Source organism: Glycine soja, chromosome 11, assembly GCF_004193775.1.
Source record: "Glycine soja cultivar W05 chromosome 11, ASM419377v2, whole genome shotgun sequence".
NCBI lineage: Eukaryota > Viridiplantae > Streptophyta > Magnoliopsida > Fabales > Fabaceae > Glycine > Glycine soja.
In genome coordinates, this window is record NC_041012.1 from 4,979,250 (window position 1) to 5,118,363 (window position 139,114).

The 139,114-nt window shown below is 32.7% G+C and overlaps 20 protein-coding genes and 1 long non-coding RNA gene across 28 annotated transcripts; 16 read left to right on the forward strand and 5 right to left on the reverse strand.

Annotated features, from left to right (window-relative positions):
• The first annotated feature begins 2,683 nt into the window (after positions 1-2,683).
• Positions 2,684-5,702, forward strand: LOC114375186. Its single transcript, XR_003658727.1, has 2 exons — positions 2,684-5,314; positions 5,419-5,702. It is a non-coding gene; the product is annotated as an uncharacterized LOC114375186 (long non-coding RNA).
• Positions 5,703-8,162: 2,460 nt separating this feature from the next.
• Positions 8,163-11,563, reverse strand: LOC114377406 (tyrosine--tRNA ligase 1, cytoplasmic-like). Its single transcript, XM_028335892.1, has 10 exons — positions 11,388-11,563; positions 11,170-11,317; positions 10,732-11,021; positions 10,536-10,632; positions 10,102-10,207; positions 9,940-10,022; positions 9,465-9,610; positions 9,199-9,304; positions 8,468-8,527; positions 8,163-8,381 (listed from the first exon to the last, which is right to left on the reverse strand). Exons 1-10 carry the CDS (start codon positions 11,474-11,476, stop codon positions 8,364-8,366), a joined length of 1,143 nt encoding a protein of 380 aa, XP_028191693.1. The 5' UTR covers positions 11,477-11,563; the 3' UTR covers positions 8,163-8,363.
• A 2,323-nt stretch (positions 11,564-13,886) lies between these two features.
• Positions 13,887-16,929, reverse strand: LOC114377393 (pentatricopeptide repeat-containing protein At4g38150-like). Its single transcript, XM_028335877.1, has 4 exons — positions 16,787-16,929; positions 16,488-16,540; positions 15,111-16,301; positions 13,887-14,559 (listed from the first exon to the last, which is right to left on the reverse strand). Exons 2-3 carry the CDS (start codon positions 16,488-16,490, stop codon positions 15,138-15,140), a joined length of 1,167 nt encoding a protein of 388 aa, XP_028191678.1. The 5' UTR covers positions 16,491-16,540; positions 16,787-16,929; the 3' UTR covers positions 13,887-14,559; positions 15,111-15,137.
• A 1,443-nt stretch (positions 16,930-18,372) lies between these two features.
• On the forward strand, positions 18,373-21,328 carry LOC114377061 (vicilin-like seed storage protein At2g18540). The gene is made up of 5 exons (XM_028335442.1): positions 18,373-18,711; positions 18,956-19,131; positions 19,227-19,307; positions 19,456-19,737; positions 19,830-21,328. The coding sequence occupies exons 1-5, from the start codon at positions 18,408-18,410 to the stop codon at positions 21,075-21,077; spliced, it is 2,091 nt and encodes a 696-aa protein (XP_028191243.1). The 5' UTR covers positions 18,373-18,407; the 3' UTR covers positions 21,078-21,328.
• Positions 21,329-21,422: 94 nt separating this feature from the next.
• Positions 21,423-24,466, reverse strand: LOC114377062 (probable protein phosphatase 2C 55). Of its 4 annotated transcripts, none has more exons than XM_028335445.1 (6): positions 24,317-24,466; positions 23,871-23,903; positions 23,255-23,766; positions 22,623-22,947; positions 22,048-22,197; positions 21,423-21,872 (listed from the first exon to the last, which is right to left on the reverse strand). In XM_028335445.1, the coding sequence occupies exons 3-6, from the start codon at positions 23,752-23,754 to the stop codon at positions 21,576-21,578; spliced, it is 1,272 nt and encodes a 423-aa protein (XP_028191246.1). In that variant the 5' UTR covers positions 23,755-23,766; positions 23,871-23,903; positions 24,317-24,466; the 3' UTR covers positions 21,423-21,575. The 4 variants fall into 4 exon arrangements, with proteins under 4 accessions (XP_028191246.1, XP_028191245.1, XP_028191244.1 ...); XM_028335444.1 differs by having other exon boundaries at positions 23,860-23,903; XM_028335443.1 differs by having other exon boundaries at positions 23,255-23,903.
• A 5,102-nt stretch (positions 24,467-29,568) lies between these two features.
• Positions 29,569-33,543, forward strand: LOC114375895 (probable polyol transporter 6). Its single transcript, XM_028333757.1, has 2 exons — positions 29,569-29,764; positions 31,964-33,543. The coding sequence occupies exons 1-2, from the start codon at positions 29,623-29,625 to the stop codon at positions 33,358-33,360; spliced, it is 1,539 nt and encodes a 512-aa protein (XP_028189558.1). The 5' UTR covers positions 29,569-29,622; the 3' UTR covers positions 33,361-33,543.
• Positions 33,544-34,976: 1,433 nt separating this feature from the next.
• On the forward strand, positions 34,977-37,115 carry LOC114375841 (probable polyol transporter 3). Its single transcript, XM_028333704.1, has 2 exons — positions 34,977-35,310; positions 35,581-37,115. Exons 1-2 carry the CDS (start codon positions 35,205-35,207, stop codon positions 36,963-36,965), a joined length of 1,491 nt encoding a protein of 496 aa, XP_028189505.1. The 5' UTR covers positions 34,977-35,204; the 3' UTR covers positions 36,966-37,115.
• A 2,011-nt stretch (positions 37,116-39,126) lies between these two features.
• LOC114375768 (probable polyol transporter 6) lies at positions 39,127-41,400 on the forward strand. 3 transcript variants are annotated; one of them, XM_028333622.1, is made up of 2 exons: positions 39,127-39,384; positions 39,922-41,400. In XM_028333622.1, exons 1-2 carry the CDS (start codon positions 39,294-39,296, stop codon positions 41,265-41,267), a joined length of 1,437 nt encoding a protein of 478 aa, XP_028189423.1. In that variant the 5' UTR covers positions 39,127-39,293; the 3' UTR covers positions 41,268-41,400. The 3 variants fall into 3 exon arrangements, with proteins under 3 accessions (XP_028189423.1, XP_028189422.1, XP_028189424.1); XM_028333621.1 differs by having other exon boundaries at positions 39,128-39,384; positions 39,916-41,400; XM_028333623.1 differs by having other exon boundaries at positions 39,129-39,384; positions 39,954-41,400.
• A 5,307-nt stretch (positions 41,401-46,707) lies between these two features.
• LOC114375861 (probable polyol transporter 6) lies at positions 46,708-49,628 on the forward strand. The gene is made up of 2 exons (XM_028333727.1): positions 46,708-46,998; positions 48,072-49,628. The coding sequence occupies exons 1-2, from the start codon at positions 46,857-46,859 to the stop codon at positions 49,457-49,459; spliced, it is 1,530 nt and encodes a 509-aa protein (XP_028189528.1). The 5' UTR covers positions 46,708-46,856; the 3' UTR covers positions 49,460-49,628.
• A 7,890-nt stretch (positions 49,629-57,518) lies between these two features.
• Positions 57,519-59,915, forward strand: LOC114374211 (probable polyol transporter 3). The gene is made up of 2 exons (XM_028331826.1): positions 57,519-57,720; positions 58,406-59,915. The coding sequence occupies exons 1-2, from the start codon at positions 57,621-57,623 to the stop codon at positions 59,794-59,796; spliced, it is 1,491 nt and encodes a 496-aa protein (XP_028187627.1). The 5' UTR covers positions 57,519-57,620; the 3' UTR covers positions 59,797-59,915.
• A 2,979-nt stretch (positions 59,916-62,894) lies between these two features.
• On the reverse strand, positions 62,895-65,537 carry LOC114374212 (probable polyol transporter 6). Its single transcript, XM_028331827.1, has 2 exons — positions 65,366-65,537; positions 62,895-64,380 (listed from the first exon to the last, which is right to left on the reverse strand). Exons 1-2 carry the CDS (start codon positions 65,463-65,465, stop codon positions 62,987-62,989), a joined length of 1,494 nt encoding a protein of 497 aa, XP_028187628.1. The 5' UTR covers positions 65,466-65,537; the 3' UTR covers positions 62,895-62,986.
• Positions 65,538-70,062: 4,525 nt separating this feature from the next.
• LOC114374214 lies at positions 70,063-72,276 on the forward strand. The gene is made up of 3 exons (XM_028331829.1): positions 70,063-70,386; positions 71,110-71,451; positions 71,635-72,276. Exons 1-3 carry the CDS (start codon positions 70,072-70,074, stop codon positions 72,112-72,114), a joined length of 1,137 nt encoding a protein of 378 aa, XP_028187630.1. The 5' UTR covers positions 70,063-70,071; the 3' UTR covers positions 72,115-72,276.
• Positions 72,277-74,773: 2,497 nt separating this feature from the next.
• LOC114374215 lies at positions 74,774-78,751 on the forward strand. Its single transcript, XM_028331830.1, has 3 exons — positions 74,774-75,267; positions 75,348-75,563; positions 78,346-78,751. The coding sequence occupies exons 1-3, from the start codon at positions 75,040-75,042 to the stop codon at positions 78,418-78,420; spliced, it is 519 nt and encodes a 172-aa protein (XP_028187631.1). The 5' UTR covers positions 74,774-75,039; the 3' UTR covers positions 78,421-78,751.
• Positions 78,752-79,086: 335 nt separating this feature from the next.
• On the forward strand, positions 79,087-81,432 carry LOC114374213 (plant-specific TFIIB-related protein 1-like). The gene is made up of 3 exons (XM_028331828.1): positions 79,087-79,759; positions 79,941-80,099; positions 80,442-81,432. Exons 1-3 carry the CDS (start codon positions 79,160-79,162, stop codon positions 81,147-81,149), a joined length of 1,467 nt encoding a protein of 488 aa, XP_028187629.1. The 5' UTR covers positions 79,087-79,159; the 3' UTR covers positions 81,150-81,432.
• A 2,174-nt stretch (positions 81,433-83,606) lies between these two features.
• LOC114375690 (histone-lysine N-methyltransferase EZ1-like) lies at positions 83,607-91,648 on the reverse strand. The gene is made up of 17 exons (XM_028333541.1): positions 91,524-91,648; positions 90,965-91,066; positions 90,311-90,579; positions 89,942-90,103; positions 89,504-89,588; positions 89,194-89,355; positions 89,039-89,086; positions 88,882-88,953; positions 88,112-88,479; positions 86,969-87,116; positions 86,216-86,436; positions 85,724-85,855; positions 85,244-85,331; positions 84,880-84,927; positions 84,675-84,803; positions 84,045-84,122; positions 83,607-83,930 (listed from the first exon to the last, which is right to left on the reverse strand). Exons 1-17 carry the CDS (start codon positions 91,560-91,562, stop codon positions 83,721-83,723), a joined length of 2,361 nt encoding a protein of 786 aa, XP_028189342.1. The 5' UTR covers positions 91,563-91,648; the 3' UTR covers positions 83,607-83,720.
• Positions 91,649-93,410: 1,762 nt separating this feature from the next.
• Positions 93,411-94,324, forward strand: LOC114374052. Its single transcript, XM_028331645.1, has one exon. It carries the CDS (start codon positions 93,500-93,502, stop codon positions 94,004-94,006), a length of 507 nt encoding a protein of 168 aa, XP_028187446.1. The 5' UTR covers positions 93,411-93,499; the 3' UTR covers positions 94,007-94,324.
• A 1,446-nt stretch (positions 94,325-95,770) lies between these two features.
• LOC114375311 (proline-rich receptor-like protein kinase PERK4) lies at positions 95,771-100,051 on the forward strand. Its single transcript, XM_028333085.1, has 9 exons — positions 95,771-95,862; positions 96,097-96,807; positions 97,294-97,833; positions 98,035-98,121; positions 98,223-98,293; positions 98,443-98,519; positions 98,628-98,772; positions 98,872-99,036; positions 99,538-100,051. The coding sequence occupies exons 2-9, from the start codon at positions 96,222-96,224 to the stop codon at positions 99,763-99,765; spliced, it is 1,899 nt and encodes a 632-aa protein (XP_028188886.1). The 5' UTR covers positions 95,771-95,862; positions 96,097-96,221; the 3' UTR covers positions 99,766-100,051.
• Positions 100,052-100,844: 793 nt separating this feature from the next.
• Positions 100,845-105,674, forward strand: LOC114375257 (U1 small nuclear ribonucleoprotein 70 kDa-like). The gene is made up of 10 exons (XM_028333031.1): positions 100,845-101,118; positions 101,258-101,372; positions 101,465-101,544; positions 102,155-102,230; positions 102,315-102,379; positions 102,463-102,525; positions 103,875-103,956; positions 104,028-104,190; positions 104,461-104,520; positions 104,732-105,674. The coding sequence occupies exons 1-10, from the start codon at positions 101,011-101,013 to the stop codon at positions 105,366-105,368; spliced, it is 1,449 nt and encodes a 482-aa protein (XP_028188832.1). The 5' UTR covers positions 100,845-101,010; the 3' UTR covers positions 105,369-105,674.
• A 3,932-nt stretch (positions 105,675-109,606) lies between these two features.
• LOC114373686 (sulfite exporter TauE/SafE family protein 3-like) lies at positions 109,607-111,340 on the forward strand. The gene is made up of 5 exons (XM_028331200.1): positions 109,607-109,727; positions 110,164-110,385; positions 110,625-110,718; positions 110,885-111,025; positions 111,125-111,340. The coding sequence occupies exons 1-5, from the start codon at positions 109,671-109,673 to the stop codon at positions 111,205-111,207; spliced, it is 597 nt and encodes a 198-aa protein (XP_028187001.1). The 5' UTR covers positions 109,607-109,670; the 3' UTR covers positions 111,208-111,340.
• Positions 111,341-113,253: 1,913 nt separating this feature from the next.
• Positions 113,254-119,664, forward strand: LOC114373500 (ATP-dependent DNA helicase DDM1-like). 3 transcript variants are annotated; one of them, XR_003658409.1, is made up of 16 exons: positions 113,254-113,408; positions 113,498-113,577; positions 114,119-114,379; positions 114,489-114,590; positions 114,965-115,311; positions 115,422-115,614; positions 115,743-115,918; positions 116,605-116,674; positions 116,754-116,943; positions 117,041-117,139; positions 117,219-117,313; positions 117,406-117,525; positions 118,156-118,275; positions 118,365-118,463; positions 118,540-118,661; positions 119,152-119,284. XR_003658409.1 is itself a non-coding variant. In XM_028330973.1 (16 exons), exons 2-16 carry the CDS (start codon positions 113,506-113,508, stop codon positions 119,386-119,388), a joined length of 2,292 nt encoding a protein of 763 aa, XP_028186774.1. In that variant the 5' UTR covers positions 113,254-113,408; positions 113,498-113,505; the 3' UTR covers positions 119,389-119,664. The 3 variants fall into 3 exon arrangements, 2 of the variants coding, with proteins under 2 accessions (XP_028186774.1, XP_028186775.1); XM_028330973.1 differs by having other exon boundaries at positions 118,551-118,661; positions 119,152-119,664; XM_028330974.1 differs by having other exon boundaries at positions 118,551-118,644; positions 119,152-119,295.
• A 2,175-nt stretch (positions 119,665-121,839) lies between these two features.
• LOC114374005 lies at positions 121,840-127,079 on the forward strand. Its single transcript, XM_028331587.1, has 2 exons — positions 121,840-122,125; positions 126,450-127,079. Exons 1-2 carry the CDS (start codon positions 122,016-122,018, stop codon positions 126,646-126,648), a joined length of 309 nt encoding a protein of 102 aa, XP_028187388.1. The 5' UTR covers positions 121,840-122,015; the 3' UTR covers positions 126,649-127,079.
• Positions 127,080-139,114: the final 12,035 nt, after the last annotated feature.

Consider the following 139,114-nt stretch of genomic DNA (forward strand, 5'->3'; position numbering starts at 1 on the left):
TTAAAATAAAATTATGTCGAAATCAAAGAATGCAATATTTTTTATCATAATAAAATGGTTATGATGTTTTCTATTTTATTCTTTTCTATTGTTACTTCACAATAAATACATACCTGTAAATTAATTAAAAATTAGGTAGAAAGTATAATATAATTAAAAAGGAATAATTAATATTATCTTAAACTTTAAAAATAACAAATAAATATAAACAAAAATCTTCTTAAAAAATAACAATTAAGAAGAATCAAATGGAGTATTAGTGGGTTTATGTTAGTAAAAAATTGGCATTTAATATTGTCAACTAAGTGAATGCATATGCTGAGGTAAGATAAGAATAGAGTAAAGAAAAAAATATTATTATTATCCACAATGTATTTTTCTCTTTCTTCAAACTACCACCACATAATTGTAATATTTTTTATTTTTGTTTTTTTTTCTCTCACATTATGATATTTTATACGGTGATATTTCATTCAACTTTTCGTTGGTTAGAATCCTCCATTAGTCAGAATCCTTCATAAATAACCCTTTTTTAGATCTCAACAATTTGTTTTGATGGTTGTCCTCATAAACCAATACAAGACTTTTTTTACTTGTTTTGTCTTTATTTACACGTTTTCCAAAAAACTTTTTGAAAAGTCACACATCTCATAACTATTAAAAGCTAAACATGTTTAATTATGGAGTACTTTAAGTGATCAGTTATCGAAAAGTAGATGCATCTTGTTGGTAAAGGTAATACCAATTAATTTCTTTAAATTATCTTCAACTATACAATCTCATATTTACATAGTCTCTGGATTCCTATCTTTCCGGTGTTACATGTCTACCATCTTCCGCCTAATTCGCCCTCGAATCACACCGTACTAGAAAAGAGGTTTGTTCTAACACTTCACTCAATTCCTCGTTGGTCAGAACCCTTTGTAAGTAGTTATTTTTGCGACCTCGACAATCTGTTTTGATTGCCTTTAGAATCAATGACTATCCCCACAAACTAACACAAAACTTTTTAGCTTGCTTTGTCTTCACTTGCACACTTTTTGGGAAATTTTCCAAAAGATCATCCATCCCATAACCATTCTTAGCCAAACAAGCTTAACTGTAGAGTTCTTAAAAGGTGGATTATCAAAAAGTATATGCATCATGTTGGCATAGATAATACAAATTAATTCATTTGAATCTTCCTCAATTGTACAGTCTTATACCCGTATAATTTCTGGATCCCTCTCTTTCTAGTGTGATTCATCGAAATATTACATATCCATCAACTTTCGTTTGATTCATCCTCGAACTATACGTGCTGGGACAAAGATTTTCTCTGATACCATTTGAGTTACATCCCCATGTTCCAACTTCCCACCATCATCGATATACTCTTTATAGAAGGAAACATTTGTGTAGATCTTTCTACTAAGAAAAATGTCTCATTATTAGTGTCATGATCGCATCCAGGCTACACCCAACAACTTCTTGATTTGTCATGAAGTTAAAACCTCACCATTTAAGATAGACATGGCAACAGACACGGTTCAAGTTTAAAAGAATCAGCTTTTAAATTTTAAAATCAAATTTCATTCTTATTGGTTTTATCATGTTATGAACAAATTGAGAGAAACTTACTAACCTTTTTTTATAAAAAAATAGTTATATATTTTAAAAATAATTCATTTATTAAGTTAATGTGTGTGTGAGAATTTCAATTATGTATGTGTGTGCATGGAAGGGTGGGTTCGGGAATGAGGTACTTACATGTGAATCTAAACTCACTCTTACAAAGAAAGGAAAACTAAACTCAAATTTAGTCAAATTAAAGTAGATTTTTCTCCACCAAATTGGGTTAGGGTCGAATAAATACTTACAAATTCAAATTTACTTACCATACCTAATCACCAACCTAAGCCATGCAAATTACCCACCCAAGAACTTGCAACCCAAAATCCACAAATTGTAAGGGAAGGCAAAAGACATAAATAAAAGAAAAAAATAAGAATAAAGAAAAATAAGAGCAAACCCTTTTTGCTTTTATGATTGGATGTTTTTTTTATAATAGTTATAACTTAAAAATTAAAAGAGTAAAAATTAAACTAAATATGTGTATTTAGATTTCAGGTGTTTTTAATTTATTCCATACAAAATAAAAAATAATACATATTATATTTTTTAAATAAACAATTAAGTCTAAGAATGATTGTAGGAGGGACACGGATAATAGTCCCTCACTACTTGCCCCCATCGAATACATATTGTTCTCGTGCATGTACTCATAACTACATGGGTATCTATAGTAGATACTCGTAGATTTATTTTGATTTTTTTCCTAAATATGCTTGAATATTTTTAACCCAACGCACTTTTGTTTAGACTCAAAAAACACTCGATACACTTGTTGAAATAAAAGAATTCAAACAAAAATATCATCTTGGGAAAATTGAAGAAGGACAAAGGTTTTCTCTCTCTTACATTTATTTATTTTTTAAGCTTTTTCCAACTAAGAGTTTTTAAGAATTTGACTTTTTTCAATAAATATTGTTTAGTACATACAAATTTGAAGATAAAGTTATTTTCAATAATTTGACACATATTAGTAGGACAAAGACCTTCTAGTACTCATGTTTGAACAGCTAGATGCAAGTAAGGGTAACTATAAACTTGGACAAAGGCCTTCCAGTACTCATTTATTTATTTTCAGCTATTTTTGGATCACTTCCAGTTCCTGGTATCTTCACTCTCTTTTTGTACAGCCAAGAGCCAACTATAATTTTCCATTTGGACCAAAAAATAAAAAATAATAATTAACCAAGTCCAGGTAAGCCCAAACCTATAAATTTACGAGTATGGACTTGCATAAACGAACGGTCCAACGAAGAACGGCATGGTGATGTTTGTACCACTGCAACACATTGTGAATCGCTATTGCCAAAATTTTCAGCTTCTCAATCTCTTTCTGAAACCAAAAAGCTGCACGCCCTCATCCTCATCCTTGGTGTTTTCTCCTCCTCCTTTAACCTTTGCTCTAAGCTTGTCACATCATACGCGCTATGCCGCCACCCGTCCTATGCATCCCACCTGTTTGATAAGTTGCCTCAGCCAAGCTTGCTCTCCTGGAACGCTATGATGAGGTTGTATGTCCAAATGGGGCACCCCCTTGATGTCCTCAACTTGTTTGTTTAAATGCTCGGGACGGGTCGGACCCTGCCTGACAAATTCACATACCCGGTTGTTATCAAGGCTTGTGGTGACTTGTCTTTGATTGATGTGGGCGTTGGAATTCATGGGCAGACCTTTAAGTTTGGCTATGATTCCGACACATTTGTTCAAAACACTTTGTTGGCAATGTATATGAATGCCGGGGAGAAGGAAGCAGCACAACTGGTTTTTGACTTGATGCTGGAACGGACTGTGATTTCTTGGAATACCATGATTAACGGGTACTTTTGGAATAACTGTGTAGAAGATGCAGTAAAGGTTTATGGTAGAATGATGGATGTGGGTGTCGAGCCTAATTGTGCAACTGTGGTTTCGGTGTTGCCTGCTTGTGGGCTTTTGAAAAATGTGGAGCTTGGCAGAGACGTTCATGCATTAGTTCAGGAGAAAGGATTTTGGGGAGATATTGTAGTTTGGAGTGCATTGCCGGACATGTATGTTAAGTGTGGTCAGATGAAGGAAGCATGGTTGCTAGCGAAGGGGATGGATGAGAAAGATGTGGTTACATGGACTACTTTGATTAATGGATAATTTTGAATGGGGATGCTAGAAGTGCTTTGATGCTTTGTCGGATGAGGCAGTGTGAAGGAGTGAAACCAAATTCGGTAAGCATAGCTTCTTTACTATCAGCATGTGGCAGTTTGGTTTATTTGAACTATGGCAAGTGCCTGCATGCATGGGCAATAAGGCAAAAGCTCGAGTCTGAGGTCATTGTGGAAACTGCCTTGATTGATATGTATGCCAAATGTAATCATGGCAACCTCAGTTATAAAGTGTTTATGGGAACCTCTAAGAAGAGAACGGCCCCATGGAATGCTCTTCTATCTGGGTTCATACAAAATAAGCTTGCAAGAGAGGCAATAGAACTCTTTAAGCAAATGTTAGTGAAAGATGTACAACCTGACCATGTGAGCTTTAATAGTCTTCTCCCTGTATATTCTATTCTTGCTGATCTCCAACAGGCAATGAACATACATTGTTACGTTATAAGATCAGGTTTTCTTTACAGACTTGAAGTAGCAAGTATTCTAGTTGATATATACTCAAAGGGTGGAAGTTTAGGATATGCTCACCAGATTTTTAATATAATTCCTCTGAAGGACAAGGATATTATTATTTGAAGTGCAACAATTGCTGCTTATGGAAAGCATGGACATGGCAAAATGGCTGTGAAACTTTTCAATCAGTTGGTACAATCTGGAGTAAAACCAAATCATGCCACCTTCACCTCTGTTCTGCATGCTTGCAGCCATGCAGGTTTGGTTGACGAGGGTTTTTCTTTGTTCAACTTTATGCTCAAGCAACATCAAGTTATTCCCCATGTTGATCATTATACTTGCATTGTTGATCTTCTTGGACGTACTGGTAGACTGAATGATGCTTATAACCCTATTAGAACAATGCCTATAACACCTAACCATGCCGTATGGGGTGCACTACTTGGTGCTTGTGTGATTCATGAGAATGTTGAACTGGGAGAGGTGGCTGCTAGGTGGACTTTTGAGCTTGAGCCTGAAAATACTGGAAATTATGTTTTGTTGGCAAAACTTTATGCTACTGTAGGAAGGTGGGGAGATGCAGAGAAGATTAGAGATATGGTAAATGAGGTAGGATTAAGAAAACTACCTGCTCACAGTTTAGTTGAGGTCAGAGATATGTAAATTGAATAGATTACAATGTCAGCTTAACAACATCTGCCACAAACATTAAAATTCTATCCAAAATGAGAGTCATTATTGCAGTAGTCATGGAAGACCCTATAAAATGTGAAAGGTATTTCCTTTAGAGGGGAAGTGCCTACCTTTTTCCGTTATTTTAATCATGACGGAGGGAAATGCCTTTGCTTCAATAATGTTGGTTGGCATGCATAGAGTTCAAGGCAGAGATTTTGGCTCCAATTTCCTTGATACACTTCTGTTGATGCTCAATTGCCAATACCAATCAGTGCCTAATGTCTGCGGCTTTTCACACACATTCCTTGGTACTCCATGTTTGTGGTTTTACTGAGACGGATTTTTTAGTATTCAGGATATTGCCTTTTCCTATGGTTGTCTGGTTGTTGTTGATCCCTTATACTGGCCACGCAGCTACTTATTCTCCCATTTTCTTGGTAAGTAGTTGGATTTATTTTTTTGCTACTTTTACTTTAACCTGCTTTTAATAGTTATAAAATAAATTATGTTGCTCCTGTTATTGAATTGTGGTTCCTTGCAGCAAGATGGCAATGATTGCATATTGACTATGAGGGAAAGAAACAGAGCAGAACTAGGTCGGTACTACCTATTCTTATAGACTTATACTTTATGCAGTCGCTTGTTAGCTATGTTGAGCATAATGACTTCACTTACTGGTGATGCGCTTGTCCTTATATCTTGAGCTCGTGCTTACGTTTTGATGTAATCCATAATCTTTTTAAAATTTCATTGGTTTATCAATTGTAAAAAAATATTGTCAACCTACTATTCATTTTTTGTTAATTAATGGAGTTAAATTATTTATGTACTTGACTTTGTTGGCACCCATTATTATCATTTTTTTGTTTTTAGTTAACAAAAATATTACAGTCAAGCATTACTTTTGTTTTATATGTTTATTATCGCTTGTTCTTTTTTAATCAATGGAGTCTCTACAGCTGGCATACAAATGATATAAACTGCCTCGACATTGTCATTTTGTCTAACCATTTCATGGTATTGATAATGGAGTCTTCGACAAAACAAAGTGTATTAATATATAAATATTTAATAAATGATAGAATAAAAATTTTTTATATTGTTAATACACTCTTATTAAATTTTATTTCTTATTATCCTGTCTTTGTGACATGAAACTTTATCCTTGTTTAATATTTATTTTTATACTTAAAAAAACTAAATTAACATTTGTCATTTTTTTTTAGAAATGATATTTGTACAATAAATTATACAACGAAGTGTCTAACTAAGAGAGAAAAAAATAGAAAAGAGAAAAAAAATTGAATTTGAAATGTAATAAATGATAGAGTGGATAATAAAAATAAACACAAAATACCATTGGATAATCTTTTGTATGAATTGTTGCATGTGTCTCCCGTCTCCTCTTTCTTTGAGATTTTTGTCTCCCTCCCTCTCCCTTCAAATTTTAATTTTATTAGTTTAAAACTTTTCTTGTATTATAAATTCTATTGTTTCAAATCAAAATTATTTGATAGTCTTGAGTCAATTGTTGTTCAAGCTATTTTTCCTTTTGAATTTAAAAATATATTGTATTATAACTAAAATTAGTAGTAAATAAATATTTTTTAGGATAAATACTTATTTTAGTCTTGGCTTGGAAAGTGTTATGTGATAATATTAATTTTTAAAAGATAAAAATTCAAATTTAGTCATCAAATATGCAAAAAGTGCAACAACTTGATCTTGTTGTCAAATTTCATGAGACCATTTTTTTATTAAGTTGTAATGTTAAGGATCAACTTAACAAATTGTATTTTTTGTAAATCAATTTGACGTTAAGTTACAAAATTCAGGGATCAATTTGTCATAAAATTATCCACAAAACTAATTTGTCACATTTTTTTACATTTGAGAATTAAATTTAAATTTTTCATTTTTCAGAAATCAATTTGTTACTGTACTTTCTAATATAGAAATCATATTTTAGATATGATAAACAATTTATATTGTGATATAATGTTTTTAACTATATAAAAGTAAAAAGAATAAATTGAAACACAAGGTTAAATAAATTCCTAAAACCCCTCTTGTAATCTTGGATATTTCAGCCCCCCTTCCCCAAAAAAAAAGGCACTAGTTGAAAAATAACTCTTCAAAAGACTATCATTTATGATAGATAATTAGTCTAATTTACAAAGATTTTTTAGTTACAATAAAAAAATTTCCATCTAACTTCAAAACATAATATATACTTGTTATTACTACAAGGGATGTTGGTAGATTGGATTTGATTGATTTTGAAGAGAAAAACTATCCAATCCATTATTTTTTGTTTTGTTAATTTATCATCCAATTAGTTTAATTTAAACTTTTAATTTGATTCAAACTAATATAAATCAGTTTGGATTGGATTGATTTTCAGTTTTAATCCTATTTTAATTTTTTAAAAATATTAATAAAAGATAACATACATAATAAATATAATAAAAAATAATTTAAAATTTCAAATATTTTATTTGTATGTCATTATATAACTAATAATATAATATTTAAGCATCTTAACTCAAATAATTAATAAAAATATATTTAATTAAATATATTTTTCATAAATAGATATGAGTTATATATATGATAATTTTATAAATATATAAGAAGTAAAAAAATAAGTGATATTATAAATTTATGAATAGAAATATATATTTATGTATAAATTTTGGTTTGGATCAATTTCTAAAAACAAATCCGAAATTTCACATGATTTTATCCAAAATTTTAGTTTTACAAATTTTTGATCCCTTTGATTTTTTGAATCAATTTTTTCAGTTCACATTAAATTAGATCGATTTATCAACACATTTATTATACTAACATTAACACAATTCACATCTAGACCACCAATAGACATATAGATCAATTTGCATTAAATTGTTACAATTAAACTAAAGTTTTCAAGTTCAAATCTTAAAAAAAATCACATCTATATTTATTATTTTTTTCCGAAGTATATGCTCATTTTTTCATTAATATTTAAAAATGTTGCTTGAGATAAATTCATGCCACCTATTGAAAAAATGATCATAGTTTCGTTTTTCAAAAGTAAACAAATTTGACCTTGAAAATAATCCAGCTATAGCTATTGCTTGTTTCGCACTTCTACTTCTCTCAAATTATTCTCTTGCGATTTTTTTGCTATTTTAAAATATTAACTTCATTGAAGTTATTAAAATTTGTGACCCTTAATTTTTTAGGCAAGTCGGTATTATTTGTATTATGAATAATTAAACATTTATGACAAGTCTTACATAAGTAAAATATAAATATTAAATTGACGCATCTATATTTCAAGTTTCAAGTAAACAAAATACGCAAACAAAAATCACATTACTCATTCTAAAGAGAACCTCCGCCACATTTTACAAGTCCAAAAGTGCATAATCTCAACGTGAAAATTCTATGGCTGATTGGCAAAGAATAGATATTAGCCTGAAGTCCTTAATCAGCATATTACTTGACTCTGTAAGCCTGCCAACCAAAAACAAATTTAGAGTGTAAAAAACCCAACCCAAGTGATTGTTAAATGTATTTTACTAATTAGAAACAAAGCTCACCTTGACCCTTTTCAATAGCTCTTTAGCATTGCTGTCCTTCCTAAAGTGTTCCCTTACAGGCTGCATAGTCCAAGAAACAATAATCGAGCTTGTGCCACATACTAGAAATGAAGAAATAAAAAGGAAAAACTCCAGAGTTCACATAATATGCTATAACACCACTAGTCTTGCTTTGTACAAGTTCACAATGATTAGTAAGAAGATGCTACCAGCACCAGTAGGATATAATGTCCAGAGCAGCCAAAACATGACGGTCACAGGAGTCTACTTCTCAATTCCTCTCCCAGCTTGACAAAACTAAATTGAGACATGATTATGCCTAAGCTAATAATTGAAGCAAATGTACGAAGCCACTTGAGTACCAATAAAAACGTTAAGGTTTGTAATACAAATGCAGAAGGATGAAGGGTAAACAGTACACTATTTAAACAGAATTATTTAACTTGGAGAATCTGTTGGATTAAACAATTTGAATTATTTTAACCACCACATTGATATTTGAAGATTGAAATCATATTAAAATTTCAAACCCAACAAATTATAAAAACACAAATCAATGTGATTATAGGAATATGAAAAGCAATGGGCTTGCAGTATATATATTCAAAAGCCTTCTAATGCCCTGTTTCAATGCAAAAGTAATAACACTACAACCTAGTATACATAATTGAAATTGTGCTTTTAAAACCTGGAAGCAAAAATACAACAGAAACATAATCAGAAATCATCACCTCCAGAATTTTATTCAACGACTTTGCCAATGCTGGTTTAAGGTCACCAGGATGTAACTCTCCACTTTTATAGGCTGCAGTCAGCTCTTCAAAGCTTGTGAAAGTCCTAGATTGAATGGAAGCAAAAACATGTATCAAGCAAACATTTGCGCAGAAGAAAAGGTAAAAAAAAAATTGTAAAACAGAATAAAGGTAAACAAAATGACTAAAGAGGTTGCTACTTTAAAGGCGTCTGAAGTTCAAAGAGGGAAAATAGCAAAACTTACTTATTACCACCATTATCTGCACTACGCTCCACTGTGAACTCATTAAACCAAGGTAAGACAAGATATTTGATGTACTCCAAGCATGGGTTTCCTTCCACTATCTTGGGCGGGCAATAAGCCTTTTTTATTTTCACATTCACTTCAGCCTATATCCAAATATAAAGTTATTTTGGACACAACATAAGTTTTATTTTAAAAAAATAAAGGAAAGTTACAAATAAAAGGAACCACTGAAAATATATTCATCATTAAGGAACAAATAGCTATACTTTGCCACAAAAAGCACAGCCATATATTTAACCATATATTTCTTCATGCTTAATATTTTTTTCCATTTTTATATTTTTTGCAATTTTCACAAAATGAAAAAAATTCTTAGCGTCCTTAGAATTAAAACAGAATGCAACTAGACATGACCATTGGTTTTAGCCTTTGTAATAATGACACAAATTTGATAGCCCTATAAGCAACTTACCTCCTCATCTTCCATGAAAATGGAAGACGATGGGTCACTTTTTGACATCTTTTCTTGTCCTTGCTGCAGACCAGGTAACATGTCTGCAAATCACCCCTAAATCAGTTAGTGTGAGATACACAACTTCAATATACAATATTCAAAAGGAGTTTCGAAGAATACGGTGTGACAAGATAATGGGCTTGTTCTTCCTCTTAGTGTCATCACAGTACTCTCTAGCAAGTACATTCACTTTTCGCTGATCCATTCCCAATTGGCAAATGTCGGCCTATTTTCCAATACAAACTTCATGCATTATTCACTAACATGTTTGAAGCAAATGGACATGAGAAACAGCACAATATCTGAATATTCAAATATTGAAAATAAACTATACAGCTAGCTTAGATATAGAAAGCAAAGAAAAGGAAGGAAAAACCCAATAACAACACAATTAAAGTTAGTAGAAGAAATCATGCATTGGTGGTAGATGTAATTAATACATTCAAGGCTGCGAGCATCTATCATGATTTCCATTTTTAATGCTAACATTGTAAAAATCAAGCATAAAAAAAATTAATGCAAGCACAAACATCTAGTAAAAACCTGAAAGACACCTTGAGGAAAAATATGTCAGCACACTGCATGCATGGATAGAATATCTGAGCAGCAGTCAATTCATCCTGTTCACTCCGCCCCATTATTTGACTACACCTATAATTCAGAAAAACAAAACACGAAACAACAGTGTTTCAAGTCCAAATCCACCATTTACAAGAACACAGGAAAAGGCATTTTAAAAAGGAAAGGAACCTGATAATCCTTTTTAGATTGTTCTTCTGAGCTATATCCAACACAAGAGGCCAGTACTCATCAGCTCTGGCGTTAATCTCTTTCGAGGACCACAAAAACTCAACTTTGCCACTATCCAGATCCATCCCAACAGCCTTCCAAATCTCAATCAAGTAACGGCCAACCGTTTCAATTTTCTTCAAGTCCCCTCCCATCTTGTTGTTGAGCTTGGCAAACCAATCAGCAATCCATATTTTGACGCGGCAACCAGCAGATGTTAGCTTGTTCACATTGATTGTCTTCATAACACCCTATAATAACATATATATAAGTAAAAGAAAGTAACTATAATGTAATCCACACCACCCTCAAAAGATTCCATTCCATTCACCTTGGAATTCAAGTAATCAACTGCTCAATATAAATTAAACAAATTTTTTAGAATAGAGATTTATTGACCTGAGCAATGTGCATTCGTCCGGAGGGTTCGAAGCCATCGTAGCAAACGGGTTCGGGCTTTTTGGTGAGGAGGTTAAGGAGTTCGTCTTCCTGAATGCACTCTTCTCCGACGCTCCTCACAATTTGAAACTTCTCATCGGGGGTCAACCTGGGAACAAAAGAAAAAACGATGAAATTGAAACCCTAGAAAACGGAGTTAGTGAGTGAAAGAAACTTACAGATGAGTTGGATTGGGATTGGATGATTGGGGGATCTCAGGGTCGGAGACGGATAAGGATTCCACGGCTTCGGTGAGTGGTTGTTCCATTGCGTTACTCTCTCAAAGAAAGATAGTCAACGCCGGAGAGACGAAGAAGAAGCCTGAGTATGAGTATGGCCAGGGTGTATGTATGTCTTAAACAAGTCAATTGTTTATTTATGATTTAATTATTTAGTTTTTATATTTTTCAAACTTATCTATTTTAGTTTATATAGTTAATAAATAATTTTTTTAGTCCCTATAATTTATCTTTTAATTTTTAATAGTTTCGTACCGTTAAAATTGTTTAACACTTATGAATTATTGTTGCCAGGACCTTGGCTCTTCTCTGGTATGTTGTGTTGAAGCGGAGACGACACGTTATAATCACAGACATGAATGTTGTGTTGAAGCGGAGATGGCACGTTATAACCACAGACATGAATGTTGTGTTGCTTTCTAAATATTGCGTCCCGCTGAAAACAAATCAAAAATATGAAATCATTGCATAAACACTCAGAAATACGTGTATTGCACAAAACAAAAAAGGAACCTTGAGTTGCTTATTTTGTTCCTTCTTCTTATTATTATACAACGGACTCCTCAATGACTCGGACTTCATCATTCGACTGGACCACAGACGTTGAACTTCTGAACACATTGAATCCTTCGACCGTTTCTTATGTGTGTTTACGAAAATGAAGCAAGGGTGAGATACATAACGTTGAATGCAAGAGATAGCATAGTGTAGTAAGAGAATGTAAATTACCAGAAGAGGTTCCCTTGCGCTTCCTCTTCTTCGTCGTTGACACCGCGACTTTTTCTTCTTCGAGAGGTTCTATTGTTTTCTCGGCTTCGTCTTTGACGGCGCTCAAAATCATCACTGAATCAATATCACTATCTTTTTTCTTTTCAAATTTAATGGAAAAATAACAGTTGTTAGCATGTGGCATAAGAGAGGATAGATGAATGAGTAAATTGGACGAAGAGGAAAAGAGATTGGTACCTAGAACCTGGCAATATCGACACCGAACTTCTTTCTATCGAAACGAATGTCGACGAACAAAAACGACGAGACGTTCGCCATTGGAAATTGGTGGGAAACAAAGCAATTAAGATTTAGGGGTTCATGGGATGAGTAAGAGTAACGGCTTTGTGGACACTTGCACTCTTCGTTTGTTCGCTGCGGCCGGCCACTTCTACTGTGTGTTCTACAAGGCAACCAAACCCAACAAGACAAATGCATAGGGAGTTTTGCGATGCAATGTGAGAAGAGCAATGAAAACACATCGGTGCGATGCGAGAAGAGCAACGAAACCTAAAGTCCTGACAAACATATCAGAGAAGAGCCAAGGTCCTGACAACAACAATTTAACGGTATCAAACAATTTTAACGGTAAGGACCTATTGAGAATTAAAAGCTAAACTACATGGACTAAAAAATCCACTTATTAACTATAGGGACTAAAATGGATAAGTTTGAAAACTATAAGGACTAAATGGGTAATTAAACCTTTATTAATTAATTAATTTTGGGATTTTTTACGGTCAAATTTGTATTTTTGTCTCTATTTTTCATGCCTCTAATTTTAAAATACATGGCTACTTTTAATCATAAAAAAATAAAGTTGTTTTAATAACATTTTTTTAGAAGAATAAAAACTAGTTTAAATAAAGCTTAAGTTATGCATTTTAAAATTAGAATAACAAAAAATGGACATTTTTTTAGGAAATTAAAATCATACTCAATTTTTTAAAAAGAAACAGAAAATCTTTTTTTTTTTTTTACCTTTTTTTAATATATTAGTCATTTTTTGGGACTACTTGAAATGATTTATATTTTTAATATATCAAATTAAAATATATAATTATATTAAATAAGATAATTATGATGAATACGCTTTTTTATGATTTTAAATGTTTAAATTAATAATGTAATTTAATTTCTGATTTAAATTAATTAATGAGCCATCAATTTAGAGGGCGAACCCTGGTGCAGCGGTAAAGTTGTGCCTTGATGACTTGTTGGTCATGGGTTCGAATCCGGAAACAGTCTCTTTGCGTATGCAAGGGTAAGACTGCGTACAACATCCGATGGGGTACGAAATTTTTAATGAGCCATCAATTTGACTAGTGAAAATTTATATTAGAAACTAAAAACATAAATTTCAAAAAATATTAAGCCCAAAATATAATAAACCCTAAATCTAATTATAGAGGTCTACCCTTTGTAGTACCCCAAAAAAGATTAGGCCCCACGGTCAATGGGAAACACTCCTAACTAAAGCAAAAGAAATTCTCTTTAATATATTTATAATCAATAAAATAAAATATTTATACCATACTTTGAAATATTGCAATCTAAAATTATCTTTTTACTTTAAACTTTAATCCACCATGCTTCAATTAGTGGATATACCGATTGAATTATTTGTTTTATTTTTTTTCCCTGTTTACTTAATTAGAGTCAATTCATAAGTTACATTTTATAACCCATCTTTTTATTATAACATAAAACTAAAACAATGCACTGATAAAAAACAAAAACACAATGAAACACACCAACTTGCTTCTGGAGAGCTAAAATAACATAGACGGTATTTGTGAGATTGCTTTTCAACTCGAGAGCTTCACTTGTAGAAGGAGATATTCAATTCCACTCAATAAGGATCCAATCTACTATTCATGGAAACCACAACCAGAAGTTCACAACAGGCATCACATTCCCTCAATAATCCATCCAAAATCACATCAATGTGTTCATGAGGTAGTACACAAAAACCTATGAAGATCAAGGAATCAATCAGAGCCGTGATCCACAACAAGTATTCAGAAACAGAGTGCGAGCCTTTCTTTATTCTTTGCAGTTCAGATCCAAACTGATGAACCTTAGCACAAGTTTGGGATTCGAAGAAATTAAGTATCAGTGTATTCATCCCAAAGCAACCACAATTGTGAATCGAACTAGTGAGAAGTGACTCCAAAAGTGAAGAAATGAGCCACAAGAACAGGAGCTGATCCCTATTACTTCCATTGCATATTTGATTCCACCACAATCCCAATCACCATCAGATAGGAAACACAATGGTATTTCTGGATTCACTACAAATCTGTGAAGTCTGTCTCCTTAGATCACAGCTTCTACTTGTTTCCTGATTCATCAAGTTTCACAGAAACAAAATGAGAAGCAAGGAAGTAATGATTGAGTAAGGGTCACCGGAATTGAGGTAAAGATTGGGTAAGTTAGGCATGAACAGGATGAACTCAAGGTCCTGTGATCCATGCTAGAATTTAATAATTGAGAGTGAGAAATTGAGAGAAAATTTCAGCGGCCTGCGATTTTATTTCATAAAATGAACCCTGAGAAGAGTTATTGCATTTATACATATCAAATGTGACACAGATCCTACTGAGTCTGGTGAAACACAGATCTCTGTAACAGATTATGTTAACAACTGCTACCAGAATTCTAGATTGAGGGAAGTTGAATTATTAAAATAGTGAAGAAATCATTCAAGCGCCGATTAATTTAAGACAACTACATTCAAAAGCAAAAATGAGGCTTACTATCAAGAAGTAAGCAATTACCTGTTGAACCCTTATTAGCAAATTTCAATAGGCACACCAAAAATTAACAATTAACAATAAACTACATAATGACAGAAAACAGTCTGACAAATCAGTTAAAGAATTAAGATAAAACCTTAAATTTAAATAGTCTGAAAGATATTTAAAATGGTCGCTGTGGGGCTTTCTTCCCAAAGATGGCCTCCCAAACAGAGGGTGAAAATGGTGCTTTCTTGTCCAAAAACTGTCTAACAGCTTTCTCATTAACAACAAAACCCTTATCCGTTAATGTTTTGATAGCACTCTTAGCTTCTTCAACACCTTTTTCATTGCAGAAACCATCCACTAGGCCAACAAAAGTTGTCACATTTGGAGAATGACCTGCTTCTAACATCTCCACACAAAATTCAAAAGCATCGTGTAATCTGCTACACTTGTAGAGTCCTTGTATAAGGACCATGTAACTGAAAGCATTGGGTGAAACACCACTACTCTGCATTTTCCTGAAAATCCTTTTGGCGTCATCAGCCTTGTGGGCCTTTGTGTATCCCTCCACTACTGCTGTGTATATGACAATCTCTGGAATGGTTCCCTTCTCCCGCATCAAACCAAAAAGTTTCAATGCTTCCTGAACCAAACCATCTTTACATAGACCATCGAGCATAGCTACAGCATTGGGGATAAGGCCAGTCTCCTTCATCTTCTTGAAGATCTCATCAGCATCTTGAGGCATAGACTCTTGAGCCGGTTGATTGGGATTTGACCTCTTTGCTTCTTCAGATTGCTTACTTGCTGCAACCTCTGACAGATTCACTGTTTTATCATCAAAACCAAGCTTGAATTTATTAAGGAAACTGTCTCCTGATTGGCCAGCATCCCTATTCGTTTTTGCCACATTTGTGTTCTGAAATGCAAGATCAATTTTGGAAGATTTATTCGTTTGGTCCAATTCATCAGGCCCACCATGGTTGTCATAAAATCTCGGAGGGAAGGAATGGGAACCTCTATCATATTCTTGGAAACGTGGAGGAGGCTGATTAACTGGCTTCCTACTTCTCAAAGGTCTACTTGGAATTGGTTCTGACAAAGACTGATCAGATTCTCCATTATCTTTAAAACTTGAGTCTGACTGTTGAAGAAAAAAGTCATCGGATTCTCCAACAGGTTGTTTGCTTCTGCCACTGCAATCATCGGTAAAGCTAAAATGGCGCACAGTCTCAAGCAATGGTGGCAGATATTGTTTGCAATGTACAAAGGAAACTAGTTTTTCAATCTGAGAGAAGGATACAAGTTTATGAACCCCTCCTCGAGATGCTGCCATGTAAACCTGTTCATAAGTTGCACCAAGCATATAATCAACAACACCCCCAAATCAAAGAATAAACAGAGCAAAAGGAAAGACATGATGGATACTGAGATAACCAAATGTTAAATAATAAAGTAACAAATCAATCAGATTATAATGGGGGACTCAATGAAGAGAAATTATCATCATAAAGTCCCGGTAATTTACCATCCACAAGTGCTGGGATTAAATCAAAGCCACTCTCAAAATCCACCAGCCACCTAAATTGAATGAAAAAATAGTATTAAATCATCCAATAGAAGCAACAATCAAAGAGAAAGAAAACCAAACCAATTTAAATGCTAGAAATAAAACAAAAGTAAAGTAAAATTGCAGAGTGTAGAAATGTAAAATTCATTTGCGGTAGCGTTTTATCTCACCCTAACTAACACGAAATAAGGAGTGCAAGTAGAAATTCAAAAGCGAAATAATGGCAGCAAAATGAGAGAGTGTAAGAAATATCTTACCGAGTCGCACGATGATTGACCTCGGAAGAAGTTTATTGGTGAGTGAGTGTGAAGAAGTGTAGGGTGGAAAATGCAATAACTGTGTAATACCCTAACTAACACGACGAAAAGGAGAAGGAAGACCCTGCCGATGGACTACTGGGCCTGGGCCTAACATTTTTGGTGTTGGATAAAACGAAAGTTTTTAAATTCTTATATTTTATTAAATCTGAATACTTATTTTAGAAATGTGTTTGAATGTGTTTTTTATTTTTTGTTTTTTAGTTTTTAAAAATTATTTATGAGTTGGGGAATAACATGAGATAGTATAAGAAAAAACAGTAATAGAAAATCAAAAATAAAAATAAATTAAATGTTTTTTATTTTAAAAACAAACAAGTTTTTTTAAATTTAAAAATAGAAAATGTTTTTAAGAAAATAAAGAATAAACAAACAAGTTTAAATGCCCGATTTTCTCACATGTAAAATTGTAAATTATGGTACGTTTAGTATGAGAAAAAAAAATAAAAATAAAAATATAGACGGAAAAGAAAATATAAAAAGGAGAGATTTTAAACTTTAGTCTATGTAAAAAAAAAAAAAAAAACTTTAATCTACCATGCTTCAATTATTGAAGTAGAGATTAGAGAACCTCACTAGTCATTTTGTGCAGTCATTTTTTTTGGCCAACGCATGTTATTGACTAAAATTTCATTTTGGCCGCTATTATTATGTCGCATTATTTGTCTTTATTATTTGAATTAAAACACTAAAATATTTATATTAAAAATTAATTTAATTTGATATATAATATACAATTTGCAAGAATAAATGTAATTTGATGAATAAATGCAAATTAGTCATTAGAAGTCATTTTTTACTCGCAGTTTTATTTATACGATCGAATTATTTTTAGCATTAATTTTTAAGTGATTAAAAAAATGTAAAAGACTAATTACATGAATTTTGTAAATTCAATAATTAATTTATACATATAAGTAAGTAATAAGATTGAAATGAAAATGAAGAATAATTTCAAAATGTAAGTTATTAATTAAAAAAAAACACGCGACCAATGAAAAACTGATCTCTCTTTTAAGATCATGAAGTATTTCAGCATTTTAAAAGTACCACTTGGTTCTGATAGCATGATCATGTTAGTGGGATAACTTCTAAGAGCAGTGCTATCATTTCTCTAACATTCAATTTTAGTTTCTTAATATCTATTCAATTTTTGTATTAACTATTTTTATTCGGGTTAACGTATTGATCCCTACATGAAAGAGTAAAACATGGTCCACTTATTACGAAACTCGGAGGTTATCTGAGTTTTTATTTAAGAAAGTAAAACACTGAAAATTGAGTAAAACTACTATTTTAAGATCACAGATTCATGGCTTAAAAAAAAATAATCACAGATTCATAGTGATCTCAGCTCCTAAAAAACAGATTCATAGTGATCTCATTCTCAAGTGTATTGAATTTTGCAATAGAGAATCATCAAATAAACAGCCACCTGTACCAATGTGCATGACGTGTCTGAAAACAAGACACGCACCTCTCCATATCTTTGTCACCTTACTCTATATAGAGCCACCTTAGCATACTGCATAATCACAGTTTTCATTCAAAATTCCATAAAATGGAGCCTCGCAAAGCTTCACCATTATCGTGGGTCTTGATCTTCTTCCTTACCATTTCCTTGTGGGGAGTTAAGGTATCAAGTGAAGAGCACCACCACCATGGCAAATCTAAAGAGGGACCTGTGGTGGAAAGGGATCAAAGGAGGACATTACTTGTCACTGAATTTGGAGAGATCACTGCCATTGACATCAAGGAAGGACAAAAGGAACTACCCTACCATCTTCAGTTCATCACATTGGAGCCAAACTCGCTATTTCTCCCTGTGCTTCTCCAAGCAGACATGGTCTTTTATGTTCATACAGGTTCATACAAACCCTTTGAATTTCTAAATTCTAATCACATATTCAAGGTTTTAAATTGTGGTCACTGTATGATTTAGTGAAATGTGTTTTCAGTTGCAATATCCTAATCTGTTATTATAGATAGACACTTTAACAATGATCATTTTCTTTAAATTTTGCAAGACAACATAGAGAAACATGTATAATACTTGTGGTATAAGCATTTTAATTTCAACACATTCAATTCAACTTACTTTGGCTTCAGGGAGTGGAAAGCTGACTTGGGCAAATGATGATGGTACTAGTACGATTCGTTTACGCGAAGGAGATGTCTGCAGTCTCAATGAAGGATCTGTTTTCTATATACAGAGCAACTTAGAGGCTGAGAGAAGGAAACTTAGGATTTATGCAATGTTTACCAACACAGACGACAATACTTACGTAAGTGCTGGCTGCACATGTATTCTTTTTCATTTAACTCATACAAAAATTTAAGGTTTGTTTGCAGTAGTTGTTGATGTTAACCACGAATGCAGGATCCATCAATCGGTGCTTACTCAAGGATCAATGAACTGGTCAAAGGCTTTGATAAGAAAATCATGCAAGCAGCTTTGAAGGTATTGCTTAAACCTCACAATGTGCAACTGTGCAAGCAGAATGTCAATGGCTATATTTTTACTCAAATTTTGTTCTGTTTTGCATTGTTTGACACACGAATATTAATATTTACTAGTTACAAAACCTCTAAATTGTGATTTTTTGAAGGTGCCGGAAGATTTGATCGAAGCAATCATTAACAAGACGGAGACTCCAGCTATAGTGCATGCGGTTCCAGAGAAGCGAAATATTGTCCAGGAGCTGGAGGCTTCGTTTCTTAAAAACTTTTTAGGCGTTGGGTCCAACTCCAAGAAACTCGAAACATACAACATCTTTGAGCATGACCCTGACTTCAAAAATCCCATTGGTTGGAGCACAGCAGTGACCAAAAAGCAACTAAAGTCATTGAAGCGGACCAACATTGGATTTCTGATGGTGAATTTGAACATGGTTAGTCATTATAATAATAATAATAATAACTTGATACTTAATCTTTATGCAGTTGTATTAAAATTAATTTTAAACTATATATATAACTGAAGGGATCAATATTGGGGCCTCATTGGAATGCAAAGGCAACAGAGTTGACAGTGGGAGTGGATGGGGAAGGCATGGTCCGAGTAGTATGTGGAAGCGGCAATGAAAATGAGACAGAATGCCAAAACATGAGGTTTAAGGTTAAGGAAGGTGATGCTTTTCTGGTGCCTAGGTTTCATCCAATGGCTCAGATGTCATTCAACAATGGACCATTTGTTTTTCTCGGCTTCAGCACTTCAGCAAAGAAAAACCACCCTCAGTTTTTGGCGGGAAAGGGATCAGTGCTTCATATTCTAGACAAAAAGATACTGGCCAGGTCTTTGGGTGTGAGTAACAGAACCATTGATGAGCTTCTGCGTTCTCCCGAGGACTCCATCATTTTCAGATGCAGTTCCTGCGCAGAGGAAGAGGAGAAGATAATGAAGGAGGAGGAGGAGGAAGAGGAGAGCAAGAAAGAAGAAGAAGAGAGGAAGAAAAAAGAAGAGGAGGAGGAGGAAGAGGAGAAAAAGAAAAAAGAGGAGAGGAAGAGAGAGGAAGAGGAAGCTAAAAGGCAACAAGAAGAGAGGGAAAAGAAGCGAGGGGAGGAGGAAGCTAAGAGAGAAAGAGAGGAAGAAAAAGCTAGGATGGAGAAAGAAAGGGAAAGGAAAGGAGAAGAGGAAGCAGAAAGGGAGGAAGAAGAAGCTAGAAGAGAGCAAGAATGGAGAAGAAAAAAGGAAGAAGCAGCTGCTAAAAGAGAGCAAGAAAAGAGGGAAAGGAGGAGACAGGAAGAAGAAGCTAAAAAATGGGCAGAAGAGAAGGCTGAAAGGGAGCAAGAACAAGCTACGAGAGAAGCAGAAGAAGCACAGAGGGAACAAGAACAAGCTAAAAGAGAAGCAGCACAGAGGGAACAAGAACGGGCAAAAAGAGAGCAAGAAAGGAGGCGGCGAGAAGAAGTAGCTGGAAAGGGAGAAGAGGAGGAAGAACACGCAGGAAGAGGGCACGAAAGGAGAAAAGAAGAAGAAGAAACAGCACGGAGGGAACAAGAACAAGAACAGGCTGAAAGACAGCAACAAAAGAGAGAAAAGAGGAGACAAAAGGAGGAACAAGGAGAAGGAGAAGAAGAAGAAGAAGAAGATGAAGAAGAACCAACATGGTGGGAGAGAAGAGAAAGAAGAAAACAGAAGGGGAAAAGTCCAGAAGAAGGAGTAGAATGGGAGCAAGAAGAAGCCAGGACAGCAAGCAGGGAGGGAGAGAAGAAAACACCGAGAGAGTGATAGACAAGTTGAAAAACAAAGCCACAGGAACAGCTTTGAAGGAAGGAGAGTTTTGAAAATAAGGAACGTTTGATTCCCTCTTGAGACTTAGACTCCTGGTGTGTATTTTTACAATAAGAACTTCTTTTATGTCTTTGTCATGTTTTACTTATGTTTGTTTTTTATGACTGGTTGTTGAAGGCCAACGTTTCATGAATGCTGGTAGTTTGATTAGTAATTTAGTACAAATTAGTGAATTTGGCTTCTCTAAATTGAGGCGTGCTTACTTTAGATAATTATTATAGAAATAGAACATAACAAAATTTTTATTCCATCTTATTCTTTCCAAACTAGGTAAAAAGATAATTAACGATAAACAGTGGAATAAGATAGAATAAATTTCACTACTAGTTTCCATTATATCTCATCTTCGTTATACCAATCCAAAAAAAATGGACCATAATATCGTTACATTTCATTCTCTTCCACCAGTTCAAACATGTAGAACAAAAATGAGACTCACTCACTCACTGAACCTGATATGTATGAGACAACAACAGTTATGTCATCAAGTTTGCCACCATAATAACAGAATCCAGCTTTTTCAGCAGCAGTAGAAAATGGTGTCCGACTACTCTTGGACAGTGCTCGCTGACGAGCCAGTGCTGCTATCTTCTGAGCAGTTACTTGGGGCTCTAGTCCAGCCCTAATTGCATGTTCAACAACTCCAGTGATCTCACTGTTGTACAAATTGTCAAATAAACCATCTGTTCCAGAAATGACCACATCTCCTGAAGCAACGGGTATGGTAAAAACCTGGATGCATTATTGCAAATAGATATGCTTAGTTTGTTTGACTTTCCATAAAGGCACACAATTGACAAACTCATTTTCCAAAAAGACTTCATCTTCCATTAGGCATCCTGCCGAACGTGAAAGCCAGGCCAAATAAAATTACATCTTATTAACAAAGTTGATGCGTGAACTTTACCTCACCAGAGCTGGGTAGATCAGCGCCATTCCCACTCTCCAACTGATATGGGAAATTGAAGTCATGCTGTTGAGAAGGGGACTCGAAAATGGTGCATCCATCTCTAACCACAATGAATCCACTGTCACCCAAATTAATAGCATGTAGTCCCTGGACCAAGAAACTAATCAGACATTATACATAAGAACTCGAGACTTATGAACTGGTTAGACAATACTTAAGAATAAGTATTTGCATGATCACATGCCAATATTGTAGACGAAGCAGAAGCCGGTAGAGCTCCCGGCGTGCTTTAAATCCATTTCTAAGCTTAATTTAACTTTTGACTTTAAAATAGCTTGGTGGAAAACATGCTTAATATGATAATAATTGTAATGATGTAATCTTCAACCCCATTTGGTATTTGCACACAATTACTTCAAATAAAATGAATTATGAAACACAATAAGTGTTGGAGGATGCATTATACCAGACATAGGTGAAAATGTAGAAAAACTTTCATGTTTATGCATATAAGAAGAAAACAAACCATTTAATATTCAGTAGGCATGAAACATGTATGATGATTAAATTACCTTGTCAGTAAGAGCAACAATACAAGCTGTTGATGAACCCTTGACCTTTGTATTTGCGTGAGCTTCCCTTAACACTCTTGTCAGATTAAAAGAACCTTTAGGCTCCTTTTGAATTGCTCTCACTAAATTGGATATAAGTTCCTGTGCAAACAGTCCTGCATTAACGCCAACATCCGCCCAGCCACCTACACCATCAGCAACACCAATTGCTTGTTCATCCGTGCAAATAAAATGAGCATCCTCTCCTCCTGTCTCCTCCTTATCTGGATGTGGTAGGTAACAAGATCCTGACAACATCTTCAAGGGCTTACCACCAACAATAGTTCTGAAAATAACAGTACTCAATGCTCAGGATAAGTAAGTATCAGCTGCAAGAAATATACATTACTGTTTACAGATATAATTGGTGAAAAGAAAAATTGGACTCTCATGGAAATACTCAAAAGTGTGGAAAATGCAAATAGTAAGTCACACTTCTGGAACTTGCTGCAGAATCATTACCCCACTCTTTCAAACACGGTATAAATAGGGTAAGCTTCCTTCATGGCATCAAAATCGGCATCCAAAATATATTATTTGAAGCAATTCATGGAGAAATAGAATTCAAAATATTAAGAACAACAATCACATACGGGTCAGGCGAAAAAGAGGAATTTGCAAGCTGTTCATCAGGAGGGCTTCCATCAAATGAGACAGCATGTGCAGCCCCGGCTGAGTAGCAAGCAGAAGAAGAGGCTGAGAAATTCTTGAGCCATGATCCATGCAGCAAACTCGAATCCCGGATCCTCCTATTAGCATCAAAAGTAGAACACCCAAAACTCAAAGGACCATACAATGGTTGTAGTCTCCTTAGATTCACACTACCCCTCAAGCAACCTACAGCAGGCTTTGTGAAGTCTCGCACACTACCACGACCTGAGATTAAGCCATAAGCATAAACATCTCCCAGCATAGCATTGGAATGTGAGGCAGTAATCATTGATTTTGTGTGAAGTGTGTGACTTGAAGTGAGCGAACAAAGAGGCAAAGCTGAACTTCTGTACAAGGATGTCGGCACTCCTTGTTGCCTTGTTATTGCTTCCCGAATGCGACAGTAAATGGTTGCATTCAGCCTTGAGAGAATGCCAGGCATGATCTTATTCCCCTATGCAAAAATACCCTTAATTCAGTTTCCCGATTAAGAATAATGTGAAACCACGGGTGTGATTTGAATTAACAAAACTCATTCCTTTTTTACCCCCACCAAACCTTGCTTCAAGAGTAATGAACCGCACTCATAATCTGAAATGTTGAAATTTGAACAAATATTATTCGAAGTTTCTAACTTCATGAAAACAAACACCCCACCAGATGCAAAGAGCAAGTACTAAATAATTGATATAATCATTTGTGAGAGAAACCCCCAAAATGTTTTGACTTGGGAAATATCTTTTTATTGAGAAGCAAATGTACTGGGACTGTATCAATTTTGCATCAGTCAATAATGGATTTCATCAACCTGTTCAATACTACTTAGGCACTATCTTATATTTAAAAAAAAATTGAATATGTCAAAGCCAATTAAAAAAAAATGAAGCGGTTTAAAGTTAAACAGGGCACTCAGAAAAAAGTTTAGGCATGAATTCCAATGTGGTCCCACCGTAAATTAATACCAGCAAGAAAAAGAAGATGGATTCTAATGTTCTATGGCGTACCTGTTGAAGGAGGAGTTTCCTGTTGAAAGAGCAACAACAAGAACAAAATGCGGCGGTGAATGAAACACAGGAGGCTTGTAACGTCAATGAAAGATAATAACAATCGAGGGCATCTCTGTATTTTTACTCACCAAGGTTTCCCTGTGCCTTCCTTTCAAAAGAGTATACCGGAAAACTTTTTTTATTACCTCTTAACAAAAATTGAAATAACAAGCAAACAGAGGAATAAATATTCTCATCCTCGTATTTTTGGAAATAAACCAGATAACTTAGAAACAAATACTCCCCTTAAAATATGATAAGATATAACAAAAATATGTTAGAAATTGATGAGATTATAATCCATCTCATTGAAACTTATTTATTGAAATAAATATTTATTTTAATAAAATAAGTAATTTTTATTTTTTAATATGTTTATTTAGATTATTTTTACTTAAAAAAATTATTTATTTATTATAAGAAATAAATTCTATGTATTTCTTAAAAGAATGTTTATATAAAAAATATTTTTAAAGTTTAAATAAATTCACCCTACAAATAACGAATACATAACACATGATGACTGTGTTGATTTAGGATGGAAATAGAAAAATTTTATATTTTTCATGTAAAACTCATGTTATTCTTATCAAGGTAAAACATATATTAACTTATAAGTTGGATTAAAGTTGATATATTTAAACCTTGATAACCTTCTTTTATATAGGTGAAATTGAGATTGTATGATAAAATCTTAATTTATATTGTAAGATAATGTAAATAGAGAAATTTTTTATTATATTCGATATTTTCTCAAATAATAAATAACTTTGTCTTTCTTGTAGCATATAGAGTTTCCCCTCCCAGCTTAATTACATGTTAGGAGTTGGGAGGCGGTTTAAAAGCTTATAAGTTAGTTAATTATGAAATGTCAAATGATGTAAAAAGACATTTAAATATTTATAATATTTAAATTTTATTTATAATTACTTGTCATCTTAAAAAGTAGGATAATAATTTTATAGTTGTGTATTATAAAAAAATGATAAAATTAAATTTTTTTAACTTTAAAAAATGATATAATAATGACAATTGATAAGTTAAATATCGTGTGTATCATGGTTGTTAAACTCTCGATTTAAATCGTAAAATCTTACGATTTTACGATTCTACTAAGGGTTGACGAGTTAAATCGGAAGTAGAATCGAAACCGGAGTAGACTCTTCCGATTTTACGTAGACTCGGACGAGTTTGGGTAGATTCGCGAGTCTGCTCCGAGTCCACGAGTTTATGAAAATCCGAAACGGCGTCGTACAACAACCCTCAAAAATGACTCTCGCGACTCTTTCTACTCACTCACTCTACCTTGTTCAAGCTACTAACCCCCTAAAGTGACTCTCGTTGAGCTACTCGCGTCTTCGTGGTTGTCGTCATAGCTGTCGTGCTGCAGTGCTGGACTGCTGAGCTAATCGCGTCGTGGTGGTCCTCGTCATTGTTTGAAACTTAAAAGTCCGCACTCATCGAAAGCCCTCATTTCCTGACCTAGCTCCAAGCTTTGCTCCACGACGCTAAGGTGTTTTCTTTCTCAAAGCTTCTTTGTTAATTCATCTCTGTTAATTGAAAGTTTGAAATGATGCTTATTAAGGAAGTATCTGTTAATTGAAATTCTAGCAAGGCTATTGTTAGCTTCATTGTAGTGTTGAGTTTTGGGTTCTATCCCTAAATTAAGGGAGTATTTGTTAATTGAAATCTCTGTTAATTGAAAGTTTGAAACGATGCTTAGTGTTGAATTCTGGCAATGCTAAGGTGGTCCTCCGAACATGGACAAATTATCTGTTAATTTAAATTCTGGCTTCATCAAGGGTGGGTAGTGAGTTTTGTTGCTGCCTTTTAGGTAGTGGGTTCTGTTGCTGCCCTTTTGAGTAAACTCTTACGAGTTTACGATTCGATTCTACGAGTCAAGTTTACGGAACCTCCACGATTCTACATAGAATCGCGAGTTTAACAACCATGGTGTGTATGTAAGAACATAAAATTATATATAATTTTTTTCATACAATGAACTAAAAAGATAAAAGAATTTTAAATTGAATAAAAGGATATAATAAAATTTCAAATAAATCAGTAAGAATAAAATTGAGAAAAAGGAAAACTAAAAATTTATAAATTAGTTTATTTTTCATAATAAGCTACTTGAAGTAACTTATCAATATAAACTATTTAAGTAATTTATGAAAAATAAACTATTAAAATAAATTCATGTATCAAATAAGCTTTTATTCAAAAGAATTTATAAGCTAATCGACAGAATTTATAAACTCTTCAAAAGCCTTTTCAAACAAATTTAAATCTATTGCAAGGAATTAAACCATTACAACCTTATAGGAAAAGGTTGCAATTACATTATTATTTTTATTCATATAAATTAAATACAATATCAAGAGACTTATAAGATTCATATATCTCTATTTAATCAAATGAGATAGACTCGTTTAATTACATCTTTGGGGATGCTAGAATAATGTGGAATTTGATTCATGGGGAAAAATTGAACTTCAATGGAATTCAATTCTTTACAACACAATGACAATGCATATTCTTCGCAATAAACATTAAACCAACCATTTACTAACAGTAGAAGTAAACATCGAAGTTTCCTGATTTATGTCTGCAGGCTACAACTATGATCAACCAAATCATCCAACAGCAGAATTAATTCAAAACTGTAGACATAAATCAGAGTGTTCCAGAGTTGTATTCTGATACGAGTGGAAATAGGGGTGAGGTTTGCAGGAAGCAAGGGGGTACGAGAAGAAAACAGTGCAAGGCCCAAGAGGAAGGCAACAACACCAGCTTCAAGCATCGTAGAGGAAGCCGTGATAAAGTAGTGGAAATAGCAGGGAATATCATTCTGTTAGAATATTCCCTGGGATATGCTTTTTGTTGGTTTTTCCGTTACCCTTTATATATATATCCTGTGTAATAAGCGCTGGAGTATGAATGAAAAACAGCAAAGTTTTCTTCCCTTAGCTCTCTTCTTCTTCTTCAGGAGGCTGCTTGGTCCTCGAACTCTAACATATTCCAAAATATATGTGGATATATTAATTACATAACATTTATTTTAGAATACAACTATGTATTTTACAAATTAAGTAATCCTAAACGATAGACGTATTAGAAATGTATTAGGAATATCAATTCCATAATATATCCACATATATTTTAGAACAGGTATTCTAGAATACAACTCTCAAATACCTATATGTTACAGACCAAGTTTTCCATAATTTTACCAAATTATAAGTTTTTGGTTGTTCTAGATATGCTTTGAAATGGGCTCATTTGGACTTGGAGCTGTTTGGTGATTGTGGCGGTGGTGTTAGGGCACAATGGTTATGGAAGTTTGGGGGAGAGACGGCTAGGATTTGCTTGAAAGAGGCAGGGTAAGATGGAAGTATTAGAAATTTTGGAGCAACAAGTAAAAATGAGGTGCATAAAGCAATTGGCAAGCATGTAATGATCAGATATCCCTTAATGGTTTGAGCATTCGGTTTATCACAGTACGGTTTCTTTATGAACCCTGATATTGGCACCCAAGTAGAAGTAGTACTATTTAAACCCCTTAGGCCTTAACCAAAAAATGAAAAAGACAAAAATATCCTTTTTTATATTTAGTTTTTTTTTATCCATAAAAATTTGACAAAAGAATTTTTTTACTCTGTAAGTAACTAAACTAAATATAAAAAAAAAATTATAACAATCCATGTACATTACTTAACCAAGTAAGCTAAATCCCTTAATATATAAGACAATTTATCATAACTCATATACACTATTTAATTAATGAGTTAGACTCTTAAAATTTAATTAAGAATGTCTCCAACTGAAAAATATTTCCTTTAATTAAAATCTATATATATATATATATATATATAAGTTAATTTCAAAAGAAATTATATCATTATGAATATAGTATCATCGGAAAACCCGGCGATTTGTGCTATAAAAAAAATCCAGAGATTGTGATCGTTTTATTTGATTGGATCGGTGGTGAATAACTATATACAATCTGAAAGATCGCTCTGTCTACAACCTTTCATAAAGGGAAGCAGAAAATAATTTGCCTCGAATCAACTGCATACTGATGTTAATTATGTTCTATAACTCCACGTGGCAGTAATATTTGTCATTACACATCAATCAAGAGAGGAACACACATATATATATATTAGCTTGAAAGTGTCTGTGTTACACCCATTATTTTAATTTAACTAAAATTTTAAACTATAAATTAAAAACATATACATTAAGAATTAAAATTATAAAAAATATATGGAAATAATTTTAATAAAAAACTATATACTAAAAGAATAAAATAATTTTAAATAGTAATTTAATTATAAATTATCACATAAAATATTTGTTGATTTTGATGAAGAATATATAATGAAAAAAAGAGACTATATATATATATATATATATATATATATATATATATATATATATATATATATATATATATATATATATATATATGCGAAGAATTAAACCCTATCCGATCAATATAACAAACAAGTTTTGAGTTTGGTGGAAGCTCAATTAGTCTCCTATAAGGTAACTAATTAAAGTTTGCATTTTTACCTAGATATATCTTCTTATTTAGTATTAACCTTAAACATGATTGTGTTAAATAAAAGATACATTTAAGATTTAAAAAGCCCACCAATAGAAATCTAGTTTTCTATCAGTTATTTTTGGTTAAAAAATAATTTAAGAACATTATAACTTGCTGAGATTTGATATATGAATAAATTTTTTAATTAGAAAAGTAGTTATTGTGAAAAAAAAAAAACTGAAATCTGAGAAAGGATACGATATGAATAAATTTTAAAAATAATCAATAATTTAAAAATATAAAATATTAAAAATTAATAAAGTCACATTCCTTAGAAAAATAATCTTTTTTTTCCTGGTCCCTTAAAATAAAAATATAGTTTCTCTTATAAATTTTACGGTGAATATAATAAGTTAGCAGTTAATTTGCCAACAAAAATAAGCTCCAGAAGAATGCTATACATCTAATCACGACGTTGAACAGTCGTTTCTGAAGAGTATTAAAAATAACCGGAGTTAAATAAACTTTTTTTATGATTAGAATGCCAATGAAAACAATATATTATTTATTAGTTTCTTTCTGAGAGTCAAACAACATTTGCATATAATTGGCTCAACGTACTCTTAAATTTTTTCAAATTTGAGTCCCTCTCTCTATATTAATGGTCATCACTTGAATTCTTTTTCGATCACACTAGCAACATTAAAAAATGTCTGCGAAAGATACAAATGGACAATGCCAACTGCCCAAGGAAGATGGTAATGGTGAAAATGGGGACAGTCAAAAGCTCAACAAGTATGCTTGTGCTTGTGTGACGGCTGCCACTATTATCTCTGCTATATTTGGTTATGGTGAGTGACTTATTCTTGTTCATCACATATAATTGCTTGGGTGATAATTAGTTCTTGAGTATTGGATTTTAAAAGTCCACAATGAAAATGTACTTTTCAGTTACCAGAAGATTTGTCAATAATTACGTACTATTTATTATTAGGTATTATTTAGTCGCTAATATTTTTTTTTGTGGAACGATAATATTATTATAATAATAACCAAATGAAAAATTATGACCATAAATACTAAAGTATGTATTATTAATTATATGATTTTTTTTTTAATTTCTTACTTCCAAATCACGACTAATGCAAAAAATCACTCCCAAATAAGTAATTGAAACTATATAGTCATGAATATTATATCACATAGGTGGCCACTGAAACTATGACTACAAAAAATTCTATACTTACGGTTAAGTATTAATTAGGTCTGCTTACGTTGATATAACACTTGTTTAATGAAAGTAATATGTTATTATAGATATTGTGAATTTAGCAGTGTTAATTAAAAAAAAAATGAACTGAGCAATATAATATATCATACTAACAGAGAAGATTTTATTGCTAAAAAAATTAATTTGCATTTAGCACATTTTATGTGAGATATATATTTAGTGTTTTTCAGCTTTTAAGGAACAAGAAACTTTGAAAAACATTTGCTTTTAATGCAAAGTTCATTTCCTATGTTTTTTGAAGTAAACAAAGAAAGGATCAGTTGTCACAATTTAGAATTCAACTAGTGATTTCCAATATTCTTAGTTTATATGTGATTGTAATGTGGGACTAGTCCTCTTCCTAAGCTTTCTGCGACCCATGCAGAAAAGAAAGTTAATGATGAAAAAAAAAGGTTAGGTGTTAAATTTTTTTTCCTTGATGTAGTTTTTTTAATGAGTATACTTATAAATATTATGTGTCTACACGAGAGATGATAATTTGATCAAAACTTGACAGTATTCATAAAAATTACTTATGAAGTGTAAGTTTTCACCCATTAAATAAATTTACCTCCAGGTTTAAGTAATAACTTACTCAAGTAACTCAACTACAGGTTTAAATAAAGTATTATAGGCATGAATGTCGGTACAAGTATTATAGCTAGTACTCAAGTAACTCAACTCAATGCATCCCGCATATATTTCTTATATTTTATATTTTTAGAATTCGAAATGTTTTTAAAAATTTATTTTAAATCAGGTTAAACAATTCTGTTTATTTGTATAATATTATTAAATATTGTATTATCTTTAAGTATTTTTCAATTAAATTATATATAGTATACTTTTAATCAATGCCCTCTTTTTTGAGTTTGGTTTTCACTGGTAATGTTAATATTAATATTATAATAACTTTCATGTTTTATTATTTTTTTGTCAAACAAAAATATTTCAAGTATAAATAAATAAATAAAAAATTTCAAGAGATCACCTTCAAGTTAATTATTAAAATGCAAGTAATAAATGAGTAAGGGTATGAGTACGTTAAAAGTACGAGTATGAAAATTAGTGCTATAATTAATATTTCCTTCAATCTCAAATGTATTTTTCTAGTTTTAAATAAAAACAAATTTTAACTAATTAACTTTACCTTATTTAATAAAATAATTTCAAAAACATCTTTCATCTAATTGAGATTTTGTTTTGAATGATTCTTTTTTATTTTTATACCAAGTTTTAAGGAATGGTAATTTAGGAAAATAGTCTATGTTTTAAATAAAAATAATACTAAAATGATTTTTTTTTTATATTTGAGATTTTTTTCGTATATTTGAGACTGAGAGAAGGAGTATCTTATTCACCCACTATTCATAATTATAATCTTTAGTGTTCATTAATAGTATTTTTGGTGTAATTTTTACAATATGTATTATTATTTATTAGTTTACCATCTGTACCATATTATTCTTATTATAGACCCATAATGCCGATACTCTCTAATAGTATAATTTTTGTTAAACAAATATATTATCGTAGTCGTCTGATCTAACTTGTACATGTCCTTTTTTTTTTTAATGTGAATTTTGGGTGTACTTAATTATTTGTTAGAAGTAAATTGGGACTTGGGAGCGACTTAAAATGATCAAATATGTTTCTCAATATAGTAAAATTTTAGTGACGAATTTTAAAAAATTAGATATAAATTAATTCGTTAACTTTTTTTTTTCCTAATTATAGTGGGAGTACTGTATAAGCAATAATACTAGTATTATTTTTTCAGTAACGGGAGTGATGGCTGGAGCACTCTTATTCATAAAGGAAGAACTTCAGATCAGTGACCTACAAGTGGGGCTCTTGGCAGGGATCTTAAATGTGTGCGCGCTACCTGCATGCATGGTTGCAGGAAGAACCTCTGATTATCTCGGTCGCCGTTACACCATCATTCTAGCTTCTGTCATCTTCTTATTGGGCTCCCTTCTAATGGGCTATGGCCCATCCTATTCAATCTTAATCATTGGAAGATGCATTGTTGGAATAGGTGTAGGTTTTGCATTGATCATAGCACCGGTTTACAGTGCAGAAATTTCATCCCCTTCCTACAGAGGCTTTCTCATTTCTCTCCCAGACGTTTCCCTCAACTTTGGACTCTTGCTTGGCTATGTCTCAAACTACTTCCTTGGAAAACTGTCTCTGAAACTTGGATGGAGAACCATGTTGGTTGTTCCTGCAGTTCCTTCACTTGTTCTTGTCATTCTCATGTTCAAGTTGGTAGAGTCTCCAAGGTGGTTAATCATGCAAGGACGTGTAGGTGAGGCAAGGAAAGTGCTTTTATTAGTCTCTAATACAAAGGAAGAAGCTGAAAAACGCTTGAAGGAAATAAAAGGTGCTGCTGGGATTGATGAAAAGTGCACAGAAGACATTGTCCATGTTCCAAAGCAAATTCGAAGTGGTGCAGGAGCTCTTAAGGAACTGTTGTGTAAACCTTCACTACCAGTGCGTAATATACTAGTTGCAGCTATTGGAGTTCATGTGTTCCAACAGGTTTGTGGAATAGAAAGTATTTTGCTATATAGTCCAAGGGTGTTTGAGAAAACAGGAATCATGGACAAGAGCATGCTCCTTCTAGCCACGGTTGGTATGGGAATTAGCCAAGCTGTGTTTACATTCATATCTGCTTTCTTGTTGGACAGGGTTGGGAGGAGGATTCTGTTGCTGATTAGTGCAGGTGGTGTGGTTGTGACCCTCTTAGGATTGGGTTTTTGCATGACCATGGTGGAAAACTCCAAAGAAAAACAATTGTGGGCAATGGGTTTTACCATTGTTTTTACCTACATATTTGTAGCTTTTGTGGCTATTGGTATTGGACCTGTGACGTGGGTTTATAGCTCTGAGATTTTTCCCCTCAGGTTGAGAGCACAAGGTCTTGCCATTGGTGTGACTGTGAATAGAATTGCCAATGTCGTAGTGGTTACCAGTTTCATTTCAATTTATAAAAAGATAACATTAGGCGGTACTTTCTTTATGTATGTTGGTATCACTGCGTTGGCTTGGTGGTTCTACTACTCCTTGCCTGAAACCAAAGGAAGGTCATTAGAAGATATGGAGACAATCTTTGGGAAAAATTCCAAGTCGGAGATACAAGTGAAGCCTGAGTTATGGATTTCATGCATGAAATAAACAATGATCTTTAGAGAGTGAGCATTTAATTAGCCAGGGTCATGTTTCTGTCGCTGATATAATTTAGGAAAATAATAGGTGTACACCTAGATAACACTTAAATAGAAAAGTGTGTATCATAAGTTATATGATAATAGATCGAGAAAGATATAAATAATAGCTATTGACAGAATATTTGATATATATGAATGTTCATATAACCATCTGCATAATTTGAGGTGCATGTACGTACTGCATGTATTGTATTCTTAATTCACCAAAATTCAAGAATTATGTATCTTTGTTGGCACTTAAATATATTTTTGTTCCTATAATATATAACTATATGCTTGACTTTTTTTAGTCATTTTTCATTTTAATTTTCTTTTCAATTTAATTCCTGTAATGTTTTTTATATATATGTTTTGATCCCTGCACGTTACCATTCAGTTATTGTTACTTGTTAATGACTAAATGTAGCTAAAATTAAGAAGTCTATATTAGCATACTACAAACATGACCATAAACTCCTGACATGTCACCTTAAATAATTTTTATTTTAGTTCTTCTAAGCTATACCTATTTTTTTAATTAGCCCTATCCTCCCAAACCTTTTCGATCATTTTCCCTTTCCCGGCCGGCCTGTTAACTTTCAACAACTCCCACTGTCGTCCTCTCCCCCACTTCCTTGTGCAGTTTTGTTTCCGGTCCACTTCTATATAAAAACCTCCCCCTCTTTGATTTTGGAAGAAAAGCAAAATCGAGTAATGAAGAATTTTACTTCATTTTTATATATAATTGAGATTTTGATCTCAAACTTACCTAACCCCTCTCATATGCAACACATACTTTGAAGTTAGTTTATTCACATAGTAGTATTTAATAGGCAATCAATTAATGTCCCCTAAAAAACATCAAAATATGCTACTTAAAAATCACCTTAAACCAAAAGATCAACACAATTATATAAGATTTTATTATGTTTATATGAATGAGAACAATACATTTAATAGGAGAGTCTGACTCTATTTAATTTTTATCATATACAAAATTCTCTTAAACTAATGATTGTGTCCAAATGATGTTGAAAATAATTTTAAAACAAAATTAATCTCTAATCCAACAACTTAAAGGATTCCAGACTTTTGAACAAAAAAAAAAAACACTTTAAATATCCGATCACATCATGTATCATAGAAGACACTGGGATTAACCATTGATTAATTTAAGGTCAAACTGCCTTTACCCACTGGCCGAAACCCTCATTTACAAATATTAACACTTCGATCCCACGATAGGCCAGCTATCTTCTTATTCTCAAATTTTATTACTCTACGTAAATTTCTTATTAACTTTAACCGTACCATTACAGTTTCGCAAATTCCTTCACCTCATGTCAATAACTAATTGAACAATTATTTTTATATATATACAAAACCGATTTAACTTTATATTTTATGAATATATCACAACTCAATAAATTGACCTATCTAAACGTGATTTGGCTATAACCTTATTTAAATGAATGGTAGCAATTAACTAATTTCGTAATAGAAAAATATATACTCTATACTAATTACATTGAAGAGTCATTTATAAGAAATTTTATAAATAACAAGGATTAAAGACTCGCCCTTTTATAATAGTAAATAATGAAATTTCTCACAGAAGTAACATTTAAGAGAATGAAGCAACATTTGCTTAAAGAAAATTAATAATAAATGATTGGCGTCATAGACTTCACATGCAGTTTTCCAGTAAAATTAAAGTCTCTACGTGTGAAGGTTATAACCTGTGAACTTTTCAAATCAAAATTTAAAATTGTCTGCGGATAAAGAAACAAACGCGCACTCTGCCAACTATCCATGGAAAACGGTATTGGTGAAAATGAAAACAGTCATGGAAGTCTTAACAAGTATGCCTGTTCCTCAGTGATGGCTGCCTCTATTATCTCCGCTGTATTTGGTTATGGTGAGTGAGTTGTACTTATTTCATTTGGTTATGGAAAGAGAAAAGATATAAAGAAAGAATATGGATATAAAAAAAATGGTGGGATAAAGAGTAGATTTTAAGAATTGTTTAACAGATTATAAAAATGTATATATTATATACTTTACTTTTCAATAACTAGATTATAGAAGATATGAATGATGTAATGATGAGTAGTTTGCTTGCAATATTAATATTTTCAATAACTAGATATAATCGGCTAATTAATAATCAACATTGATTATTCTCTAGTTGTTGGAGTGATGTCTGGAGCCCTAGTATTCATAAAGGAAGATCTTCAAATCAGTGACTTGCAAGTGCAGCTACTTGCAGGCATGTTACACTTGTGCGCACTACCGGGATGCATGGCTGCAGGAAGAACATCTGATTACAAAGGTCGACGCTACACCATCATTCTAGCATCCACCATCTTCTCGTTGGGCTCCATTCTAATGGCCTGGGGTCCATTCTATCTAATCTTAATGATTGGAAATTGCATTCTTGGAGTTTCCGTGGGTTTTGCACTCATCATCGCACCAGTTTACAGTGCAGAGATTTCACCTCCTTCCTACAGAGGCTTTCTCACTTCTCTCCCAGAACTTTCCATCAACATAGGACTCCTTCTTGGCTATGTCTCAAACTACTTCTTTGAAAAATTGTCTCTTAAACTTGGGTGGAGGATGATGGTGGGTGTTCCTGCTATTCCTTCACTTTGCCTAATCATTCTCATGTTGAAGTTGGTGGAGTCTCCAAGGTGGTTAGTCATGCAAGGGCGTGTAGGTGAGGCTAGGAAAGTGCTTTTACTAGTTTCCAATACAAAGGAAGAAGCTGAACAACGCCTAAAGGAAATAAAAGGTGTTGTTGGAATTGATGAAAACTGCACCCTAGGCATTGTTCAAGTTCCAAAGAAAACTCGCAGTGGTGCAGGAGCTTTGAAGGAACTGTTTTGTAAATCTTCACCACCAGTGCGCAGGATACTGATTTCAGCTATTGGAGTTCATGTATTCCTTCAGATTGGTGGAATAGGGGCTATTTTGTTATATGGTCCAAGAATCTTTGAGAGAACAGGAATCAGTGACAAGAGCAAGCTCATGCTAGCCACTGTTGGCATTGGAGTCAGCAAAGTTATATTCGCATTCATATCAATATTTTTAATGGATAGAGTTGGGAGGAGGATTCTCTTTCTGGTTAGTGCAGGAGGCATGGTTGTGACCTTGTTAGGGTTGGGTGTTTGCTTGACCATAGTGGAGCGATCCACTGAAAAAGTAGTGTGGGCAATAAGCTTTACCATTATTGTAACCTACCTCGTTGTGGCTTTTATGACAATTGGAATTGGGCCAGTGACATGGGTTTATAGTACAGAGATTTTTCCTTTAAGGTTTAGGGCGCAAGGCCTTGGTGTCTCTGTGGCCGTGAACAGAATCACGAATGTGATAGTGGTTACAAGTTTCATTTCAGTTGATAAAGCCATAACAATGGGTGGGGTTTTCATTCTGTTTGCTGCTATCAATGCTTTGGCTTTGTGGTACTACTATACGTTGCCTGAAACTAAAGGAAGATCATTAGAAGATATGGAGACAATCTTTGGGAAAAATTCCAAGTTGGAGATACAAATGAAGCCTGGAAGCAATAAATAGAATTTCACGTGCTCCAAAATTGATACATATAATTAAAATAATATTATCTTCTTGTGAGATTTTTTTCCTGTTTTTGTTTTTGTAAAGTGACATAAAAAAATCAAGAAAATAAACATCCAAACGAATCACATGAACGAGATAATGTTTGATCTAGTCGTTGTTATTTCGGTATAACTTAAAAATAAATTATATCAATATGACTTATTTATTAAGTAATTATTTAATGTTGTGTGATTTATATTATCATATCAGATAATTCAATTTACTTTTTTATTTTTTTAAAAATTAAAATTTAAACATCTTTTTGTAAATTTTATTTTTATTTAATATTTTATTAAAAGAGACATTTATTACTAATTAATTCTTAATCGTTTGTAATTTTTAAACCCACTATATCTTCCCGCCGTCATCGAACATAAGAAGAACACTTTCTGTGGATTGCTTCCTGCGTTGTGCTTCCCACCGACCACTGTTATAAATTGGCAAAATTTGAAGAGAAAAAATAAACGTCTTGTTGCCTTCTAAATTAACTGAACAAGATTTTTATTGTAGGCTGCATTGGGAGTTTAAGTATTTTATTTTTTTGTATTTGTGTTGATTTGAAACTACTAAAGGAGTTACACATTAATTTATTATATATTCTAAACAAGTTTCAAGAATGTTTGTCTTCACTGTAATTTCTTGGCATCACCAAATTAGTTTTTGTAACAAAAAATAAAATGTAAAATTTTGAACTTCTATTATCAATTGTGAAACGTTAAAAGATAAAAGAAGGATTTTTTATGTACTTTGGAAGCTAGTACACGTATTAAGAAATGTACTTCATTTATATTAAATTTATTTTCAATTCCTAGCTTAATACAGCTTTCAATAGTTCCTTCCTTGATAAAAGAATATATACCAATTTATATAAAAATATTTAATTATCTTTTGGACGGTGAAGTTTCGACTAACACCGACCAACAACTCACAGTTACACACTTTATTTGCAACAATCTCAGTGTTAGGAACTACGATTCTAATCCTAAGCAGAAATAATAAAGGAAAATTTATAGTGGAAATTTCTCATATATTCATTTCATTTCTGGATACATATTTATAAGCAGCACTAGCTAAACGGTGCCTGGTGTCCCACTGTGAGTGCGCTGAATTGTAAGAACAGAATTGGTTAAGGAAATCTAGAAATATTCTTGTCCTTGTCCTTATCCTAGTGCTGTCCCCTCATATGTAATCACAAAGATAATTGGGCCTCTTGATGTTCCTGCTTGGTCTGGTATCAGCCCTCTCTGTATTGCTATCACTCAGCCACAACTATTATCCCTCTGGTTCCATCAACTTATATAGTTCAACGTGGTGACGACACTGCAAGTCTCATACGTGTGAGGAGCGACAATGAGGAAGGAGGTTGCATCATATAATCAAACGCTATGCATGTAGAAGTTGGTGACAGACTCGAGAATAACAAAATGTACGTGTAGTGGCTTCGTCCCGAACCTCTCCGATCCATCGCACTTCAGTTGAACTTCAACTCGCTTATGGATTTTTCTTAACATTTTATGTTTCTTCAAATAGTGTTAGTCAAAACTTGACAAATAAGATCAAAAGGGTTAACAAATTATAAGTTATAAGTGACTAAAATGGTATATTTTAAATTATGAAAATTAGAAGAGAAAGTTGTTGTAACAATAGAAATTGAAAGAGTAATTAAATCTTTAAAAATAATAGAATAATACTTTTACAACCTATACAAATTGCAAGGATAGATTTTCTTATTACCTTCTATCACCTCGAAGGATTATTTCAATTAAGTTTTATAAACAACTTGCGTTATAGAGGAGGCCTTTTACAATGATGATAACATGCTGGCATTTCTCATAAAATGCAACGTCTCAGGAAATGAAGCAACAATTGCTTGTTGAAGAAAATAATATAAAATGCAACGTCTCAGGAAATGAAGCAACAATTGCTTGTTGAAGAAAATAATATATAAATTAATCAATGATTGGTGTCATGAACTAGGATTTGAAAGGTCTAAAATAAATTTATTTTGAGGTATATTAGTACTAAATTTTTTTTATTAAAATTTATTTTTAAATATAATTTTACAATAATTTTTTTTTGAGGTATATTAATACAAAAAAAAAATTTGAAACTTTTTTTTTTTGGGCCTAAAGCTGGACTGTTTTGGCCTTAATTCGGTCGTGCATGAACTCTTATAAACTTGTGCGTGTTAGAGTCTACGCAAAGATTATCACTAGCTTTTGAACACTTTTAGATAAAAATTAAAAATATCTTCCGCAAATAAAAACGCAGACGGCCAAACACATCATGGAAAACGGGGGATGCCATAGAAGGCTCAACAAGTATACCTGTGCCACTGTGTTAGCAGCTTCTATTGTCTCTGCTATGTTTGGTTATGGTGAGTGTACATACTTTATCTCAAATATTAACGTTTCTATCTTTGTTTTCAAAACCACGGCTATGGAATTTAGACCTAAAAACTTTCCTAAACTACTCAAACTCCCATGGCCACCAAGTCAATTCTAGCGGGTATCCGCGATTCTATCTAATCACTAACAAAACTGTTTTTGTACATTTGTTGTGACTTTGATTTTGGAAAATATTTTGCAGGAACATAAGTGACAGAATAAATTAATTATATATAATTTCATATACAGTATCAATTAGTTAATATTAAATTTAACATGTGATATCAAAAATGCATTTTATCTAAAAACAACTCATTAAATTTAATTCAAAATCAGTTTTGGCAAGATATAAATTGGGGTAAACATATACGCAAGAAAAAATAATGGATGTAAGAAAGTTACAAAATTTATACAACCAATACAAAAAGTTATGTGGATTAATAGAATTGTTTGCGATTGTTATTTAACCAGACAAATTAAAATCAGCTAGCTAACTAATAAACGATATTATCTTTAATTAGTCACAGGAGTGATGAGTGGAGCATTGATATTCATACAGGAAGATCTCCAAATCAATGACCTACAAATACAACTCTTAGTAGGCGCGTCACATTTGTGTGCCCTACCAGGTAGCTTGGTTGCAGGAAGAACATCTGATTACATAGGTCGCTGCTACACCATCACTCTCGCTTCCATCGCCTTCTTATTGGGCTCAATTCTAATGGGCTACGGCCCATCCTATCCAATCTTAATGATTGGAAACTGCATTGTTGGAGTTGGTGTGAGTTTTGCAATGGTAGTAGCACCACTCTACAGTACAGAGATTTCACCTCCTTCTTCCAGAGGCTTTTTCACCTCTCTCCCAACACTTTCCGTCAACACAGGATTCTTGCTTGGCTACATGTCAAACTATTTCTTCGAAAAATTGCCTCATAAACTTGGATGGCGGATGATGGTGGCTGTTCCTGCAATCCCTTCACTTTGCCTAATCATTCTCATGCTGAAATTGGTAGAGTCTCCAAGGTGGTTAGTCATGCAAGGACGTGTAGGTGATGCTTTGAAAGTGCTTTTACTAATCTCTACTACAAAGGAAGAAGCTGAACAAAGGTTGAGGCAAATAAAATGTGTTGTTGGAATTGATGAAAACTGCACCCTAGACATTGCTCAGGTTCCACAGAAAACCAGTAGCGGTAAAGGAGCTTTGAAGGAGTTGTTTTGTAAATCTTCACCTCCTGTGCGTAGGATATTTATTACAGCTGTTGGACTTCATTTGTTCCTGCGGATTGGTGGAAGTGCTGCTATTTTGTTATATAGTCCAAGGGTGTTTGAGAGAACAGGAATCACTGACAAGAGCACGCTCATGCTAGCCACTGTTGGCATAGGAATCAGCAAAGTTGTGTTTGCATTCATATCAATATTCTTGTCTGATAGATTTGGAAGGAGGATTCTCTTGCTGGTTAGTGCAGTAGGTGTGACTGTGACCATGTTGGGGTTAGGTATTTGCTTGACCATAGTGGAGAAATCCATAGAAAAGCTACTTTGGGCGTCATGCCTTACCGTTATTCTTACCTACATCTTTGTGGCTTCTATGTCTATTGGAATAGGACCCGTGACATGGGTTTATAGCTCTGAGATATTTCCCCTTAGGTTCAGAGCTCAAGGCCTCAGTGTCTGTGTGATTGTGAACAGAATGATGACCGTGGCAGTGGTTACAAGTTTCATTTCGACTTATAAAGCGATAACGATGGGTGGGATTTTCTTCATGTTTGCTGCTATCAATGCTGTGGCTTTGGTGTTCTATTACTTTTTGCCTGAAACTAAAGGGATATCATTAGAAGATATGGAGACTATCTTTGAAAGAAATTCTAATTAAGAGATACAGATGAAGCCTGCTGCATGTGTGCATGCAACGATCTCTAGCTTTTATGGCTAACTATATATATTAATTATAAATGAAAAACATATATGGAGCATTCGTTCAATAAACAATGGTTATTGTTAATTAAGTCTCAGACTATCACACACACACTAAAAAAAGTCTCATATATGAAGGATATATAATTTTTAAGCATTTTCCTTTCCTTAATTGCAGTTTTAGCTCTTTTTAAGTATTGCAATTGTGTGATAATCTCTCATGTTCTAATTGCTCAGTTTGAGTCTCCTCTAGTTTTCTCCTATTTACAATTTGGTTCCTTCGTTATTGTTTCCCTCCATTATTTAACAAAATTAGGCGGCGCGACAAACTTGACATAACATGATAATGAGTAAATGCAATATTGTAACTAAAAAGCTTGCAAGAGTCAAATTACAATGACCAATAAGGTGCTCTGACTATATTGACTTAATTGTCCTTTTTTCTATACTTATAGGTAAACTATTGTTTTTATGATCGAGATTGACTTGTAATAGAATTGACTTATCAGTATCGACCTTGTTAGGTTGATTCTTTGATTTTAATCTATCTAGATATCTTTTAATGATAAAATCGTGTTAATTGTGTAATAAAATCGTACTAATTATCAGTACCGACCTTATCAAGTCGAAGTAGACAATATTTTTGTGCCTAATTATGTGCAACGAACTTGAGGTTGTCAATATATTTGTGCTAGAAGGAATGCCTACATAAACTATTACTTTTATGGTTGCATTGAACAACAAGACCCAATATCCATTGCACAACTCCCCCCTTGCTAGCTTGTATTAGGGTTGACTTACCAACACTGACCTTTTTAGGTCGACTCATTGACTTCAATCTCGTCATGCATCCCGCCTAACTATATCATAATTGTGGCAAAGATATCACATGCGCCATAGTGACCTAACAATTTTTTCCTACCAAAATCACTACTATATAAGGGTGTCTCGCTCATTAGGTATATATCTAACCTTATTTTTACATTCGTCTCATATTCTCATTGACTTGAACATCAAAGTTCTTACGGGTGGCCATCACTGAATTTCCCACTTTGCCACATCAGTTCGAGCTAGCTTTGTTGGCTAGGATTCACCATATATAGTGCTTAATTTGTGTTTATTTGGATTATGCCGCCGAACAATTTATCCAACAATAATAATCTCAATTAATATATAATATGAAGAAGAAATCAATGTTAAATCCAATTAATTTTTTTATTAAACTAGTCAAGATGGAACACAAGATGTGTCCATAATAACCAAAATGGAGCACATAATTGCACAGAGACTACCCCTTTACATGTTTAACGTCATCCAACTTTTCACATTAAACAAAGGCCAAAAATATAATAACCAATACATTACACCCCCATGAAAATAAATAATTAATTTCCTTAAATATCTGTGACTGAATAGCCGCTATACCATATTCAAAACTTAATACGCTAACAGCAACAAACAACCTCCCTCCAGCAATAATATTTACCATTGTACACTGAATCAATTAAACCAACATGCAAATAATACTTTTAGAATATGTTTGGATAGAAAATTTTAAGTGAGGAAAGTAATTTATCAGAGAATTTAAATTTCTGTAATTTATAATTCATTGTTTGGATATATTTTTGTGAAAAATTTAAAATTTTGGAATTTTAAAACAAAATTTTAAACAATTAAAAATCTAAAATTTCAATTTCCTTCTAAAAGGTGAGAAATTGAAATTCTCTTCTTAAAGTCTTCTTCAAAAATACCGTATGAGATTGTGGAATATCGATCAGGTCTGAGCGTAAAGGAACACGTATAACTAGCACACTAATCATATATTTTTTTTTCATTTATTTTTTTTCATCCTCATAATTTTAACTTTTTTTATCCAAACATAAAATTTTAAAAATAAAAGAATTTCAATTAAAATATTTGAAATTCTTAGAATTTAAAATTTCTTAGAATTTTAAATTCCTCCATTCAAACACACTCTTAACACATTTCGGCAACTGAGAATGATTCGGTCACTGTATGGCACTTTTAATACATTTTAGCGACCGATATAAATTGTTAGAAAGTAAAATTTTATATTCAGTCGCAATATCTGTCTCTGATCATGAATATGTATAAAATTAGTGTCACTTTAAGACGGTTAAGAGATCGACACTCCTCTGCCAATTAAATCAGTCGCTAAGCGCGTTGCCAATTTCAAATATTGACCATATTTGATATTAATCGCTCGCAAAACAATGATTTTTGTGACTGAAGCTTTTCATTCGCAAGATTCGGTGGCTATTTCAGATTTTTGGGTTGTTGGATTCTAAAGTTTTCATGAAAATGTAATGGAGTAAATTTCATGTTTTGAAATGGTTATTTTTTTAAAAAAAATTATATCAAAAAATAAAAAAGTCATTATTTTGAAAAGATCATTTTGACTCACCAAAAATATTAAGGACAAAATCAAACCTTTTAAATATAAGAAATCAAACTAAATATAATAAAACAAATTAAAAGAACTAAAAGTGCATTTAAGCAGAAAAAAATGAGTTACCAATTTATATACAAATAAGTAAATTAAAAACTTTTACGACCTAAACGAATTGCTAGAATAGAGACTCTTTAATTACCTTTCTAATCACCTCAAAGATTTTTATTTTTTATTTATTTTCTTAAACCTTATGGTTCTATAGTTCTCCAATAAAACTATGAAATATATCCCTACAAATTTCCATCCTTTAAACCGGAAAGAGTTATTTCTATAAAGTTTTATAAACAACTAGCATTAAAAGAGGCTGCCTTTTAATGATGATAATAATATATTTCTCATAAAATGCAACGTCTCAGAGAATGAAGCAACAATTGCTTGCTTAAAGAAAATAATATATAAATTAATAAACGATCGGTACCATGGACCACTCTTATGCGAAATAGAATCTTCATTTTCATCCTTTCAAGAAAATAATCTTACTAATTTAGAGTTCGATTCAAAAGTAAATAAAATTTAATTAAAAATTATTTTCATTTTTCATCTGAGACTAAATTAAAAAAATATCCAAATTATTCAACTTTAATTTCAATAATTATTTATATCCAATCACTTGATTAGTTACTAAAGCCATATGCATAATGCAATACTTGCTGGTAGCGGATGTAATGGATGTCTCTTTTATTCATAGTTAGCCTTTCTTTTTTAAAAAAAAAAAAATTTTTAGATCACATGCATTATCATTGGAGACAATTATATTGGAGGTGGATATAACCACTATTGTAACAAAAAAATTAAATAAAACATTTAAAACAAAGATTTCTATTTCGTTTCAAAGACATGCACTTGCTGTAATTGATTCTATTTTATTTAAATGAAGATAAAATATATGTACTGTCTTTTAAAGAATGTATAAAAAAAATTTCATTTAAAGAGATTTTACACGGTTTGTTCAATTGTAATTAAATTATAATTTATGATAAATTTCATAATAATTATTTTTAGGCATGACAACTAAACTCGTATTTGTGGGTATTCGTTCAAATCGTCTCAATTTTAATAAGAAACATCTGAGTTAACTAAGTACGAGTTCAAGGATTATCCGACTTTTTTGTTTGAGATCGGGATTGGGGTGAGGAACGTGGATGTCACTAGCCACTTAATTTTTTTTCTTGACAATTTTTGTAAACAAAAGTGATACAATTAATTTATTAATATACAAGTAATTAAAAATAAATGTGTAACAATTAATTTATTTATTCTAAAATTATATTTTTAATATAATTTTTTTAAAAAAAAAACTTATTTTACAAATTTGAACGGGACAAGAACGGGATAACAAATCTCAACCTGTCAAGTATGAGGGATAAATACAAAAATATGTTTGGGAGTCAAGATTGGAGAATGAAGAGATAATACCCGTCCTCACTCCGTCCCATTATTATGTCTATTTTAAAAGTTATATTTATTGTTTTTAATTAATTGCTAGTACAATATTTTTTGGATATGGCAGTGTGGATTTTTTTTACGATAACTGGGGACAGAAATTAAATAAGAATAATATAATAATCTTTTAATATTTTTGTGTGTGTAAGAATCAAACTCAAACATTAAAAGTTAATTTACAATAGTTCACAAATTTAATTGATAATAAAGCGGTATAGTAAGTTTCACCTAATAGAATAATAAATACTAACAGAAAAATTAAATGGTAGTTATTAAAGTACTTTCAATTCTATTAATATGATTTTTGTCTAAAACTTTTATTTTTTATTTTTTAGATTTATCATCAGTTTTATAAACATGACTGGATATTTTTAGTGAAATCTTTTATTTTACTTTTGATTTATTTATAATATTTAAGGGTAAGACCGCATACAATATCCTTCCCTCATACCTTCGCATAGCGAAGAACCTCTGGGCAATGGGGTACGCTAGTTATAATATTCAAACCCATTATAAACAGCCTCGACGTAGCATATATAAAATCAATAAACCTTCCGTTAATGATTTATCAATTGGTGTATGGAATCATTAGCTCATTTTAACATTAAATATATCTAACAGAAAGAAGCCTAATTCTTGGTATTATTTTTTTGTCGGTATACGATTTTTTTTTCAAGATGTTAATTTGATAAGAAATTAAGAATGGTGTCTATACTTATACGCTGAAGAGTCATTTCTAGAGCTAGTGTTTCATAAAGCTTGCAAGAGTCAAATTACAATGACCTATAAGGTGCTCGGACTATATTGACTTAATTGTCCTTTTTGCTATACTTATAGGTAAACTATTGTTTTTATGAGATTGCATTGAATAATAAGACTGGATTTCATAGTAGAACTTCCTGTTGACTGACCTGTAATAGGATTGACTTATCAGTACCAACCTTGTCAGGTTGATTCTTTGATTTTAATCTATCGAAATATCTTTTAAATGATAAAATTATGCTAATTGTGTAATAAAATTGTGATAATTATCAGTATCGACCTTATCAAGTCGAAGTAGACAATATTTTTGTGCCTAATTATGTGCAACGAACTTGAGGTCGTCAATATATTTGTGCTAGAAGGAATGCATACATAAACTATTACTTTTATATATGGTTGCATTGAACAACAAGAACCAATATCCATTGCACAACTCCCCCCCTTTTAGGTTGACTCACTGACCTCAATCTCGTCATGCATCCCGCATGACTATAACATAATTGTGGCATAGATATCACATGCGCCATAATGACCTACCAATTTTTCCTACCAAAATCACTACTATATAACATTAATTAAGTAATAGTGTTTCATAAATAGACAAGTTATTCACCAAAATAAATAAATAAATTAAGGATTAAGGAGAAAGTCTTTTATTTAAATAATAATAATATACAATAAGAATTCTTAGAATGAGATCAGAGATGATATTAATTTCTTATATATAGCAAAATAACATATGCTTTCTTAAATAAATAACAAAAAAACAACTTCATGCATCCTCAACTTTTGCCAAATTAGAGTTAATTCAGTATAAGAGTTCTCACTTTTGAAATCTTGTCAGATTAATTACTCTAGCAAGATTGAAGAATGTCTACGGAAGATGATAATAACAAACCTTACCAAGTACCCAAAGAAAATTATTCAGTTAACAGTCATCGAAGACTATTTAACAAGTATGCTTGTGCTTGTGTGATGACTGCCTCGATTATATCTGCCATATTTGGTTACGGTGAGTGGTTTTCTGTTCTAGTACCTTGTCTTTGCTTATATATAGTGCAGGTTAATTTGGTTTGGTGGTGAAACCATAGTAGATCGACCATGTCAAACTTGATTTGACTCAAAATTACGATGTTTGGTAATTAGAGTAAATTAATTTCAATTAATTTTGACTCAAAACTACTTTTCTTTTCTTAATTTGTTATCCAAAACAAAAGAAACGATCTTAATTGAGAGTCTTTGAACCCCTTTGTTTCTTTGCAAACTCTCTAGCTATCTTTCATCTGTTAGAAAAATTCCAAGCCTTGGCAAGGAAGTAAGTCCCTTATTGATTAGCCTCAGGCCCTATATATCAAAGCGTGTCCCTGGAATCCTAGGATAATCATTTATTTATTTATTTATTTAAAAAGGCAGTATATGATTGGGAGCCCTAGATAATCACCCTACACTATGTACTATGTAGAACGGTTTCCTTGTAGTTTTTGTTAGAGTTTAATCTTTAATCTTTATTCTTTATTTTTATTTTCTATGTTGAAGTTACATTCACGGGCACATGTCATAGGACAATTTATTAAAAACATTACATCTACAATATGATATTATAAAGGATTAGATAAAATATTTAAATTCATAATTAATTCTTTATCTAAATATATTTTTTGATAATTATTGAAAGACTTTTGTGGTTATTCATCACGAATATGAACAATAATATTATAGTTCTTTCTCAAACAAAAATTATTTATTCTTCAATAGAACCTTCCTAGTTATAAAAGAAAAATTATGTATGACATCTTGATATATTGAAAATCGTAATTTTCTTATAATGTGTTAATATATATAACAGGTTTTCATATCTTTCAATAGATTAATATTAACATTTATTCATTTTATTTCAGTCTATATCATCTTATTTAAAAATCTAATAGATTCACTTAATTTGATCACATAAAACAAAATTCATTAATTAACCAATATAATTCTCTTATAATATTAACTCACATTAATTATTAAAATAAAAAATTTGTACAATTTTTTCATTGATCAGACAAAATTAATTATGCTAATCAATATTAAATTCTTCAGTTATGGGAGTGATGGCTGGAGCACTGATATTCATAAAGGAAGATCTTCAAATCAGTGACCTACAAGTGCAGCTCCTAGCAGGCATCTTAGACGTGTTCGCAGTATCAGGAGCCATGGCTGCAGGAAGAACATCTGATTATATAGGTCGCCGCTACACCGTCATTCTAGCCTCACTCATCTTCTTGTTGGGCTCCATTCTAATGGGCTATGGCCCATCCTACTCAATCTTAATCATTGGAAGATGCATTGTTGGAATTGGTGTGGGTTTTGCATTGATCATAGTACCAGTTTACAGCACAGAGATTTCATCTCCTTCCAAGAGAGGCTTTCTCACCTCTCTCCCAGACCTTTGCATCAACTTGGGGTTCTTGCTTGGCTATGTCTCAAACTACTTGTTTGAAAAATTGCCCCTGAAACTTGGATGGAGAATAATGGTTGCTCTTCCAGCAATTCCTTCCCTCATTCTAGTCATTCTCATGTTGAATTCGGTAGAGTCTCCAAGGTGGTTAGTGATGCAAGGACGTATAGCTGAGGCCAGGAAAGTGCTTTTATTAGTCTCTAATACAAACGAAGAAGCTAAACAACGCTTGAATGAAATAGAAGTTTCTGTTGGCATTGTTGAAAACTGCACCCTAGACATTGTTCAGGTTCCAAGGGAAACTCGCAGTGGTGCAGGAGCTCTTAAGGAACTGTTTTGTAAACCTTCCCCACCTGTGCGTAGGATACTAATTGCCGCCATTGGGGTTCATGTGTTCCAGCAGAGTAGTGGAATCGAGGGTATTTTGGTATATAGCCCAAGGGTGTTTGAGAGAACAGGAATCAGTGACAAGAGCAAGCTCATGCTAGTCACTGTTGGCATGGGAATCAGCAAAACTGTGTCAACATTAGTTGCAACATTTTTGTTGGACAGAGTTGGGAGGAGGATTCTCTTTCTGGTTAGTTCAGGAGGAATGGTTGTGGCACTGTTAGGGTTAGGTGTTTGCATGACCACAGTGGAAAGTTCCACTGAGAAATTATTGTGGACAACAAGCATTGCCATAATTGCTACCTACGTTTATGTGGCTTTTATGGCTATTGGAATTGGGCCTGTGACATGGGTTTATAGCACTGAGATATTTCCTTTGAGATTGAGGGCACAAGGAATTGGCATATGCGTGGCTGTGAACAGAACTACGAATTTGGCAGTGGTCACAAGTTTCATTTCGATCTATAAAAAGATAACAATGGGTGGGATTTTCTTTCTGTTTACAGCTATTAATGCTTTGGCTTGGTGTTTCTACTACTTTTTGCCTGAGACTAAAGGAAGATCATTAGAAGATATGGAGAGTATCTTTGGGGAAAATTCCAAATCGAAGGTACAAAATGACGAAGCCAGAGAGCAACACTAGTGAATCTAGTCCATAATCGCAATGTGATGCAGTTGCTGAAAGATATATTGAAGTTGCATCGGTGGAAACCTGTATCCTTGTTGATTCCTCCATAAAGCCAAGTTTTTCCTAACTTTGCTCTTATTATAATAATCCACACCATGATAAATAAGATTTCTTAATCTTAAAAGGAAGTATTTTATAAGATGAATGCGCGTCTTTTACATTTGAAGAGCAATTTTGTATGTTAATTTTTTCTCCAAATATTAAATACCTGTACTGTCACATTAATCAGTTTTAAAACCTTTCTTAAATTATTTTTATATTTCTTGTCAAAGTAATTATATAAAAGTTCAAAACTACCTCTATATATTAAATTAAAATAATATAAGTATATTATTCTGAAAGTGATTATTTTTTTATCGTAGCATCTCATATAAAGATTGACTAACGTTAATCATATTTTTTATATAGGTATTTAAAATGTAAATTTATAAGTAGAATACCTCAATCTAAAATTTTACCTTAATCTCAATTATTTAAATTTATATATTATAAATTTTCATTTTCGTTTTCTAAAATAAGATAATTTATATGCATACTATAGTTTCATGCCTTGCATACTTCACTATGGATTTGAAGATTTATAATGGATTTGGGATGAAATTTATAATAGGAGAAATTTAGTAAGAACTCTCTCTCTCTCTCTCTCTCTCTCTCTCTCTCTCTCTCTCTCTCTCTCTCTATATATATATATATATATATATAAAATTAAAATTTGACAGATTTTATAAGATGTGAGATGGATTAGGGTATGAAGAGAGAATATTTTGAGATTCTTTTGGGCATTTGATGTTTTGGTTAGTGAGTTTTGAATAGAAGATAATTTAATCATTCAATTTATAAGGATTTATTTAGTAGAAAACGAGAATTTGAGAGTTTTAAATAAATGAATAGGCCAAAGTGATTTAATTTGCTCGAAAAACATGTTGGATCAAAATCACATGCATTCTAAATTAGAGAAATCAGACATGTGATTTGTAACCAAAAAAGACAAGTGATTAAACCATAAATAATCTAACATTTACAACCTAAATTTGACTATTCATAAAGATCGAGCTCATTTATGATCTTATCATCCTAATATACGGCTGCTAGTTTTTTAGGATTTCATTCAAAATAAGAATAGTAAAGCAAGTGCTATATAAGAATGATTATCGCGCTGATCGCATGCACTGATGCACTCACGTAATTCTATTTGACTTATTTATTATCCTATTTTTGAACGATTTGGTCGATAAAAGTGGCCTACTAAAGTCCAGCTTGTGTTTGTCCACTTGCTGGAACCTGCTGTAGGCTATTTCCATATTTCTATAACTTTGCATGGCTGGCATTGGCAGTGGTATTTGATCCAACTTTTCAGTTTCCACAAAACTTAGTCAAACTCTGACGTTGCAAATTTCATCAGCTTCTTATACCAGACTGATCTCATATATATAGCGCATAAAAACAATTGGTTAATTATGCTGATTATTGAGTTCCCACTCACTCACACACTATAAGGAAGTTGGCTTTGGATATATTTCCTGCAAAGTTAAGGTTTGAATAGTAGAGAAAAAATTAAAGTAATTTTTAACATGCCCTGCGTAAGCCATTGATAGACATTAATAGTCTACACTACTGAAATACTAAAGACAAAATTGTAATGAAATTTCTCTCTGCCTCTTTTATTCATAATCAGTGGTATTTATAGCAGCAAGAGAGTACGGTCACTCAAAGGTAACAGCTGCACTTGAAGATAAGCACAAGGAATATAGCAAAACGGAATTCAGCAACAACATAAGGGAATTGGGGAAACTATCAGCAGTTGGTCATAACCAATTACTGAGGGAATATTCTTCAGCTGCTGGAGGCTTGCTACACGAAGTCCTTGGAAGTAATTGGGTTTCTTTGATGTTCTCTTGGGCCTGCTATGGGTTTGTCCTATATTGCTATCAACACCCTTTCCTGGAAAAACAATCTTGCCCTCAAGGTTGTGGATTGTGGACAAAGTGCCCCAATGTTCCAAGGTGGTGTCCTCTGGTGGTAAGCCTAGCCATTGGACCAACACCAGCTTGGATGCGGGTATAGTAGTGGTGTCCCATTTCCAATCTAGGATAGATAAAGGCTCAATCACCGAGTGGTTGTCAGAGTTAGCGGGATAAATGGTATCAACAGTCACAGGGAATGAACTGTGATGTGGCTTCAGTAAGGAGACATCAAACACCAGGTGAATTCTGGTGGAGTCCGGTAGTTGGAGTTGATAAGCACCAGGGATGCCAAGTTCCTGGATCCCGAAGGGGCCATATAATCGCTTGGGCAACTTAGAATAAGATGACCGGAGTGATGTTTGGCGATAAGGACGAAGGCATACGTAGACCCAATAGCCCACCGAATACGAAACATCCCGATGGTGGGAGTTTGCAACCTGCTTCATTGCGTCTTGGGCCTTAGCCAAATGACGTTGCAGTGTGGTGTGGAGCTGTGTTCATGACACAAGTAGAGAATTGGTTGCTTCGAGCGGCAAAGTTCCTTGTAGGTACTGAGGTATGGAATGGGGTGGTTTTCCGTAGATGACCTCAAACGGCGATAAACCAGTGGTAGAGTGAATTATGGTGTTATATGATCATTCCGCTAGAGAAAGGAAGGTGAACCACTACGAGGGTCTGTTGTGCATGAAAGAGCGAAGGTATTGCTCAAACACTCTATTCAAGACCTCGGTTTGGCTGTCAGTTTTCGAGTAATACGAGGCACATCCTTAGTTTGGTTCCACTTAATCGAAAAAGCTCTTGCCAAAACTTGCTTATTAACAGTGGGTCTCTGTTGGATACAAGACTGCAAGGGAAGCCATGTAATTTTCACACCATATCAATGAATAAAATAGCCACCTTGTACACTGAATGTTTCAGTGGTAATGCACCAAAATGTTCTCCCTTAGAGAATCTATCAACTACTGTTGTAACAATAGTTTATGGCAAACCGAAAAAATTATTGGCTGAGTCACGAACAATGTCGCTTTCTTTAAGACGTTTCGTGGCACTGCCAAAAATTGTACAAGCAGACTATCAACCACGACGTCCCCAGGATAAAACAACACAGATCTCTGTATAAGATTCCCATTGCATTGAGGGAACCTTTTCTAGAATTACACCCTCTTGTATGACTTGAAAAGTCACTCTAAAAGGCAACCGAAAAATGTGACTTAAAAAGTCACTCTTAAAACCAACCGAAAAATATGACTTACAAAGTCACTCTTAAAGACAACCGAAAAAATATGACTTACAAAGTCACTCTTAAAGGCAACCGAAAAAATATGACTTACAAAATCACTCTTAAAGGCAACCGAAATTTTAGAGCGACAGAAAGAAAGAGGGAGAAGTTTGCCGACAATGCATCGGCTGAAATATGGGAGGGAGAAAGAAAAGTTGAGGAAATGCTTCTCAACTGGGGTAAGGAAAAAAGAAGAAATGAGTTCTCTATATATAGAGAGTGAAACACTATTCAAGTGTTTATCATGAGCGATGTGGGACTTGAAGCTTTTTTTTCTTTTTTTTTTCCTTTCTTTTTTTTCAAACTTTCATTTGTTCTAACAACTACCACCAAAATGGTGTTGAAACTATGGGATTAGGGAAGGCTAATGATAAAATTGAGGGAAAGGTCCTCCCAAATAGTGGAGGGAATTGCAAGAGGTTGAAAGAGACCAGCTGGTTTCCTGGTCTCGTATTTCGTCTGTTGACAGATAAGGCATTGGAATACATAGTGGTAGACATCATCCCTCATGTCAATCCAGAAGAAATTTTGTTGGAGTTGTTGCAGGGTTTTTGCAATTCCCACATGGTTGTCCTAAGGGGTGGAATGGAATTCCTCCAACAATAAGGAAGTGAAAGAGTTGCTTGAGGGAAGTCAAACCTTCCCTTGAAAGAAGATGAGGTCATTTGTAATTGTGAAGCTCGAGTATGTGTCGGGCTGGTGTTGGACATTATGTGATAAATCTCTGGACTCAACATTGTCTTGGAGTGAGTGACATAATTGGTCTATGAAAACAAAATTCGGAAGAGATAAAGACCAACATTGACCACCAAGGTATGGTATGTGGGATAATGCGTCGGTCGTGACATTGCCAGAACCTGGCCAGTATTGGATCGAGTAATCATAGCCCAACAACTTAGATAAATAAGTTTGTTGCTCAGGTATTTGGATGACCTGTGACATAAGCTCTTTCAAGCTTTTGTGGTCAGTGATGATGACAAAGGGATGACCCAAGAGGTAGTGTCTCCATTTATGTACCGCAGATGTGATAACATGCAATTCATGACATATGTGGAACCCCATTGTAGTCGAGGACAAAAGAGTTTGCTATAGAACGCGATGGGGTGTGACCGCTGGAGGAGAACTGCTTCCATGGTTGAGCCGGATGTGTCGGATTTAAGAGTAAAAGGAAAATCAAAATCAGGGGAAGCCAGTATTGGAGCTTCCCTCATAGCCTGTTTAAGCTTGTCGAAAGCTTGTTGGGCCTCCATGGACTAAGAGGATTGATTTTTCCTTAAAAGTAAATTTAATAGTGCCACAATCAAAGCATAGCCACATATGAAACGACGATAGAATCCCGTCAAACCGAGAAAACCACAAAGCTCGATGGTGGATGTCCAAGATGGCCACTCCCTCATGGCACTAATCTTGGCAAGGTATGGGGCCACGCCTGAAGCTGACACAATGTGTCTGAGGTATTGAAGAGTGTTCCTGGCAAACAAGCACTTCAAACTCGCTGATGGAATTGTTCCCAGGATAAGGTAGCAAAATCAACTCCATCCTCAAATGTTGGCTGCTCTATCCACGGTGCCATTGGCTCCGAAATCCCCTCTGCCCTCGTCCCTACCTTCACCTTCATCCAGCTAGCCTCATGAAGCTAGATGTTCCACGTTTTGATGGTTGGGATCCATTGGGTTGGATTTTTTAAATTACCCACTTTTAACACCTTATCAGCAGTGTTGGTCATAACCAACTGCTGAGGGAATATTCGTCAGCTGCTGGAGGCTTGCTACACGAAGTCCCGGAGGTAAGTGGGTTTCTTTCTCTTGGCCCAGCTATGGGTTTGTCCTGTATTGCTATCAGCCATGATAAAAGATGGAAGACCAAAATCAATTCAATTAGTTGAATAGGCAGACGCATATATACATCGTGGCCAACGTTTTTCTTTCTTCATCCCTTTCGATGATACATCACATGCGATCCCCATGAGCACTATAATTAATTCATGTAGATCGAGCCTTCACCAGTTAGAGCCTTCGTTATCAAAAAAATTAAAATGTCAATTTTTTATTATTAATTACCGTGTTTTTACTAAAATCGTCTCTATTGGCTACTACAGATGATATTTATATATATTCCATTAATTTCACATGTAAAACACGATAATTTTAATAAGTGGAATTAAAACAAACTCATGTTCGCAAGGAAGGTTCTCCCTATGAGCTTGTGTTTCTTGCGTAAATATGCGTCATCGGATCTGGACAAACATTCGGTCACCTAGTGCATATGCGAAATTAACTTTCAAATAATAATAATTATTTTAGCTCCAATAATATGTGAGGTCTCTTTTGCTGAGCCTACCAATATGTGTTGCCTCGTTGACCAATGGAAACATTATCCAAAGGTTCATCTGTTTATGGTGGAATATCGTAAGTACCGAGGCAGGTTCTTCTAAATTGTAAGTCACACTATGCAATATATATTATATATGTTATTTAGGAAGTGACCAAAGAAAACATTCTCTTTCCCAAAGATTTAGTAATTAATTAATAATTTAGACTTGACTCTAACCTAATTCTAAAAAGTGATTTACAAGATAAAGATACACTATATCAGTTATATCATCATGGATCTCTCATAATAATAAATATTAACGTAATATTTATATTATTTGTGTACATTTTTATTGTCTATATTAGTAGTTTAATTTTTGATTAAAAAAAGATGATACTAATGAAAATAATGCTAATTTTTATATTTTTCTACTTTAGTAAATGACAATTTAAAAAAAAAAACGCAATAAAAATGTTTTACATGTTTTTTTGTTCTTATGTTTTACATGTTTATGTCTAGTTGTTAATTAGAGTATTTCACGGTTGTTGATCGGTAAACAAATCAAATAGAGCAAATTATATTAATCACTTTTAAGATTTTATGTAATTATACAAACACTCTATGTTATATTTTAATCATTACAGTCACTTGTAGGGGTGTTAGTGTAACATATGAGATGATATGAGTATATATAATATTTTCAAACATAAATGAGAGTTATAGTGTAAGAATAATATTATATATAATTCAAGAAAAACTCAGCGGTGCAAGTACGCATATTTCATTTATTTTAAATTAGTAAGAGAAGGGCATTTAGTTGAGTCTATGAATTAACCTACATTAAATTTTAGAAAATAAAACATGTCAAAACTTTTATTAAAATCTATGTCATATAAAAAGTTTTTAGGTCTAACAAACTGTCTATTTAGATAACATAGATAAATATTTATTAATTATAGTTATTAGTATTATTATTTGAAACAAGCACTCTGTGCCAGTGCCTTGTCTATCTATATTTTTTTTTTTGGTTTTTAATTATAAATAATAACATGATTAAGAGATCGATATAAATAATTATCTTGAGGAGTTACTTTTAACAATAACCGTGTGATTCAAAGGTAATTTTTATTCTCTTTATTATTAGTATAAATTATTGTTAAAATCATACATTTATTTATCTTGAAAATTTACAAACAATAAACATGATGACTGGCCTAACGAGTTAATTTAAGCTTATACTTCCTCAAGTCTCAAATATAAGGGGAAAAATATTTTTTTCTTGGTCCTAAATATAATTTTTTTTAATTAATTTTACTTTATTTAATGTTATTATTTTTAAAATATTATCTATTTAATTGAGATGTTAGTTTCAATGACTATTTCTTATCTTTGATATCAAGTTCTAATGAAGAATAAATTGAAAAAAATTACCTTTTAATTAAAATTGATATAATTAAATATAATTAACTAACTTTCTTATTTAGTGTGTAATATTTTTTTATATATTTGAGATCAAATAGAGTATAATTTGTTGAAAGATAAATTTGTTATATTTAGAGCTAGACAACCCGGAGAGTCAATCTTACAAGACTCAGTTAGTTTACCACCAACACCAATCACAATACATTCTAAAAAACAAATAACTAGTAGACATACGACTAAAATTTCACCAATTAACCCTAACGTCACTCACTAAATTAGTGTCGTGACTAAATTAAGACTCTGCCAATACATAAGAGAAATGTGGAACACTTTTTTGGACAATCCTCGAGGAACACTACTTTTCATAAAAGGTTCCCTGTGTGAAACTGCCGTTAATTTACACTGCTTGTGAAATGCAAAACCAAACACAACTGGAAACCTATGACTATAAACATTATGGTACAGGGATTTATGTCGACAGACTTTGACAGAATTCCAATGCGCATTACTACTCATTTACTAGACAACCGTACCCAAAAGAGTCAAGTGATTTTAGGAATTGATTGTGTCAAGTGGCTACTAATTTGAGAATCAGCATCCATAAAAATAACTGAGTATATATAGTCAACAACTCAGCATTAGGAGGATGATCCCGTCGTAGAGTCAGCTATCGAGTAGGGTTATGTTTGGCCAAAGCTTGCTATAATTCCATAACATATCCTAATTGTGACTTTTCAAAAGTTATTATAAAAGATTATAATCTTACCCTCCATTTCAATTTACATGATGATACTGTATAAATTATTTAAAAAAAAATATATAAATATAAAAAGGAGTGGTATAATACTATAATATGTTATCCAATTAGTAATTTCTACACAAGGTATCAAGTATCTCTTGGTCTCTATATACCTGTCCGGAGTGGTGAGACCCACCAGACCAAACTTTCACTGTTCACCCAAATAAAAAGCGGAGCCACTTCGGCTACTATATAAACAGGCCAGGAATTAAGCACATCATTGTGGTTTAGCTATCGCTCAGACTCGTATTCCAGTTTAAGAAGCGAGTGAAAGAGTGTATATCATTACTCGTTTAGAAAAAGGTATCCAGAAAGGAAGAAAAAACCTTCAAAGAGCGCATGCCTAGCATGGAGATAGGTGGCGAAAAAGATCAGTTCAATAAATATGCTTGTGCATGTGCTGTAGTCGCTTCCATGATATCCATCATATTTGGATATGGTAAAATATTCAATTCCATCTTACTCTTTACCTCGCCTTGTTGCTCTCTTTATATTATTCAATTTCTACTATTTTGTTCTCTCTGCAAAAAAAAAAAAAACAAGATATATATGGTCCATTTATTATATTAGAAATTACGGTATATATATTATGGAAACCGTTATTAATTTATTGGTAGAGGAATTCCATATATATTTTGGATAATTATTTACAGTGAATAGTAATATGGAGACAATTTTCTAAAAGTGAAATAAGTATAGATCATTGATAACTAATTTCTATTGGAATTTCAGAAGAAAAAAATCTGTAGGCTTAACCAAATTTAATAAAGTCTTTTTCACTTAATTATATTTTTTTAATTCAAAAAATTTAAATCTAAAATCTTATTTAAAGGATGATCACCTATTCATAGAGATTAAAAGTAATATGAATATAATTATCATTATTGTTGAAATAATAAGGGACAATTATTGTAGGAATGATGGATGCATGGTGTAATAATTAGCTCATGGGAGACACTAATTAACGAGAATTTTAAGGATGGAATTCTTGTATAATAATTTTTTTCATTTTCTCAATCGGTGGCTTAACATCACTTGGTAATATTCTTCTTAAATTATGTAATATTTTAGCTAGGTGAATGCATGTCTAGCTAAATTTTTTATACATGTATACATGATTTCAGATACCGGTGTTATGAGTGGAGCCATGATATTCATAAAGGAGGAGCTCGGAATCAGCGACACCCAACAAGAAGTTCTTGCAGGAATCTTAAACCTTTGTGCCTTGGTAGGATCTTTAGCTGCAGGAAGAACCTCTGATTACATTGGTCGACGCTACACAATCGCCCTAGCCTCTGTCCTTTTCATGGGTGGTTCAATTCTCATGGGATATGGTCCAAACTACGCAATTCTAATGTTGGGAAGGTGTGTTGCTGGTATTGGCGTGGGTTTTGCTCTTTTGATAGCACCAGTTTATTCTGCTGAAATCTCCTCAGCTAAATCACGAGGCTTTCTAGCTTCCCTACCCGAGCTTTGTATTGGTATTGGAATTTTACTTGGTTACGTAGCGAACTACTTCTTAGGGAAATTGACTTTGAAGCTTGGGTGGAGATTGATGCTTGGTATTGCAGCAGTTCCTTCACTTGCTTTGGCTTTTGGCATTCTGGCAATGCCAGAATCTCCAAGGTGGTTGGTGATGCAAGGCCATTTAGGAAAAGCCAAGAAAGTTTTGTTGAAAGTTTCAAATACTGAACAAGAAGCTGATCTTCGGTTCAAGGATATAAAGATTGCTGCTGGGATTGACGAGAATTGCCCTGAGGAAATGGTTAAGCTCCCACAGAAGAACCATGGTGAAGGGGTTTGGAAAGAGTTAATAGTGAGACCCTCTAATTCTGTTCGGTGGATGTTGATTGCAGCTGTTGGGATTCACTTTTTTGAGCATGCAACTGGAATTGAAGCTGTTATGCTATATAGTCCAAGAATCTTTAAGAAAGCTGGAGTCACCACAAAGGACAAGCTCTTGCTCACAACCATTGGAGTAGGCCTCACAAAAATCTTTTTCTTGATAATAGCCTCATTTTTGCTTGACAGATTTGGGAGAAGACGCCTCTTGCTTACAAGCACCGGAGGAATGGTTTGTAGCCTTGCAGTGTTAGGATTCAGCTTGACCATGGTGCATACTTCACAGGAAAAGCTCTCATGGGCCTTGACCCTTAGCATAGTGGCTACTTACTCATTTGTTGCTTCTTTTAATATTGGACTTGGACCTGTCACATGGGTGTATAGCTCAGAGATTTTCCCTTCTAAGTTGAGAGCACAAGGAGCAAGTATTGGAGTTGCTGTCAACAGAGTCATGAATGCTGCTGTTTCCATGAGTTTCATTTCAATCTATAAAACAATAACTATAGGTGGGACTTTTTTCATGTTTGCTGCTATATCTATATTAGCTTGGTTGTTCTTCTATTTTTTCCTGCCTGAAACCAAGGGGGTGGCCTTGGAAGGGATGGAGATGGTTTTCAGCAAAAATTATAGTAGGAATGTAGCTGCAGAAACTGATCAGAGGCAGAACGCGTAAGTGTGTTGTAGTTGAGATACAGTATACTTTGTATGGTTGTTTGTATTGTGTACTTTGTATTAAATTAATATTAATATTAATATCAATATAATATCATAATATTTAAACCTTTTTTTAAAGGATAATATTTAAACCTATTTTGCACCAACATGCTACAAGCCTACAACTTTATCCACACTACAAGCAAGTTGCTAGAAAAAGTAAAACAACGAGTATATTAACTGAGCCTGGCAAGTCAACTTCTAAAAGACAAGTTGCTGATTACATACAGTTCGGAGCAAAATGAAACAGTTTGCTGATTAGGGAGTTAAATCAATGCTAGTTGCTCATGACGCAACACACAAGGAATTTTGTGCAAACGTGCTATTGCTATTACTGGATAAAGAAAAAAGAGAAATGGAGTGCAGTGATTAAATTTATATGAACTACGTGAAAAATAAAAATAAAAATATTTTACTAGTTCAATCACCACAAGCACCCCCATAAATTTTAATTCAACAATATGTTTATAATTATGATTTTGAGATACTTATAAAATAAAAAGGAAAATGTTAACAATGAAGTGATACGTATTTGAGACCAAAAGATAATAATAAAGATCAATTTTATAAAAACAAATAAAAGAATGTATTGTGTAAATCGTTGATAACTGCTAAATAATTGTATTTTGATAGTAGAAAATCAAGCAAAATTATCTTTAAAAATAATTATTTAATAGTTATTTGCGCTTAAATATTAAAGAATTGATGTTTTGTTGAATTTTGGAAAAACTGGAGGTGTAACAAGCATAAAAACAAAAAAATTTGAAGAAAAGAAGAAAATGTAGAGTAGGCCCACCCAATACGTGCGCTTAGCGTGCGCATCACGTGCTAAGCGGGCCAGGAAGCACATGCATTAAGCGAGGCGTTAAGCTCGAGAGTTGTCATGTGCACTGAGTGCGCAACAGGCGTTAAGCGTGCATAACTGAAATAGAACGCGTTAAGCCTGTAACACGCGCTAAGCCCGCGATCCAACAGAAGCACGCGCTAAGCCTGCAACATGCATGCTAAGCGCGCGATCTACATGCGCTGAGCGAGCGGGTGTCGCGCTGAGCGCGCCTACGAAGGCCCAAAGCCCACTTCAACAGCTATAAATAGAGAGTCAGTCCAAGGGAGAAGACACAAACACACCACGACAGAACCCCCTCTCCTAGGTGTTTCATTCACTCCCTTTCTTTCACCCCTCCTCTTCTCAAATTAGTAAAGAAAAATCATAAACTCATACATGCTAGACAGACAAGGCAAGTCAGTTCCCACACTATCTTATCTTAAATTTATCTTTTATTTATTTAAATCTTTTATCTTTCTTATCTTTCACTTTTCTAATCTTTTACCTTTTTCTTTATCTTTTAGTTTTATCTTTAATTCTTTCATCTTTTCCTTTATCTTCTAATTTTATCTTTTCTTATCTTCCATCTTTATCTATTTTTTATTTTAAATTTATTATCTCTGACTTGTAAATTGGGTTTGCATTAGCCTAAGTATAAATAAAGTCTTGTGGATTCGACACTCGAACTTCCAAGTACTTTACTACTGTGACAATTTGATACACTTGCCAACGAGTTAACAATCGTTTTTTTAAATTGATTAAAAATATTTATTTAATTAATTGTACTCATCATTTGTAATTTTTTTTTAAAAATAACTAATAGTGAATAGTATAGAAAAAGTATTAATATTAAAGAGTATATATGCGTTACTAACCTTTTTGTAAAATACCCCTTTACTATAATTAATGATGACCGGAGGTGAAGAGCATTTACATTTTTAGATTTATATGAAAAAGCTTACTAACACATATATCGGACCCAAAGCAAATTTTTTGAGAGAAACTTTTTTTAATTTAAATGAAAAGATTATATGTTAGACTTTTGATCAATATAAATACTAGTAGTAAATATTTTTTTTATTGGTATCACTTCATTCTTAACATTTTAAATATAGTAGCCTGATCATTGGATCAGCTATATTGGTATTCATATATTTTTGGACAAAATAATTATATATAACTAAATTAAATATTTGAATATAACTACTTTTAAGTTTAAAGGAAAATTTGTGATTATCCATATAATATCCCATTTCATTCTTTTTCACTCCCTATTTTATTCATTAATATATACTACCACCTCTTAGAATATTCATTAAAAAATGATATTCATCAAAAGTTATTGAACTATCAACCCAATTTAGATTGATATAATGGTGTAAAATAATCTATTTAGTAGAACAATATGTATTCAACTATCATCATGTGTAAAATTATCTCAAGTTAATAATAACTAATCATCACAAGCAGAATTAATTTTTTAGTTTCTAATTAAAAGATTAAAAGCATATGTAATCTCTAATCCGGCCGTAAAAAAAATATTGAGTCGTCTAACACAATAAGAGTTAGTTTTTCATAATATTATGGTGAATTGAGATTCAAATTCGTACACTATCATTTGACATTGTCCCGCAAACAAATTTGTCTTTTGAAAAAACATATTAGTGGAGAAACAAAGTTTTTTTTTGTAATTAAACAATGAAGTACAGCCCATCTTTTTGTTGTTTTTGTTGTTATATAGGAACTTGACCGTAGATTCTTGATGTAATTAGATCGAAACAATTGTTGCTCATAGTCACGGCTAACTAGGAAGTAGGAACATGCAAACTATTGCTTTGACAACGCATTTCCCTTGGCCAAGGAGACAAGGACAGATTGATCTAGAATATTTACAAACATTGTTGCTTTCTTTTATAATAATTGTAATGAAATTAAAACCTAAGATTTTTATTTCTACTATTCAAACTCTCCAACATTAGGCCGATCTAGTGGGTTTCCAAACATTGTTGCTGCTATTAACTATTTATGGGTGGTCGTCCGTTGGGAACTTGCAGAAAGGACAGTAACCTGATTAAATTCTGAGAAGTTGGAAGGAACAAACTTAAAAGATTCACATGTACATGGTGAATTTGTTATAGTCTTTCAAATATAATTATGAAAATAAAGTTTTCAGATTACGTTTTAAAAAGAATTCTACTTTTCAAGACCTCAAACTTTAAAAGAAGGGAGAAATGAAGGAAATGTTTGTGGGTTCAATTTTTTTCACTTATAAATACTATCAACTAACATTAACGGATAAAAAAAAGAGTTCAGAAAACACACACTAGAGAATCTGCCTCAGGTCGATTTCTGTAGTAGTTACATTATTTCCCTTGTTTTTGCTGAAAAGCATCTCCATCTCTTCCAAGGCCACGCCTTTGGTTTCTGGCATGAAAAAGTAGAAGAACGCCCAAGCAATAACAGATATACCAGCAAACATGAAAAAAGCCCCGCCTATGGTAATTGCATTATAGATTGATATAAAACTCATGGAAATAGCAGCATTGGTGAGTCTGTTGACTGCAACTCCTATACTTGCTCCTTGTGCCCTCAACTTCAAAGGGAAAATCTCAGAGCTATAGACCCACGTGATAGGTCCAAGCCCAAGATTGAAAAACGCAACATAGATATAAGTGGCCACAATGCTAAGAATTAATGCCCACAAGAGTTCCTCGTGGGATGTATCCACCATGGTCAAGCTGAATCCTAACACCCCAAGGCTACAAACCATTCCTCCAACGCTTACAAGCAAGAGGGGTCTTCTCCCAACTTTGTCAATAAAAAAAGTGGCTATTATCAAGCAAATGACTTTTGTAAGGCCTACTCCAATGGTTGTGAGCAAGAGCTTGTCCTTGCTGGTAACACCTGCTTTCTTAAAGATTCTATGACTGTATAACATAACAGCTTCAATTCCAGTTGCATGCTCAAAAAAGTGAATCCCCACAGCAGCAATCAGCATCCACCGAACAGAATAAGAGGGCCTGAAAATCAACTCTTTCCAAACCGCTTCACCATTGTCCTTTTGAGGAAGTTTAACTATTTCCTCAGTGCAATTCTCGTCAATGCCGGCAGCACTCTTTATATCCTTCAACCGAAGCTCAGCTTCTTCTTCTGTGTCTGAAACTTGTAATAGAACTTTCTTGGCTTTTCCCAAATGGCCTTGCATCACCAACCACCTTGGAGACTCTGGCATTGCCAGAATGCCCAAAGCCAAAGCAAGTGAAGGAACTGCTGCAATACCAAGCATCAATCTCCATCCAAGCCTCAAAATTAGTTTCCCAAACAAGTAGTTTACTATGTAACCAAGTAAAATTCCAATGCCAATACAAAGCTCGGGTAGGGAGGTTACAAAGCCTCGGGATTTAGTAGAGGAGATTTCTGCGGCATAAACTGGTGCTATCAAAAGAGCAAAACCGACACCAATACCCGCAACACACCTTCCAGTCATTAAAATTGCGTAGTTTGGACCATATCCCATGAGAACTGAACCAACCATGAAAAGAATAGAGGCTAGGGTGATTGTGTAGCGTCGACCAATGTAATCAGCGGTTCTTCCTGCAACTAAAGAACCAAACAATGCACAAATGTTTAAGATGCCAGCTAGAACTTCTTGTTGGGTGTCGCTGATTCCTAGCTCCTCCTTTATGAATATCAGGGCCCCACTCATAACACCAGTATCTGACAATCATTTGGAAAAAGATAAATCAACACCTCAAATGCAATTAAGCACGTAAGGAGAGAGAGAAAAATATAAAGATTTATGTTGTGATAGAAAGTGAGAAATAAAGAAAAATAAAAAATATTGGTGAGATGTTTAAAAATGAAAGGGTATTTATGTGTCACTAATTAAGTCATTTAATATCTACTTTCTTTGTCTTGATTAGAAGTAAAGTTTCTTATTTTTTTCTCAAATATTAATAAATTTCACTTACTTATATCTTATTTAATAAAAATTTCTCTAAAATATCCTTCATTAAAAAAATTATGTTTGATATCAAATTTTAATAAAGATAATTTTAAAAAAAAACTATTTGTTTTATAATTAAAAATGACACAATTTAATAAAATTAATTAATATAATAAATGTGATGTTTTTTCTTTGTTTATAATGGAGACCAACGGGGGTATGTTAATTCTTTTGCAGCTATTAAAGTTATTAAATAGTATTCTTATTTATAAGACCTAATCACCTAATTGATTAATATTAATAAAAAATAATTAATGTAATTAATAACAATAAATTTATATATTTATCCAAAAAAAATACTATTATTATCAATATAATATTTCTCTTATTTCATTAGGAATATTATTAGTCTAAAAATAATTATTACATCAAATAATATGGATTGAAAAGTTAAAAAAAAATAGATTTTATAAATAAACACGAAAGTAGTACGGTATATGCTAAAAAATGTTAAATGATGATCACTGATAGTCTGATATAAACAATATATGGCAGCCTTTAGCTTGTTATTGCCCCTGCAAAAATATGCTAAAATTAATTTATGAAAATGATAAAAATAAACGTTCTCCTTCGGGGAAACATATATATGTACAATACGATGATCGAGTTGCATAGATAAGAAAAGGAGTGAATTTGGAAAAACATATAGAACACAAAATTAAGAAAGTCTAGAAGGAATTGAATATATATACGTACCATAACCAAATATAATGGATATCATGGAAGTGACTACCGCACATGCAACGGCATATCTTGAACCTTTGTGCTCATTATTGTTACCCCGCTCGATCTCCATGATATATGGATGACCTTCTTTTCCTCTTTAGTGTTACCTTCCTTTAGATATATAATTAACGAATAATATATAAACTGTTGTTCTCTTGCTTCTTAATATATAAGAAGTAATACTCTGGAGAGAGGCTTTTGCCGCAGAAGGAAAGAAATTAATACACAGAGGCTGGATGCAGCTCATGCATGTATGTCATGGATACTCTCTATTTTTGGCGTGTCAGTATGCATGCGATGTGATGTTGAGTTGAATGACCAAGTTTGGGGGTTGAATTCCGTATTGTTCGTAAGTTGGTGATGATATGATTAGTTAGTTATTTAGGATTAGGATTCACTGTCAACGCAACGTACGTACGTACGCCTGCTGACATGCTTATCCTTCGGTCTGATCCCAAGTAATTTAGCCTCCGCGTCATATGCTAATCACTAGGAACTAAAGGGCTCTTCACTTCACTTAGCCTTGATCTACTCTGAGCCAATTGATTAAAAACGTTATAGGGCCAAAAAACTCGTATGAAGAAAAGTCTACACGATCAAAAATGTCTATAAAGCCCTGTGAATTTATTTTATAAATAAATTATTAAATTATGAGAAATTCATTTTTAAAGTAGAATTAATATTTTATCCAACGTTACAAATAATATTCAACAACTTTTCTTTTCTCACAAAAAAAAAAAACAGTTCATTTCATGAAACCTCACACTGTTACTCTTTTTCCTATACCCTCCTTTATCCTTTCTACTAGCTAGACAAGCAAAGAATAACATTAATTGTTCTCATAAGATTTTTTTCATTAATTTATAATATTTGAATGCAATAATACTTAAAGAAACTCAAATTCATTGGCACTTAAATTAACACGTACTAGTTTAACTTTTTCAGAGTATGTATGAACTAACAATTAACCTTTTATATAGAATATAAATTATATTTATAAAAAATTCATAAAGAAAATTAATTAAATGCATATATAACTTCAATCAAATATATATATGTATGCAGAGGTTATGTTGATCAAGTTATTTCAATTAATTTATAATTTTTTATTAGTTAAAAAGTTTGTTTGATTATTTAATATATATGTTTATTTTGGTATTTTTTAACATTTTTTGAAATATTTAAAATAATATTTTTTTAAAACGTTAGTTTCTGGATTATAATTTTTTATATTTTATTTTATTTTTATCCTTTAAATATTTATTAAATGTTCTTATTATCTGCATAAATAAAACCCAATTTTTTATTTTAACCATTATGCTGTTGATTTTCATATTTTTTTTATATTGCACTATTTAATTTAATCATTATATTATTTGTAATATTTAATTTATTATTTTAATATTATACTTCATGAAATTGATCCTGATAAATGTGAGATTTATTTTATTTTTCAATAATTTTTAAATAATTTTATATTAGATTATTTATTTTAATTATTATATTTATTAACATAATAAAAGTGTAATGTTTACTCAAGTGTATTTTTTTAGTTTTTTTCAAACTTGATTAAAAATATTTTAATATAAAGTATAAGATAATAGTAGAATACTTAATATAAAAAAATATAGTAACTGGAATTAAATATGAAATGAAAAAACTTATTCATATACAAGAGTTTAAAATTAATTGAAAACTAAAATTATAACATCTCAAATATATTTTTATCCATGAAATAAAATTAGAATTTATATGAAAGTATCATATAAATATATTCATTTATATCATTTTACAGTTTTCAGCTACTTTAATTAATAATTTTATCAAATACTTAAGATTTAATAAATTAACTTAACAACTTTCAACTAGTTTTACATATTTTAAGTTAATTTTTTAGTTAGTTTCTCCAAGCATAACTAATATAAAAAAGTTCCATTTAAATGATAATCACATACATAATAGGTAACAAAAAGCCATGTTACTGTAAATGCTGTGTGAGAACATAGGTAGGAAAAATGATAAATGGGCAAAAAAGTATTAGCAAAAAAATTATTCAAATGAGTGAAAAAATGTCATACAAATAAGGATATAAAAAATTATTCAAATGAGTAACTAATACGAAATTTTAGTTAATTTGATAGTTAATCTTGACAAAAAATTATTGCAACTTCTTTACTTTACCGTTGCTTTTAATGAAATAATAAATAAATTAATATCTTTGTAGTTTTTATTAGAAGTTAAAAGAAGAAGATTTCAAGTGCTTTGAAAGAAAATTGTTGCAAAAAGTTGAAGAAAAAGCCTCGAAGAAAAAATTAAAGATTGGAACAGCTCGCTTAGCGCGCAAGGCAGACTGAGTGCGTCTCCTCACTTAGCGCAAATAAGACCCACAAAAAAACCCAAAGGCGCGCTTAGCATGAAAACCCGCGTTAATTAAGCGCAAGGTCGCATGAAAATTAAAATACCTTAAGTCTATAAAAGGATTAGGAAACAAAGAAGAAATACACACCCAGATAACAATCCCTACACACCTACAACCCACCCTGACACACCGAAACTTAGAGCTCTCTAATGAATACATATTAAGTCTGAGTATCTCAAATAAGGGAAGCTCTCCATTATCGATCCTCTTCTCCTCCTCTATCCATCACTCTTCTTCTGTCCACATTAGCCTTTAAATTGTAAAGTATCTCATGACAATAAGAGACTAAACTCTCGTTGTTGGGAGCTTAGTAGTCAAATCCCTTATAATGTAATATTTTCTTATTATGTATTTAATACAATGTCAATTTGTATTGTTTCTTTCATGTGTTTTATTGTTATTGTGTGGCTTGATCATCCATGCATTAGTTTTAGGGATTATATAATAGGAAATGGTAATTTCTAAATAAGTGGAAAGGGTATCTAAACAATTTATTGCTAGAAATAGAGTGACTTTGTTATCTTTTATTTTTTTTATCTTTTACATTGAAATTTCTTATATATTTTATCTTCTATTTTTTTTACCTTTATTATCTTTTAATTTAAATATTTATCTTTCTTTAATTTTTATTTTAAATTCCTTAACTATTGCTTGTAAATTAGGTTTACATCAATCTAACTACAAATAAAATAATGTAAATTTGACATTTAGACTTTTAAATATTTTACTACTTGAGACAAATTGGTGAACTTGACAACGAGTTAATAATAACGAAATGGTAAAAAATACAAATGGAATGAAAAATTAAGTACTGAAAAATATAATAAGAAAGTAAATGGAAGCAAAGTCGTTTAAGCAACTAAAATAAAATAAAATGAGCAACAATTCAAATGAAATGAAAAAAAATACAAATAGGTAAGAAAAATTATGAAAATGAGAAAGGAAAAACAATTCAAATTAGTGATCAGATGAAATAATAGAAAAAATAGTTCCATTGAATAAGAAAAATGAAATATATAAACAAAAATTGATGAAGAATAAATAATGAGATAAACCTGGATTGCAATCTAATCTAATAACATAAAAATTTGTAAATAATGTATGTATCTAAGTGGTAAGTGGTGATCAGAGAGAGCAACTCTTACGATTCAGAGTACACGTGCTGATTATATAGAGATTAATTCATGTGACACGCGTTGTAATGTAATATTTTGTAAGGATTTGATTCGGTTACGAATCATATGTATTAAATATTAATAATAATACATTAATTACATTAAATCATGAAAAATAATTACATCAATTAGTTTAAATCATTAACATTAATTAATTGAATTTGAATTTGAATTTGAAAATTTCAACAACAATTTCTTTTGAGAATTTTTTTAAATAAAAAGTAATTACATCACATTTTCTTATCAGAATAAAAATCATAAATTTATTATTTCTATAAATTACTGTAATTAAATTTTTTATTATAAAATCATACGAAGAATTTAAAGAATATATCTCGTGTTGGTTAATAACGATTAACGAGTCCCCATTTGTACCTCTGAAACTTATGACACCTAGTTTCCCATGAAAACAGTCAACCAAATTCCTAAACTTCACGGTTCTCAGAATCAAACGATACGCAATTATGCATGAGATATATAGTACGTACCATTCACTTCACCGATATTTTTTTAATCTAACAAATGTTAATTTTTTTTTTGGTAACTACGATACTTCAGGATATTTTAATTGTACTAGTTAAGCTTTTTCCCTGCGAACAACAAATATAAAACTCGTGTGTAATAACTACTATTGCAGTTATTATTTAATGCTGGTTGTTAATGTTCAATATAGGAGTAATTTTAGTTATTAGATGTAAGCTTCCTGTCAAAAAAAAAAACAAAGTTGGATGCAAGCTCAATAAATAGAAACAATTATATTTGCAAAAAAATATGGATTAAATCTTTAAATAGAAACTTGAATGACAAAAATGAACCACACTTTGTGCCCACACAACAGCTACAAGCAAGGAGAGCCTTAGGCAAATAAACACGTACCATTGTTTCCCCTCCACAGGTGGAACAAGATATACAAATTAATATGTATAGCCTTTGACTCTGACCCTTTTCCTTTTTCACTCTTCCCTTACTCGTCTTACCTGATCTTCTCAATCAACTTGTTCCTCGTACCCTGTCTCTCTCTCTCTCTCTCTAACACCCAGAAAATAAAACATAGACAGAGACCAAAACACACACACACACTGATGAAACAACCAGCTGCAAAATCATCCCTGAGGAGGCTTTGTCCGAACATCAATAAAGAAGATGGATTGGAGACCGTTCTTGAAATACCCATACCGGAAGAAATGTTCTCAACCATGGGGAACAACGTGGCATTGCGGTGGCAAAACATGTTAACGTGGATGAAGGCACAAACAGAGGACAAATTGGCAACCCCCACAGTTGCATCGCGCTTAAACGAGCTTCGCTTTCTGCTTTACCTCGTTGGATGCCCTCTTATACCTCTTCAGGTTCAATTAGGCCATTCCGTCCATCGTCCCGTCAGAGATTGTTCCATTGTAAGAACATATACCTTTTTTTCTATCCTAGGAGAAATAGAAATAGTTACTGAGTTAAGAGCAACCCGATCAAACTTCAATGAACACATAACTCAATTTTATTAACTTTTCTCTAATAAGTTAAAAAAACCGATTACATTATAGGGAAAATTAGCCAAAGCTATGCACAGATAATGATTTGAATCATGTGATAATTTCTTCCTAGGAAAAATTGTTGCATTCCTTTAAGTAATTTTAACAGTTAAACATGCATGTCATGTTAATGTAAACATTTTTACAATATAAAAAAGTGTATGATTGTGATGTTTAACATAATTATTAACTTTATTATTTAAATGTGATTAGAACTTAGAATTTTCATTCTCAAGTACTGATGCATGTATACAAAAGAAACATACATTAACAACGTCAATTCCTTATATGAATCTTATTGTCTTGACGGAATTATTATTACCTCACTAAATTGATTGATTTTTATTAGAAGAATAATAAAATTATTTCATTTCATTCAAAAGAGGAACATAGATACAATCATGAATTTGATCAAAAGCATGATTGCTAGTAAATAACCTTGATGTTCTAGCTAACTTATGAACAAGTTTAGCTCGTCTCCTACCTGTTTTACTTGCTTAAAAAAATAAATATTGGATAAATACATATATACTTAATGCACATTTGTTCTTAATTTGATTTGTAAGTATTGATTGATTGATTGGGTTGCAGGAAGCATCAACGGCAAAGTATATAGTGCAACAATATATAGCAGCAACGGGAGGACAGCCAGCATTGAATGCGGTGGATAGTATGTGTGTGACAGGGCAGATCAAGATTAGTGCATCAGATTTTTACCACACTGGTCAAAGCATTGAGGTGAAGAAAACCTCCGAAGAGATGGGAGGGTTCGTTTTGTGGCAAAAAGACCCCGATTTGTGGTGTCTAGAGGTCGTTCTGTCCGGTTGTAAGGTTTGTTGCGGCAGCAATGGCAAGGTCTCGTGGCGCCATTCCTCTAACCAACAAACCCCCGTTCAAAGAGGTGCCCCTAGACCTTTACGTCGTTTCCTTCAGGTATATTAATAGCATGTTTTATTAACTCAAGTGGATCACAAAAGTAACTTTCGGTTGACCTTGACGTGAAAATTTGATAGTTGTAAAAAAAATTGATTTTAAAAATTATATCTCGAAATTATTATTTTTTATGGAGATCATGAATCTTGAGTTCTAAATGTAATTAAATTATTTGTTCATTAGGGATTGGATCCGAGGGCAACGGCTAACTTATTTTTGGACGCTGCATGCATAGGAGAGAAAATAATCAATGATGAAGAGTGCTTCATCTTGAAATTGGAAACAAGTCCAGCAATTCGTGATGCCCAAAGTGGCCCAAACTTTGAGATTATACACCATACAATATGGGGCTACTTTAGCCAAAGATCTGGTCTCTTGGTTCAATTTGAAGACTGTAGATTACACTCAATGAGAACCAAAGATGACAATGACATTTTTTGGCAAACAAGTTTAGAATCAGTAATTGAGGATTATAAGTATGTAGATGGGATAAATGTGTCACACAGTGGCAAGACTCGAGTTACAGTTTCCAGATATGGCGAACAATCAGCTAACCATAAAAAAGAATTGGAAGAGAGATGGAAGATCGAAGAGGTAGATTTTAATATATGGGGTTTGAATGCTGAAAGCTTTCTACCTCCCTCAAACTTAGAAAAGACATAAAATGCCTTGCTATTTACTCCCTCAAACTTGGTAGATTTTAATGTATGTGGTTAGGGCGTTGAAAGCTTTCTATCTCAGACTTAGGAAAGATCATATACTTTGTAACAGAATACGCACGCATGTCCCCCCCAAAAGAAAAAAATATTTATATCATGTAATGACAAGCATGAAGCTAATGTTGATTGAACAGATGATTGGAGTAGTAATTTAAAAACATGCACACTGAAAGCATTTGTGATTTTTGTAAAACAAACAACTTTTTGTTCCACAATTTTATTGCACTTATAATTAGAGGAAAAAATGTATATTTTAGCAGTGCGCTATACATACATAAATACACAAGACATTGCGTGTGTGTGCTTTTAGTTAGGATACTCTCCTTTTTTATATATGTGTGTAACCTTCATTATTTATTTATTTCTTATTAATTATTATTAAAGATGACATTTTATCTAGAAATAAAATTATATATATATATATATATATATATTTATTATACCTTATAAAATTCTTGATTTTTAGGCCTTGTATTTATCACCACCGAATATTTTGATCCTGAACTTTTAAAAATAATTATGTTTAGTCCCTCAAGATAAACGTCATGTAGAAAACCATAGTATATTTTTTTTTAAGGAAACAGTGTATGGCTTAAGAGATTAAAAATACTTATTTTTAAAGGTTTAGGGATCAAAATGTTCCATGATAAAGTACAAAAACTAAAATCAATTATTTTACAAAATATAGAGTCTAAATCCATAAAATTATAATTACATTGTCTATATATGTTTGATATTGATTTGAAAATATATTTTTTGTTTTCATTTCTTATTTTCACTTTATTTTATATTTTTTAAATTTTATACAAAACAAAATGAAAATAGAAAATAATAAAAATTTATTTTCACTATTTATTATATAAAACTTTTAACAACAGAAAACAAAGTAAAATAAAAATCTCATTTTAGAAATATATATGTAACTTATATGTACTAAAATTTCATAACCATTTGTATAAATTTTTACAAATGATTAAATTTTTTTAATAGAATAAAGTGTAAATACTCAAATAGTGCAAGTGCAATTTACTCTACTATTCAAATTTCATTTTATCTCAAGTTAAATTGAAGGGGGGAAATCTGAAATAAAATACACACAATCAAGTTCCATTTTATTTTATCTTATCTTATTTTTAAAACTTTTGTGAAAAAAAAAATATTTTTAAAACAATTCAGATATGATATATAATATATCATTTTATTAATTATTTTATTCACTTTATTAATTATTTTCTAAAAAAAGAATTATACAAAATTATTTTATATTGTCATTATTATATTGCGTAAAAAATAGGTATTAAATTTTTTTTATCATTACAAACATAATTCAAGAAGTAGATACAGAAAAGTCAAATGGTCTATTTGATCATTTTATTTGATTTAATTTGATTCTTTAGTTTTCAAAAAGTTTATTTTAATTTTTTATCTTCTTAAATAGGTTCAAAATAATCCTTTCATCCATGGAAAATTGATGTCGTTAATAATTATAAATATTGGCGACTAAAACCCGCTAAAAATGTATGTATTAGTTTTCCTTCCTTCCTCATCTTCTATTTGTGCGAACCAAAATATTCCCTCAAATTCATAATCTCAAAACTCTAACTCCTTCCTAGTACTAGTACCATACCTCCACGTGGTGGGGTGTCAGTTGCAATGGCCTACTCAAGGGTCTAAGAAGAAGTCAAAGTTGGCGAGCATTATAATACAAGAAAGCGCCAACACGTTCCATGCCTACATCCTCGAAGTTGATAGTGGCTACGACTTCTTCATAATTGTTGTCAGCTACACGTGCTATCACTAGCACAGGATTTGTATCCTCAATGACAGTGGAACAGTCACAAATGTGAGCTTGCGAAAACTAATGTAAATGAGCGCGATGATCACACTTCATTATAGGTTCGAGATATTGTCCCTGACGGGATTATTCCTTCCTCTGCCGGTGTCGTTAGGGGCGACAAGTCTCAACATATAACGTTGTGATCACCACCACCGTCGTGAAAAATAATATGATTTTGAATTTGCAATAGATGACATGTGGTGGATCATAAAATTTTGAGATTTAAGAAGAACAAGAAATACTATTAGGGTTTTGGATTTGCAAAGGAAGAAGGAGAAGGAAGAAGAAGAGAGTGAGAAAGATGAAAAAGAAAAAAAAAACCCACATTTTATGATAATTTTTAGTCGTTAATATCTTTATTTCATTGATATTTAAATAGACGGAATAAGCATTTTGAATCAATTTTAAAAAATAAAGGATAAAAATGAATTTTCTAAAAATAAAAAATCAAATTAAACTTTTAAAAAATAAGAAATAAATAAATCATTTGAACATAAAAAAAATAAAAAATATCAAGGGAGTTATCTAAAAAAATAGAATCCCCATATGCGCCTCCTTTGCCAAAAATAATGATTTAAAACGGTGCCGTCCAGTGTCGGTTGCCTCCAGGTTCCATGAGAGAACAGATTGCAGTATTGGCCTTAAAACGCAGCTTGTAATTGCGTCAAATCGACGGTGAGCATTGTCCCACATCACATGCGACCAAGAAAGTCAAGAAAATCAAAAGTATTAAAAAGTGGTGGCCCACACGACGTACCATTGTCCCTACCGTAGACGGAAACCACAAATCCGTCATTTTCTTCTTCCTCCTATTATTATTATTATTGCATCGCATCGCATCGCATCGCAGTGTATCTGAGTAATATCACTGTCCCTTTCCCTCTCCCTTTCATCAGAAACACAAACAAAACACCGATTCGCTATATTACCAGATCGGACTCAATTCCTGAACCGATGAAGTTGAAGCCGCAGTGAACCAAACCATCATCATCGCGTTACCGGAATAATCGACCCATCATCAATTAGATCGAAATGAAGGATGAGGACGGGCTTCCGACGACGACCGCGGTTACAAAGAAGGAAAACTTGGATTCGAGTCTGTTTGGAAAAGGCAGGTACAAATTCTGGGCGTTAGCGGCCATCTTGCTTCTGGCGTTCTGGTCCATGTTCACCGGTACCGTCTCGCTCCGCTGGTCCGGCACTCTCAATTCCCTTTCCAACGACATCGACACTCCCATCCACGACGACCTAGATGTTCTTGTGAGTTTCTTCTTGCCTTGGCTGTGCAAAGCAATGTCGTTTTGATATGATGGAATGTCATTTTGTTGTGTTTTGCGCAGGAAATGGAGGAGAGGGAGAAGGTTGTGAGGCACATGTGGGATGTGTACACCAACAGTCGCAGTGTGAGGTTGCCGCGGTTCTGGCAAGAGGCCTTCGAGGCTGCCTATGAGGATTTGACGAGCGATGTCGCTGAGGTCAGAGACGCTGCCGTCGCCGAGATCGCCAAGATGTCTGTTCGCTCCATTCATTTTGATCCACCTCCTCTTCAATCCACGGTGTGTTCTTCTTTTCTTACTCGTGGTTATTCTTACGGGAGAGGAAATCTTGTTCAGTCTTTCAACATATATATTGCATTCGAAATTTGGAATTTCATCTCATTTAAGATGCTGTTTGATAAACTTTTCATTTATAGGAGAATGAAATGAGAAGGGAAAATGAATTGAATTTCTGTTGAAAGATTAAATCAACTTATGCTCTTCAATTTTATTTTTTTTATACAAACACTGTCATTTAACTTCTGCTGAAGCTGAGGTGCATAACTTAATTTTTACTTGTGGAAGAGGTTTAATTCATTAGAGCCTAATCAAAGTTTATGGTGTTGATCAAACTGAATGACCTGTTTGTTTTCGTTAGCTTTGTAGCAGATGGGATTATTGCGAGGATAGTTTATTTTATTTGTAAATTGATTAAGGTCTGAGGATTATGTAAAGCATTTTTCTGGGTGGGAAATCTCGTTACTTTGTACATGATCTATTTTGCATGAGGAAGATGATGAACTATTTGAAACAAAATTCATACGAACCCACCTATTAGGGAGCGTCTTTTACCTTCCGTCGCTCATGTATGGTCATGCACTCATGCTTACTGTGATTGGTCAGTTTTCAATTTGTGCGTTTTGGTACAAAAATATTTCGTGCAAAATAGAACTACTATTTGCATAATATGGTATGTGTAGTTTGGAGAAGGTTTAAGTTACAAGATAATGACAACTTTCTTTATCACTGTTATTATATCGTTCTGGTGAAAGAAATCTTGTTTGCTTGTATTTAGAATTCTCTTCACTGCTTACATTTTTATTGTATGATATTGGTGCAATAATTTATTATGTTATCTTTAAGCAGTGTGGTTAGACCTTCATTTAGCAAATTGACAATACTCCTCCTCCCCCTCTCTCTTTCTTTTCTCTTCAAAAGGTTTGTATGTGTGACATCTGTGCTTGTGGTTATTTGGGAGAAAAGAGCAAGAGTACAACTTTGTGGAGGAGGGTAAGGTGTCCCCTATAACAGACAAGACAAAATACGACCAACATGATGAAATATGTCTAATATAAAATCCCATCCTTTGCATGTCCTGTTCACACAGTGAAAATACATGAATTAGCTGCATGTGTGTATTTATAACACTCTGAGCTAATTACTTCTTGTTTCTTCATAAAAACTGCAACAATAGTCATGTGCATCACTTCAAAGATTTTATAGGAAAATTGGTACCTTAAATTTTGTGGAATTTCTTGAATCCTTCATGATGAATTGGAATTGCATGAGTCCTTTTGAGGAGTCTTTATTGAATTACAAAACACAACCATCAAAATGTCACCAAAGCATGAAAAATGTCTCCTATAAAAGCTTGTGTTTTGCATGACTTGTCAAGCAGTGCAATTACACTATTAGCTGCATGTACATTTCTCTTAATACTGTGAGCTAATTACTTTTTGTTTCTTCACGAAAATGGTAATAATATTTACGCATTATTCTTCTGCATTCTCCTTTTAAGATTTTATGGGAGTATACACCTGTAAAATTTGTTGAATATCCAGAATTGGGATGAGTTCTTCTGAGGAATCTTTATTGAGTTGGATGCTTTGGTGGCATTGCTATGTGATCCATCTGTGACTCTGTGTTTAGCGACCTCTGCATTACCATGGTTAGTGCTATGTCAACAAAGTGGCTGGTGCATCTCTGTTGTTTCTTGCCATTATCTTTGCTGACATTGAGATGGTTTGGCACAATTCCACGTTAATGTAGAGGGACACCAATTTGCATCAATTTGAATAACCATGAGCAAACTTGTTGAAATTGAAAGGGGCTATATTCTATTGCATTTTTATGGATCCCTCTTGCATTTGTTTTAGCAGTTTCCGTTAAACATGTGATGACTAATATACATGTGGCTAACCCAATTTGCTTCAATTTGAAAAACCATGAGTAAAATTGTTGAATTTGAAGGGGGCTATAATCTGTAAAAAAAATGTTATTATAAATTCCTCTGGCATTCGTTTGAGTAGTTTCCATTAAACATGTGATGACTAATATACTTGTCTTGCCTTAGCAATTACCAATTGGTCCATGTCAATCCCACAATCCACATCAAATAAAAATAATGAACTATTTAGATAATTTTTATTTTGTTAAGTATGAAATGTAAAGAAAAATTCTCAATTTTTATTTTTCTTAGAAGAAAATTCTTGCGTGATGACAAATGCTCATTGATTTACAGAATTTGTTGTTTACATTTGGATGAAAATGCATGTTGCAATGTTCTTATTTATTTGAGAGCTTTCCCCTTTTTTCCTCAAGTGGATAAGTGATTGATTTGTTAGCCTTGTCTCTGCCATTATGTATGATTAAAAGAAGAAAAACTAGCTGGCTATCATGAGATTGTTGCATTAAGATGATGATAGTGTGTGATTAGGCAGACAGACTAGAGTACTTTAAAAAAAATTAAAAAGGATGTTGCTGGTTTTGACATTGACTTCTTGTGTTGCAATTTACTTCATTGGCTTTCCTTTTGCTTATATCTTTCAATTTTTCTGCCATTGGTAGTTAATTTAATCATGTGACTCTCAAAGGTAGACGAAGCATTTGTAGAAGACAGAGTGGGGATTGTAATTTTAATGTAGGGTAGCTTGCACAAGTATGATGGTATTTTTATGTGAATTACTTGATGCTTCCTTACCTCAGTTATTTATGTGAAACCTTAGCTCGGTCTTAAAATTCAAACGTGATCACACCAATGCATATATTCTGGCCTGATGTCTTCATTGTGCACCATTTTCAGAGTGCCCGAGAATTCAGCAAGAGCCTTAAGCAAGCCGAGAAAGGAAAAGATGCAACAACCTCAAGGCGTGCTTAAAGGTTAGTGTGTGGAGCATTCAAGCGTCTGCGGTGTACTTGAAAAATGCTCGAGTGGTACCGGAAGATTGTGAAGAGATAGTAATGGACGAACTCATACTCGGATTTCATGTTTCCATCACAGGGATAATGATGTATTTTAATAGGCTGTGGTTCTTGCAAATTTTGCAGTCAAAATTCGTAGTCTTCACGAAGTGAGGAGTAGTAAATCGAAACACGAACTTTTGAACAGACAAATTCAATTGAGCATGTTCTGTTTAGCTTTATTCCACAACATCTAAATTATAAAACTCTCATGTTTCTATAAAGTAGTGCATTTCATTCTTGGAACATAGCCAGCATATAAAAAACACCTTCCTCCTTCATGAATTTTACAATATTAAAAGATTCTATTAATTAACGTTACACTTACGAGTAAAAAGGTGATTCCACGTTGAAAGAGGGGACACAAATTCTATCAAACTAGAATCTGCTGAATTGGGTTACAAAAATATGTAACATGGAATATCTCTATGCATGTTACTTTATTGGAATTTGATCTAAACCTAAATTCATGTTTTAGTTTGGATTATAATTTTATCTTACACAAAAAAAAAAATCACCAAAAGTCAATCGTACAATTGAACTGGGGGCTGAAATAGTATCATATATATATAAGTATTTGAAAAGCAAAATGAGGCCCATTGACTTAATAGAGAAACAGAGAAAAGTAAGGTGCGAAAAGAGTGAGGCGGAGAAAAATGAAGTGCCCGTATTGTTCGGCGGCGCAGGGGCGTTGCGCCACCACGAGCGGCGGGCGTTCGATCACGGAATGCACGTCTTGCGGGCGCGTGGTGGAAGAGCGACAGTCGCATCCCCACCACGTGTTCCACGTGCGCGCCCAGGACAACCCTCTGTGTCTCGTCACATCGGATCTCGCTCTCCCCGCGCTCAATCAAAACAACGACGAGGAGGACCCTTTCGAGCCCACGGGCTTCATCACCGCCTTCTCCACCTGGGCCCTCGAGCCCAACCCACTTTACCTCCAGTCCTCCCTCTCCTTCTCCGGCTACCTCGCCGAGCTCGAACGCACTCTCGAATCATCATCATCATCATCCTCTTCCTTCACTTCTTCTTCTTCTTCTTCGTCGACGGTGGTGGTTGATAATTTGAGGGCGTACATGCAGATTATCGATGTGGCGTCAATTCTAGGGTTGGACTGCGATATCTCCGACCACGCTTTTCAGTTATTCAGGGATTGTTGCTCCGCTACGTGTTTGAGAAACCGCAGTGTGGAGGCGCTTGCTACTGCAGCTCTCGTTCAGGCCATTAGAGAGGCTCAAGAGCCCAGAACCCTTCAGGTTTGTAATTATTGTACAATTATTTCAAATGTTGTTTCTGAGTTAACGGTCAATTTTAGGGATTTATTTGTGAAGTCAAACAAGTAGCATTTGAGTTTGCTTTCAGTAGGAAAATACTGTTTGATGATATCTTGGACTTATTCTTGAGGTCTATAATATTGATCCTTATTTGATATGGCAGGAAATTTCAATTGCTGCCAATGTACCGCAAAAGGAAATTGGGAAATACATTAAGATACTGGGAGAGGCTTTGCAGCTAAGTCAACCTATTAACAGCAATTCCATTTCAGTTCATATGCCAAGATTTTGCACGCTTCTTCAGCTCAATAAATCTGCTCAGGTAACTCTGAAATTTGACAGCTTCAACCTCATTTTGTTTTGAAAATCTTCAAACAAACAAAAGCCGTTGAATTATGCCATGATATATGTTTAGTGATAGATTTGGAATATGGTGGGGAATCTGAGACAACTCTCACATCACAGGTCTGCTCTTACATTTGCAAGGTTCTAGATATTTTTTGTTGCTATTTTTCTTTGTAGACAGAATGTAGAAAGCCTTAATGTCCATGTGACATAAAATTTTAGTGTTGGTGTGTGTACTGATTACATTGGAGATGTGCATTATTTTATTCTATTCCATATATTGCAAAATTCTGACAGTGAGTCCTACATTGCTTTTTAGGAACTGGCTACTCACATAGGAGAGGTTGTGATCAACAAATGCTTCTGCACCCGCAGGAATCCGATTAGCATCTCAGCTGCTGCTATATATTTGGCTTGCCAACTTGAAGACAAACGCAAAACCCAGGCAGAAATTTGTAAGGTAACTGGTCTTACTGAGGTCACTCTCCGTAAAGTGTACAAGGAACTATTGGAGAATTGGGATGATTTACTTCCCTCTAATTACACCCCAGCTGTTCCTCCAGAGAGGGCATTTCCCACAACGGTAATTGCTTCTGGTCGTTCTTCAACGGCTAAGGTTGATGCTGTAGAGGTTATTTCTTCTTTGGACCCAGAAAAGTTGCCAGATATTAAACATAGCAAACCTAATGAGGGCCCGGGCATGGTTCATCATCCCAGAGGGAAGGATGAGGCTGTTGGTGGTTATCATGCAAGCCATTCCACACTGAATCAACAGTCAACTTTTTGGCAATCCCAGCTTCCCAGTGGGACACACAATCATCAGAATGTTTTGCAAGGAATGGATATTGATGTATCGCAGCGAAACCACCAACAGCCAGAACACATGGCAGAGGATACAACAAATGGTGCTGCCAATGGTAGTTCTCTAAAATCAAACCAACTTTGTAGTCCTCCTGCTTCTAGTGCAAGTTCTGTTATGAGGCAGTTTTCAGCTCCCCCTTCATCTGGGCCTTCAAATGTTCGATAAGTACAGTCACCTAAGATAATGCCAGGTTATCCGGATCACTGAAGAACAATGAAATCTAAATGGTTGGGGAAATACCGGTTCCTTGTGCCAACACCTAACCTAGCACGGATAAAATTACTTCGCCTCTTTTAAGTATACTATTGTGTATATATATGTATGCATTATGTCATTTGATTTGTTTCTGATGTGTGAACTTTGCTGTGGTTATTGCCAGAACTGGTATCATTCATAGACGCTAGGAAAATAATAATTTATGGCGGTTTTACTAATTTCATGGACTTAATTATAAAAAATGGGGCAATATGAAGGGCCTAATTACATTTTTTTTTATTTAAGGACGTAATTAAAAAAATTTGCAAAACATTGAGGATCTACAAATATATTGTTTTAAGGATCACAATTGATTCAGTTGTGTTTATAACGCATTCCAAGAACCCTAGTTCACTGTTTGCATCTCTATAAAGTGTATGCGGTTATTTTTTTTATATTGATAATTAGGTGAGAAGACCCAATTAAAAAAGAAAAAAGATGAGGGTTCCAGTAAAAAATACAGGGACCTAATTAAAAATTTAGTAAAAGTAAAAAAACTCTCAAAATAATTTAAACATAGTATTATATATTGAAAAAATGTATTGGACAAGTGCCCTTTTCAATTATTCTTCTATTAATATATATATATATATATATATATATATATATATATATATATAAAGAATGATTCCTCAATTATATTAAAGTATTACTCTCTTTTCTAAATAATTGCTAAAATAAAAAAATATAAAAATAAATAATCTGTCCAAAAAACTGATAATCTTTCAAGTATTGAAAATGGAGTTTGTATGCATTCCTGTATTAAACAAGTCCAATCAGAAAGAGAAACACTATACAAACAAACCAAATAAGTGTGTTAATTTAATTTTCAAAAGAGAGATGGTTTTATGTGTATCTTTCTCCAACTGCATAGAATGTTATGTAAGTAGTTTTCAAATATGAAAAAAATTATCAAGTTGGTTAATATATTCAACTTAGACTCTTAAGAGACTAAACTAATGAATATTTAATAGTTAGAAATTACTTATATTATTTCCTTATGGATTAAGAGAGAATAGAAATAACTAAATTAACGGTTTATTTTGTACAAAAATTATACTCTAATTGGGTCTAAAATTTTATATCTCTATCCACGTACTGTATGGGCTTTTGCTTCCTGCACCCCGAAAACTTAAAAAGATAACAATGCCCTTCTCCTAAGCACCTTCATTCTCGTCTCCCCCCCCGCCCACGCGACACCCCCATTCCCCTTCCACGCTGTTGTGTGTCATCAACAAACCCCCTTCCCATTTTCTTATAGGTATATTGTTTTATGGAATAGTTATTCCATGACATATACTCATTCCGGAATAGTTATTCTGGAATTTAAAATTTGTATTATGAAATAGCTTTTCCAGAATAATTACATGTTACGGAATAGCTGGTTTTGGTGATTGGGCCATGGGGAGCAGGACTGCAGGAGTTATGGCTGTGGCTGAAGAAGCAGCGCGTGAAATGGACAAAAGGGTAAGTTGGGAATTTTAAAAATTTAGAGAGTGCAGCAAGTAAAAGCCTATTGTATGCTGTTAACATGTGTGATACATATCAGTATTTAAGCCTATCTTTAAAAATGCTGGAGTCCTCCATTGTAGATGTTTTTATATGCACATCCAAGAACTATAAGGGAATAAAAAAAATATTAAAAAAAAACGTACCTAGTTCTTTATTCTTTATAAATAAATAAAAAATGCACAACAAACTTGTCACTTTCGTAAACGAGTACTTAACTTCTTATTGTCTTTTCCTCGTTATCCTCTCATCCTCCACTGCTACAATTCCATTGTAAGCTCATCACCACTCGCTTTGCTGGTACTTATGACCTAATTATCTCTGCCACTTCTAAACCTCTACTAAACCTCAAGCCTTATTGTTAAACCTATGAGTCACTTCTGGGAATTTCTTCTAGTGATAAATTCCTTCTTTCTGTGATGAATTCATTCCCTTGATGACTGACTTTTTAGCCAGTTAATCTGCTCGTTAGCTATGTTGTGTTGCTTGACCTTGTTTGTTTTCTAGGCCCTTTATCAATTTTTTAAAAGTTATGGAAATTGGGCACAATAATTCGGGTAATTTTCATAAGTTTAACATAAACAATGTAACCTAAGTAAAGGCTAATAGAACTAATATAACATTTTTTTTATAATACAAAAGTCAGTGAAATTGTGATTAATTTATAATATTGAATTTTGCTAAAACCATTCGTATATATATGTCACATGGGATAAATAACATGTTAAAAAAATAAAATTTATGTATTAAACATTAAAATTGGCTAATCTTTAAAAGTTTCTCTATTAAATCCAAGCACTTAATTGATGATTTTTCCCTTTTATAAAAGTTACGATGAATTATATTGTACACTAAAAGTGAAAATAGATAAGTTAAATATGTATTCTATAAAGAAAAAAAAATACACTTTTAGAAAACTTAATCAAAATATTATTCTTTTTGGTAGAATATAAAAGTGTGTTGTGAGACTTATTATTGAAATGAAACTGATTTTTTTTCTTTTTTCTTTGTCCTACTCAGAGAAACAACTAATTTGTCTTTCTTGGCCGCCTCGTTGGGTGGAAGAGCCCATAGCGGTGCAGAATCTAGATCATAGCCATAGTCATAAAAAATCTCATCACCAGCTTTAATGTTTTCCCTGGCAAATATGCCGACTCGATGATCTCCTCCAACAAGCATCACCTATGCAATCAATACAATAGTCCAATTATTTTGACAAGTCCATAATGGAGTTCAATGTGCGGAGATTAAAGGGTAAGTTTGATATCTCCCCATAACCAGAGTAATTGGACTGACCTTTGCATAGCAGTTGGGCTTTGATGAATGGTTTGCAAATTTTAACTTGTCTCCCATGCGAAAAGCGTCAATAACCCACTGGGAAAAATCAAATAGTAGGTTGATGAGAGATGTGCATGAAAAGACCTTAAAATCATCAATTTCAAAACACAATATATTATACTTGCCAAGAAAGAGATATGGGGAAAATGTAACATGGTGAAGGTTGATAGAAAAATAATGAAACAATTAGTAATTGTGCTAATTGAGAGGTAACACAATTGGAAACTAGCTGAATTGATGAGCCCAGACTTGTCATTTTTTATAATAATATCTTGATTCTAATTCATTAATTTCTAAAGAAATAAGAAAACATAAATAACGAAATATATATAGAGAAGAGGGATTCACTTACTCCAAGAATAACTCTTTTAGAGTTACTCCTCCATTCTCACCATTCATTTTCTTAAAATCTAATGGTTATAATGAGTAACTAATTTTAACCACTAGATTTCAAGAATAAGGAGTAACTCTTAACCATTATATTTATATCATTTAAATGCCCTTATATAAATTATAAGAATGCTCAAATCCATATGAAAAGCACTAGAACAAGGCTCGAGAGAAAATGTAGTTGATCAAGACACTTGCCTGGTCATTGAGGTTAAAAAGGAAGGAAGTGTTTATGCGATCATATAGTTTCCCACGCTTTTCTGCTTCTTTAGGAGGGATTAGCTCACCCGTGTACTCTCCTAGGCAAACATTTTTGCTAATTGGGTTCTGAAATGCATCACCAATTAGTTAAGAGAATGCTCTGCTATGTTATCTAAAAACAAATAGTTACAAATATCTCAACCTTTGCAAAGGCTCCCCATCCTATAACATCTGACTTTGCCAAAAGAATCTGACAAAGATAAGGAAAATCATATAAGATACTTATGAATTCATCATTTTATTGATGAATGAAATATAAGTAATTTAAAGAGCAAAAGAACTAGAATGTGTTTGATTTCTATTTTCAAAAACTATTTTAGTTTTTAGATTAATTATTTTGAAATAATCAACTATTTCTTTTTTTAGTTCTTGAAATAATTATTTTGAAATCAATTTAAAAAAATAGATTTTGGATGAGAAACTGGTTGTTGAATAATATGGAACTGTTTTAGAAAATAGTTTTTAAAACAAAAAAATTGAAAAAGAATAAAAAAAAATTTACTAACCCTTTCTTTTTGCCCTAAAAGAAGATTCATATTTCCACACTTAGCATCTTCATGTCGAGGTAGCCTCCCCAATGAGTCATCACCGCAACTATATAAAAAAAATGTCATTTAAAAGTGTAAAACAAGTTGACTAGTTCCATTCACTTAAAACTGAAATGGTTAATTCAACTATAATGTTTTTAGTTGATATTATTTAAACAAATGAATATCTTCTAAAACCAAGATACTTATCCAAGCAGGCAGTAGACAAAATTATTAGAGAATTGTATTCTTTTCATCTAAAAAAAGGTAAGATATACAAACACAATATCAATTTTTTGCATTAGCATATGCTACTAACTTATTAGGACAAAAAAACTATTTAGCTATAATTTTCTCGATGAGATAAAGAAAAACATAAGAAATGTATTAAAAGGAAAAATAGGATGCATAAAATCAATTTCAGAGGCACAAATAAAAATAATTAATTGATGACATTACCTAACCCAACAATTTTGACAAACATCTGGGTCACATTCACGGTTGGCTGCAAAACATGGACATGATCGACTTTTGCATTGACTTTTTGTGCAACGGCATCCTCTAAATCGATTACTGCAGTGTTTTGAACACCTAAAGGTAGAAAACAAAAAGCTAATTGATCAGAGTTTATGTTAAGAATGCATTTCCAGGTCTTGCAAACATGATTTTTTTAATAGCTTTTCCATCATTATGTATCTCTTTTAGCACCCCCAAGAAAATAACATTTGTTTCCTTTTGAGTTAAAATGCTTAGGAAAATCATAGTTGACAATTTGTCCAAATCATGCTCGTTGGAGTTGAATCTTCAAGCTAGATACCACGTAAAGATTATTAACATAGTAATTCAAATAGACCAACACATGGCCATGGGAAATATAAAATATCCTCAATTGTGCTTATTTCTTTAATCAAAAAATCTTAGAGGCGCATAATTAAATGAGAATCCACATACCCGCAATATTTTTCACAGCAAGTTCCATTAACAAGACAGGAACATTCCTTTCCACATATTCCATGGCACCCACAAGGAGTATATTGCTTATTACACAAGTTTTGCCCATAAGCAATTTTTCGCCATCTAGGTGGGAGGCCAGCAGACTTTCGAGAATAATTGAACTTTTTAGGTTTTCCTTTTTTTCGTTGCGGTCGTGATCTTGATGACATTTCTTGGTCCTATTAAAATAATCCAAATTCAAAACTAAAAGTAGTTTGAAGCTATCAAAATAGCATACCATTGCAAAATTATATTCCAATGCCAAAAACTAAATGTCCAAAAATTATGTTTTCTCTTTAATTGATTTAACAGGTTCATCAATACGAGTATGATATAGGAATCCTTAGCTACCAAAATTCAAACACATACATAAACTCAAAAGTGCAGCTCAATCCTTTCTGCATGTCTAATAACAAACATCCTTCCTTATTAGGAAACACAAAATTTGAAACTTGAAAAGCCCTAATCAATGATAATAAGAATTTTAATTTTATCAATTACCAAAGTTTGTCTTTATCCAACTATTTGGTCAAGACATTTCATTATATATTAATGTTCCTATTTAAATTTGTTTCTTCAATAAATTGTATCATAACTTATCTTACACAACAAGTGTGGAAGACTAAATTTTTCATCACTATTAAACCACCCCTCTCACCTCCAAAAAACAATCAATATTGAAAATAACATAAAGAAGATAAGAAGTCTCACTGTGCACCCTGCATTGATCTTTTCATTTTTTTCCATGATTGAACTTGGTATGAATCCATTGGTCATTAACTCCCCACCACCAAACATGTACCTAGCTACTTCCAAGCATGTCTTCAAGCCAGGAAGTAAGGTAATGGCTATAAGGCAACTGTAGAAAATGAGTAGCATCACATAAGCAAAAACATAAAAAGAAATATCAAAATTGAGAAAGTTAGCTACAAATGTCTTTTGGTTACAAGCATTTTAAAAGTTTATCTATTACTATGATGATTGGGAGATAATAACCTTGAATGCATTCAAGACATTGATTGCTTATTGTAAGGAAAAATACATTGATAAAGAGCTCAATTATTGCACAAGCTAAAAAGAAGAATACATCACAAATGTATAGGCACAAATACGCTAAAAATTAAACTATTGCAAAATAGTTAATTGTTTTCATGAAAAAAAATATTGAATATACTCAGATCACATGCACAGAAAGCAAGAATTAATTTTACGAGCTTTTTTCAATTTAGTGACTATTTCTTAGTAAATATTAACTACAATTAAAGCTAAATAGAGGAAGGGTTTGAAGGAATTATCGCCAAATGCCTCCAAGTAACCTTAAAATGTTTTGTGTAATGACTTCATTACTTTGTTCATTCCAAGCAAGGGCAATAATATATATAGAAAGATATAGGTTTATTTAACAAATAAATTACAACCATAATTTGTTAAACATACTAAGAAAAATGTGTTGAAAAGTATCTCATTATTTAGGTTTTCTTTATTGACCGACATCATCACTTAGGATAACAACAAAACACATGTTGGATACAAAACAAGGCATCTACACCACACACATTAAAGAACAAATAGTGTTATATATACAACACTCGTTGTACTCATGGTCTATGGATTCATCAAATCCATTTGCGAACTTATAATTTTGCATTTGTTAAAGGCTAATTCCACAACTCGAACCTATGACCTCTAGGTTTCAAGGCGATAACTTTAACCATGGTCATTGCCTCTAGGCATACATTATAAACTAAAGTTGATGCCTCCATTTCTCAACACAATACAATTTTTCTTTTGAAAAAATAGCAACAACTTAATTAATTAAAATGGTCTGAGTGTTTAGTGAGAAAAACTCCATACCTATTTTTTCCAAACATTTTTACTCCCTTCAAATACAAATCCATTTCCAGAGGTCTCCAATATGAGTCGCTTGACATCCCATTAGCTTGCACTTCCCTTGAAATGGATATTTGGTTAAGTTTTATCCCATTTATGAGATCTTTTTGTCCATCCACAACTCTTTTGTCACACTCGCCATGGCCAGAGCTACCAGAAATTGTTAGTTTTTCTGAAGTATGTTCAACAAGACTTTTCAAAGATGCATAATACACTGTGTGGTTTTCTTCATCATCACGAGGCAATATTGAGTCCTCTTCCATTGTTGTAATTACTTTATCTTGAAAAGACCATTGAGTTGAATTTTTCGACAAAATCCTAGCATCCTTTAACTGCGAGAAAATGAAACGGAGACCAATTCACAACCTTGTACAGTGTTTCAAAATTAAACATATAATAAACATAAATAGGGTGGAGCTTTTGAAAGAACATTCATACATATCTCCCCCCCCCCCCCTAACACACCCACCCATCCATCCACACACAAAGCCTAAGGGAGGGGTCTAGGGCCTTTGACTACCCCCTGTAAATCTGTCTCAGCTTATCTTAGAGGTGTCATCATTTTTTCACAAACAATAAATATGGTCCAAATAAGATACTAGTACGGGAAAATACATTTTTTTAAATTAAAAACAAGTAAAAGTTTTATATTATTTCTTGTCCTTAACATGAAAATATAAATAAAAAAATACTTAACATCCTCAAGTTCAAATAAAGAAGAAGAGAAAGAGTACCATGAGGTAACATTGATCACTGCATGGTTTCTTATCACCTTCAGGTTCAAGCCAAACTGGTTGGTTTTCACTCTGTGAAGTAAATCACCAAATTAACTTATTTAGGGAGTTGGGAACATAAAATAAGTTGAAAAGAACATAGTGCATTGTTACTTACATGGTATACTAAAGGTTTATTAATGCCATGCATAGGACAATCAAAGATCTGGTTGAGGAAATTATAAAAGCATAAATAGACACAAAATATGTAATAACATATTAAACACCATGGCAATGAAAATAATGTTAAAAGGATAATATTTTAATATGTACCAGACATTGTCGACATAAAAGATTATTGAAAGTTTCTAAAGTAACACTCAAGCTTTTTTCCAAACATAATCCAAGATGATTTTCACATCCTCTACAATGACAATCTTCACAATGTTGGTCTAGAATCTCCATATTCTTTTCCTTGAGTTTTTCATACCTCTCCTGCATAATTTGGTGTGGGGAAGGGGGGATCCCCCAAACATAAAAACGGTTGTTCAAAATTTTCATGGTGCAAATTATTTTAACAATAATTAATTATGAATAACAACCATCAAACATATAATCATGTCCATAAGTTATTATAGGTTACCTGAATTTCTGAATTAGTAGTCTTAACAAATTTTTTAACGACATTCAATACCTCCTCAGTACACCCATATTCTTCAAGCGTCATCCTAATATTCAAGAGCCAATATAACAATTTTATAATAGAGAAGCTTCAAACATTTGAATAAAGAACAAAAATTATGTAAAATGAATTTAAATTTGATATTAAATGTAAATATCATGTGTAACGATGATAAATGTCTTATTTTCTATTTCCTAAGTAAGGAAAACCACTAAAGGACTAGCAAGCCTTGTATCTTACTTGACAAACAAATATGTAAATTTGTTTTTATGTAAATTAAGGATTTATATGTTTCATAGCAAAAATTAGAATCAAGATCTCTAGCTCTTATTGTAATTTTTTTCTTCCCAGAAAAATAAAATTATTAAATGCTTGTACAACATCTCCATTTTTATTTACCGCAAAAATTTGTCTTCAACCTCAGTGAATTCATGTTTGACATCCTCGGGATCTACTATCTCTTCCTCATTGTCACTGCATATCACCATTTCACCTTTATTTTTATCATGGTACATTTGGTATTTCCCGATAACCGATTGATCATCGACCATTCTCTCATTTCTGTTCAACATGAAAAATCTTAAAAATTGAAAAATGATAAACACAACATGCATATGGATTTATCAATAATATTTGACTTGAAAGTTTCTATTTGAAAAGAAAATGCAATTCAAGAAGCATGTATTTTTTCTTATGACAAAAATTGCATTGCATTCCTAGGTCATCTATTTGGACAAAAAAAAAATGAAACTTGAAAGTCAAACGCACCTAGCCACGTATACCCAAGATGTATATTGTGGTAATTTATCCGTGTGTGGAATCCTAATGCTTTTTGTTGGTGATAAGTCAACATTGTTGATTTGATTCTTCTCCACAATACCTTTAGGAAAGCCACTTAATTTACATAAAGGATTGTGAATTCTTGAAGAAAGCATATTGACATTTTTCTCGGTTTCCAAAGACCCCCTTTCAAATATTATTGACATGACTATTGAAAACAAAAGCTCAAGATGCTCCCAATGTCTTTGAATTTTTTCCTGTGAAAACACAACTGAGATTAATTGCATGCTAACTAGCAATCTATACAAAATAAACCCTTCTCAACTAGGAGCAAGTAGAGGCATTGGCTCCCCTCCTTCAAGCTTTCTATATGTGTCTGTGTGTGTGTGTGTGTTTTAGTCTCCATGAATGCTTTTTTATAGTTTTAATGCACAATGTGACAATTTTTTTACTACAAGAGAAATTAAAAAAGAACATTTTTTGAAATGGAGGGACTAAAAGCATATAAATATAAATTTACAATACCAAAAACACCAATGACGTAAATTCGAGGAATCAAAAACATTTTTTAATTATGCTCATAAATAACTTTTAAAAAATAGAAAATTATTTTTGAAAACATTAAACAAACAAGGACCATACTTTGACTGATTGCCCTCTCTCAACAAGGATTTGATTAGTTAATTGTTTAATCTTGGTCTTCAAGGTTCTTCTAACAACATCTTTTGCCTCTCCATGTTGTTCCTGCCAATGTCATAACATGCAATATGAGCTTACACATATTACTACAAAAGTTCAAATACACAAAACTGCATATATTTTTATAAAAATAAAATAAAATAAAATTTGCCTCTACTACATCAGGTTTGGCTGTGGCAAAAGAAATAGGTAATGAATGCAAAGTTGGATCCTTAAGCATTAAAGCAAAAAAAATATCAACAAAACGCAGAGCAAAATTCATTATCTCATATGTTATTTGTACCGTGTGCGCGCACAAAGATAGAGGAACAAAGTTGTTTAGATTCATGCTTCAATATCCAATTAAATACAAGAAAATATACTATCATGTAGGTCTAATTTTGAACTATGTATCATTGCGATACGGTCCCAAAGAAATGAAATAAGAAAAAAAAAACAGAGAACAAAATAAAACATATAAAGGAAAGCAAAAGAACAAAGGCGTAGGGAAAGAGATACATACCCGATGTTTAGAAGTAGAGTCAATAGTTTTTTCCCCCATGGATCCGTGCAAAGATTGATTAGAAGAGAAGAGGTGAGAGGATTGAATGGAAAAAGTGATGAAAAAAGTGAATTGAACAAAGTAAATGATAATAACGTTCTTCAAATCTCCGTTGTTATATCATCAACATTGCGTAATACTTTGTCGTTTTATGTGTGATTTTTTTCTTTGTATAACCAATACGGGACTGTCACTCTCAACTTGAACGTTTTTTTCATAATAATATTTTTTATACATAGTAATTTAACACGGTATTATGAGATTTACAACACTCACACATTTTGTTCAATTAACTGTGCCATATCCCGTTGGTTTTTTTATAGTAATATTTGAAAATAGTTTTTGTGTGCAATGAGTCTAGGAATTTTTATACTACAAGTTAAAAAAACACATATTGTTAAAATAACTTTAAAGATGTATTATAAAGTCAACCAATTTACTGATTTAGGGTTCTTTTAGGAGATTTTGGATTTGAAATATGTCTTTTTTAAACACGGTCATTTGTAACGCTTTTTAATTGAAACTTTAATAGGAATTTATTAAATAAAATTTAATGAATTTAATATATTAATAAAATATAAAAGGTATTTATCATTCTCCTCATTAAATATTTTATTTGAATGAATTTTTCTCACATTTGAATGATTATTAAAAGAAAGATAATTAAATGGTAAAATTGCACTTTTGATCCCCTAGTTTATTTCCAATTTCGGATTTGGTCCCCCTATAATTTAATTTACAAATTTGATCCTCCGATTTTATAAATCCCTGCAAAATTGGTCTTGGAAGCCCAATTTGGACGTTGACTGTCACGTGTCAATGTCACATGTCAATACCACGTGTCAACGTCTAAGTGGTTCCTGTAAAAACCTCTTTTTTTGTTGGTAAAATTACACTTTTGATCCTCCAGTTTTACTCCAATTTCGATTTTGATCCCCTTATAATTTAATTCACATATTTGGTCATCCAGTCTTATAAATCCATTTATAAATTTTAAACAAAAATATCATTGTCATAATTTCTTCTAATCTTTGATAAATTTCTTTTGTGAAACTCCCTGTCCTTCAAAAAAATTGTAAGTTTATTTAATACATTATTAAACTCTCTTTTAGTGTAAAATTTGTTATTTCAAGACAAACTGTTTTATATATTAAAAGATCAAAATAAGATTTTTTTATAGAGATGTTTATGTCATTTTATAAATATATTTAACTTTTTTTTTTCATTTTCATTCTTACGAGACAACTTATAAAATCACCTCAATTTTCATAAGTTTTCTTCTCTTTCCCTCACTTTCTTTCTTAAACTAAACATATCATAACTCTAAGGAGTTAATTACAAAAATTATTCAAGATTAAGGAACAAATTATAAATTTTTTTAATTTAAGGACCTAAACAAAATTTTCCAAAAAAGCTCATGAACCTATAAATATATTAAAACATAAAAATATTATAATTTTTATTAACTGTGGTTAAAAAATTGTTTATAATTAACATATTAATTATACTAATAATAATTATTAGTTATTAATCTAATATGTTAACCAAAATTGTTAATTTATAAAGTTATAAAACTAAGCATTATAATTAAAAATTAGAATAATCAAAATTATAGATTTAAAAAATTAAAAAAACTAATATAACAATTTAGTTTGCATAAAAAACCATGACTTAAATATATTTTTAGTTTTTAGGATTTAACATTTTTTTTCTCATCTTATAATTTTTATTCATTTCAAAATATATATTTTTAGTCCTTAAATAGTATATTTTTTTCCTGTTGAGAATCAAAAACAAAATAAAACTAAATTGTGAAGACTAATAAAAAAGGCATTTAAAGCTAAAATTAATTATTTAAGCCGAAAAGAGCATCCGACTCGTGCTTGCTCTCTCTGTGGTTTTGGGTCTCTCTCACTCACAGGCACAGCAACAGCACCATGGAAGGCGCAACGATGTTACTGTTGTCGCCAATATCGAGCTGCAACGTGCGCAGTAAGCATTTAAACTACTCACTCAGAAGGCGTAGCTGTTATTCTTCTCCCAGGGCACTGAAAATAGTGAGCATGGCGAAGGAGGGAAGCGACACCGGCAACGGCGTGGTAGAAAAAGCAGCCATAGCGGGTGGATTGATCTCAACCCCAGTAATTGCTTGGTCTCTCTATACTCTCAAAACAACAGGGTGCGGTCTTCCCCCAGGACCAGGTGGGTCAATTGGAGCATTGGAGGGTGTGAGCTACCTCGTGGTAGTGGGCATAGTGGGTTGGAGCTTGTACACTAAAGCCAAAACCGGTTCGGGACTTCCCAACGGTCCTTTCGGGTTGTTGGGTGCCGTGGAAGGATTCTCCTATTTGGCATTGGTTGCGATTGTGGTCGTGTTCGGGTTGCAATTCCTTGACAAGGGTTACATCCCTGGTCCTCTCCCCGCCGATCAGTGCTTTGGCTAGCTACCTTCTTCATTCGCTTCTCTTGCTTTCGATAATGTAATAATAATGTCAGCCACTACAATTCTATCCTGGATGGATAAGGTCGCACCGTCTTGTCTTAGGATGTCATTTTCCACTACCTCTGTTACTAAACAAATTACTTTGCATAAAAAAAAAACAAATTACTATGTTAAGGGATGCTGGTTGAATTGGTGAGCGATTATAAATCCCCTCACACTTTTGATTGATTGCATGATAAAAAAAAAAAAAACTTATTGCTATTATTTTTCCGTGTAAGAGTTCAGGCCATTAATGAAAATTACTGTGTCATATCGTTTATTTGTAGACTTTGTCGCACGCACCAATTTGCGCCAGAATTGTTGATTATTGACACCATATCACTTCCACGTTCAAAAAAGATAAAATTATAAATTTGATTTTTGTATTTGTTTCTTAATTTAATTTTGATCTCTATATAATTTAATTTACGAATTTAGTTTCTTAATTTTTTTAATTCTATTATTTTAATATTTAATCTTAAAATTAAACGTTAACTTAAAAATAAAAGGATTAAATTCATAAATTAAATTATAGGAATAAAAAACTTAAATTATAAAACATATAGGAGATCAAATTTACAATTTTATCTAAAAAATACAAATAATTGAGTGAATGGTGGATGCTCTAAAAAAAATAGATTTATTTCATTTCCATAAACAAGAAATGATATTTAATTTATTGTAAAGGAATTTTTACATGAAAGTGAACAGCGGATTAAGAAAAGAACGAAATTGGTCCATACTTGATAATTCTGTTTTCAACTCCACAGTTGATAACTTGAACGTACTTGAGAGCACCTGAGGACACAGCGGCACTTCAACTAGTCTAACTACCCTGTGTCGTAGAGTCTTCCTCGTACATATAATTTAGAGGAGTAAACAGCATGCAGACATTGCTACCAACAGGGGTTTAATATTGTGGAAGATATTAGTCTTTCACAACTTAACAAACCAAGGTTTGAATTTCTATTTTAAGACATGTTCACATTTAGGATCATGATAGATATAACAAAGAATTTTACTTTAGCTGCCGAAAGGCCTAACACAATTTTCATCCTTAATCTGGACTTAGGATCTATTACCAAAAACATAGACAGGGTTGCCAAGAAAGATCTCGAGTTAAAAATTATTCTTATTCTTGAAACTCTGATTTTTTTAACGGTACTAAATGATATTGCATTATCCATGTAGTTAATCTCATTTAATGGAATAAGATGCCTCAAAAAATTTTTATCTTTGAAGAATGATACCTATTAATAGAAAAAAAGATACTGACATTACTAATTTGCTATGAATGGGACTGTGTGATACTAGTAGTTGTTTTTAGTTTAAGTAATTATCACTGATTTTTAAGTTAATTATAATATAATAATTAGTGAGGTAATTTATGAAGATTTACTTCTCTGAAAAATAGGAGTAGTATACAGAATGAATACATTCTGTCATACTGAAAATAAAGCCTATTGAAAATTTAAAAATGTTATTTTTAGCTGAATTATGTATGTTTGTTGTTTTGTTGGATGGCAAGCTATTTCAAGGCAATATGTGCTGTGAGCTAGCACAATCCTTTAAGCAAATTATGGCCGAACATTAGATGATCGAAGGATGACCAGCCAAAAAATGGTAAAACCTATAACTAATTCAAACTAAGCAAGAGGTGGCTGAGACAAATGCATCGATTGAGAAAAACAGAGGTCCTCTTTTTTAGGAGACCATTGGGGAAAAACAGTAAAGCCTCCTTTTGTCTTATGAACTTTTTAGCATGCAACACGTTTCCCTTTTCTTTCTGTTGAGAACCCCTGCTATTCTTCCACTCAGGTACCTTTCTCCATGAGATTTTTTTTCTCTCTTGAGGAGACTCTAATCCCATAATCTAGGAAAAACAAATTCCATGGCTAACTCAAAATAAAAGCACCATTAAACATAGTAGTAACCTGGTTTTGACTTTTGTGTATGTTAATTCATCAGTTATTTCACCTTCATCTACTGTAATTGAGATTTTGACCATAACTTGTTCAGTTAATCATTCAAAACTCTTGTTTTCTTTTTCAGGGGTCCCAACCGTTGGTAGGAGAATAGGTGGTGTTTCCGGCAACGTGCTTTTTTGGACACAAACCTTTCGCCGGAACCCTGAATTAAGCACTTAATGTGAATTCTGAGATACAATAACAATAACAATGTCTTCTCCTCATAACTCTTCTCCTGATGACTCTAGCCCTGATAATGCAACACCTGATAACTCCACCCCTGATGACTCTGACAACTCATCACCACCATCACAATCACCACCTCCGTCGTCGCCACCACCGTCATCACCACCTCCATCGTCGCCACCACCCTCATCACCACCTCCATCGTCACCACCACCCTCATCACCACCTCCATCATCGCCACCACCCCTGTCGCCACCACCATCATCTTCATCATCACCACCACCCTCTCCTTCCCCTCCAACATCAAACAGCCCAAGCCCTCCATCACCTAATGGGTCCTCACAGTCACCTTCTCCACCCGGATCATCACATTCTCCACCCTCCTTTGAATCACCGTCTCCTCCACACAAATCCTTAGACTCTCCACCGTCCTCAAGGAACTCTGGCAGTGGCAGTGGCAGTAGCAACGGTGGTGGTAATGACAGTGGCGGTGACGGTAGCAGCAAGGCCATAGTTGGAGCAGTGCTTGGCGTAGGAAGCGTGCTTCTTATTTTGGTCATTGTTTGCGTTGTTTGCAACAGGAAGAAGAAGAAGAAGAATACAAACACTTGTTAGAATACAAACACTTTATTCATATCATATTATTTGTCATATTTATATTTTTCTCTCATCCATCTCTTTCTGTGAATATAGATGAGCACATGAGTGCTCAAGGATCCTTTTTGGAAACACAACACTAATATCTGTAGTATTTGTCCCATGAAAAAAATCTTAAAACAAGCACAGTATTTATTATAAGCACAACTAATTAAAAGTTAAAGGCAATATTAAAATAACTTAGTTATGCCTTTTATTTTCAACATAGACTTTTTATTATTTTAATACATCTTGAACTTTTGATTATTATGCTTGCAACCACTTCGCATGTGCAACAATTGATGGTTAGACAATAGCTTTGCATGTACCCATGTTAAGATTAGTACTTAAAAATGAATTGTATGAGAATGATGTGGTATATTCAGATCACAAAAGGCAATGCCTATACTCATCAACCATGTATAAATTGTTGATTCCTTCTTATTCATGGTCTCTACAGGGAATCATAATAACTATTACAATAGTGGGCAACATCCGAGTTATTACGGAGGTCCACATGGGGACCATGTTGTGAGGATGCAACAAAATGGAATGGGCCCTGGTGGCGGTGGTGGGTGGGGTGCACCACCCCCACCTCCGATGATGATGAATAGTGCTGACTTTAGCTCAAATTACTCGACAGGACCGCCCCCTTTGCCTCCTCCCTCACCAACCCTTGCTCTAGGCCTCAAAGGGGGCACCTTCTCTTATGAGGAATTAGCAGCTGCCACCAACGGATTCAATGATGCAAATTTGATAGGACAAGGTGGATTCGGTTATGTCCATAAGGGTGTTTTGCCTAGTGGAAAGGAAGTGGCAGTTAAGAGTCTTAAAGCAGGTAGTGGCCAAGGAGAAAGAGAGTTCCAAGCTGAGATTGACATCATTAGCCGTGTCCATCATCGCCATCTCGTATCACTTGTTGGATACTCTATTTCTGGTGGCCAGAGGATGCTGGTCTATGAATTTATTCCCAATAACACATTGGAATATCACCTCCATGGTATATAACTACTACATATACATTCTTTCTTTGAACTCATGTCACTTGTTAAACCATAACCCTGAAATTTATTTATTTTTATTTGATATATTAAGATTTAGATGTGAGACTTATAATAACTTATAACATATCTTTCTGACGTTTTTGCTGGGAGCATCACTTGTAATAAAAATTGCTGATGTATACTATGGTGATATGCAGGAAAGGGTAGGCCTACCATGGATTGGGCAACTAGAATGCGGATTGCAATAGGATCCGCTAAAGGGCTTGCTTATCTTCATGAGGACTGTAAGAGTCACATCCCTCTAGCTTATGATCTTTCTTTTTCTTATTCATTTTCTTCTCTGTTTATATTTTTCATTTTTGCTGTATTTTCATGTACACTTTAGGTCATCCTCGTATCATCCATCGCGATATCAAAGCTGCCAATGTCCTTATTGATGATAGCTTCGAAGCAAAGGTTCGACATATTTACATATTATATCTATTTAATTAAGTTTATGTCCACATATTTACCTAGCTATTTCAGCTATTTAATTATTATTCAACATGCTATGAATCTTATGTTTTTTAAGCCAATTAAGTATGCCGACAATGCATTTTATTCAGGTTGCTGATTTTGGATTGGCTAAGTTGACTACTGATAATAATACTCATGTATCGACTCGTGTCATGGGAACTTTCGGGTAATTTTTCACCACCATATTCTTTTATTCTCTGTAGGAACTTAAATAAAGAAATGTGATAAACTAAAAATTAAAGGGATTTTGCTCATGATATGCATGCCAACACAGGTACCTAGCCCCTGAATATGCATCAAGTGGAAAATTGACAGAGAAGTCTGACGTTTTCTCATTTGGGGTCATGCTATTGGAACTCATAACTGGGAAGCGACCTGTTGATCACACAAATGCCATGGACGACAGCTTAGTAGACTGGGTTGGTATTATGTTCATTTTTAAGTCCATAAATTTGTCCTATAACATTTTTTTTTTCTCTCCGTTAACTCAAACTTTTGTGAACCTATGAACCGAGTAGGCTCGACCACTTCTGACTCGTGGACTAGAGGAGGATGGCAACTTTGGAGAGTTGGTTGATGCATTTTTGGAGGGAAACTACGATGCTCAAGAACTGTCAAGGATGGCAGCTTGTGCTGCTGGTAGCATTCGTCATTCTGCCAAGAAACGTCCAAAAATGAGCCAGGTATGTATATGATTCATTTAGAGATCACATCAACATTGAACAATACTTTCATTTTGAACCAAATGTACTGTTTTTTTGCTAATAAGTTTAATGGCTATGCATTGTACTTTTACACTGTCAATCCAACAGAAATCAGTCTCATTAGATAACTATGTAAAACTACTTTCTACTATCAATTGGTTGACTAATTATTTTCTCTTTTTTAATCTCATGTTTTATTTTGTTTCATTTTAAAAATGAAATGAACACATAATAGAACTTACATATATATATATATATATATATATATATATATATATATATATATATATATATATATATATATATATATATATATATATATTATGTTGGTCCTGTTCTAACCCAAATGATATCCAAGATACTGATAATGACATGCCATGTGACTATATTTTATAGTTTATGATGGAATGAGCGTTTTGGAAATATTGGCTAATTGAATAATTCTATCAAAAAAATAATTTATTTGTGACTTATGTGCAGATTGTAAGAATATTGGAAGGAGATGTCTCACTGGATGACTTGAGAGATGGTATTAAGCCGGGGCAAAATGTTGTTTACAACTCTTCACCTAGCTCAAATCAGTATGACACAATGCAATACAATGCTGATATGCAGAAGTTCAGAAAGGCAGTGTTCTCTAATAGCGACGAATTTGGCACCAGCAGTGGCTCCAGTGGTGAAGTGAGCCAGAAGCAGCAACGGCTCTAGATTGCGGAACTAATGAGATTAGCAATTCTAGAGTTAATTGCTGATAACACACGTGAAAGGAAAAAGTGGGATAAAAAACAAGGGGGGGTTGCTGCTTTTTATTGTTTCATTGGCATGGGAAGTGAGGTCTCAATTTGTAGAGAACTGAGCTTGACGCTTTCGTTTCAAGGTGTGTTTGATGAAGCATACAATCAATATCACTTCGGGGTGTATAGGCATACATTTGGAATGGAGTCTTGAACATAAATATAACTCCTATTATTAATGGAAAGTTTCTTGTGATACTCATCTCATGCCCAACATAATGCCAAAAACTTTTAGATCAATATTTTTTTAGATATTTATTGGATAACTTTGTTGTTCATAAACCAGATTTAATATTAAATAAATATTTTTAAAAGGAGAATTAACTCATAGCAATGTATATATAAATTAATATAGTGTTTACAGTATCATTTAAGTAAGCGAAATGATTTAATGGTTTAGGTAGTGAACAAGAAAGAAAGGAATTTGGATTCAAGGTCCAATTTTTATCATTTTTACAATACTTTTTAAATTATAAATCATTTTATTACAACTAACGAATATGAATGAATGGAAGAACTACATATTACATAATTGAGGGATCTTTTCCCTAACCAAATCAATTACAATTCATGAGCAAAATTTTAGTTTTGATGAGAAGACCAAAGGTTTGGAGTACTTGGCAAAAAATTTGAAAGTTTCTAAGAAACAAAGAAAAAATAAAATCATTTTATTATTATCATTTTTAATTATGAACATAAATAAATAATTTTAAATATCTACCTACCAAGTAAGCTATCTTCAAATATAGGCGGATTTCAATTTTTATGTATTATTAGCATAATTTTTTTTACTTATTGAATAAAAATATTCGTTAATTTATCAACATGCCATTGATTTAAATAAAATGAAGGTAAACCAATCTAACAAGATTTCACACCAATACATAATTACCAGAAAAAATTAATATAGTTTTTAAGTATTTTTTTACCGAATATAATTTTTAAGTTACTTGTTATTATAAAAATGAACAAACTTAAAAACCCTTTTAGACTTACTCATATAAATAACTCAGGGCGGTGGCTATGTCAAACTGAGAACTAAGATCCCGCTGGCGGTTGGCGCAACCTTTCGATCTTCATCCAACGGGGCAACGTTGGATCTGCTGAACTGAACTTCTTTTTATATGCACTCTGTGATTTCACTCTGCTTCGCCATCCTATGGGGGACAACAACAGCAACAACGATGCCTTCATGCGCAACCAAAACGCCGCCGTTCAGGCCCGCACCAAAGCGCAGAACCGCTCCAACGTCCTTCAGCTCAAACTGGTCCCTCTCCAATCCCTTCTTCCCTTACAATTTTTTTCTTTTCTTTTCTGGATCTTAATTTTGGATTCTCGACCTAGCTAGGGTTTATCGCTGCGCTTGTTGAGATTGTAACACTAATTCGCGTTTGTTTGTTATGCAGATTGGACAGAGTCACCCAACCGGTCTCACAGCGAACCTGTTGAAGCTCTTCGAGCCTAGGCCTCCGTTGGAGTACAAGCCACCTCCGGAGAAACGAAAATGCCCACCGTTATCAGGTTTCGTAAATGATTCCGTTAGGTTTTCGCAATTTTCGTTGATTCTACTTTGTGTTTTAATTAATTGATATGCTTTTCTTTCTCTTTTGAAGGGATGGCACAATTTGTGAGCAAGTTTGCCGAGCCTGGCGAGCCAGAATACGCTCCACCTGTCCCAGAAACTGAGACTCCTGTAATCTTTAGTTCATTTTTGTCACCAATAACTGAGTTTTTGTGTATATGTTTTATTTACTTTGTGCGAGCGCTTTCTGATTCTGTTGAATGTTGATTATTGTTGAAACTACCTATTTGAATTGTGAAGCTTTGCTTTCTTTCTACTCTGAAACTGAGTGAAGGAGGGAGTGTGAATGTTGAGCTTTCTTCTGAATGGTGTCCCTCCGTAATTTGTCTATTTGCTTCGACGTGAGTTTATTGAGATGAAAATTTACTATGATGATTAGTATGTGGGTATGTGACAAATATTAATGCGGAACTGATATAATCAAATGTTAAGAGTCCTTGGTTGTGAGTAAATTTGATCTATTCGTTGCCTATGATGTATAGTTTAAGGTTTTACATGCATGATGGCTTTGTGGACAAAACGTTTTGTATTCCCTGCCTTTATGATCTTTTGTGTGGTAAATTAAATTTCTGTCTTCTGTGGTCATCCTTTGAAATGTCATTTTAGATTAGTTGTTACATGGTTTAAAAGTTGGTTCCCATCTCCCTAGCGGCCTAGCCCTGCAAAATGAAAATGAGAGTACACTGGTTATTATGGTTTTCATCCATTTTGATGAATGTAGGCACAAAAAAGAGCCAGAATACACAAGCTAAGGCTTGAGAAGGGAGCTGCAAAGGCTGCTGAGGAGCTTGAGAAATGTGATGAGTCCTATATTGCGAATTTGCTAATATTTCATGATTTTATGTTCTCTGGATGCCATTCTTATATTGGCTTCTATGCAGATGATCCACATAATGACCCAAATGTGTCGGGAGATCCATACAAGACATTGTTTGTGGCTAAACTCGTAAGTTGTATTTTCCAATGTAGTATTAGTGACACTTATTAGCGTATAGTTAGTCATATCTTTTTGTTGCTGTCTTCTAACAGAGTTACGAGACCACTGAGAGCAGAATCAAAAGGGAGTTTGAGTCATATGGTCCAATCAAACGGGTAGGTATTTTTTAATATCCCTGAGGGGATTCGGTAAGAGTTTCATTCGTATTTGGTTCTTTGTTTCTTGTATCTTCTGTTCAACATTTTCACAAGTTATGATCAACCCTCAAAATGTCTTTCTCACATACATACGTATACATATATATTTATATATCATGAACAACAAAATGCAAGCTATTTTTCAAAATATATTTTTTAAGTGAATATTCACAACAAAATGCAAGCTATTCTCCAGATAATTATATTGATATCAGTCTTTTTCATTAGCTAGCTAATTATGTTTCATACTTTGATTATCTGGAGAATGTAATTTTGTACAATGTACTTAAGTAAATCAGTTGGTTATATTGACTAACTTGATTGCTGGGCTGTTAATCAATCATGCATAGTTTTTTATCGTGTTCTGTTCAAATATTTAGGGATATATGCATCTTCCTAATTAAATTTATCATCCGTCATGGTGAGTGGTTTTGCAATGGTAACAACTGCATTTAGTGGCACCACCAACTTCCATAGAATGGATTTTTAGGTATTGGTTCCAGTTTCCACTTAGTTCCTCTGTTGATTTATGTGGATTAAGAGATCTTCTGAGGGCTTGGGTTCCTCTAGGAATTATGTTAGCAGTAGGTATAGTATCTAAGAATACATCCCTGGTAAGGGTGTGGTCTTCTTATTCTACAAATGGTAAATTATTCTAAAATTTCAACCAATCTGTACTCAAGTTCAAGTGCTTCCATCTGCCGTTAGCTGAATATTTAGTTGAGCAGAGCAATGATGAACATCGTGCCTTTTGTCCTTAGTTTTCAAACAAGAAAAGGAGACTGACCTCTTGTGTTCTTTTCTGCACTGGGTAAAATACAACTGGGAGTATTGCATTCTCTTCCTCTTCTGTTTAATTTCTTAACTAGCATATTTTTTATGTTAAATTTTATTGTTGGCTAAGGCTAGAGTATCTGTATCTATCAAAAACAAATCAGCAATTGAGAAGATGTCACTGTATTTTCTATATTACCTATAGTTGTTTTCTTTCTTTAAAATAATATCCCTGGTAAGGGGAACTAGTCAACAACTGGTTAATTGGCCTCAAATACATCAGTTTTTCTGCAACTATTGCTGGTGGTGATGCATCTCTCGATGGGAGCTTTGTGATTTAAAGGTGAGCACGGCTAATTAGGCATAGTGCCTGTCTGCCGTGCCATTTAAGAATATACCATTAGTCCTTTTTTTTTTGTAGTATTGTTAATTGTGAAATGAGGTAGTTTTGTTCATTATATTTTCTTTGCAGCTGAAGTCCAGAATTTTCTGTTCTGACTAGTCTTTCTTTTTTAAATTTTCTTATGATTTAGGTTCGATTAGTTGCTGACAAAGATATAAATAAGCCCAGGGGTTATGCTTTCATTGAGTATCTGCATACAAGAGACATGAAAGGTTGAGACTGATTGCTTAATTTGTTTATTATCACTACGGCTTTTAATTCACATCTTTGGTTAATTTTGCAGCTGCTTATAAACAAGCTGATGGTAGGAAAATTGATGGTAGAAGGGTGCTTGTGGATGTTGAGCGTGGGAGGACTGTTCCAAATTGGAGACCCCGTCGCTTAGGTGGTGGACTTGGTACCACTAGAGTTGGAGGTGAAGAAGTTAATCAGCGACATTCTGGGAGGTGATTGGTCTAATTGCAATCCTTTTAATAATTTTCATTCACTGTTGATCATGTGATTTTTCAAATAACTTGCCCTGGGATAACTGGTAGAAATTGAACTTCTATTCACTGTTTATTTGGCTTAATCAATACACTACTCATCACTCTCGGTTGCAAATTAATCCCCTTAGTTGCTCTTGTTGGAAGTCATCTGCACTGTAGACAATTTGTGTTATGCTTTTTCTGTTATATAGTTGAAGGGAAATTATGACTTGATTTTTCATTTTTCAGGGAGCAACAACAGTCTCGTTCTGAAGAACCGAGAGTGCGAGAGGACCGACACGCTGATAGGTAAGAAATAAGATATGTTTCTAGTTCAATTTTCTCTGGGTGTTGTCAACATCAATTGTTGGCCATAAATAACTCTTTCATGCTTGGGAATTTTTTATTGTTTCCTTGCATTGACTTCTGGTCATATAATTGAGAACTTTGAAATAATGTTCTTTCATCATATATTTTGCAAGTCATTTACTTTGATTATTGTTGGGCTGAGATCATCTAGAGACAGGGAAATATCACGTGAAAGAGGTAGGGACAAAGACAGAGAACGGGAGCGATCACGTGAACATTCTCATGAAAGGGTCAGGGATCGTGATCATAGGGAGGATAGGCACCACAGAGACCGGGATAGGAACAGGGACAGAGACCGAGACAGGGAAAGAGATAGAGATCGTGGGCGTGATCGAGATAGAACACGGGACCGTGATCGTGAGCGAGGGAGGGACCGTGATCGGGATCGAGAATATGATCGACATCGTGAGAGGGATAGAGATTATGAAGTTGGTGACCCTGATCGAGGACGCTCACGTGATAGGGAGTCTGATTATGATCGTGTTGAATCTAAACATGGGGAAAGGAATCATGACTATGAACCTGAGGATGATCGTGGTAGGCATAACCAGTATGAACATGGACGTAGGCATGCAGACCCTGATCATGACCCTGAGCGGTATGACCACTACAATCATGGAGATGACCATGGTGACCATTACAATCAGTATCGTGACCATGATGGGATGGAAGATGACTACCATGCTGGACGTGCAACATCTGAATCGCATGAAAAGGAGAGAAGTCATGATGTGGACCGTGAATATCAACGCTCAGAGAGATCACATTCCCGGGAGTATGATTATTAGGACTTGGGCATAGTTCTTCTCAACTTTGTTGGTAAGATTTTATAATTTGGTATGTTTACTTTTGAATCTTGCTCACCTGCCGGTATTGGTAGTTGTTGAATGGATTAAGGCACAGTGTGATCATTAAAAAGAAAACTGTAGCTGCTGCTATCCATATGGCCCATATTTGAAAGCTGCCTTTTGTCAACGTGGACTTGGACATCTAATATTGGTATTTGTTTGGCATTTGTGTTGTTTTCTTCTGACATTTTATGAAATTAAACATCTAATATTGGTATTTGATTTTGGCATTTGTGTGGGTTCCAAGTTTTATTTGGTCTGTTGATCTGTCTGAGTTTGTGTTTACAATACAGAGCTTCCAGCATTATTTGTCCGTTTTCTTACGTTGGACACCAATTAATTATGTGACAGAACTTCTTCCAGGGTTATTTGAGGTTTGATTTTGATCGTCTGATTCGGTTTCATTCGTAAAACCCAATCAAAAGCGATTATTGGAGCTGACAGTAGTGAAATTAGCTACTTTGATTTCAATTGCGTTTTGAAAACAAATGCCATGGAAATTAATAGATCTGGGTTGCTTATATGCAAGCAATCGGTTCTTGTATAAGAACTCAACTCTATTTGTTCCAATGGTTAACATAAGAACTTTAAGAGTTCATAAAAATTGAGTTAATCAACCAACTCCAGCGAAGAGACTGTTATATTCGTCTTTTTTTCATTATCGAGGAAATAGAAAGGTTAGAAAATAATTTATAATTTTTGAACTATACAAATAATTGTCGTAAGATTTATACTTTTCTCGTCTTTTCTATTAATTTTTATAAGTGTAATAGTTTATTATTCATATCTTTTACTACCAAAAATTTTCATTTTTACAAACTAAATAAGATAACACTTTTTATGTGAGCATTAAACTAAATAAGTGAGCATTTTCTTCTACCTTTTTCCTATCTTTTTCTCTTTTTATAAAAGCTTTTTCCTTTTGATATAGAGAAGAAATAAAAAAGAAAAGAAAAAAATCCAATAAAAAGATGATATTTAAATGGGTAAAAATAAGAAAAAAAATTGAGAAGTTTCTCTATTATTTGGACGGGGGAGAGATTAAAACAATAATTGTACGAAAATGTTTAATGTTAATTCAAAATTAAAATTAACTCAAAATTGAATTTTTATTTGATTATGTTTTCTGCTCATAAAATTATTTATTATCATTTTATTTTTTTAAAAAAATACAGATAATGAAAAGGAGAGAACTCTCTCATTTCACTCTAGTTTGTCTGAAGTTTTTTTTTATGGATCTAAAAAGATTTTTTATTTATTTCAACAGCAATAAGTTATTATATTATTTTATATCTCATCGTTTATTTTATTTTATTTCACTCTTTATTACACTCAAGCGAACAATACGTAAATGGACAGCAGAATATATCCAAAAATGCATGAAAGGAAGAGCGAACAATTTAAATATTAATTTTTAATAGATAATTATTCAATAAATAATAAATTTCACGACAATGTTTACTATTTATTTTCGCACATATTCGAATATGGCTGCAACATATTCGATTTTGGTAACGGTCTCATGGGATGAATAGAAAACTTGCTGGAGTCGTGCGCCTGTACCACGAGTTATCGGGGTTATATTTGGAAAAAAAACTACCGGATCACGCTTTTACTATACGCTTTCGTCTCACTTCCATCTCAGTTATGTGAAGAAACAACCCCACCATAATTATACACATTCCATTGTAACTTTGAACTCAACCGAACGAGTCAAAGTCTGTATTTCATCCATTTTCCTCGTTAAGAGTTACTTTCTTTTCTATGCTACGAAACGAACACAGTGTTAGAGTGATCCATGAAAGAGTGTTTTCAGTTTTTAAATATATATAATATATACGTAATACATAATTGATACACTGAAGGGTTGTGCTGAGATAAAGTGATCACAATTTTCGAAATGCCAAAATTATCATTATTATGCTATAAAACTCATAAATGTGGATAAGAAGATAATTTATTTGTTTTTTTTCTATCGTTCCATCTGAAATCCTCCAATATACGGGACTAAGGGTTGCTTGGGATGCTTCTCCTCCTGATTGTTATGTGGTAGTATGGAATGTGGATGCTTGTCTTGACTGATTACTAAATTATTATATCGTCTTCAAGTTTTTCATACAATATCATTGTTAACATTATCGGTGACTAACCATTCTCTACTTTCAAAGCACTGATGATATTTGCTAGTAAAAATTTGTACTTCATCTTTAAATTGTTTTTATTTTCTTTTTTAAATAATAAAATAAAAAATATAATCTCAACACTTTCCTATATACTATTTTAACTTCCCCAAACAATTTTTCTTTTAGTAATTGTTACATATGATGCTTCCTGCGAAATTGGTGGGTCTGTGTTGTTCCTCTTACACCCCGAGGGTAACAACCAATAATCAACAAGTACAAGGTTTTACTAGTATATATTTATCCTCTTTTCTGACAGTCTGTTACTGATAAAGTCTTCTAATTTACATATCCCTACCACCATTTTGGAGACCTTGACCTTCCAATGTAATTAATACTCTTTAATATATGATAATATTTTTCTAGACAAAAGAATGTAGTAGTGAACACACCACTTGGGTTGAGCTAAACTCAGCACAACAAGTAAATATCACCTAAATTTCAATAATACATTAAGATAAACTCTTTAATTATGTATTTATTCATCAAGTTGTCGTCACATATAAGAATGTATACCATGCATGAATTATACCATAAAATTTATTAGAATAAACTAAAAAAGTATTATGATAAATTTTTATCAAAAGCTCTTTAAAATAAATTTAAAAAGATAAGCCGAATGTAATATTAATATATTTAAGTAAACTCCCGTAAAATCTTCTAAATGTCTCCTAATAAGAGAAAATTGAGCTAAAAATACCCCCTTATACAATGTTCCAAAGTGGACTTTCATCCAACGCGAAATTCATATTTTGAAAACGTGGTTTCTACTTAACATTTCTTCTCTTTACAACAGAAGATCTTCATTCAACAATCTCAATAAGATAACTGTGTGAAAGCGTTAAATTTACGACTACAGGCATTGATCCAGGTCTGCGACCGCAAAAGCTTTGAATATACTACAAACTATTATCCACCATGGAAAAAAAAAATACAAGCCCCCAAAAAAAAAACTACCACAGTTGAATACAAACACGTACGATTTTGGCACAAATACGCTATTATATCAACCTTCGTTGAAGGGATAAATGTCTTTGTTAATTACACTTATGATATGCATATCTAATAGGGGGTAATAGAATGTAATATACAGATTTCGAAAAAGAATACAAGTATTAAATGAAATTAAATAAAATCCACTACAATTTATAGTGTCCAAATAATTGTAACTATTTTATTTCACTCTTTTCCATCATTCCAAAATCATCTAAGGAATCTAAATATATACCATGCTTCTTCCATGAAGCTTCCTCCGGGAAACTTCCATGTGTACGTACCATTCTCCTTAAGAGAATAATTCTTTGGACAGACAAGATGTATTACTTAACAGTGTGTAACTATAAGATGGCAGGTGTATCTGTTAAAAATGTTAGTATGACTCTAAACATATATAAAAATAAATTAAATATTAAAAGTATATTTGTTTGACTTGTCCAATGTGTGGAATGAGAAGTAAAAACTTGAAGCATAACCAACATTTGAACGTAGTAAATCATAACTTCTGTACTCAACTATTTTAATTTTGGTAATCTTTACATTGTGGTACTCTTTTTTAGTATAAATAAAAGTGACTTAACTGTAATTTTTAACTTTTCAGAATTGCTAAAACGTCAAAATATATAAAAAAATTCAAATTTATCAAGTGACATTGAGTCTAGTGGAAAAAATTAGTTTCTCAGTTCTCCCAACTAGCAAACCAAGATTCAAATCCCCCACTGAAATAGATGACAAAGTCAATAGAAATTAGTGGGCGTGTCTCAAACAGGATTTGCATGGAAAAAAATCAAATATAATTATTCTCCTTAATCATGTAATAAAAATGCCATTAATTTCGGTAACTATAATGCACGACATATAATATTTTTTTTATCAATTAGAGATATCAAACTATTGGTGAGCCACAACAGTAAACAGGAGCTGGTTTGTACTTGCCAAAACGACTATATAGCCGCAAATTGTTAATAATGCATTAAATAAGGATAAACTTTGATTTATCTTTCAAATTGATTCACCTGTTTCACTGTTTAAAATTTACTAAGTTGTGTTTAGTGAATGCATTTCTATGCAGGAATACAGCAAGCCCTGTTCCATCCATTTCTGGCTTCTTAATTTTTTGCAGGTAAGGTTACTTCTATACATATTTGGATACTACATGTCAGATGAATTTCAGCAATGAATTCTAGCTGTTTGACTTCTGACACCAGTTTGCTAAATCAATAAACCAGAGGATATGATCATATGGCATAAAATCGTCAGTGGAGTTGTTGTTGTAAGAATTCCAGACCAAGAGTTTGGCTGAAAAAAGTATAAGACAATTGCTAGCAAAATGTACCATTTCCAACAAATTGGACAGAAAGCACGAGATGCAACCTGAAAAAAATACAATAATAGTCACTTATTAATGTTAATGGAATTATTTTTTAATCTATGGCATAAAGGTTAATCCTACTTAGGAGCATTGATATTAAGTTAGCTTTAATATGTGTAAATTTCTGCAATTAACGTAATACCATGTGGCATCAAGGACTAAGTGATATTTGATATGCCAATTCAAGGTTCCTATCGCGGTCTCAGTTACACTTTTTGAAGCCATAGGCTTATACAAAGGAACTAGAGTGATTGCATCAAAAGGAAAGGAAGTTACCAATTGGAAGATTCATCAGATTTGTCTTTACTGTTCCACGGGAATAATGGCTGGTATGGTTGGTGGACTGCTTGGTCTAGGAGGTGGTTTCATTTTGGGGCCATTGTTTCTAGAATTGGGAATTCCTCCTCAGGTACTAACCCTCTTCATTCTTGTTTTTTTATCGGTAAATATTAGTTGTTAATTATTAATTTTTCGTTAACCGAGAGAATCTAACCTGCGACCTTTCTCTCTCTCCCTTCTCCTTTTACCACCCAACCAACCTTATAACTTCTCCTCTTCACCTTTCTTGTGTATTTACCATCTTAAGAATTTCCCAAGAACAATGTCACAAGAAAAATGTGAGTTTGACAAATGTATTCTTTGTTGCAGGTAGCAAGTGCTACATCAACTTTTGCCATGGTTTTTTCATCCTCCATGTCCGTGGTGCAATACTACTTGTTGGATCGTTTCCCAGTACCTTATGGTAAGTAGCAATAACAAAAATCTTGAACAAAATCCGGAATATACCAACAAGTTTATTTGTTGCTAGTAGCGTTAGTTGCATCACACATGGGTTTTTATAGTCTATTTGTTGCTGATTTTATTAACATCTAAGTTATTGATTTTGATTTTTTACCTCTTTGTTGCAGCTTCCTACTTTGCATTGGTTGCAACCATAGCTGCCTTCACTGGCCAGCATGTGGTGAGAAAAGTAATTGTAGTTCTTGGCCGAGCATCCATCATCATCTTCATATTAGCATTGACCATTTTCATCAGCGCAATCAGTTTAGGTACTTTCTATGGTTCAAATTGGAATACATAGATTTTTGTTTCATTATTTTGTTTCTTTCAAATATGCTTATTTCCTCTGTATTATGCATGTATGACAGGTGGAGTGGGAATAGAGAACATAATTGAAAAGATAGAAAGTCATGAGTATATGGGCTTTGAAGATCTTTGCGCTCTGTCTTAGGTGTGCCTTATTAGTATTAGCATATAGAATAACATTATTCAAATTGGTGACATGGTCACCTATTTGTTCATTTGAATTCAAGTAAAGAAAAGACTGTGAGTTTTAAATTATATTACTTCATTATCTATTCTGCAATGGCTGGCTGCGTCGTATTTTTGTCATCTCAATGTTGATGTCAAGTGTTTCACTTTGAGTTCTGAAAAATGATTTTAAATTGTTGTTTAAAGATAAAAATATGAAGGAATAATGTGCCACGAAACGAAGCACTGGGGTATATTCTCTAATAATGTAGACAGCGCATCTGACAGTTATGGGCTATGAATGATGGAAATAAATTTTTGGCTTTGCTAATTTATGGGTTTATACCTTGATGAAAGTGAACACATGTAGTCCACCGAAATTCGTCTATGTGATGAGGTGATGACTCTCTTTTGTATGTTAAACAAAAACACTTAAGAATGTCTTTAGTTTATACCTTCTGATTCAACAATAAATCAAACATACACTAATTAAAATAAAATCCTATTTAAAGTGACGAATTGTTCATGAATCTCAATCATGATAATGAATGAAATAAAGTAGAAAAGGGTTTTGGATATTACAAATTCAGAAAAAAGGAAAGTTTGAATTAATTTATAAATAGCTATATTCTACTGCCCATTCATAAAAAATAGCTATATTATTTGTATAATAATTTCTATACCATCTTTGAGCGCATACTTCTTCTTTTTTTCATTTTTATCTCTCACTTTACTGTATAGACTTTTGTAAAGAAAATATTATTTCTCTTATAAGTTTTTTGTTAAACAAACAAAAAAAAATTATTTAATATAGGTTATCTTTTTATTAATAGAGATTAAATTTAAAAGAAACAGTCGTTCCCATACTCAAGGGAGGAGCAAATCACAGTAATAAATTCTTATTTTGTTTACACGGACAAAGAAAACGTATGATGTTATAGATTGGCCTTGTTTTCTTCTTAGCTTAAGACTCAAATTCTCTCTTAACAAATGTCTACTTTAGTCACACTCCATCCTCTTCATCTCTCTCCAAATATTTTCAACTTCTCTCTCTTAAAATCTTCTATCCCATTTGAAATTATATTTATAGGCAAATAACTTTTTGTGGCCATTGAAGGGGAGTTGTCCATGTATTTTGAGTTTTGAATCAGCCAGTTACAAAATTCTTGCTTCATGTATTGTTTACTCGTTGTTTTTTGGGATCTTGTATTCTCTTTATGAGTGTTATATAAACACCATTCTGATTAATGGATTGGAGTGCCATCGAGCTCAAATTTTTAGTATGTAGCATTACCTGTATGCGAACATTATTTCTTCAATTAGAAAAATAATTCATTATTATTGAAAATCTTCAAAAAGTCAGGTTATTAACATTCTAATGACCTCTATGAACAACTTTCCAAGCATGCTTTTCAATTGGAATAATCACTTCTAAAAATTATTTTCCTTCACATGTTCCTTCTGATCGAGAACAAACTTGTTATTGTAATAGGTGGTTCATCGACAGTTAGAATAGAAAATCTATAAATAGGAAATATATTGTAGTCATTTTTTTAGTTGTAACTTTTTTCTAACTTTTTTTTTATGACATTATACTATTGTCTTTTACATCTCCATTTATGTATCTCTTTTGTTTTTTTCTTTTTCTTAAGATGTCTATTACCATGAAGATGACCATGCATTATTTGGATATAAGAGAGCAATTTGTTTTGGAAAATGCAAGTTTGAAAAAGTGGGAAGAAAGCAACGAGCCAAAAATGCAGCCAATCACAGCACGCGTCACCCCTTTTTCACGAAATTTGGGAACCAAATGGACAACACACCGCTGGTTAGCATTTGCCGCAGCATGGGCCTTTCTTTCAGAAACGACCTTACTCAATGCTTCAGACACGACTCAAGTCAAAGTCAACAAACACAAACAGGTTTTGATAGTAAATATCGCCAAAACCCGGGGCCAATAATTCAATTCCACTTTCCCGCCCAATCCCATGCCCCATCAATACAATTAAACCAAAAATATATAATAATAAACTCCCCTCTCTCTCTCTCTCCTTTGACACTATTTTCATTTTCCCCGGTCCTTTCTTCCTCCCAACCTCTCTGCAACCTCATTGCCTCAACTCATCCATTTTCGTTTTCCCCATTCTGCCCTTTCCATTTCTTCACCGTTTCCTCTACCAGGTATTACATCGCAACCCTAACACCGTTATTTTTTTTATTATTTATTTATTTTTTAAAGTTTCTGTTCGGTGATTGTGCTCTGCGTTTAGGGTTTGAAATGGAGGCGAAGAACAAAGTGAAGATCGATGATTCTACAGCGGAGTCTCCAACTTCGGTCCTTGAAGACGAGGTATGTTCTTCTGTGCCTCTCTTTCTTCCTCGAACGATGATAAGCGTTTTTGAAGAGTGAACATCGAAAAATGCAGATGCTTCTCTCACTCCGTTACACTCACACTCAACGTGCTCTTGATGCTTATGCTTCGTTTGGAATGTATTTTTGATTAAATGTAACGCGCGTTATGTATTGTAAGCTTTATTTGAACGGTTATTTTACGGAACCGCGTTTGGTGCCTCAAAGTAGTGTTAAAACTTTTTTTTTTTCGTTTTTTGTTCTTGTTCTGCTGATTGAGTGATAGATTTTTTTTTTGTTATTTTTTTAATTAACATTGACGCGCATAATGTAATGTAAGCTTCAAATGAACGGTTATTTTAGGGAACCGCGTATTAGTGTTGTCGTCGTTTTGTGCTACAAACTAGTCTTAAAACTTGTGTCGTTTTTGTTTTTGTTATGCTGATAGGGGTTTATTCTGTTTTTGTTATATTTTTTTGGAGTGAATTGGTTTTAATGTGTGTTGCTTGCCTTTTCGTTCCTAATTTTTTCAAATGGAAAGGCTGTCTGTGCCCCAAAAGAAGAAGTTAAGTTGGAGGAAGAAGTGACTGCAGACATCAAAGATGATGGGACCTCTCTTATATCGAAAACAATGGTGGAGGAGGAAGAGAATTTAATTGAAGCTAGGATGAAGGAAGAGGAGGTACAGTGTGAGGAGGTACCTGACCTTAATGACACACAGTTTAACAAATTGGATGAGCTTTTGACTCAAACCAAACTGTACTCTGAGTTTCTGCTGGAGAAAATGGACGACATCACACTTGTAATTTTTAACCCTCTTTGCTTCTTTTTTTTTTCTGTGATAACTTTTTACACGTGTTGATTTGTTGTTCTTGTTGCATCATTCTTATTCTTTGAATATTTGTTGCTAGGCTGTGGGTGAACAAGAGAATAGGGAAGAGCAAGAGAGCAATCCTTCTGCAAAGAAGAAGGGCTGTGGATCAAAAAGAAAAGCTGCTTCCCAGTACAATACTGTAAGTACATTGTGCTCTGTCGCATCTTTATTGTTTTCACATAACCTGTCAGATTATTGTATATGATGAGGTTATATATATAGATGTAAAAGTGGCATTTTAGTTCAGCTTGTTTTTTTTACTATTAGTGAGATGTATAGTTTGACTTTGAGACGTGATATCTCTTATCTTTGTGTGCTAGAGCAAGTTGGTAAAATGTTATTTGACCATTGGTTTTAAGTTCATGAAATGCCATCATTTCTCTTCCTTTGCTCTCTAAGCAAGGTTTTAAACAGGCACATTTCTTTTTATTATATTCTATTAATTTGTAATGCTTGCATCTAGTTTGAGTTATTTTAATCATTAGCATGTTTTCATGTTTGGAATTACTTTAGAGGAAGGCCAAAAAGGCAGTCACTGCCATGCTGACAAGATCAGAAGAAAGTGAGAAGACTGAGGATACGAACATGACTGAGGAAGAAAGAGTTGAGAAAGAGCAAAAAGAGCTCATGCCCTTACTGACAGGTGGAAAATTGAAGACTTATCAACTGAAGGGTGTAAAGTGGTTGATTTCCTTGTGGCAAAATGGATTGAATGGGATTCTTGCTGATCAAATGGGTCTTGGGAAGACAATCCAAACGATTGGATTTCTCTCACATCTAAAAGCAAAAGGTCTGGATGGGCCATACATGATAATTGCTCCTCTATCAACCCTCTCAAACTGGGTGAACGAGATTTCTAGGTAGATAGGAAAATGATTTGTTGAAGATGTTGGCTGCTTAATTATTATATAATAATTATTATGCATGCTTTTATATTTTGGTGATCATTAGTTTTAATAAATGTAAATAGGTTTGCACCATCACTCCCTGCTGTTATCTACCATGGTGACAAGAAACAGAGAGATGAGATCCGGAGGAAACATATGCCTACTAGAACAATTGGCCCGGAATTTCCCATAGTCATAACTTCTTATGAGATTGCTTTAAATGATGCCAAGAAATATTTCAGGTCATACAATTGGAAATATATTGTTGTTGATGAGGTAAATAAATTCACTTGAATGTGCAAAAAGTTTCTGTTTAGTTCAATGTATTTACTCAGTAATGCTCTAATTAATAGTCTGTAATCTGTATGCTTCTGTTGTTCTAACTAGATTTTTCTCATTTAAAGGGACACAGACTCAAAAACTCACAATGCAAATTAGTGAAGGCATTGAAATTCATAAATGTTGAAAACAAGCTTCTTTTAACTGGAACTCCTCTTCAGAATAACTTGGCTGAACTATGGTCTCTGTTGAACTTCATTTTGCCTGATATTTTTGCATCCCTTGAAGAGTTTGAGTCATGGTTAGTATCCTTTGCTTATTTGTTATTTAAGATCATGCTTTTCTTTTCTGCAGTTGTCATCTGATGATGTGCCAACTCTTAATTGAGACTGTTGAAAATCTAATGCCCTTAAATGTTTTCAAGATTGTGTTTTATTTTGAGGAGAACAAAGCTTTTTACACTGTGACTGTAGCATATTGAAGGGAAATAATTTGCCCAATTCCTCTATATTTCAATAATTTTTTACCTGTTTGATATTATTATGAAGTTAATGAATTTGTTTCAATGATGTTTCCTCAATTTTAATGTCCTTTTCTCTTGAATCTTATGTCCTACCCCTACTACCCCCACTACCCCCCACTTCTGCTTGCTTGTATAGTCTGTTTTTCTTTCAAACCCAGTTGTTACTTGTGACATTGTTGTTATGTTGCTCTTCTCTATATGATCAATAGTTGTTTCTGTGAGATTACATCTCGATATTATTCCTGATATTGTATTTATTATTAGTTATTCTATCTCCTATTAATCAGTAATTGATTGATATTGTAATCTATACTGATTCCTTTTTCCATATTATAAATAGACATGAAGTGTGGTCTACTTTGACACACAACATTACAGTAAAGCACTGTTATAGTTTCTATGTCATTTGGCAATATTTGTATGCCTTGGTTTTTATTTCTTTTGTACAATTAAATTCCTTGTAGGTTTAATCTGTCAGGGAAGTGCAATAATGAAGCAACTAAGGAAGAACTGGAAGAGAAACGAAGATCCCAAGTATGCACCCTAAGCTTGCTTTTGTACTAGTCCATTCTAATATGAATTGGAAGGCTAAACATGAACTAGTCACATGCAGGTTGTAGCAAAGCTTCATGCCATTCTTCGGCCCTTTCTTCTACGTAGGATGAAATCTGATGTTGAGATTATGTTGCCGCGGAAAAAGGAGATTATTATCTATGCAAACATGACTGAGCATCAGAAGAATTTGCAGGATCATTTAGTTAATAAGACGTTGGGGAACTATTTGAAAGAAAATATGTCAAGTGGTAAGATTTGCTTCCATTTTTTGCTACCACATTGCAACTTGATTTCTTATACCCTCATTGTATGAGTGTTGATCTGTATTGTACTGCTTTACTGCAGGACTTTCTGTTCCTGCAATTATGATTCGTAATTTGGCTATTCAACTTAGGAAGGTGTGTAACCATCCTGATCTCCTTGAGTCAGCATTTGATGATTCATGTAAGTATCACACAATTGAGTGGCTTTATTGGTTTCATGATCCATTAATCTGAACTAAGATATGTTGCTTTCTTTATAGATTTGTATCCTCCTTTGGAAGAGATAGTTGGACAATGTGGAAAATTCCATTTGCTTGATCGATTGCTGCAACGTTTATTTTCAAGGAATCACAAAGTATGCTTTGCAGTACTTTGCCTTTGTCTTTCCACTTCCTCCTGTTACTAAGCTGCTACTTACATGCAGTTGCATTTGCTAATTGTTATCAGGTTCTTATCTTCAGTCAGTGGACTAAAGTGTTAGATATAATGGATTATTATTTTAGTGAAAAAGGCTTTGCAGTTTGCAGGATTGATGGTAGTGTGAAACTGGAAGAGAGGAAACAACAGGTTTGTACCCATGCATGAATAACACAATCAGATAATTCAAGTTACTTTTTTGATATTTTCTTTTCATCTTTTCTGGTTATTGTATTTTATTTTAGGCCTTGAATATTTGATATTGCATAGCCCTTCAGCTTCTTCAAATGTTGTCTTTTTAAGTGACTATTGGGCTGTGCCTTTTTTTTTCAAGTGCTTTGCTTATTGAAAAGATGTTTAAAACTTTTATGATAGATGCAATTTTAGGAAGAAAAAGAAAAGTTTGTGTTTTTCTTGAAAGCTATAAAGAGTAGCTTCTGAACGAAATGCTATATCATAAAAGCACTGTCTTTTTGAAGATTTCACATGTATCCTAGATAACCAAGAGATTTTTACAGTTGTCATGTGATCATATCTTAAATATATAGATGATGGGCTTTCGCTGAAGCATTATTGGCCATTTCCATTTTTTAGTTAGCATAGTATTTGTAGATTAGGAAGCTTTTAATTTAAGTCTGTTTTGAACATGAATGCTGATTGCAATATACTTGTGTTATTATTTGATGTTCTATTTGCAAATATTGTTCTTAATGACTAGTCGTGGATTGAAGTGCCTAAATTTAAGTCTAGTTCATTGATAACTCTTCTGCTCATGAACAGATCCAGGACTTCAATGATGTAAATAGCAATTGTAGAGTTTTTCTTCTTTCTACTAGGGCTGGTGGGTTGGGAATCAATCTCACTGTAGCTGATACATGCATTCTTTATGACAGTGACTGGGTAATTTTTGACATTTTCCTTGTTCTGCATTTTATCTATTTGCTCTACAATGTTTAATTTATAATCCACACGTATGTGTTGAATTCCAGAATCCTCAAATGGATTTACAAGCCATGGATAGATGTCATAGAATAGGCCAAACTAAACCTGTTCATGTTTACAGGCTCTCAACTGCCCAATCTATAGAGGTACTTGGCAATATTGTATATTGGCCTCAATCTGTAGTGTAACTAGTGGATTGTTATGTTAAGGTGGATATGACAGTCTATTTACAGGGTCGCATGTTGAAAAGAGCTTTCAGCAAATTGAAGCTTGAGCATGTAGTGATTGAGAAAGGACAATTTCATCAAGAACGTACAAAACCTGCCAGTATGGATGAAATTGAGGTTTATATTTTAGCAGTTGCTTCCTAATGATTTTTTATTTTTTATTTTCTACCATCATGTTTTGATTAAAATAGAAACAAATTTGTTGTCAAGTGTGCTAGCATGTCTTTGATGTTGAAAGATTTTGATTGTCAACTTTATCTTTTTTACATGCCCAAAAAATCAATTTTTTGTTGGCCTGATTAGATGAACATGCAGATCATTAAATGATTAATTAGTCTCGTTAGTCTCATGTATTAAAACTTGTACACCTCAGCTTACAATTTACCAACGTGGGGATTTGCTTGTCTGATCATTAGTCAGTCACTAGATTGTGTTGTATCCCTATTTGCTTAGGGTAAATGGATCGGCTTAATCTAAATTTTACTGGAAATATGAAGTGATGGGGACAATCCAAAATTTGGCACTTGCATCGTTTATTGAGATTTATTTGTTTGAGTGTTGCCTTTACCTTATTTTAATTTGTTGTTTGTGCATGATCGAATTTTAGGAAGATGATGTTTTGGCATTGCTTCGTGATGAAGAAACAGCCGAAGATAAAAAGATACATACAGATATTAGTGATGAAGACCTGGAGAAGCTCTTGGATCGCAGTGATCTTATAGTCAACGACTCAAACGATGATAACTTCAAAGCTCCAGTCAGTGCCTTTCCTCTTAAAGGGCCGGGGTGGGAGGTGGTGATTCCAACTGCGACTGGGGGCATGCTCTCTACTCTTAACTGCTAGTTTCTTGTCACTATTTATGGCCGGAGTATAAAAAACTTGCTTTTTGTGGTATAAGATGGAATGGCTTTTTGAAACATTCTTTTATGTCACGGTGGTAATGCCCTGGATGGCATTCATTTTTTGTAGATGCTTCTAACGGAACTATGTTTAGAAATGAAGCTACTCTGGATATGTTTTTTGCGAGTTGGAATTGAACATTCTACTTGTGTAGTGGCGAAAGTGAATTGGTTTGGATACAATAAACCTTAATTTAACAGTTTATTTTCTTCTATGAAATTAATTCAAGATATTAACAAATCAAAAAATGCTAACCTTAATATAGGTTGTCTACTATTAACTTGGCAAAGCTTATGATTAAGGTGGGTTTACTAGTTTCCTTCTTTAACTTTGCCCTGAATTCAGTCGTAAGTCTTTCATGCACAAAATCATCAATTTTGAAAATATACTGAGAAGTAAGATGAGACTTACTAGAACAAGAATATTATTCCTGCTTTAAGACTCCTATCAAAACCTTTCATCTCAAGAGGTGTTTTCTTTTTATAGTTTCCTTATGCCTAAAGGTTATTTATTTCAAAAGCTGGAGTGTGTCTATTATGACTGAACATTTTGCGTTACCCTCAACATGGTCAGAGTACGTTAAAGGTTAGTAAGGAGTATTTCATGGTGAATTCTAGGTGCATAGGCGAAATTGAGTTTGGTAGGTGCAAAAGTAAACAACATCGTCCGATTTAGTCATCCGTAATTCAACGGTCATTTTTTACTGTCCGTCCGATTGAGTTATCCGTAATCCAGTGGACATAAATATCTTTGTTCTAATAAAACTCATTGTGATGTCATAACCGTATATGACTTGTTTTACTTGAAGATGACATCATTTAGTTAAGCTCTGCTGATGCGTTCCCCTTTTTCTTTTTCTTTTTTTCTTTTTCTTTGAACACTGTTAATACATTTGTTTTTCTTAACCTATATCTAAGTCTAACCAAGCAATTATAAGTTATGATAAAATTAATATTTACACGATTGACTCAATAAAATATTTACTTTATCGTTTTAAAATTTCGTAATATTTATGGAATTTGTTATCAAATTTATTTATATGTTTTTACATTTTTTCTAGGATAAATAATAGCATATATTAGAAGATTATGAAAATTCTAATTAATTGTTTATAAATATAAGATTTTCATTTTTTTACTTATTAAGTGACCACTTCATTTTAACATAAGAATTCTGATTTGAGTTAATTAAGTTATTGATTGATTCGTATTTTCTAGTGCTAAAGAATCTAATTAATTGCTAATAGATTAAAATTTGCACGAATGTCTCAAACAAATATTTACTTTATTTTTTAGGAAATTTCGTAATATTTATTGAAATGATTAGTTCTATTTTTATTAATAAAAAATAAAAATACATATGGTGGTTACTGTGTGATCGTGCTTCAATCTCTCTTGTTACTAATAAAACCTTAAAGGTTGGGTAGAAGAGGATGAACCGATGGACTAAGCATAAAGACTATTTTGTCTATTGGGTACTTTCACACCTACAAAACACAGTTTCGCCTACGCACGCTAAAATTCACCGTATTTCATCGATATGTTTATTCAGGTCTTTCTTTCAAATATTTCAGATGTAGTGTTTTTGTCAAACATATACCTCTTCTCAGTTTAATTATTATAATTAAAGTCTTTTTCGTGAATTATTTAATTAATTTTTATTTTAAATATTGATAAATTTCCTTTTTCAACTTGATTAACTTAAACCTTATATTCTATTTAAAGTCAACAAATTATAAAATATAAATTAAACTGAATGGAATTGTCAGATTTTAAACCCTAATTTTACTTCCTATAATTATTTCTTGAAATTTAATATTATGTGTTTGTCTGCAAATGAAATTGGGATTTGGCTGGAAACATTTTTGCTCTCTTGTCGTGCTTTTTGGCACTGTAAACTTGGGTTAATATTAAATTGTTTATTAGTTGGTTAAATTATAAAAAGAAAGTGTTAAGGTTGTATTTTTTATTGATAAATTTAGTCTTTTAAACCTAAAAAAATAGGTAGATTTTGTCTTTTTTTTTTAAGAAAAAACTTTTAAAAACATGATTAACTCTTGTAGTAGAGGACTTAAATCTATATTTTTTTAAGTTTATTGACCAAAATTTATTGATATAAAATATAAATTTTTTTACCACGTGACTGAAAGTATATCTCTCAAGATTAAAAATACAACTTTTTAAAAAATGGCGTAAAAAATTTGATAAAATAATTTCAATTTTGCAATTAAAATTTTAAAGAATGATTTTGGAAAAAGTTATTAAAAGATTAAAATCATACATTATTTGTAAAATCTCTGTTAAATAAATGAAATTTTCAGTTGAGCAATTAAAAATATTTCAATTTCATAAAAAAAAAATAAGACAATGGTATAAATTCCCCTTGGTTTTAACTTCTGTCTCTGCATTTTGCAATTGCTAAACCTAAACCCAAAACCCGATGAATAAGAACGCCATTGCTTGATTTGTGATGAGTGGTGACCGAAAATTGGCGAAAGCGAATAGGTTTTATGCTTGCAGTTGCAGGGTTTGAATATTCCTTTTTGGTTGTGGGTGGAGGTGGAGGTGGAGATGATAACCCGTTCTAAAATTGTGGAGCAGCTCCGAGATTACCAGATTCGTCACAAACGCAACCACTCTGCTCTTGTTTTGTTCTCGCCCAAGCCCCATATACAAACCAGGTACCATTTTTAACCCTTTTTTTATGCCCTCTTTTAACTAGATGGTATGTGTTGTTGGTATTTTCAAGACAGTGCAATTTGTGTTGCGAAATTGGAAAAAAAAAATTAAATGAAAAAAAGAGTTTGAATTGGGTACCAGGTAAATGGGATTCTGGAATTCTCTTTTGATTAGATGTGCTGAAGGTTATAACATTGATGGGTTAACACGAGATACATATAATAGTTTGAGTCAATTGCATACTTGTCTTGGCCATGACATTGATAGATTGGATAAGAATATCTTGGAATGCTAAGTCTTCCTCTCCGATCTCCGACTTGGTCATGTTGGTTGTAAAGAGTCAAGCCCCTAAGAGTGATGGATCTCGAAAATTTGGGCAGAAGGGGCAAGGCAATTTCTCTAATTTTAGATGATAAAAAATTAACATGGTGGGTGCAAAGTTGAAGACAATGAGGCTTGTAGGTAACTCTGTAGTAGCATTGAAAATGGCAACGTATTGACATCATATATTTGATATGGATGTTCTCCTATCTCCCTCTTTCATTGAATACTGTAATCTTTTTTTCTTTCAATTCCAACTGTTAGATGTGAAATCTTTATAAAACCTCTATGAAGTCCAAATACTACAAAATTGGCAAACTATCTATGCGAGTATCCTTCTTTATTTTGTATTTTTATTTAATTGCATTGACAGTTACTTTGAATAGGACTAAAATTATACATGGCTTCCTCTGTATCTTTGAAGCTATAGTAAATATTAGGGCAATCGTATTGAACCTTGGCTTCTTTTCAACGTCCAGAGAAGAAACTTAAGCACGGCGACAGTCCAGTCATGCTTGCGCTGATATGACACAATTTTCTCCTCGCAACGCTTCTGAATCCTTTCCATGTGTGCTTCCCCATCAAGGTGGAGAGCCTCCATGTCTGATTCCAAGGTTGAAGCCTCTGAAAAGTCCTTGGCTCTAGAGACCACAGAGGAGTGGTGCCAAGGCTCACATTTGGGATGGAGGACGTGATCTTCAGAGAACCCACATCAACAGGTTGGAGGCGAGGATGCCTTGGGTAACGGAGAGGGATAGGGATACAAACATTGCGTTAGCAAAGAGGAAGAGCAGCAGCTTTATGTTTTTTGGTTGGCAGCTGTACAATTTGTAGAATCTTTAGTGATGTTTCAACAATTTGTAAAAACGACTTGTTCTACAAGCAATTAGCAAAAGGGTAGTGTCCATACATGTTTAAGGCATTTACCCATGCGAAGATTTGGCATGTGAGCAATGAGCCTGAGCCTTGAGCGAGACCACAAGTAGCATTAGCTCCATTGTAGCATTGGGCACCCAGCCTTGAGGCTCCTTCATTATCCAAGTTTTCCTCTGCTCTTCCTCTTTGCTGCTGCAATGTTCCGTATCCCTATTCCTATCCCTCTCCGTTACCCAAGGAATCTTCGCCTCCAACTTGTTGATTTGGGTTCTCTGAAGATCACCTCCTCCATCCCAAATGTGAGCCTTGGCGCCACTTCTCCACGGGCTCTAGAGCCAAGGACTTCTTGGCCTGTGCCTTGACTTGAGAGGCTTCAACCTTGGAGTTGGACATGAAGGCTCTCCACCTTGATGAGGAAGCGCACATGGGAGGGATTCGGAAGCGTCGTGAGGAGAAAATCGTGTCGTATCACCTGACCGGACTGTCACCGTGCTTGAGTTTGAATTGGGTACCATGTATATGGGATTCTGGAATTCTCTTTTGCTTAGGTATTCTGAAGGATATAAGTATAACATTGATGGGTTAACACGAGAGATAGAATATGTGAACATAAAGCCAGTTCAGGTCGGGGTATCTGGTTTCAAGTTAAGAGTTCAGATATCATATGATCATAGAACACCGATACATGATAGTTTGAGTCAATTGCATACTTGTCTTGGCCATGACATTGATAGGTTGGGTGAGAATATCTTGGAACGCTAAGTGGAGTGCGGATATAGCCTAAATATGTGATGTCAAGGATAGCAAACCCTTTTGGATCTCAAAAATTTAGGCAGTAGGGGCAAGGCAATTTCTCTTATATGACAACCTAACTCTGTAGTAGCATTGAAAATTAACATGGTGGGTGCAAAGTTAAAGACAATGATGTTTATATGACAACCTAACTCACATTGAAAATTGCAAAGTATCGATATCATATGTGATATTAATGTTCTCCTGTCTCCATCTTTCATTGTCTTTTTGATTTTTTTCCCCCAATTCTATCTATTAGATGTGAAATCTTCGTAAAGCCTCTATGAAGTTCAAACACTCCAAAATTGGCAAACTATCTGTGGTGATATTCCTATCGGATACTGATACACCTAGATACATATCTAGGGAGTATCCTCCATTATTTTGTATTTATATTTAATTGCATTCACAGTTACTTTGAATAGGACTAAAACTATATACGGCTTCCTCTGTATCTTTGAAGGTATAATAAATATCGAGGGAATTGTATTGAACCTTGAATTCCTTTGACTAATGATGCTTTTTGTGACATTCTGACATGGTTTGGGGAAGATTATGCAATTTTTGTGGTATGTTCATAGGGGAAGAATATATTTTGACACGAGCAAGGGAAAAATATGTAATTATGGTTTTTGTTATGATCAGGAGTATTTTTTAAATAAATTATGATAATCATCCACTGATATAATTATGTATTAATGATAAATGATTAAATATTATGCATTTATGTGAAATTTTGTTTTAGTTCATGTTAATGTATCTAGTAGGCTGTATCATATCTTGGATTTTTAGGAAATTCTTGTATTCTTGCATCTGTGTTGTATTGTATTGCTGTACCCATGTCATATTAAGTATTTGGGTATTCGTCTTTGACATGGTATCAGAATTTGTATGACTAAATATTTAAGAGTTTGATCATTGCCACTCTTAAAAAAAAGTTGAATTTCATACATGACATAGGATGGGTCTGTGCATAAGCTTATTTTGATAAGCATGTGTGAAGCTTATTGATATAAGTTGACTTATAGGAAGGTCATACGTCTCTTAAGTTTTTAATTGGACACCTTCAATTTTCATCTCACAAGTTATGTGGTATGTCAAAATAAGCTTTGCAAAACCTCTTTCAAATGCTCCTATATCGTGGATAATATTGCATTGAAGTGGTCATGGATCAAATTAATTGAGATGGACCTATTAGGTATCCTTTGCATTTATTCTAGTTTGTGAAATTGATACCTAATCAGTTAAGTTGTCTTGGTGTGTAAAATATATTCCTTGATTAATAATATCTTGGTCATACACTGTTTTAATCCTTATTAGGCTTAAATATGTTTTTGGTCCCTTAAATATAATATTATGATGAGTTTAAAGAAAGAGATAAATCTGAATTGTATTTTGACTTGTGTTTACAGAGAGATTAGATATTTTTAGACTTTATCTCACCTAGTTTTTTTTGGTGAATATTTATCTCACCTAGTTAAGGAAATAAAAGGTAATAAAAATTATACAAATCAAATCAAATCACATCACATCAAATTTTCCTAATTATTAGAATGAATCTTCAGCCTAATAAAAGGAATAAACTAAATTTTCCTGATTTCATTTCAACACCCCTGAAGCTATTGGATGAATATCTATTATTCTCAGCTTGCAAGTAAGATCACAAAAGTGCTATGTGGAAAGTCTCTTGGTGAATATAGGCTAAGCTGTATTCAGAAAATGATGCTGTGAATCTTCTGGCAATGGTTTTGATTGATCAGAGGTGCAGCGGCAAGGAGGTTACTGTTAAGTGAGTATAATGAAGGTAGCCTATGAAGGTGAAAAATGCTGCAAAGAAGGTAGGTAAAGAAAGGCACAAATGAAGGTGTCAAATGCTGCAATGAAGGCAGCAAAAAGGGGGCACAATGAAGGTGCCAAATGTTGCAATGAAGGCAACAAAAAGGGGCACAACAAACAGAAACTGGGGCTTTAGCCTAACGAACAAGTGGATCTTTTGAAAGAGAGACCCAAAGACCAAATGAGGTCTTAACAAAACAGTAAGAGCCATACAATAATAATAAATGCCTGTCAACAAACAAAACCAGAGCAGCAGTGTAGAAGAGGTGACAATGGGTTGGTCTATTAACTAGTTTACTACAAAGTCAATTATAAACTAATATCTTTATATGTGCTCTAGTAGAGAAACATGGAATTTGCAGTCTTAGTTAAACTTAGAATTTGGATCAAGGTCTTGGTATCCCTTTTCTTTATCAGATCTATTAAATTATAAAATGCATATAAAAATCATGACACTATATTGATGCATTTATGCTTGACATTTTCTTGCCTTTGTTTCAGGTTTGATGTTGCTGTGGCGATTGGTTTTGCTTTACTGTTTTTCATGCTTGTTTTCTCATCCCTTATGACTCTTTACTTGAGGCACTTTTGGCTTTTTGGGGTTGTCATATGCTTCAATATATTTCTTCCTACCCGGCTAAGAATGTCTAGGCAAACGTTGGCGAGGAACAGGGAAAGAAGACTGCCATTGTCCATATGAGAGTTCATTCTGGTGGTATCTTGCTTATACACTGGTAGGCAAGGGCTTATTTCTCGGCTTTTAATTAATTTGGTCTTTCGTGGTTACTCTTGGTGCTCCAAAATACTCTCTAGGATGCAACTTTTTCCTGCCTCTTTTTGAGGTAGAGATGGTATTCATCTGCACAACCTCTATACACAAACCAAGTGAACTTGTGGTACACTTGTTTCACATGTAAAGCTTATGAAACTGAGCCCAGTCAAGAGGCCTGAAATTTCTGTTGCTTTGTTTCTTAATTAGCGTGTAGATTTTCAATATTCAAGGAATTCGGTATCTGCAGTGCTTTTTTATACATTGTCTGCAGCTTTGACTCTGTAGAGTTGTATAACTTGCAAATGTAAATGGTTATAGTTGATGAAGAAAAAAAAGAAAAATTGTCTCTCTGAAAAAAATTGCAGGCTAGCTGTCCAGGCAAAATGTGTCAAGTCGCCTGAGGCTTTGACTTTTTTGAGTTTCTTTCTGGCGGATATAGTAATTTAAGCATGCTTATCCAAAATTTTAAAAAATGGTCTTGGAAATTTACGCTTTATTTGGTAAAAAAGAAGAAAATAGAGTGAGTGAAAATATGTAGGTGAGAAAAGAAAAAAGAAATAGAATTGAGAGATATTAATTGTTTGATTTAAAAGAAATATAATAGAAATAGGAAAGAAAAAAAATCAATAATTAAAAGAAATAACACAATCGACTATGTAAAACAGTATAATCGTTTATGTGGTTTTACTGACATAATTGATTATATGACTTCGAGAGAGTAATTTTAATGCCACAATTTACACATAGGCTCCACTTTTTTTAAATTTATTTTGCATTTCTGGCATAACAATTTTAAAATTATTGCCAAACAGACACGTAATGTCATCGCTAAATAGTGATAGGGATATTTTTTTTAAAAAAATAAAGATCAAAATCAATAATCTCTTTTAGAGGATAAATGAAATTTTGCTATATTTAAAAATATATTCAATCCTAGTAGATTATAAAGGCAGACCCGGATGTGGGAAGGATTATATGAGTATATGACTGATAATTGTTTTGTTTACTTTACAAAAAGTTAGGAGCGTGATTGTATGTTGGAACAGAAACATAATTATATATCATCTTTAGTCAGTTTCTGATTGTCACATTGCTAATAATACGTCTACTATGCTTGTTTCTGACAGAAAAAATAGGTTGAATTCATGAAGCAGACGACGTTGGCAAACGTAGCGAAATCCAAAAGAAAAGAAATGCACCTTTGGTTGACTATATATATCTTTCATATATAGTTTGTAAGTGGCTAAGTGCAGTCATGGTCCCCCACGGTTCCATCTTGTGCCACCTTTAGACATTGCTCTAGGTATCGAATATCATGAGCAAGAGAGGAGGAAAAAAAAGTTGGGAAAATATAATCACATCTGGTTTCATTATTGCTCTAAAATAATAATGAGTGTGGCCCTCCATCGGATCTTCCGAATGTGTTTAAGGGCTTCTTTTGGATAATAGTTGAGTATGAACGATGCTCAACAATTATTGCTGCAATGCCGTGTTTCTTTTCTTTCTGCTTTCATAACCTTAGGTTGTATATTGAGTATTCTTTAATTTAGATAAGATGAAACCCAACAGCCTATATGCCATTGGGAGTAGAAGAATTATTTCATCACTTATAATAATTTAATTAAAGCTAATCCATTGCATATATATACTTCCTTTTAATCTTCTGTGATCCAACCTCATAAAATAATCATAGAATTTTCTGGTGATGTTATATGCCGAGAAGCTGCAATAGAGTTAGCACATATTTTTTAAAATGTCAAGTACATTTTCTTTTTAATCTTGATCATTTAAATATGATTTGATGTTCTATATTTACACTTCTTATTTCTCACAATAGTCAATGTTCTATCATAAGAGTCGCTCTCTTTCTCTCTATGTATGTATGTAATAACCTAATAGAGTTGATCTAGCAGTAAAAAGTTTAAATCATTTACATGAAATCTTAGTTTAAACATTATTGTTATAATTTTACAACAAAAATATGAGGTATTAAGTCAAAGGAACAAATTTCAACTATATATTTTAAATAAATAATTAATGTAAAACTAATTAAAACAATATTGTGAGAGGAAACTTTGACTCCTCGTATATCTCATGTTGCATATGTACGGAGAAATTTCGTTTGTCCCAATACTTCGATGACCCCAAATCCCCAATTGACAAGAAATTGCGTATGTTTGTTTCATTTGAAGTCAGAATTAATATTAAAGTGAGATTAAAGTATTAAACTCGTTTATTTGTTGAGTAAGATCAAATCCACTTCCTATTCCGTTTTCGGGTTTTTGAAGAAAGAACATTTGAATATCTTATACTAAGTGGTGCGTGCTTTTCATGGCATATATCCTCCCTAAATTCGTTTACTATATGCAGAAACTTGGTTGCTCATTGTATATATACTATATAGTATAAGAAAGTAGCTTTTGTTTTTTTTATTATTATTTTTGAGATAGTGATAAGCGATATACCCCATAAACAAGAAAACCAGACCTAATTAAGCCAAAATCCTTAACCTAAAGCCATAACCTAGCTAGCTATATTTTTGTATGGGTTTATATAGTTGTCGTACCCATCACTCATGCATGGGATAATTGTTAATTCATTATTCTTGCCGATGAGTTACAATGGCTAAAAGGAGAAATTCCAGGCCAACTAGTAATCCCACCAAGTTTAAACAAATTCAGTATTATTAGTTTTGGGGTGTTATATTTGCAGAAACTTCTATCTCAAGCTTTATATTTGGAATTGATTCATTGAATCGTGGTTGTATTTGTCCCAACATATATATTTTTAATCGAAAAATTAATTCAGGTACGAACGCGCAGTGGGGACTATATTTGATGAGACGTGGCCGAAAGTGCATCAGTCCTGATCTTTTCATTCTCAGCCTCAGGAGTTCCTAATCAAGGCTTTGTTTTTCATTACATTCTTTTCTTTTTGAGAGCTCAAAATCTCAAATAGTCAAGTTCCTCTTAATTTCTTCTTTTTTTGGGATTAAATCTGACTATGGACTTTTAATATTTGAACATGTGTACTTGTTTTCGTTTCGAATACGAGTCATTGAGGCTGAAATGTCGTCGGGTATTAAAGTTCCTCTCCAGGATTCTCTTAATTTTTTACATATTCGTGCAACAACAGGCCAACACGATTTGGTTCACCATGTGATTCACATCTGCGTATAATTTTGAATAAATAATACATATATTTTTTAAGAGTAATCCAATCATAAATAATCATTATGTACAATAAGATTATTGATTTTAATAATTATTATATAAAAATTAATATTAAATAATTATAATTTTTAATTAATTGATAACATAAAACTTTTAAAATAACAATATATGTCTTTTAAATTTTCTATTTTATACAGGAATCAAAATCAATTGATATTCAAAAATTTAAAATAACAACTTATACATTATTCAGTCAATTGAGTTAAATCCTCTTAATAAATTTATATTTTTTCTAAAATTAAAACAAGTATTTATTATAATAAAGTTTATTAAATATGTGTAATTTTTAAAAAATATTTAATATTTTTATCTTCAAGTATAATGTTATTTTTTGTCATTAATATCCGTCGTAAGGAGGGGCCTTAGACTATTTTTCTCCTCCAAAAGTTCATTCGAATTGGTGCTTAAGGTGGAAAATTTGGCAATCAAGTGGTTCACTACATGAATTGAACTCTCTTTTGCTCTCATTTAACTCTTTATTTATTAAAAAAATTAGGTGACTTAAATCACAAAACTCATTAAAAATAGGATAAAGTGGGGTACTTAAATACATAAAAAGATATTTATAGATTATTCATTAATAAAATTTTCACATATAAGAAAAAATAAAATTTATGAGATCAGGTCTTGCTAGCCACCTCAATCTTTGTTGGCTCTCGTGTTAACCTTTAAATCTTAATTATTACGAAATATCATTGCTGCCCAAGACTTCATCCTGAGAAATATTCTTGCTTTCTCTAAGACAAAGAAAGTTAGGCTCATTAATGTCACGAGTCTCACAGAAGTAAACAAAAAAGCAATAGGATCAGCAAAATTAACTTGGAAAGAATTGTGTAGTGTAAAGCAATCTGAATGTGTATGTTTTTAATTTAATTCATATGCATTGCAAAACTTTTTTTACATTGGTTTCGAGTAAGAATTTATTCATTGTGTCATTATTCGTTAATAAGAATAATAATTTCTGTGTACAGTTTTTTTAGGTACAGCATTAATTATTAATTTAATACGTTTTAATAAATTGATTATATATTTCATTTTTTAAATTATTTTTTATATTAATACCTATATAAGTTGAAATTTTAATTAACTAAATTTGAGGAATAATAAATATGAGATATTTAATTTAAGATAAAAAAACGATACATTAAAAAAAAGTAGATTAAAAATCATAATCTAAAAATAAATACACAAATTTAATATTCAAAAGATAATAATTACAAGAAATTTACTTTAAGACAAATAAATATGGCAAATGTTAAATGATACAGATTAAGAAATTAAAAGAAGAAAAAAATTAGTAAAAAATTAATTAACACATTATTATAAGTTTTAGGTTTAATTGTAATTTTTATCCCTAAAATTACATAATCTCGCAAATTTTGTCTAAAAAAATATCGTGAATTTTTCTCCTAGCCGACAAAATGTCACAAAAAATTTCCTGATATCAAGTCTCCGTTAATTCTAAACAATGTGGTCGTTACTTTGCGGCAATTTTTAACCTTCACAAAATTGTACTAGTTTTTTTGTGTGTGTGAAATTACAATAGTTTTAATATGTGGCAGTTCAAAATTGCCAAAACAAAATATGCAACGTCATCACACCATTTGCAACAAAAATTAATGAAGAATTTATGTCAGCAGACCATTCGGTAGACTTGATGTTAGAACGAAAATTCGTGAGATTGTGTAACTTTAAGTTGGAGACAAAATGTGCATCTAAACTTAATTTCAACACACTCTTTGTATATGTTCAATAAAAACATTATTTATTAAAAAAAATTAAAACTAATACCCTTAAAAGTCATTACTTAATACTGATTAATAAGGAAATAAAAGTATTATTGTTTATAGTAATCTTATGCAATTTAAATAAGATTGCTTTAAGTAAAGAATACATACATATAACTTCATCAAAAGGAGATAAAAGCATAGCCCGATGGTTAACTATAATATGGACCATAAAATTAGAGGATATATATTTTTTTTCAATGCTTAGTTGTTTAGCAATTCACATTTCACACTGTAGTCAATGCGTCTGCCAGTACCATTAATCCTAGGGATAAAAAGAGGAGCAGATTAAACATTCTTTCTGTAGTTTAATGTGTTGTAAACAATAATGCGCACTTTTCTTTTCAATGATGGAAACTTTGTCTACAAATATCATGTTGTCTCAACAAGTAGTATGAAACAATGCAAGAATCACACAATTCAAAGGTGCATAGCAAAGCGAAAAGAAAGTGGTTTAAGTCTTTAATTATTTAGGTAATCTATCATCCCTTTCTTTTTGTTATCTTTTGAATCAATCTTAAATCCAATCCGTGCACGTAATTTATTCATTCCACAGTGTTTAAAGGTGTTTTCCTTTGTCAAGGCAGGGTTGGCCACTTAATGGAAAAAAGGTGCATGTTGATTAATTTTAGTTTTAGAAACTCCAATGTTAAACACCAGTAGTACTTGGTACTAATCAACTACCTATAACGGGTTTAGTTTATGATAAAATTTGAGAGGAAAAGTTGCACTATAATATATTATAATGATAGGATCAATAAGTAGATCAAATGATAAAACTAAATTTGATTTTTTTAAAATAAAATTTTGAATTTAAGTATGTGGATGAAAAAAATGTAATTAATAATAAAAAAAATTATAAAACTGTTTAGTTAAATTTGTAAATATAAATTCATTCATAAATTTAATAAATATTCAATGTTAAAAAAAATAGTAGAGAGAGGGATAATGGTCAAAGGTTATGCATGAGGGCTATGATTATAGCAGACAATGTGCCTGAGACTATTTGGAGCATTGTGTGGCCACGTTTTGAGCCAGAGCCGCGCGTGAGCAATGATTGAAGCCTCCCTTGGTTTGCTAAACTCAATCATGAAGGGACTGCAACCAACTTAACCGTTGGGACCCACTTTCCACACCCTTTCAGCCAATGCCATTGACACAGCCATAGGAGCTTCTCTATTCCCACTATACAATATTGCATCCCACTGCTCTTTGAACTTTGAAACTTTGAAGGTTAATTTGTTTGTTTTTGCTTAGTTCTTTCAATTGAATACACTGACCCCTCCTCTGTGGCACTGTACCTACACACACCTCGTTTGTGCCAAAGACTTAAAAGGTTGGTAGTTGGTTGGTATTGCTAGCTGTGCACTTTGTAGGGTGTGGACCAGAGATTATAAACTCTCTACTAGCCCGATAGCATCAGTGGGAGAGATATGGGTTTTCTTTCTTTCATCTGTCTTGTACTCTCTCTGGCTTCTTCACATTATTCAAGTCAAACTGCAGCCTTATGCAATGTCCTCCTCCTCATATGCAGCCAAATTATGCTCCACATATAAAAATGCAGTCGGTGCAGTGGTGACAAGTTTGAATAATTTATACTCACTTTTAAGTTTAAATTGCATTGAGGTTATTAATTATTATATGGAAGAAAAAATTTTGAGATATATGTTATATTAATAATTGATATAGTCAAAATAATATATATAAATAAATAAATACAATTATTTATCTAACGAATTAGTTTTTAAAATTAAGTTATATTCAAATTCAAATTTTAACACAATATGAAAGTTTGTCTTAAATGTTAGACTTATCAAATCACGTGATTCCAAAAAATATATTTTTGAAAATAAAGACATAAAATTTTAAATGTGATTAGATTTTAGATCGATAATTATTTTCTTTCAGATTCAGAGAATATCTCTTAAAGATTTTTTTTTCCTTTTAGAAAATAATGGAATAATCAACCTATTGAATTTTATAATTAATTCAAATATAATGGTTGAATCTTGTGGGATGTCTCGAAGTCTCATGTAGAAGTAAAAAAAATAAAATTAATTAAGATAAATTTATGATATGTGCAATGAAGAATAATAATCAAAATCCAAATTTTAAGAACATACTGAATGAAATTAATAATAATTTTACAAATGGCTTGTTAATTAATAACGGTAACTAAATCCCTGGTGTTAAAGTAACGAATCCGAACAAGATTTGGTGCACATCTTCCTTTTTGATGTGATATGGACAACGGAGGTTGTTCTTCTATACAACTAGAACAAGTAGACCATGCTTAATAAATCCGTACAGTATCGTTAATGCACGCTCGTTTGTCCTTTGGCAGCAAAAGGAATATAAATGTCACAGCAAATATAAGAGCATTTTATTTCCTTGAGTTCTCTTTGGTGGTTTCGCCCTATCTCTTATCATTATTAATTTTGATGATATTATTTCCCTCGTATTGATTAATGCTGGCCCCCCTGCGTGTTGATCAGGGAGAGAAACGCATTATGCATTGCAAGATGATCTGCTATGCCATTGACCTTCAAATCTATGCATCTAATAACCAAAATTAACCACCGGAAACACAATCATAAAAATTACTGTAGTTGCATGTCTCCTTTGTCCCTAGACTCTAGGGCTATCATTATAGTTACTGTTATGCCGTGTATGTAGTCAATACAGAGTTTGGATCTAAAACTTAATTAGGAGAGAAAATTACCTTACGCCCGTTTGAATTAGACTGACACCTATTGGTATATTATGTGCAATTCTAAGTTCTCACCCTCTATTTATGCATGTTTTGTTACGGGAGATGATTAACGTACATCCATGTCTTGCGCTTTATTTGTTATCGACGAACGGAGTTATCTTTTAGACGATAGAAATTAGGAATGTTTTCTTTTTATTAGAAAATAAAATATTCTTATAATTAAAAGTTATGAGATTAACTTTTAAAATGTAAAAATTATTAAAGTGTATTTGTCTTTTTCAACAAAAAAGTTTTTCATACCCACAATAAAAAAAAATAAATGAACTCGTGTCAACATATGCTTAATTATAACAACAGATAGAGGGGGGTAGACAGAGGTCTTGGCCTCCCTCTCCTTCGGAACCTTAATTATTATTGTTAAAGTTAATTGTAACTTAGTTTGTTAGTTTTGGTTTTGTTAATTAGCTAAAATAACAATTACTTTATTTTTCCTTACTCTTAATTAGTTCTGATAGGCTGATAGCTTAGTGACTTACCTTTCCCTTTTTATATAAATTGGGGTTTTCCTTATTAAAAAATAAGAAGGAATAATATAAATTTTTCTTAGTTATTTTCTCTCTAGCTTCTTCAAATCTCTCAAATGATTGATTTCACAGTTTTTTACACATATTAATGTTAACTTGATTATAAGAAATTCTAATTGATTTCACATGTAATAGTGTAATAATAAGGATTCCATAATTATATGAAATTATGTTCTTTTATTTTTTTGACAATCATATCAGTTAAATTAATCTTATATATTTTCCTTTATTAATTAATTTCTGCCCTCTTTATATATATAACCAAAATTGTATCATTAAACAAATTAATAAATAGTACACCTTTTACTCCACTTTTTGTGTCTATTTTTTACTGGTATTTTTGTGCATGTTTTTTTGCTAATATTTCGTATTATTTTTTTAAGTAATTATTTTTTTTGTAATTATTGTGTGCTCTGGATCACAAAAAGAAAAATAAAATTATAATCCCCTTTAACAAAGTTCTGGATCCATTGTTTAATTAAGGAACTTAGTCAACCATCAATTGGATTGAACCTTGTTGATTAAAGAATGTTTGTTTGGTATAATGCATTTGCTTGAAAATAAATTCGAATAAGGTGGGTCCTATGATACAATTTTCAGTCATCAGATAGGCGGGATAGAAAAGAAGGAAAGCTGAGTATTAGTGTTATTTTATAACTATATTAAATTCTTTCTTCTCATTTTATTCATACCAAGTGACTTTACATATTTTTTTTTTCTATTTCTCACATATTTACCTTAAATTAAATAGCTCAATATATTTATTTATTTAACTTAATTATTTGTTTTTTAAATTATTTTTCTTCTATTTTCATCTGCTCTATTTTTCTCTTTACAACCAAATAAAGTCTTCAGCAGATTGGGAGGGGAAAAGAACAGAAAAAAATATAAATGTGATAAAAAAAGAATGAGGTAAAAATAAAATAGAGGAAAAATGTGTGTATGTTAAATATTTTGTTTTTCCATACTGTGTTTGGAAAATTTTATTTCAAGAAAAATGAAAATAATTTTAAAAAGTTTATCATAAAGTTGTTCAAAGGTATTTCTAACTCTAATATGAATTAGCACACTTAATATATCGTTACCGGGTGAATAAGAACTTGATGAAAAACAGACACTATTTAAGAACTTAATTAAAATACATTAATAATATAATTTTTTATATCAATTATTCATAAATTATTATATCATTAATAATTATAATAATTGTTTTAAAAATAATACTTAAAGTGCTTTTTAATTAGTGTATTTATAATATTAAAGTTAACCTCTCTATTTAAGTAAAGGGCAACTTGAAGGGATATATATTTAGTAATGATTGAGACAACATGAGTATAAAAAAAATATATACTCTATTAGGCAGTTAGACACACGTAGTCTTAACTCTTAAATATAATCTTACAAATTTGCAATATTCTAAAAAAATGTAAAGCTGTAAGAATTTTTTTTCTCAGACATCTCAATTTGGATTTAGATAATGTTACTTTAATTGGATCAAGAAAGTGATTTTTCTTTAAAAAATTACAAATAAAAAAGTGATTTCATCATTGCGTATATGCATGTTTGTTCAAACACTAGTTGACTATCACATTAAATAAACAGTTGAAATCGTTTGTGGGCTTTTTTAAAACAAATTCACGTTAAATAAGGGAATTAATGTAGAAATCATTATTTGTAGCTTTTCTTGTGACACGGGTGTCATCAAATTAATGCAGAACTAAACGTGTGCACAAAAAAGGGTATAAGGTGTATATCCAAGGGCGGAAAGGCATGTTAAATTTCTGAGCAATGATATCTTTATCTAATCAATTGATGAAAATTTAGGTTAGTAAATTCATAAAGAAATTTAATTTAATATATTTCATCGTAAATTTTAATTTACTTTTCACATATTTTAAATAAAAAATTATCATCGTTAAGATACTTAAAATTATATAAAAAAAGTGTCTTAAATCCTGGAGGCATCAAACAAAGTTACGAGTAAGAGTTTTGCTTTGAGATTCGAGAACATGATTGAATGAGGTTCAAGAGTTGTAACCTAGCTAGATAGAAGCAACGGACAATGGCATAACTTCAAGTCATCTCTTTATTGACACGTTACTATTTAATGTTTATGTTAGGCCTTCCACAACTTGGCACAATGCCACAACATGTTTTTCTTAATTAAAATAGCTAAGGATATCTATACGTCCGATATGCATTCAAAAATAGCGCAATTCAGTAAGAAATTCTCTTATCAAACATTCAATATTAAATGCATCTGAAAGTGGGAACACATAGTTAGAAAGAGAAGCGGCATTGTTTATGTGTATTGTGTAGTGTGGTAAACTTGGAAGTGTAATAATAGTGTGTTTAGTGAAATGAAATGAAAATAAATTGAAATTCAAATTTTAAACTAAAATAGATTGATATTATTTTACTGTTTTTTTTTTTTACTGCAAATAACGAAGTTTAAGAACGGGGATTTTTTGTTTGGTTGTTGTGGAGGTTTCCCAGCAAAATCCAGCGTCTAATCAAATCAGATCGTGCTGTAAAAGCAACTTAGGCCTACACTAATAAATTAAGTAACGGTTGGTGAATTTTCACTGGCAAACGTCTTGTCATTCACACGTGTGGTCCAGCCACGTGGATCTTTCATGATAGCTCCATGGTAGCAATGATTGGCCATGTTGGCCACCCGCACGAGTGGCTGCTTTTTTTCTGGTTTACGGCCTTATCCTTATGGGCCTCCGCTTCATTTTCGTTTTTACTTGCTATCATAATGCAGTAAATTTTAATATAGGACAAAAAATTTAGATTTTTTTGTGTGTTTTTGGTTGTTTGATTCAAATTTGAGTTTGATTTTAGTAGTTTGTGTAATAAAACTATATATATATAAAGAAAGGATTGAATTATATCAATGTAATTTTGATAATTATTATATCATTTTATAATTTTTATCTGAATAATATTTCTTAAAATTTATCGTTGGATTAAAGTTTTTTTTACATAAATCACATATGCAAAAATTTATATTAATCTAAAATCATTTACTACTTGTTTTATATAAGTTAAAATTAATGTAATATAAATATTTCAAAATATATTAAAATATGAATTATTTAATTGTATTCTTCTTGTTATTTAATTTTTATAAAATTTGACACAAATAATCTTATTAATATATAGATATAATTCAACGATTTGATCAATAAAAATCACATTTTATATCAAATTATAAAAATAATATAAAAATTATCAAAATTATATTGGTGTAATTTGATATCTCATTTCTCTCTCTCTATATATATATAATATAAGGGAAAGAGAAATAATTGTCTTTTTTTTTCATAGGGACTAGTACATGAGTGTGTTAAAGGGAGGGTCAAATTTTTAAGATGATTATTTAAATATTTTACTTATAATAATTTATTATTTAATAAATAATAAGTTTAAAAATATATATTAATAATTTTATAGATAGAATTATAACTATGATATATTTTGTAAGTAAATATTAACTCGAAAACTTATTTTTCTTATATATTCTTTTAACAATATTTTTTATTTTTTTTCTTTTTTCATATTTACACGAATGATCTAAAGGAAGGTTCAAGACCACTACTTGCTTCCTCTTGGATTCCTCACCGGTCCTAAGTCACAGATTATGGGTGGTGTTCTCTAACCAATTGGGTCAAATATTAATTTTGCTTAGCATACGTGACTACTTTTGGATGAAAAGAATTTTACATACGAGTAGAATTGAACGTAAATTTTTTTATTAAATAAATCATTTTCTCTAACATATGAATATAATGAGATCTTAATGTGAAAAAAAATTCTAAGTTTAAAGAATGCACTTATAAATTATAATACGTTTGTATAAAGTAAAAATAAAGATCGATGAATATGAGAATTTTTAGGAAAAAGATTGGTAGACATCTTTATTCAAAATGACACCAAATGAGAAAAACAACAGCAATATATATATATATATATATACTCAAAATGAACATCTATCCACCAATTGTCGAATTTTCTTACTGCCATCCAACGCTTTCGTAATTTGCTCGTACTTCATGTCGCGTTTCCTGTACA

What these genes read in the sequence shown, in the direction of transcription:
- LOC114377406 (XM_028335892.1), bottom strand. Translation starts at nt 11,476, where the DNA reads ATGGAACAACCACTCACCGAAGCCGTGGAATCCTTATCCGTCTCCGAC. An exon ending in GCCCATTATCTTGTCACACC is followed by an intron (nt 10,023 to 10,101) that starts GTATTCTTCGAA and finishes GGTGATTTGCAG; the next exon opens with ACATGTTACCTGGTCTGCAG. An exon ending in GCAGATAATGGTGGTAATAA is followed by an intron (nt 9,305 to 9,464) that starts GTAAGTTTTGCT and finishes CATTCAATCTAG; the next exon opens with GACTTTCACAAGCTTTGAAG.
- LOC114377061 (XM_028335442.1), top strand. Translation starts at nt 18,408, where the DNA reads ATGGAGCCTCGCAAAGCTTCACCATTATCGTGGGTCTTGATCTTCTTC. An exon ending in GGTCTTTTATGTTCATACAG is followed by an intron (nt 18,712 to 18,955) that starts GTTCATACAAAC and finishes CTTTGGCTTCAG; the next exon opens with GGAGTGGAAAGCTGACTTGG. An exon ending in TGATGGTGAATTTGAACATG is followed by an intron (nt 19,738 to 19,829) that starts GTTAGTCATTAT and finishes ATATAACTGAAG; the next exon opens with GGATCAATATTGGGGCCTCA.
- LOC114377062 (XM_028335445.1), bottom strand. Translation starts at nt 23,754, where the DNA reads ATGCCTGGCATTCTCTCAAGGCTGAATGCAACCATTTACTGTCGCATT. An exon ending in TCCTCTTTTTCGCCTGACCC is followed by an intron (nt 22,948 to 23,254) that starts GTATGTGATTGT and finishes TGTTATTTTCAG; the next exon opens with AACTATTGTTGGTGGTAAGC. An exon ending in TTGTTGCTCTTACTGACAAG is followed by an intron (nt 22,198 to 22,622) that starts GTAATTTAATCA and finishes TTCTTGGTCCAG; the next exon opens with GGACTACATGCTATTAATTT.
- LOC114375895 (XM_028333757.1), top strand. Translation starts at nt 29,623, where the DNA reads ATGTCTGCGAAAGATACAAATGGACAATGCCAACTGCCCAAGGAAGAT. An exon ending in CTCTGCTATATTTGGTTATG is followed by an intron (nt 29,765 to 31,963) that starts GTGAGTGACTTA and finishes TTATTTTTTCAG; the next exon opens with TAACGGGAGTGATGGCTGGA.
- LOC114375841 (XM_028333704.1), top strand. Translation starts at nt 35,205, where the DNA reads ATGGAAAACGGTATTGGTGAAAATGAAAACAGTCATGGAAGTCTTAAC. An exon ending in CTCCGCTGTATTTGGTTATG is followed by an intron (nt 35,311 to 35,580) that starts GTGAGTGAGTTG and finishes ATTATTCTCTAG; the next exon opens with TTGTTGGAGTGATGTCTGGA.
- LOC114375768 (XM_028333621.1), top strand. Translation starts at nt 39,294, where the DNA reads ATGGAAAACGGGGGATGCCATAGAAGGCTCAACAAGTATACCTGTGCC. An exon ending in CTCTGCTATGTTTGGTTATG is followed by an intron (nt 39,385 to 39,915) that starts GTGAGTGTACAT and finishes ATCTTTAATTAG; the next exon opens with TCACAGGAGTGATGAGTGGA.
- LOC114375861 (XM_028333727.1), top strand. Translation starts at nt 46,857, where the DNA reads ATGTCTACGGAAGATGATAATAACAAACCTTACCAAGTACCCAAAGAA. An exon ending in ATCTGCCATATTTGGTTACG is followed by an intron (nt 46,999 to 48,071) that starts GTGAGTGGTTTT and finishes TAAATTCTTCAG; the next exon opens with TTATGGGAGTGATGGCTGGA.
- LOC114374211 (XM_028331826.1), top strand. Translation starts at nt 57,621, where the DNA reads ATGCCTAGCATGGAGATAGGTGGCGAAAAAGATCAGTTCAATAAATAT. An exon ending in ATCCATCATATTTGGATATG is followed by an intron (nt 57,721 to 58,405) that starts GTAAAATATTCA and finishes ACATGATTTCAG; the next exon opens with ATACCGGTGTTATGAGTGGA.
- LOC114374212 (XM_028331827.1), bottom strand. Translation starts at nt 65,465, where the DNA reads ATGGAGATCGAGCGGGGTAACAATAATGAGCACAAAGGTTCAAGATAT. An exon ending in ATCCATTATATTTGGTTATG is followed by an intron (nt 64,381 to 65,365) that starts GTACGTATATAT and finishes AATGATTGTCAG; the next exon opens with ATACTGGTGTTATGAGTGGG.
- LOC114374214 (XM_028331829.1), top strand. Translation starts at nt 70,072, where the DNA reads ATGAAACAACCAGCTGCAAAATCATCCCTGAGGAGGCTTTGTCCGAAC. An exon ending in CCGTCAGAGATTGTTCCATT is followed by an intron (nt 70,387 to 71,109) that starts GTAAGAACATAT and finishes ATTGGGTTGCAG; the next exon opens with GAAGCATCAACGGCAAAGTA. An exon ending in CTTTACGTCGTTTCCTTCAG is followed by an intron (nt 71,452 to 71,634) that starts GTATATTAATAG and finishes TTTGTTCATTAG; the next exon opens with GGATTGGATCCGAGGGCAAC.
- LOC114374215 (XM_028331830.1), top strand. Translation starts at nt 75,040, where the DNA reads ATGAAGGATGAGGACGGGCTTCCGACGACGACCGCGGTTACAAAGAAG. An exon ending in ACGACGACCTAGATGTTCTT is followed by an intron (nt 75,268 to 75,347) that starts GTGAGTTTCTTC and finishes TGTTTTGCGCAG; the next exon opens with GAAATGGAGGAGAGGGAGAA. An exon ending in CACCTCCTCTTCAATCCACG is followed by an intron (nt 75,564 to 78,345) that starts GTGTGTTCTTCT and finishes CACCATTTTCAG; the next exon opens with AGTGCCCGAGAATTCAGCAA.
- LOC114374213 (XM_028331828.1), top strand. Translation starts at nt 79,160, where the DNA reads ATGAAGTGCCCGTATTGTTCGGCGGCGCAGGGGCGTTGCGCCACCACG. An exon ending in AAGAGCCCAGAACCCTTCAG is followed by an intron (nt 79,760 to 79,940) that starts GTTTGTAATTAT and finishes TTGATATGGCAG; the next exon opens with GAAATTTCAATTGCTGCCAA. An exon ending in AGCTCAATAAATCTGCTCAG is followed by an intron (nt 80,100 to 80,441) that starts GTAACTCTGAAA and finishes ATTGCTTTTTAG; the next exon opens with GAACTGGCTACTCACATAGG.
- LOC114375690 (XM_028333541.1), bottom strand. Translation starts at nt 91,562, where the DNA reads ATGGGGGAAAAAACTATTGACTCTACTTCTAAACATCGG. An exon ending in AGATCAATGCAGGGTGCACA is followed by an intron (nt 86,437 to 86,968) that starts GTGAGACTTCTT and finishes TTATTTTAATAG; the next exon opens with GACCAAGAAATGTCATCAAG. An exon ending in GATGGGGAGCCTTTGCAAAG is followed by an intron (nt 84,804 to 84,879) that starts GTTGAGATATTT and finishes GATGCATTTCAG; the next exon opens with AACCCAATTAGCAAAAATGT.
- LOC114374052 (XM_028331645.1), top strand. Translation starts at nt 93,500, where the DNA reads ATGGAAGGCGCAACGATGTTACTGTTGTCGCCAATATCGAGCTGCAAC.
- LOC114375311 (XM_028333085.1), top strand. Translation starts at nt 96,222, where the DNA reads ATGTCTTCTCCTCATAACTCTTCTCCTGATGACTCTAGCCCTGATAAT. An exon ending in GAAGAAGAATACAAACACTT is followed by an intron (nt 96,808 to 97,293) that starts GTTAGAATACAA and finishes TGGTCTCTACAG; the next exon opens with GGAATCATAATAACTATTAC. An exon ending in CGTGTCATGGGAACTTTCGG is followed by an intron (nt 98,520 to 98,627) that starts GTAATTTTTCAC and finishes ATGCCAACACAG; the next exon opens with GTACCTAGCCCCTGAATATG.
- LOC114375257 (XM_028333031.1), top strand. Translation starts at nt 101,011, where the DNA reads ATGGGGGACAACAACAGCAACAACGATGCCTTCATGCGCAACCAAAAC. An exon ending in ACGTCCTTCAGCTCAAACTG is followed by an intron (nt 101,119 to 101,257) that starts GTCCCTCTCCAA and finishes TTTGTTATGCAG; the next exon opens with ATTGGACAGAGTCACCCAAC. An exon ending in CATTGTTTGTGGCTAAACTC is followed by an intron (nt 102,380 to 102,462) that starts GTAAGTTGTATT and finishes GTCTTCTAACAG; the next exon opens with AGTTACGAGACCACTGAGAG.
- LOC114373686 (XM_028331200.1), top strand. Translation starts at nt 109,671, where the DNA reads ATGCAGGAATACAGCAAGCCCTGTTCCATCCATTTCTGGCTTCTTAAT. An exon ending in TCGTTTCCCAGTACCTTATG is followed by an intron (nt 110,719 to 110,884) that starts GTAAGTAGCAAT and finishes TCTTTGTTGCAG; the next exon opens with CTTCCTACTTTGCATTGGTT. An exon ending in CATCAGCGCAATCAGTTTAG is followed by an intron (nt 111,026 to 111,124) that starts GTACTTTCTATG and finishes CATGTATGACAG; the next exon opens with GTGGAGTGGGAATAGAGAAC.
- LOC114373500 (XM_028330973.1), top strand. Translation starts at nt 113,506, where the DNA reads ATGGAGGCGAAGAACAAAGTGAAGATCGATGATTCTACAGCGGAGTCT. An exon ending in AATATATTGTTGTTGATGAG is followed by an intron (nt 115,615 to 115,742) that starts GTAAATAAATTC and finishes TCTCATTTAAAG; the next exon opens with GGACACAGACTCAAAAACTC. An exon ending in CCAGTATGGATGAAATTGAG is followed by an intron (nt 118,662 to 119,151) that starts GTTTATATTTTA and finishes ATCGAATTTTAG; the next exon opens with GAAGATGATGTTTTGGCATT.
- LOC114374005 (XM_028331587.1), top strand. Translation starts at nt 122,016, where the DNA reads ATGATAACCCGTTCTAAAATTGTGGAGCAGCTCCGAGATTACCAGATT. An exon ending in AAGCCCCATATACAAACCAG is followed by an intron (nt 122,126 to 126,449) that starts GTACCATTTTTA and finishes CCTTTGTTTCAG; the next exon opens with GTTTGATGTTGCTGTGGCGA.